Source organism: Malurus melanocephalus, unplaced genomic scaffold (assembly GCF_030028575.1).
Source record: "Malurus melanocephalus ecotype Western Australia unplaced genomic scaffold, MMel_1.1 scaffold_52, whole genome shotgun sequence".
NCBI classification, from domain to species: Eukaryota; Metazoa; Chordata; class Aves; order Passeriformes; family Maluridae; genus Malurus; species Malurus melanocephalus.
This window is the reverse complement of record NW_026623284.1, coordinates 2,648,242-2,788,646: the sequence shown is the minus strand read 5'-3', so window position 1 is coordinate 2,788,646 and position 140,405 is coordinate 2,648,242. Positions and strand designations below refer to the sequence as shown.

Below are 140,405 nucleotides of genomic sequence, written 5' to 3'. Positions count from 1 at the left end.
GGAAAGGAAAGGAAAGGAAAGGAAAGGAAAGGAAAGGAAAGGAAAGGAAAGGAAAGGAAAGGAAAGGAAAGGAAAGGAAAGGAAAGGAAAGGAAAAGGTTTCATGCACTCTTGTGCATGGTATTTCCTGATGCCAGGGGCATCTTTGTTTACAATTGGGACTGCTGCAGTGGGATCCAGCTAAGAATCTGAAGATATCACTATTGATGTCCCAGCTGCTCTGCCCTAACTGTGATCCTCCTCAGCAGTTTATTTTGCTGTGGAATCATCTTTAGGGATGTGAAGTCTTTTGCTTTGATACATTTACACTATTTCCTGCTCAAACTCAATGATTTTTGTTTCTTCCCTGACCTGTTACAAAACTGCTTCTTTCCTGGGTGACAGTTATTGAATCTGTTTTCTCTGTGTTCTCATCATGCTGCTCATTTTGCACTTTAGATTTCATGTTTCTGTTCTTTTCTTTCCAATTCTTTGGGAATTTGTCTGATTGCCAGAGGAATGTAAAGCTCCACTTGGTGGAGTGGGACAACTCAGCTTGGAGGGGTTTCTTGCTACTTGGTTGTATCATTTAGCATCCTTTATGGTCTCAAAGCTATCCCTGATCCTTCTTCATTCCCATTAACCTGTACAAYCAAGTGCTGTTTCCAGCTGGGGACTGATCCATTCCAAATCARAGGCAAGGAGAGAAGACTTAAAACAAATGCACTGAAAATGAATATTTCTGTATTGAGCACTATGCAATGCTGTTAAATAATTGTCTGTTCTTGCCTATTCAGCAGTATTTTGGATTGGGAACCTGKCTCCCAAGGGAATCAAGGCACACTTAAGGTGGTGGCTTTGTGCCAGTCGTTCCTCTGGGACTGCTGAACTCGTTGGCAACTTCAAAGTGACTTGAATCACAATTTCAAAGATACTGACTTAGCTGACACACCTCATGCAACAGGCCGCTGGCAGAGAGATGGGACCTGAGCTAGGGCTTTAGTGAGGAAAGACCTGAAAYTGGAACCTTCTGGATGGTAAAGAATGTGGCTGGTTCTTCCCTYTGCAGGACTGGGGAGGCAGAGGGGAGGAGAAAGGCAGATTGGGAATGTCTCAGCCTCAGGAAAAGCTTTGATCAGATCTGAGCCTCATTAGAYTGGAGATAATCCAGTAATGAGATGCAAAGCTGAGAGAGAAGCAGGGRATGGGGGCTCAAGCTGGGCCTGCTGCAGACCTGCTCGTGCCAGATTGTGTTACAGGAGGACTCACTGGGCTCCCACCTTCATCCTGCACTTCCAAGGGATCCTTTACACTGCTGTTGCAGCAGTGCCAGCTGAACCCTCTGAATGATCAGTACTGATTAACACTTTTTTTTTTTTTTTAATCTTAAGTAAAAGCAAAGGCTCTAGGGAGTTTCATCTTTTTCTTAATTCCTGTTTTCAAATCTCCTTTTRCTTTCAGTTCTTCTGTAATTGCAGAGTAGCAGAGGCTGCAGAGTTTTTTGTCRTTTCTCCAAAGACTTCACATTTAGATTTATGATCTATTTTTAAAACCAAGTCTGTTTGTAATAGATCTGTGTCCATCACTGTCCTGATTAGGAAGTTCACAGCAGCGACTGTGACAGGTCTTTGCCCTTCAGTTATCCCAGAGTGGGGTGCACATCTACTCTTCTAGGGATAAGGGGATCCCTTATTGCTCAACAACCTAAAAACTGCTTCAGGGGCTCCTCAAAATTTGACATGGTCCTCCTGAATGTGGTAAATGTAGATAATCATTGTCATCTGCAATTGTCCTGGCTGGCAAAGGCTGGGGGTGTGAATCAGCTCCTGCGTGTCTCCAGAGAATTGCTAAGGACCTCCAGGACCAWTAACCAGCACTGCCAAAGCCACCTCTAAATCTTGTCCCCAAGTGCCACATCTACAGATCTTTTAAATCCTTCCAGGGATGGTGACTCCACCACTGCCCTGGGCAGTCTGTTCCATTGCCTGACCAGCCTTTCAGTGAAGAATTGMTCCCTAATACCCAATCTAAACCTCCCCTGGTGCAACCTGAGGCCATTTCTTCTTGCCTTACGTCTTTTTACATGGGCAAAAAGACCAATGCCATGAAAACCTCTAATTGAGAATCCTCCCCAGCTATTTTGTGGCTTCAAATGCTCTGAAATGCAGAACAGTGAGAGCAGACAGCAGAGTTGAACCTGCTTTGTACTTCATGCCAGCTGTTAAAGTGTACTGTAATATAGTAGAACTAAGGGTAACAGGAGGAGTAAAACAAGTAAAAAAAGTATTTCTTTAAAAATCAAGAGTGATTTTCAGGAATTAACTGCCAGAGGAGGTTGTGGAGGCARCATCAAAAGGTGCAGAAAGAGCTGAGAGAAATTCTACATGCCAAAAAAAACAGACAGGGTGTTCCCCTCTAACATCCTTGGTCCATGAAATAGCTATTCCTAATGACGTTTTAATGAAGTCCAGCAGTGTAAACCCACTGGGGGGTTTAAGAGTCACAGGGGCCTCTTKCCCTGCTTGTTTGTTTTTGCAGAGGAGGACTGTAAGAAGTACTTGCAGAGGAAGCAGGAAGAGGCCAACCAGCCTCTCCAAGTGCCAGCAGTGGACAGCAGCGTGCCGAAGACGTTGGAACTGATGGGCATCACCATCAGGGATGATCCATATGGTAAGAGCCCATGCTCTGCTACCTGATTCCTCGTGTTGGAATTGCCTTCTCCATGGGAAGTGTGGAAAACCTGTTTGCTTTCAKTATTCCCACAGCTTTTCATAACCCAGCCCAGAATGCTTTGGCTGGTAGTCACTGGGCATCTTTATTTTTCCTGTTTTTTAGAGCAGAGAGGGAAAGAAACCCTGAGGAACATTGTACCCAGGAACAGGCTGGCACAGAGCCACTGGACACACATGAGAGGGGATTTCCCAGAAAAATGTCCCTTAGCCCAGCCAGGCCCAGAGCATCAGCTGCTGAAAGCTCAGGGAGTGGGCAGGGGGAAAGATGTCAGAGGTGATTTCCCTGCCCTGTCTTTGTCAAGTGGAACCACCTTGAATGAAAAGGAAGTAGGTTTGAAGTAGGGCTGGGGTGAASTGGGTGGAGAGAGGAAACAGGTTCTGTGTGTGCACTGCTGTGCGTGCAGCTCTGCGTGCGCAGCCACGTGTGAGCTGGCCAGTCTGACTTTGGGTGGCCACCTTTGCTGCATGTGTGGACATCCTTAACCCTCCCCAAATGTCCACAGACCAATATTCTGGTGCTTGTATGCAGCAGCTTTTCCTGATATGACCCCCCCAAGTTAGCGCCRTGCCCCTGCAGCAGTACCCTCAGTCTGACTGACCTGGCAGACATTCCSCTTCTGCTTCACTGGATGCTTCTTGGGCTGGATCTGCCTGCTGGGTTGATACTTTCCTCAGCAGCTTTTAGAGCCTGACCTATTTTTTCACTGTGGTAGGCTTTAACTTGCATAAAAAATTGAATATATCTGTAGTGACATTGATATGAAAAAAACCACAGTTGGAAACTATCCAGCAGTATTAAGGCACTTAATTATGAGAGACATTGCCCTTAAAATGCAGCACTTTAATATTTGGATAACTGCTAAATAAACAAGAGCTGCCAGCCATTAATATAATTAGAAAACAGGCCCATTAGGATATTGCTTCAAGTACCCAGGTTTGACATCTTAGCCATAGAAATGACAGATTCCAAATTTCAAGGCTCACCCCATAGCTCCATGGACAGCAGATGGCAGGACATTGCTGGATGAACAAATGTTTTGGTTGGGAAATTTGAATCTCTGTAACCTGAACTAGAGAAAAAGGACCCAGAGCCACAAGGATATTTTAGATGTGAAACTCTGTGAAATCCCAGAGCTTCGGGCTCTGAGTTGCATCCTCTGGGGTACTCTTCTCCCTCCAGCTATTCCCAGGCTCCATGTTATTGCCTGCACAGATTTTGCCTGTCTGCATCTCAGCTCCCTTTCTCTGACCCCTGCCAGCCAACGTGGGTGTATGTGAACAGCCTGGCCAGTGACAGCRGTCAGGGCACTGATGTGTGTCACCTCCTGCCAGCCCTGTTAAGGACAGGACTCCGGGCTGAAGGGCAGRCAGCTCATCTAATAAAATGCTAAATTACCTTTGCAAGTTTGGCCAGAGCTTTTCAGTTAGACTCCTGATTCTGTTTGAGTTGAAGTCTGTGGGAGCTCTTGAAAGTTCACTACGGGAATGAGCTTCATGTATAGTAAAAGATGACAGCTACATTTTTAATGGTTTCAGGGAGCGGAACAGAGATATTTGATGCCTTCATCTGCTACTGTCAGAAAGACCTTCAGTTTGTCCAGGAGATGATCAGGGAGCTGGAGCAAACACAGTTCAAACTGAAGCTCTGTGTATTTGATCGGGATGTCTTGCCAGGAACCTGTGTGTGGTCCATCAGCGGAGAACTTATAGAGAGGAGGTAAGTGACCCGTGGCTGTTGGGGCCAGCTGTGAGTGTAGTGGAACATTACATTCATTTTACAGTGATGTCTGCAGCGTGGTGCCAGTGAAACAGCAAAAATCCACAAGAATGCCTTCATGGGGTTTGTTTTACGCTCTTGGCTCAAGAAGGATGAATCGAGCATTTACRATATGTCGCTTCGTGTTCACAAGGGAGGTGCCATTGTGATGATGGTACTTATGTTCAATCATTTTTCTTGGCCTTTTGTGTCACATATAGACACAGGATGCCATAAAGGTTGCACAGACAGTCTGGACTTCGCTATTGCCCCTATTTTTGGTATATGAGTGTGTATCTGTAATCAGGTTTTTGTATGTAACATTGCTGTGTATCTGTCAGTTGTTCCTGCTCTGCAGTTAATTCCTGCTGGAACACAGCCAGGTCCTTCTCCACTGGAGCAATTCAGAGCAGTACAYGCTTGTATTTGTGGGAATGAGAACTATCTCCTTTGACATTTTATTTTTTTTCTCCCCTGCTTCATCTCCAGGTGTCGGAGGATGGTGGTTGTCGTTTCAGATGACTACCTGGAAAGCGATGAATGTGATTTCCAAACCAAATTTGCTCTTAGTCTTTCCCCGGGTAAGATCTCACAAATGTCCCATTTACAATTGCACGTTATTACAGTGACATCTAAAGCTCCAGCTGAGGTCAGTGGGCAGTGTACCACTGGAACTAACAGGGGCTTCATAATTTGGTTGTGCAAATAGGGGCTTGGGCTCAGTCCCTTGCCCTGCTCTTGACCTTCCTCACGTGGCTGYGAGCGAGAAGCTGCCTGTGCTGCAGTGCTCCAGCTGTCAGTGGGATAATGCTGCCTGCTCCAGAAATGTCAGAGCTGCATGCCAGCCTTGTGAAAGGCTTCCCGATCTATACAGGAAAATTTGCTGCTAAAGAGGCAAGTAGTATAATAAATCCTAGGATGTGAGTAAAGCTGGGAAAAAGGTGGCAGGTAACAAACGTGCAAATTTCAAGGCCAGGCTGGGAGGCACTCTGAGCAACCTGGTCTAGTGGAGGGTGTCCCTGCCCATAGCAGGGGGGTTGGAACAACATGATCTTTAAGGGCCCTTCCAACCCAACCCATTCTGTTTTATTATTCTTACAGAGATCCTTGAGTATTGTGGATAGGTAAACAAAATATGGAATGAATGTTCAACTTAAGCTGGGAAATTTTTTACGTATTTTGTCCTGAATTGAARAGCCACCAATTTACTTCTCCCAGGTCTGCTCTGATTGCTCTTCTTTAGCCACTAGTTGTTCTACAGTTGTCTGTGTTGCTGCGGAGTAAGTGCAGTCCAGCCTGATAGTATGAAGGGTATGTAGAATTGGGAAGAGTTTCTGGATGTAAAGTCTCTTTTCTAGATGAGGCATCTGACGTGATATTATAAATGGCAAGCCAGTGGTCAGAACCAGTGGTAGAGCCAGGAATTCACTTAATCTTCCTTGACACACTAATTTCATATGATATCAGTTAATCCATTGAACACCCTCAGTCCCCAGTCATCAAGATTTGTAGAAAAGTCCTTTTAGTTCTTCACYAGTTTCTGTGGGCATCACATGTTCCATTAGAACAGGAAAAGAAGTTCCATCTGTATGGAATGACCTGAGCTCTGCCAGTGAGAACATGGTGTAAGTACAGGCTTAGAGAAGTCACAGCATTACCTGTTTGTGTGTTACTAATGCACAGAAGGGTTTGGTGGCAGGCTCTGGGAGCTCCATGGATTACTCTAGTATCTGCTGCAGTTAAGAAATCTTGGTTATTTGCCTCATCCCGATCTTGGTGTCATCACTTGCGCTGGGCACAGTGCTTGCAGGTGTCCCTGTGGAGAACTACAAGARGAGAAATTCCTCTGTGGAAGAGCCGCTCCTTCAAGCAGCAGCAGTCACAACAAGGGTGTTCTCATCTCGTGGTGTCTCAAAAACAGCAATTCATGTTAGCAGGGGATTTGTTGGGSAACATCTGCAGCCTGAGTAAATCAGGATTCAGAGACTTGTTCTCTGGGGTGAGAGCTGGTTGCAACATGATGAGATGATGCACAGTCAGGAGCAAAGCTGGATCCTGTGATATGTGTGCTGTGGTGGGGAGGAAATGGATGTGGGATCTGCCTGTGGCTCTGTGTAACCATCTGCCTGTGTGACCTGTCTTTCAGGTGCTCGTCACAAACGGCTGATTCCAGTCAAGTACAAATCCATGAAGAATGAGTTTCCAAGTATCTTACGGTTCATTACGATTTGTGACTACACCAATCCTTGCACTAAAAAATGGTTCTGGACGAGACTGGCAAAATCCCTCATGCTGCCCTGATGCAAAGTCCTGAGAGCTGGGAACTCTTGTAAGCTGTCCTGGCAGTGCCTTCGGGCCAGGGGTGTCATTGACACAGGGTCTTCCACCACTTCAGAACCTGGATCCTTGCAATCCATGCTTGGAGCCTGCAACTGGGAACAAAGAACTTTTTCCAGCACTTCTTTGCAACTCAGAGGGGAAATAAAGCAACTGTGTTGGTGTTCTGGGTCAAGTCATTGAGCAGCAGCATCCAGCATTTGTGGAGTAAGCCCTTCCACTAAAAATACTGAAAATACATAGTTAAAGAGATTTCCTGTCTGATCCAGGAAGCATTAGCAAGTATCTGTTGTAAGCATTCACAAGGCCTCAGAGCCTCAAACTTCAGGCTTTGTCTATGTTTTAAAAGCTACAGTAACATGGAGGCTTGGTGGGAATTTTACCATGTTGGACAGGTCTGTCTATTCAGGTCACATTTGATTCAGTGACTTTATACTAGCATTGAATATTCCTTGATATTACTAAATTTTTACTTTCCCTTCAGGAGAAATTCAGTCTTATAAAATGTCTTTTCAGTGACAGTCCTTACTACACAAAGCAGGAGCTGCTGTTGCTCATTGACTTGACCAAGATCTGCACCTGAGTGGGTCCAGATCTAAATCCTTTCACCTTTAAAARCCTTCCAAAACACAGCAGCTTTTGGGATGCCTCAAAGGCACAGGGCTAAACACTGAATAAGGAGTACATTAAATTGACATTTGGGCTATTTAAAATATGAAGGCAAATGTTACATTAATAGGAAAGAGACTMATTTAATTAACTGCCACAATAATTACTGTATTTCTGTGGCTAAGGCTTGCAGCAATGTCGAGACTGCTCTGCTTGTTAGACTTGGCCTTGAATCCTGCCCRTGACTAGAGTGGATCTCATCAGTGCTCCAGGGTGGAGGTCAGGAGTTCTGCCCAAAGGAGTGTTTAAAGCGATCCATYGGTGTATTAAACAGATTTACAGTAAATATTTACTTTTTAAATTGGGGAAGAGAGGAATCTTGCTTATGTGTCCGCAGTTGCTTGAACTCTGCCCCTTTGTTCATTACTTCAGCCACTGACTCATGTTGATTTTACAGCWTAATGTTTTACTAGTTTACATTTTTAAGGTTGCATCTGGATATGATTTTTTTTCAATTTTAGCTTTGTTTTAAAGCATTACCAGGGCTGAGGCACAGACAGCAATGCGCTCCTGCCTCTCCCTCACACTCCTTGTCAGTGAATGATCCCTTACCAGGGATGCTGCCAAATCCTGTCCAGGTGCTGCTGCTGGTTCCTCCCAGCTGACAGCAGCAGCCCTTGACCTGAACATGGTGAAGCTCAATCACGCACATCACGTTGGCAGCAGGAGCCGTTTTTGGATAGACCCACGAGCTGGGTGTTTCTCATACAAAAATAAATGCTGCCATCGTGCCAAGGTGACATTTGCACCTTCCTGTCTTGCTAGAACAAGTGAGAAGTCTGTGGGCACGGGAGAAAGAAACTTAAGTTGATGAGGGGTTTCTGAATTGTTTGTCTTCATGTCCTATTGCCCTCGGGCCTCTCCTGCAGAAGTGGAGACAGCTGCTTGCCTCGGGCTTTCTGCATAATCATTAAATGTTAATTATAGAAGAGCTTCAGGAGCTTGATCCCCAGGCGCTCCAGGGCTCGGTGAATTCTCATTCTCTGGAGAGTCTATAAACATCAATTATGGGTCATTACTCGCAGGACCAAACCAGATCCGTCCTGCCTGGAGAGCTGGMAGGGCTCTGGTGGCTGGTTCGGGTGGAGCTGAGGCAGAGCCTGTGCTGTGAACGCTAGAGGGAGGCCATGGCCCACGCTCGCACCCTGTGCAGGAATACGGGTAGGATGGGGGGAGACGGCCTGGATGTGGCCACTGACCTCTGCCTGGCATGGAAAAAAGACAAGTGGGTTCTCCCCCTCTGCCCCGGGCTCCCCTTCTGAGGAGGCCATTCCAAAAACAGGGAGAATTTTGGCAGCTTGAACTTCGTGCAGTGTCTTCTGAGTCCTGATGGTTTGGGACAACCAGAACGTTGCAAATGAGGGGAAAATAACAGCAGGAAAAATGATGATGTTTGTAATAGATGATTTGGTGATCGTCCAACAGGAAAAGCGCTGGTTCTGGAAGGGAAAGCAGAAGAAGAACTCAATTTCTAATTTTTCTGACATTCAATAGAAACATGGCATATTCCACTCAGTGGTGAAAGATGTTGGGATCTTGTTACCCCCCTGCTTGTGGTGCCCTGGCCCTTCTCTCTGCTTGATTTGGATGCTGGAAAAGTCTTAACAGCTGTGGGGCTGTTACTTTATTACAARCTACAAATTATCTTAYAGGGYAAAAATAATTATTTTGGGGTGAAGTGAGGTTAGAGCCCTAAAACATAAAATATGCTTTAAACATATATCCTCTTCTGTGTAAAGCCCAGTTTATGCACTTCTGACACTTTCATATCTACCTTGTCACAATAATTTGAAGTGTGACATTGTGAATGATGCAAAATGTAGTTATTGTGAGCCATTTGCCCATTTCAGTGGCATTTGGAGTTCTCCTCCCCTCTTTCATGCTCAGTGGAAGGTCAAAATTTTTTAACACCTTTAAAAAAGGGATTTGTAAAATGGTGATGCTACAAGTTTTTTTTCTATTTTGTCTCTGTCCCTCACTGAAATTATCTTAGTTGAGTCTGTTAGAGCCAAATCATTTATTTTTGTATACAGACATATATATTTATATTCATTTTGTGAGCTGATATGAAGGGGAAAAGCATCCATGTGTATAGTATAGCCATTCTGAAAATAGACAATGTTTCTCTTTTTCTCCGCAAAAATCCAAACTTTTGCTACTTTTGAAAACATTTTAAAATAAAGAATAAAAACCCAGCAGGCTGGATCTGCTTTGTGGGCATCGAAGAATAAAACTATCTCAAAATGAAGTTTAAGTGAAGAATGATAGGATAGTTCTTTATTTTCTTTTAATGTTTTGGCTAAATAACTTCATCAGAGGAAGTGGTTGGCTGTATCTGGGAGAAAGAAAAATAGAGTTATGTCATGCTAGGAGGAAAGTTTGTCAAAGAATTGTACTTCTGACGTGGTTCCTCTCCAAGTCTTGTTTTTTGTTTTGTGATCTGTGTTGCCATCCTGGATTTCTTCAGCCCTGGTGCCCATCAGGCTGGAGGGGATGGAGCCAGGGCTCTGCTGGGATGCTGCTCCTGTTCCACACCCTTTCTGGAGGCCCCAGCAGGGATTATTACAGCACAGCGATCCAGGGGATTGTGCCAGCTTTATTTCCTTTGGCTCTGAGTCGGTCCAAGCCAGGGAAATAACTTACAAACCCAGCAGCTGTCAGGCCAAGGCCCTGCTGCAGGAAAAGATGAAGGATCACTGAATCACAGAAGTGTTGGTTGGAAGGAATTCCTGGAGGTCAAGGCCGAGCTGCTCTTCCTAAAGGGAAGGGCCATACCTTAAGCCACTTGCAGGGCCACTTTCCCTATAAAGCATATGAAGTTGTGTCTCTGCTATGGCTACTATGAACATATGGASAGCGGTATGGAAACGATCCCTGGGTATATTATTTGAGATTGCTGGCAAGAGCAGCCTGCCAGGACAGTCCCATTCCCTGAATGTGCTGGCATTCCATCACTCCCCTGTTCTGTGGTTTRGAGATGTTAATGATTTTTGCCCATATTTGAGCATGAGTGTAACTGATTCAGGGGTCCAGCTGCAATGGCTCTTTTCCAGCTGTCACTCCCCTTGTGCTGAAGAAATATTCCCAGTCCTCTGTTTCCCTTTGGTGCAGAAGTGTTGGTGCCACTTCCTCATTTACAGGAGGGATAGCATTTACGTGGTGAAACTTGGAAACTGCTGCAGAATGTTCTCAGCTTCAAAGAAGGAGGGTGAGAGGCCAGGTATTGACCTCGATGGATCAAATTCCCTCCTTCATTTTCACCAATGTGAAAAGAGTTGTGTTACCATGATGGAGGCACTGTTTGGTCCAGAGGGCACACTTACAGGAATAAAATTAGCATAGGGAAGAAAGTGTAATTATGCATAAAAAATAGCTGGGAAAATGTTGTTTGAGCATCCTGGAAACAGATTTTAATAAGGCAATAAAAACCAAGCCCCACAAGGTTCACACTGCTGGGAAACATACTCATAGGGCTTATTAAAGAGCACCTCTGTCAGACCATTTGGGGCTTTAAACATGTGCTGTGTACAAATATTCCGCTAAAGGTAATTTTCTCAAGGTGTTACAATCATTTTCATATCCCCACTAGGACTTTGAACCCAAACGAGCTTCTTGATCAGCACTATCAAGCCCAACCCTGGAAAAACTTATTTATTTTGCAACAAAATCTGCAGTCAGGGGACTGAATAGTGTTGTATTCACTCTGGGGCTGTGCTGCTCTGCAGAAGTTTAATTAACTGAAGCTATGTTTAAGTCTTAAGCTGTTGCAAAGCCTGATTTACAAACAATGCATTTTCTGTTCTGCAGCAGAACCCAGCTTAGGTGTGACTTTCCCTCCTCCTGCTCCCACTGATAAAGCTGCTCATGCCATGGCACAGGTTGGGGCTGTCCTTGCCAGCCAGCCTGATCCTTCTATCAACCATCAGCCTGGATGGTTTCCACAAAGACTGGGGATGCATCTCTGCAGTTCAGAGCATGAATGTTGTATCAACTGCACACGGAGTTTCTCCTGCCTGGCRGACAGCAGAGGGATTTTGATTTGGAATTCCCCAATTCCTAGTCTTGTGTAGGGTGGGTTTTTGTGGGGCTAGAGTGGAAGGAGGGAACGAACATATCTGTATTGTCCACATTTCTGCACCAAAGGGAAACACATCACTATGGCTCTCTGCAAAAGGTTGCTTGGAACGTTTTCCTCCTCTTGTTTCCATACACCTTCCCACCGCCTTGGAGAGCGGGACAAGTGCAGTGTGTCTGGCTGAGCCCAAGGACAGCACAGCTGTTCCATCATGTGCTTCCAAGCCTCCCCTTCCCAGCAAACACCAGGAGAACCCCCAGTGAGGGGGCAGGTGACAGACGGCTGGGAGCACAGATGCACTGGGAGGAACATGCCAGCGTTTCCCCAACAACCAAGCATCCAAACTCTCCCTGGACTGCATAGATTTTGCACAGCTCTGAGTCCTCTGTGCATTCCTGCAGGGAAAGAGCAAAGCAGCGAGCCCAGCAGGGTGCCAGCCTCCAGGGAAAGATGCAGTGGGTCCTGCTGCCTCCTAAAGGAAGTGGCTGCTCATTCAACTGTGCCAAGGGAGCAGGAAAACTTTGCAGAGGAGACAACTTTACAAAGCAGGACCAGGAAGAGGAGAACCCTTGTTCCAACCAGTGAGAACGTGGGGGGCTCAATGCTACCAATCTTCTCTGGTCTGTTAATGAAATCAAAGCCATGAGGTGATCAAATAGGTCTTTATCYACTGTTTAGGATTCTAGTCAGGAACTCACAGGGTGATAGATATGTTCAGGCAAATGTGGGGTTACAATGAAGTGAACTTTCACAAAGTTTTTGCAGCATTTTTCTGGCTCTGRTCTTCAGCTGTGTCCGCCTTCTGTCTGTGTCAGCAGAATGAGATGTATGAGCTGCAAGACCTGAGGTGTTTAACTGTTCATGTGCCAGTCTATGGGCTGTTGCCTCAGAAAAAAATACCACTCAGGAGTGGAAAAACTAGGAAAACAAATGTGGAGTTCTGTGTGCTCTTCCCTGTCCCATCGGAGACAGACCCTCCAGTCAGCTCTACAGCAACATTTTCAAAAGTATTCAGGAATCTGGGTGACTGATTGAAAACTACTGAATCATTGAAGATTTAGAGTTTGATTCTTGCCAGCATTTGGCAGAGACCTCCCCAGGGAAATATACAGGGAAACGAAATTTCAAGTGCTTTGAGTCAAGGAATAAATTGGACACTGGCCTTAAAATATCACTGTCTCAGTATCTCTAGAATCTTGCCCAGGTCTGTAAAGCCCATACTTTTTAATATCAATAAAGGGCTTTAGAGATCTTTAGAAAGGCAAAGAAGGAAAGCATCACATTTTTAACTTTAAAGCTATTCAGTCTTAAAATCAATATTCCCTGCTTTTCCTAACAAGTTAGTCTCTAGTTTCCTTGGTGCCTTCACCTCTCCTAGCACTGCACCTGGCATCTGCTCAGCTGCACTGTTTTTGAGCATCAAGAGTGTAAGATCTTCAGGTTCCCTCTCAGAATCTCGCCTCATCAGCATGTCTTGGCAGATGGGCTTGTCTTCAGCTCCAAGACATGCATATTGATCAATCATTTCCTTTTGTTACCTTGCATCCTGCCATCGATTTTAATTGTTCCCTACTGAAGGGGAAGCATTCAGTACACGTACAATTACCAACGATGACATTTTGCTTTCCACACCTTTTGCCAGACGGTGCCTGCGCTCAGCTCTCCAGAGCTGTGGATCTCTCTCCCTCTCAGCCAGCACCAATCTGCACAAATTATGCAGCAGTCAATTTGTGTCTATTAAATCAATTTCTGATTCTCTGTGACAGCTTTCCTGCCTCATGATTTCACACTTCAGCGGTTTGTTTCCGAGGTGCCATGTGATTTTTTTTTTCTTTTTCGAAGGGGTGGTGGTGATAATCCATTTCGTTTGCAGATACCTTACTCATGTCTGCTGTCCTTAAGGGACTTGTAAAACTTCAAATGACTCCTAGTGAGTCGCCTCTTGTGGCTCCTCTCTGGCTCCTCATCAGCTCACAGGGCTGTTCCTGGGTTGTTCCCTGGAGCTTCCTGCTGCTGAAGTGAAACAGCTTCTCCAAGACAAAGCTGTAGCTTGGTCCTCTACCTCCCACCCCTATGGTGCGACATACCAAAGCTGGAAACTGCTGTGATTCATTAATTCCTCTCCTTCTTCTTTCTAAAATGCCTTCTTAGATTGTTCCCATCTTTTGAAAACATTCCTGCACTCTCAAAGGGCTTTCATTACAAATATTTCCTGAAGGCTCTGTGTGGAAGGACCTTGGTCCCCTCCCACTGTCTCTCTGATTCTAGGTTTTCCTTTAGACACACTAAAAGGATCCTATTTTTAGCAGCTAGCAGTCAATGGCACAGGAATTCGTGAGTAGGGAGAAAAGGATGTGAACTATCCAAATATATTTTTTTTCAAATGARATCTCTTTACATTCCTATTGCCACAGTAATAAGCCATGAGTCATGTTACACTGAACTATTAGACCATTATTGTAAACTCATGTCACTAGAATCTGCTAATGTGAACCATAAACCTGGCCTGGCCTCTACTTTGCTGGGTTTGAGAAGATATCGGCCATTTATAAGGATAAGAACAGTATTCCCTCACAAATTTTATTCCCAGATGGCAAGTGAATGAAATCTTACTCAATCCTATCTKTCTATTCCTAGAGTTTCTCTTCTCATTGCATTTCAAGAGAATTCCTTTCACTTCACTGTAACTTTACAAAAGAAGTTTTATTTTATTTCGTCAAAGTTTGCCAGCTCTAAATTGGGTCCAAGAACTCTCCTCTGAGAGAGTATCCACGCTGAATCACCTGGGACCAGCAGTGTCACCTCCAAAAAGCTGCTTTCTGTGCTCAGTCCTGCCAGCCCTCCCTGACACTTGCTGTTGCAGCAGAGAAGTCCCAAATGCCTCTGGATACTTCAGTCACCTTCCAAGGGTCTGTCAGGGGCTAAGTCTGGACTGAGTTTTTTCAAGAAGAATTTTGTTGAGTAATAAAATGTCAACATGGTCTTAAATACACACACAAAGCTTTACATCATAGAACCAACAGTCCTTGGCCACCCTTCATCAGCTGCAGAAGAGTCAGGCCAGGTGTATCTCCTTGTCCATCAGGGTCTTGCCTGCTGGCAGGAGGCTTGTTTTGCACTTTTCAAGAACCAGGGGAAAAGCTCTGAAATACATTCTTATCCCTGTCCTGGTTAATTACGTCGAAAATGCTTTATAATGGAGATTTATCCTCCACAGAAGAGGCCAGAGGGAAAAACTTTCTGCCCTCCGAAGCTGTGACATTCCCAAGGTGAAAAGAGGTACAGACAAGTGAAGTGTCTTTCATTGGCTTCTGTAAAGACAAAGAGGTATGAAGAAAGCATTACTGTAAACCAGAGCAGAGCAAGGGCTGATTATAAAATCGTGGYTCAGGTATGTGTTAATAAAGATCTGTTACAAATATTTTTCAAGCCTGGCATTGATTTTATATTAAAGGAAGCAGCAAAGCTTTTATTTGTTATAGAGAGGGTTAATTTGCTTTCAACTTATATACTAAAAAATTATAAACTTMGAAGAAAAGAGTAAGAAGAAAAAAACTTGTCTTGGTCATAAACTCTTTGCTTGTTCCTGGAGCTTAAAATCTGGGGGTATTTTCAGTCTAGGAAGTAAGAGAACAGAGTTTCTGTTGAGAGGCAAGGTGTTGGGATGAGAAGTGTGTTTGCAGAACGAAAGCTGGTTTCAGTAAACACCCTGTGAGAACCAGAATTCACCTGTTAAAACCTGGCCTTCAGCTACTTGACTTCAAAGTGACCTCAGAGCTGAATTTAAAAAGGGGTGGAGATACAGGGATCACTTAGGAAAACCTGCTGGTGTGGTTTAGACTGGAATTTAACTTGTGGTTTGAAAACAACTGTTATTAAAAGCTTGCTCCAGTTGGAGGGCTTGAAATCACTTCTCCTTCCTCCACTGCAGGGTTCTCACCTCATTTCTCCAAACTCAAAGCAAAGCTGCCAGGAGAAACCCCTGGGGAACAATTGCAGTGCCTGCCTTTGTTTGTTGGAGAGGAAACTGCCTTGTACTTAGTTAAGTAATCAGCTGCAGTTTGATAGAGTAAGGCCTCTTCAATAAACCTGGAAGTGTTTCCATGAAGAGAGAACAGCGGGCAAATTCTGCAGTGGAACAAGGTCAGGCATTCTGCTCAATGACAGGGGCTTGCCCAGCTCCGAAGGCAATAAAAAAGGCATTGTTGGGCTTCCCTCAGCCCAGGCCTGTACCAGGCAGCTCCACAGGCACATTAACTGCCATTGTTTGCAGCAGCCCTGGCWGCCAGTGCATTTACACACAGAGGTTTATGATGCCTTAAAGAACCTAAAACCATAAACACGACAACAAATGTCACAGCCCCAAACACCACTGAACTGTGACAGCAGACATGTGTCTGCATGGATGTGCTAAAAGAGCAACTTTGACTTAAACTCTTAATAAGAAGAAATATATATCTGAGAGGCTACATGACTAGAATGATGAAATCTGCAGACCCTMGATACACAAAATGGAGTTTAAATTAGTTTTCTACAACACAAGTGTAAATGAAGTTAGTTTACATTCACAGTTGTGATGATGATCATAGAATCATAAAACACTTTGGTTTGGAGGGAACAGTTAAAGGCCATCCAGTCCAACTCCCCGGCAATGAGCCAGGATATCTTCCAGTAGAWCAGGTTGCTTAGAGCCCCATCTAAGCTGACCTTGAATATTTGCAGGAATGGGGTATTACCACCTCTCTGGGCAAGCTCTGCCAGTGCCTCACCACTCCCATTGTAAAAAAYTGCTTTGTGATACCTCGTCTAAACTGACAATCCTTTAATTTAAAGTTATCCCCCCTTGTCCTATTGCAACAGGCCCTGCTAAAAAGTTWGTTCCCTTTCTTGTTACAGGCTCCCTTCAAGTACTGAAAAGCCCCAAAAGGATCTCCCTTGAGCCTCTTCTTCTCCAGGCTGAATAACCCCAACTCTCCATAGCAGAGGTGCTCCAGCATCTTTGTGGGTCCCTATGGACTTGCTCCAACAGCTCCATGCCCTTCTAGTGCTGGGGCCCTGGAGCTGGATGCTGCTCTCCAGGTGGGGTCTCACCAGAATCACCTCTCTTGATCTGCTGATAAAATCCATCAACCATCAAGGACCCTTTCCAGGTACTAAAGGAAGCAATGTCTGTGTGCTGAACATCACAATCACCAATCTGTGCATTAAACATCAATTTTACGATATYACGTGGATGGAAAAAACAAGCAAAGAGCTGGATAGTGCCAGTAAGTTTCACTGAAACAATAAGTAATTGGCCCAGAAAGGCAGGAAACCATGTGCCTTACGAGAAGGGGAGCATTTTGTGTGAGAGCATGCGCTGTGTGCCTGGTGTGCCAAGGCTTTGGCAGTGGAACACCAGCCCCAGGATATCAGTGAAATGCAGGAGTCAGGAGAAAGCCTCCATTCTGCTGCAGAATCCATGGAGAAGGAGGGCCCTGCCTGCCCTGAATTATGGTGTTTTACTGGAAGTCAAAAAATTCAGGAAACGCAGCTCTGGAATTTTTTTTTTCTCAGGCTGCAGCCTTCCCACCTGAGGTTTTTCCACTTCTCAGTCTCCCCTAAAGCCTGGTCCAGAGCGGAGGTGGATACACCAGGAAGCTGCTTTTCCACTTCAGATTTCCACTAAAATTTCTTGTTATTACAACAGAGCACTTGATTCAGCAGCACCACTTCACAGCTCTTTTATAAATAGAGGCATTGCCTCTGCCCTGAGGAGCTCACAGCCTACACGAGACAGGCAAAATACAGCAAATCAAGAAAAAGAGGATGAGCAGAAGTGATGAAAGAGAAGGTGCTGCTTGGAGGTCTGAAGTTGGCTAAGGAATAAAAGCTTTGTGGAATCCAGCTTCATGTTTTCCCTCATCAGACTCATGTTGGAACAACCCACTGAATGARTGAGTGCAACAGCAACCCCTGACTTTTGAGAGTCTCAAAATGCTGAGTTCATTTAAAAAAAGAAYGCAAAAATTATGAGACCCGGTGTCTATGAGTGAATGAGAGATTTGGGTTTAAAAATATGGAAATGCAATTTTCATTGCAGTGCTGGAAAACGAAAATATAGCACTCATCTTCCTATGCTCACGTGGCCACTGGTGGTCTTGCCAGTGCACATTTTAAATTTTAATTTTGATCAAAGCCTGTGATTATTCTTAAAGAACAAAGCTCATTGTAAACCTAACCCTGCCCCTGTGGTCTAAAGCAGTAAGAGTTTTAGCATTGCCTTCAGGGAGAGGATTTTCAGCCCAGAATAAGAGAATCCAGAAGAAGGTTCTGAATTTAAAACCACTATGGCAAAATTTAGCATTTAAGTCTCTTTTTGTTGTTGGTGCCTGGCTCAGATCCATTTTTAACATGCTGTTAGCTATCAGAAATACGACACTGGCTACCTGGGTGCCTGCTCTGGGGTAAAACCTGTTTTTAATTGCTATATAAACTCCTTTTATAACATGGTTACAAGATCACAGAGATGGTTCCGAGCAGTAATTAAGGCATATTTAGCAAATATTAAAAATTGCTCAGCAGGGGAATGTTTAACACAGACAAGCAGGAAAACAAACAGCTTTTCAGTTGGAGGTTCTGCCTTATGACAGAGTTGTGGAGTGCCTGCACAGCAGTAAGAAGGGGCTGTGGTGCTTTTGTAGGACACAAAAAAAAAAAAGTAAAAGGAAGGAGTTGGTGTCCTGCATTAGAGCACAAGTGAAAACACTGTGGTCGGACCATGCCTTTGGCAGTGGCCCTCCACAAAGCCTGGTTTACCAGAGGCATCTCAGGAATTTGTCCTAATAAACTAAAAATACATGTAACTGATGTTCTTTGACCCGCAGACAGGCCTGACATGGAGCCATGAGAACAGTGACCAGCAAAGAAGGATGAAACCTGATACTGAGATCCAAGTCGGTTCTCCTGATGGCTTCTGTTCTGCYTTGTAATAGTGAGATGCTCTTTTATCTCGTTCCATGTTGTAGAAAAAAAAATCCTCAAACTACAAACAATTTAAATGTATATATATTAGAGAGAGAAATCAGCCTTCGCGGGTCCGTGGTGCAACTCACTTGTATTCCCACTTTTTAATGCCAATTTGTTTTCCCCAAAGACCCCCAGATGTATTTCTGCATGCATCCAGATAAAAAAGCTCCGGCTGCGGAGCCATAAACCATACGATGAGCGTGCAGGACACCAACGTGAGAGTGTTGGACATATCCACGAACGCTCGAACTGCAGCGTGGAGCAGAGAATTGCCCGTTCTCGGGGGCTGCGAGAATACCTGACGTCTTGATCCCCCACACCCAGACGCTATTTTAAAACACGGAATGTGCATCCCTGGAGCACATTTCCCCGGCCGCTCCCGCCGCAGCCTCTGGATCCCCTAACGGCAGGATCAGGCCCGGCCGCGCGGGCGCAGGGACCCGGGAAAAGCCAGCGCATGATTGACAGCCGCTCGACCAATAGGAGCAGAGGATCCGGCAGCCGACAGCCAATCGACGCCCTCACTGCATCTTAAACCGGCAGCCGCTCCCACCCTATGCCTGAGGGCGGGGACGATGTTCGCAGCCGCCATCTTGTGTGTGGCATCCCCGCCCTTTCCTTAAACACTCCTCCTTCTCCTTTCCCTTTGAAACCCTCCTTACCGGCCCGTCCCCCGAGGCCGGTGGTGATAACCGAGCAAACCGTGGAGTAGTCACCGTGTGGCGGCGGGCGGGGAGTGGCTACGCCACGCTCAAGATGGCGGCGGGCGGCGCCCCGCCGTGGCGGGCGGGCGGGGCGCGCGCGGGTGACGTGAGGCGCTCCGGGCATGGGCAGGTGCAGGAGGTGGCGGCGGCCGGAGTTGGGCCGGCGGTAGCGGCGGGAGAGGAGGAGGCGGAGGAGGAGGGGGCTCGGGCTCGACCGGGGTTCGGRGGCAGCCGGGACACCGCAGCGCCTCCTCTCCGCTCCCTCGCCCCTCGGGGACGCTCCCCCTCGCGGCGCGGAGGGCGGCGGGCGCGGCGCGGCCATGGCCGAGGAGCCCAGCGCGCTGCCCTGGTCCATTAACAAGGATGATTACGAGCTGCAAGAGGTCATCGGTGAGCAGTCATCGGGGTTTGGGGGGTGCAGGGTGCCCCTCGGTTGTGGGGATGTGAGTCCGCTGAGGGAAGGGGAGGTTCTGTCGCCCTCAGTTGAGGGGGTTCCTGTCACACACTCCGCAAAGCAGTGGGGACTGTGTGACTGGCCCCTCCCTCAGCCATGTGAGAGTGTGAGAGGGTCTGTTCCCGCACACTGCGCTGTGTGAGTGTCTGGGGGACCCCTCAGCTGAGTTGGGTCTGTCTCCCCACTCTGAGGGATGTGTGGCTCTGGGGTACCCCTGATCTGGAGGGGTCCCGTCGTACACACCCCGTCACGGACTGGGACTGTGTGACCTTCCCCACAGCCACGTATGTGGGAAGGATGTGAGASGATCTGTCTCCCCGCCTTGCAGGGGAATCTGGGGGGCGTGAGGGTCTTCGGGACCCCTCTGCTGAGGCTGCTGCTCCTCTTTATCTGTGTGTGGGACCCACGAAAAGGGATGTGGGTGTGCCTCATCCCGGGAGAGGATTGCGGTGGTCGCGGGGACACCCCCCTGGTGGGGGGCTCGTCCCTGGCCTCTCTGCCCGATCTTTTGGGCAGAATCTTGTGTCTCTTCGTGTCGGGATGGGTGGGACGGGGTCTGCTCTGAGTGCACTTTTCTTCCCACCGCGGTGTGGTCTGGGATGTGCTGGGCATGAGTTGGTTAGCGAGAATGAACTCCAGAGCTTGCGTGGGCTTTTTCCTTCTAGGGCACCCTCGTTCGTTTGGGGCGATCACATCTCTCAGCGGTTTCGGAGCCCCGCATAGCTTTGGTCCCTTCGCAGAGGGTTTGATAGAGCCGATGAAAGAGCCTTTTATCCTGAGATTTTGCTGCTGCCGTTCATTTTCATTCATTGTCCTCAGCTCGAGGCCCCAGCCCTTGCTCTCCCCACTAAATGATTTTTTTACTTTCTTCACTCTCTATTGGTTTTAAGCTGCCCAGTTACTGAAGGCCTCCCACTGTACTGATTTATTGGCTGTCTCGACCATTTTGTTGGGGTGTGTTTGAGGGATATATTGCTCTAGGGCGAGTGTGTGACACATCAGAGGTGGTGCCACAGGTGACTCTAAGGTCAGTGCCTGCTGTCTCACCCTCCGGAGGCACAGAATGAAGCAGGAGGTGGCAGGGCAGGCTCCTGGCCAAAGGGTTTTAGGAAGAGGGTTAATTCTTAGAGTAATCTTTGTGGAGTGCTTTTATTTGAAGTTTCTAAGTGAAGTAGCACTGTCATGCCCAGGCTTTCCATCTCTGCCTTGCGGGGAAGCTTGTTTTCTGTTAAGGGTGGGAGAGTTTGTGAAAATGCTGTTTTAAGAGATTAAATTCTTAGCATTGTTTAAGAGTAGGAAGGAACTAAAACTGTGGAGTGGGGGAAATCCTTCTGGAAATCCCTGTCAGTCTGGGATCAGGCTTTGTCCTCTCCCTTTGCTCAGAGGGAGCAGCAGTGCTTTAGGAAGGAGACCAACTCCCTGTAAAGACAGGGAAGATGTAATCTTACAGACCAACCCTTTAAATCTCTTTTGGAAAACGTGCCCTGGGGAGGAGGATGTTGAGCCTCTTGGAGGAGCAGGGGATACAGGTGTGGGGAGGAAAGGTGAAAGCATGCCACCCATTTCCTGGGGAAAGAGAACTGGATTTGTCTGTGTAGGAAATACTTCCTTTTCTTTTGAGACCCTGCAAAGGAGTGCTTTGTGATGGCACAAAGCAAGGATTTGGACCTGAGTAATCAAGGATAGGAGCAAATGCCTCTTTGTATCTGGGGAGCAGGGTGGGATGGGAACAAAAGGGAATGTAAATACACTTCTGCTCTTGGGAGAACTTACTGCTGGAGACACACATCCCACAGCCTCAGAGTGTTAGGAGGAGCACAGAGATGTGTTGTCTCATTGTTAACTGACAGAACCTAGGGATAAATCCGAAAAAAAAGTGTTTAAATTTCTTCTGTATCTTTTCCYTGTCCCTCTGCAGACTGAGTTTTTGGATGTCGCCTGCTCACTGAAAGGTTGTGTTGGCATTTTGGCATGTGATGGAGTGTACACTGAGATGTGTATATTGCAAACATATGGTTTCTCTTTTTAACTTTTCCGTCCCCYGCCCCCCCTTTACTCGTTTCAAACACTGGTGTGTCTGCCAGCGGCCTGGATGGAGATGTGACGCAAGTTTCCTAGCACGTATATGATTTGTGGGACAAAATGTCACTGTGTTAACTGAGCTGGACTGCCTTGCCTCCTGCTTCATGTCTCCTATAAACCTCAAGGGTTTTTTGGTTTGGTTTTTTTTTTCCTTTTTTTTTTTAGCTCTCTTTATAACTATAGAGCTGTAAAGGTCCTTCAGCATGGAATAAAGAGACGTTCTGGTGTGGAAAGAGATGAACCTTGCACCGTTGCTTTTAAGGRATTTAACTTGTTTCCTGATGAAAAAAAAAATTACTCTTAAAATTCAGAGTAAATTTTGAGATTACCAGCTCACCTGTTTTTTCACATGGAATAAAGGAAATTCATGTGTAGTCTAATTCCTTAATTTGTACTGTTTTTGCCTGAAAATAGCCATATGTGGCTTTTATTGGGATGTGGATGGTTCCGTACCACTTCAGTGCAGGAATAGAAGGAGAAAGTTTCCTACCTGCAAAGAGAACCTCTGCTGTAAAACTGCCCCCCTGATTCTGGCTAATACTATATATAAATAAAAAGGGATTACTCAGCACTGGTGATGACTCATGCCAATATGAAGGTGTGGATTAATATCTTTGATTATGCTTGGTTAGTGTTAATAACTGCTGAGTAGCCTCCTTAGGCTTAAGTATCTTCTAGTACACTGAATCAAGGAACTTGGATCAGATGGGAACCTGATTTCATTTTAAAAAGGGGTAAAATGGAGGTGGGGTAGAGGAAGCAATTTATAAAGCRTTTCATTGAAATGCACCCCTAGAGTAGAGAGAGTTCTGCAGGTGAATAGGGCCTTTGGAGACACTGCAATTTTTATCTAAAAAGCAGAATATAGTATGTGCTGTGGTGGCGGTTSTGAAGGTGGTTGGTCTTTTGAGTGTGGATTGCATATAAATTACTGCAGTCTTCTTTTTGAAGCCTGAAAAAAATTCGACCTCATGCTGCTTGTGCTGATCAGATACTCACACATGCTGGTTCCCCTGGATCTTACAATTCCTCTTGGAAATGCTGGTAACGGGAGTGAAGTTAGTTGGAACTGGGTCATTCTCATTTTGCTACTTCTTTGGAAAGACRAGAGCTGTGCTGACTGTGGCTGTTTGATTTAGGAGCATCCCCTTTGCTGCAAACAGCCTGTGCCAGAAACAGGAGATAAATTAGTGGTGGGAGTGCTCCCATGCTCTGTTCCTGTGCCCTCTCTCCCGTGACAGATTCCTTCACAACGATGAGGACAGCGCAGGCTGCATGAACAGATGTGGTGGGAGTTTCTTATCCCATCAGAAATCAAGCCTAAATTGGAAATTCAAGTCACCATTTAAGGAATGATTAGTTTTTTTAATGACTGCGGTTTGAGTAGCTTTAGAGTTGGGTCTTGCCTGTGAACATGCTGATCTGTTGGGGCTGAATATTTTGATTCCTGTCAGTGTTCATCCCAACCCCATGTGGGAGCAGTTTTCTTTTGTGGGTACAGAGTAACTTCTTAGAATTAAGATTTCTGCTTTGCCAAATTTGTCAAAATGTCTGTGGTCATCCACCTGGTGCTTGTGTAGTTTTCTCGTGCTGAGAAAGCACTGCCATTGAAAAAGATCAGCCTCGAGGTGCTTACCATGAGCAATCAGAGTCTTTGGATCTTAAAACCAGGCTGAAATGGGAGGCTCTTGTCCAATGATAACTTTAGGGGTTGGGGTTTTTTTTTGGAGCGTGGTGTTCATTGCTGGCTGTGGTGCCTGTGTGCTGGCTACAGCCAGTTTCACATGCCTGATTATTTAAAACCCATTCAAGAAAAATGTTACACTGTACAAAATATAACTGCCAGAGCTCCAAATGGAGTGTTTAGGATTCAGTCTTGGTGCCATATGTTTTGTTTTAGCATTTCCTCATGGATTCCCACTCCTCCCCCCCAGTTTAGCTGAGCAAAATTGATTCCTACACTGTATTCCCAGGATTCAGGCCGGTTAATTCATTTGAAGACTTGYTTTGTGTACTCATTTTTTTCATTAAAGTTGGTAGAAAAGGCTTAATTGTTTTACATTATTTTAATTGTTGCATAAAATTAACTGTGGGCAAATGTAGATAAGTTAAAAATGTGAGTGGCTGTTCATAGTACTTRGTCTGCTTGGGGCATTGAAGCGGGAGATGCTCAGTACCAGTTTCTCAGCTGCTTGGATGTAGACAAGTATATCTTGTGTGAACCTGAGTGCAACAAAATAGCCAGGCTACTCCAGCATCCAGACTACTTTTCCTTTGGATACTTGATGCATCTCATTTCTTTAAGACCTGCTAGAATTAGAATTGAATTCTAGCATTGCCCTGCTAGAATTAGAATTGAACTGAGTTGCTTTTCACCTCAGGGGAGGTGAAACCAAAAGGTGTTTGGTTGTGCGTGTGCCTTTGTTTAGTTCTTCTGTTGTCTGTGCCCTGATAGGAAGGAGGATAAAATGCACAAGACATCAGAGTGAGGACTTAAAAAGCCAAACACTGAAGAAAGAGGCTGGCTGGAAAGTATACACAATTGTTAGCCTTGCCTGCTGGTTTGAGGGGAGAGCAGAGACCGATCCCACTGCTTTCAGCTCTTCTGGGGTATTAAGGGAAAAAAACAAAATGCAGGGTGTTGCATGTGGAAGTAGTTTGCACTTTSCTAGGGTTGGTTTCTATGTAGGAGTTGCTTCCAGTATTGTTAGGTACCTGGACTGATAAATGTTTAACACTTCCATTTCTCAAGAATCCATTTAAATAGTTTCAGTTTAATGGAAATGTGTTGGCTGGTGCTGGGAAGTGTGGCTGTTCTTTGCTTCTGAGCACACCTGAGGGGTGCACATGCTTCCTGAGAAATACATGCCTGGGAGGCTTCTTCCTTCTGCAACGGATGAAATCTTGAAGAGAATCAACTCTTCCCCAGAAGTTTGTCTATTTAAACTTGGCAGCACCTCTTTTCTTTCTGAGTGTTAGCAACTTGCCCACTAAGCCAGTGTCTAGAGATGTAATCTTTTATTAAAAGTTGGAGCTCCTTAAAATGATGGCAATAATACTTATTGCTAATTGTATTAGTATGTTGTGACAAACTACTTCTTGGTCAAATTTTCTTGGAAGATTTCCCCAAAAATGGACAATATCCATCGTAAATCTCGGCAGCAGTAAATTTAGCTGTGGACATGCTAATGGAGTCCTTGTAAACTTGGTGWTATTAAACTTTCTTAATAGGGAGAGACAGACTTGAGGGCTTTGTGGGTGTAGAAGAATAGCTGTTGGAGCAGTGGAATTTGGCGTTGCAAAATCTTTGAAATATCAGGATGCTGGGGCTTTCCAGACGAGTTGAGCCTATTATCCTGTGCTCCCTTTGGAATCAAATAACTGAGATGCAGATATGAAGGACTTGGCTCTCAGAGTTGCTGCAGTTTCCTGTGATTACACCTAAGGGAGTTCAGCCTTGACATTTCTAAAAACCACGTGAAACTCTTGTYTCCCTGGCAGCAACACGGGAAAGTCTTGGAGATAGGGATAGGTCGCTGGCTGACAGACAGTCCAGGATCTTAATCAGAAGGTCATTGTTCTTGGTGTGTGAGAAAAGATGGGGTACCTCTAGTAGGCAAAATAATGGATATACTAATGAAGAGAGCCAGACTAAGAACCAAATCCAACTTGTCTGGCTTGAGTGAGACAAGATCACTTTAGCAAGAGGTGTAACTACAGCTGAATAACAGCAGGGATACAGGTGCCTGACTGGATCCATAGTACTGAGTCAGAATTTCTCCTGTCCCTAGTKTGCATGAACATAAATTAAGAGACTGACCTTAGTGTGGGATCCTGTCAATTCTAARTTTGAGCCATTAACTTGTCTGAGCACATTGCCTTGAAACACTGCTCATGAGTGGGGTTTTCATGTTAATCATCACAGCCTGCATGTTCCTTGGTTTTAATCATATTAGGTGGTCCTGTCACATTGTACAAGCAGGTAGGGATTTGTGGTGATACAATTGCAAAACTGAAAAAATCCACTGCTTCTCACAACTACTCAACAGCTACAGCAACAAGCAAAGTTTTTTTTCCAAGTCCTTTTTCTCACCACTCCTCCAGGTTCTTAAAGATTATTTCCCGTTGTGCGTCACCGTACACAGAATTTTTGCTTAACACAGATTTTCTTGTAATTAAGAGAAATTCCATCCTGGAAAAAATGTTTAGTTATGTATCAACCTTCATCAAACTAGAGTCTAACGTGCCTTGCCAGGATTTCTGAGACCTCTTTGGTTCTACACATTAGGAAGTCTTCAGGGAATGACTCTCTTCCACTCTTAAAGACTTCACAGATCACATCCGTGAATGAAGTRCAGAGTAAATTCAGAGCACTGATTCATTTTCTCACCAAATCACCATATTAGGCAAATCTTCCTTCCACCTCCCATCCCTTACAGTTTTATACAGCTTGTACTGCATGCTTGTGAAACGACACCTTTGAAGTCTGATAAATCAGTAAAATTAAAATGCATTTGTGAGGGAATGCAGAAAAGCTTTTCTGAATGAGGTTTTAATTTTTTGCTGGATTTCAATTTTCTGCTCCACCTGCTTTATCTTAAGAGTTTAGGGTGGGGGAGAGAAAAAATTCTTGTTTTCTTTCATTTCACTGTTTCATGCTAAACTGACTATAGCATTCTTCCCAATGGATATTTCCTTTGGGCAGGAAATGAGCCTATGTAAACTCATTCTGGAAAGAAAAGGTACAAGCAGCTGTTAAGTAATAGTGTGAATTGAAATACTTRAGTGATCATCTCCTACTGTAGTAAATTCTCCTTGGGTTTTGCAGAAGTTTTACTGTTTTATAGTCATGAATGGTAATTTAAGGACAAACTTTACTCTTAKTGCTGGCACCTTGCTATTAATAAAGCTGTGTGGGTGGATGCTGTTCCCATTTCATCCATCCACAGAGTTGAATTAAGTTAAAATTGCAGAGTGAAAATTTGACCTTGAGTACCCACCTCACTTTGGTGAGATCTGACTGAGCATGTGGCTTGTCCAATGGTATCCTCTGCTGGCTTGTTTTGTGGAAGAATTGAAGTTGGCTTTTGTCTTACAGCAGAATTAATTGACAAATTTTGCAGTTCATTAGAGAGGAGGCTGTTGTCAGGTAGGAAAATGTCWAAAAAACTATTTTTGAATGTGGAATTTTGTTGAGGTACTTGTGGTCAGGGTGTGAGATTATTGCATCTTGGGGAAGTTCAACACATGTTTTGTAAAACTGGTGGTTTACTAAACATTGGATGAAAACTCCATAGTTACTGTTGGACAGGTTGTGCATTTTTGGATTTGATTTGGTCCAAGTAAGGATCTTGCTCACTCTCAGTCTTCAGGGGATTTTAAGTCCATTTCCTTAGGCTCTGGGGTTCATTCCAGCTCTTCTGAAAAGAAACCTTTGAAAACAGTGCACAGGGTAGTGGAAAATGGTGATATTTGAAAAGTGAGAGAGCACATTAATGGCTTTGGGATGAGAGCACTTACAGAATATTTTTCTTAACAAAATTACCAGCTTGGCTCTGCTCTTAGCTGATACCTGTTGAGGTAGGTGGTGCAGGTGAAACTGCAGTTTGGAATTTCAGGCCATCTCCAACAGGCACAATATTACATTATCTTGATGGCTCGAAAACKTGTCAATTAAAGACAACGCTTCTTGTCATGGAGTAAACACCTTTACTTCAAAATCCACAGAGATGGATTTCATTATGTCAGTTTTCGGAACAAAACCAGAAAGCTTCTGTCACTTATTTTGCTGAGAGACAAGAGTTAGTGAGGACTCCCAGGGTTGTGGAGTTCAGTTCCCTATTCTAGCTGATGCCAAATTGTATAATCCCTATACAGAATTAATGAATGCTTGTGCTGGAAATGGCACATGGGGGAATTACCGACACGCGTTCTATTAAACACTTAAGCCTGCCTGTGACCCTGTCATTGCTGGATGAAACAGCTGTTTAATGGATTCCCCCCACAGTGGGAAGTAACAATGCCTTGTCTTTCAGAGCACGTGACTGAGGCTTGGTGCCTATCTTATACTGCTTGCTTTATGTTCAGGCTGTGTCTGCAAGGACGCTTCCTGTGAAGGCACAGGAAAGCTGAACCATGGGGTTTGTGCCATCTCCAAGCTTTAAATGTGTTGATACAAATGTTTCCAGTTTGTGATTCCTCAAGATCTGCCAATGGAAATGGAATCCTTTGGAAACTTGATGTGTTATATGTCTTTACTTCTTAGGCCACTTCTTTGTGAACTTCTCTGTCTCTCACCATGCAAAGTAATCATAAAATTGTAGTCATYGGAACATAAAGATTGAAAAAGACCTTTAAGATCATCAAGTCCAGTCATTAACCCAGCACCACTGTTTTTGCCACTAAACCCTGTCCCCAAGTGCCACATCCAGTGTTTCTTGAACACTTTAGGTATGGTGATTACTCCACTTTCCTGGGCAGCCTGTTCCAATGCCTGACCACCCTTTTCAGTGAAGATTTTCCTAATGTCCAATATAAACTTCCTCTGGTGCCACTTGAGGCCATTTCCTGTCATCCTGCCACTTGTTACCTGTGAGAAGAGACTGACTCCCACCTTGCAACAGCCTCCTTCCAGGGAGGGCAGTAAGGTCCCCCCTAGGAGCAGCAAGCTAGTTGGAAGGTGAAGCCATAAGTTCCATCCTTTCACTAARGTAAGAATAATCATTGAGGATGCCAGTTGCTGTTTAATAAATACCTTGGTATTGACTTCCATCAAACTGCTTTGCTGGAAAAATGCATCTTGAGCATGAACAGTTTTCCTGTTGAACAACTCACCAATGCAAATCTTATTTTAACAGCTGAGAGGCCTGATGCACTGAGGCCTCAGCTCAGTTATTTGTCCACATCCTAAGGCTCAAGATAGTTCTCATTACTCTTGGTTAAAGAATGTAATTTTTAATCAGTGGCTAATCTTGAGTGCTGAACAGACTAATAGATGCAGAAAATATTTACTTGATCAAGATATTTGCTGAAAAGAAAGGATAATAGCCTCTGAGAGAGGATATATCTGATACTTAAACGCTTATTTACCTAAAATAACCATGGTACTATCAAACATCTGTAGTGTAAGCAGACAGATTGTTCTGTTAAGTGGAACCCTGGCCAAATAAAATATCCTCTACAGTTGACAATTACGTTTGAGACAGAGTTCAGAGATAAAGATTGGTAGGGAAGAAAGGAGAACACTGACTTGGCTATTGTACCAGTGCTGTGTTTTGAGCCCTAGTAATACTTGATGACAGCCAGCATGATATTTACATTGTTGCATATACCATAAAGGCAACTGACAGTGATTAAAAGGGAAGGATGAACCTTCTCTACTAAAATTKCTGTGTTTGGAAATGAGACGTTTGAGCCTGCTTTCCGTCGTGTAGAATTAACACTGCATAGCTACAGTGCCCTTTAAATTAGCCAGAGATGTTGGCACGAAATCAAATAAATATAATTGGTTTCAAACTGAAAATCTAATTTAGGCATGCTAATAGCATCTTAAGTAAATGTGGCAGGTCACGCAGGACTTGTGTAACTGGCCCTTGGAGCTTACTGTAGTTACTGCCATGGGGAAAATGGTCTCAGAGGTGCTCCCCAAATTACCTGCATACTTTGGATAGCTGAAGGATGTTTTCTGAATGGCATGATGCGGATATCTGCTTGTCTGGACTGATTTGGGATATGTTTAGGGCTGTGGGATGTTAGGCATATAGCCAAGAGCAGTACCCTCTGTCACCCTCTCTTCCATACTTTGGTGTTTGCAGTGAAAATGTTGGAGGAATATCAGATGGGCTGATACTCCTTCCTGGTAATCCTTGTCTCTGCTGATGCCTTCTGTGGCCAGTGGCTTTTCCCCTGGTCTTTTTATTTTTCTTGCATCTCTTGCTCTGGTGTAGAGTCTGATGCTGGGGGGCTGCAGCTGTGTCATAGGGAGGCAGTGGAAAGTTTGCCTTGAGTGCCTGTGCTGTGGGCTGGTGACCATAGATGAAATCAAACAGCAAAATGACCCAGTGACAACTTTGTGACATATCTTGCTGACATGCTTTGCATGGCCAACCGTATTGTTCGCCCTCTGTTCCAGTCCTGGCCTGTTTTATATTGACAGGCTGACGGTTTTCTCTCCAAGCCTGTCACTTCTCTGCGTAGTCTGTGAGGATTTTCATCCKGAATGTTTGCTGAAGGTGGAAAACAGATGACATTTTTCTGTGTTCATGGCCTAAGAGATACTAAAATATTTTTGAGATTATATTTTTGAGAACAATGTGGTGTGGGGTGGGGTAAAAATTTCCATAAGACTCCCCTTCCTTTCTGCATAAACCTTGGCATTGAGTAGTTTAGATTACGAGTAGTTAACCTCACTCCAGTTAGAAACAAATGTCATTTATTTATTTATAGTGTTGAGTTCAGTGGAGCCATGGGAGGATGTACCCAGCCCACACATGGGTATGGCCCATCAGTTGCTGATGGCTCTGAGAATTGTACTGAACTTCTTACAAGTGATTGGATTTGGGTTTATATTCCTTCCTCTGAGTCTGAGATGTGAATTAAAGACTTGGGCAATAAGTCTGCAGCATCGAGTGTTTCTGTACTGGTGGACCACTGGAGGGGAAGCATGGTTAGCCAAGTGCTGAAAGTACTGTGTGATCTTTGCTGGCTTGCCATCCTTCTCCACTGTACATGGAGCACTGGGAATCCTGAGAAATACATTGTCTTACATGGGCAGAAACCTCTGAGCTCTGGACATGACGAGTGGTTTTCAGTGGTATTTTCAACTGCGAGAGCTCTCCTCAAGATGGTGAATAACTCACTGTCAGCAAGTTTACGTGCTGTTTGAATGTTTTGGCTCTATTTGTAATTGGACAGCAGACTTTCAAAAATATGCTTTTCCTTATTTTTTGAAATTCTTTGAGCATGCTGGAATATCACTTGTCTGTTGGACACTGCAGGYGCTGACATAAATTGAGCAAAGACTTTCAGGCTTTGGGGAACACATGTAACAGAAATCCCTTGTGTTGTGAGTAGTATTTAAAATCTTTGGCCTCACAACTTGCACTTAATCTCAAACTACTTGAGCTCTGGCTATATTGGAATGAATGATCAGAAAACATTGCAAAGTAATACACCTTCAATTTAAATTAAACAAACAGGAATTCACAAGTGAAAACTGTCCTTCAAATTCTTCAGTAAAAAGTCTAGATTGTCGTTATCAGATCTGCTGGTGTGAAACAGAAATCACTTGTATTAAAGTATTAATTCTCTGCCTGGACTTGTTACCTTCCATCCTTGCCCTTTCTCAGGGTGTTGTCCAGCACATGCCTTGTGTCTTACTGTACCTACAGCCACCTTTGGCTTGAACCCAGCTGAATGTTCCCAGCACTGAGCTGTGCTAAAGGTGAGCCTGAATGAAGGATGAACCTGTTACAAGCAGTGATGGGAGTTAGGCTGGACTGAAGGGCGGGGTGACATTTTGACATTGACCAAACAGAAATGCAAAGTTGTAAAATCGTTTATTTAAATGAGGATTGAGCTGCTCTTCCTAAAGCCTTTTCCTCAGAAACATGAGGGTAGCCATTGTTTTGTAAGTTTGAGAGTTCAGCTGTTATGCTGCCTGCCAAACTGTTGCATGCACATAGTGCAGGTGTCTTCATATGCAGAGTGTACTTATGCTGTGATGTGTAGTCAGAGCATTGCTGGTTTTCCTCCACACACCCCCCCTGCCCCCAAAATGGCTTTAAATTTGGCTCCGTCACAACTTTTCAGTTAAATCTGCTTTTGCTTTCTGCCTTTGCTTATGCTTCTGTGATTTATTTCTTCCCTGCCCYGTATTAGCAAGTGTTTCTTTCCCTCTTCTCTACACAGTGTCTTTCCATCTCTGCTGTAGATCAAATGCTGCATGACTGGAGTTGAGAGAATGTCAACCAAGTTAAACCTGGCCTCTTACCTCTACCTCTACCTGGGTTTTAAAAAGGTTCTTATACTGTGAATGTGCCATTCTTCAGCTTGTAAAGAAATAAACACAAAGCCCTGGYTTTTCTCTCAATAGAAATACTATTCGTAGTAAATTTGTATTGGTCATGAGTGGTGGAAAGGTGTATGGGAGTGAGCGTGGCTATGTTGGCACAGCTCTGGGARCTTCCTGGGGATAGGTGCATGTCTGCACTCCTGTGGTGCTGTGGGAGGGAGCTTTGYCCACTCCTGTGATTTTGTAGCTTTTTCGTGTCTTGGCCATAGATTGCCCTGCTGCTGCTTCAGTTTCCCACAAGTTTAGCTTGGGAACAGGCACAGAGCAAACCCAACTGAAKTTTCCCTTACTGGTTTTGCTGCTTCTCCCAGTGTCTCTAACAGCAGTAGARCTTGCTGTACTGCTGTAGACAGCTTGCTGTTTGGGTTCACTCTGAGCAGCGCTAGAAGCACCCAAGTGATCTTCCTGCTGATTTGGGGCTGTAGCTCCACTTCTAGAATTGCTAACACTCTTCCTGCAATGTCTCATGCTGAGTAGATGATACTTTCCTGCGATAGCTTTTTCCTCTCCATAGGTGTGCAGATTTTTTGCCCCCTCTGTGGCAGTACTGGGAGTGCTCTGAGTCCTATTATGAATTCCAATTGGTTTTATTAATACTATTTGTAGGTGTTATTGTAGATTGGATCTTCCATTTTGTAGTAAGAATGTGACATGTAGTGAGATGTCTTAAAAAACATATTCAAGGACCATTAACATTGCATTACTTCACTCTTCCTGAATCGTGRGGCTTGCAAGATGTGCCAGCAAGACTTTGACATCCAGCGGACTCTTGTTACCAAGTCCTGTTTGGGGAAAGGAGTATTCCCACCCCATGCTGAGTTGGCTGGAAATTTGAGAGTAGGCTTTTTTTTGCTAGCTAGTTTTTAGAAGAGGCTCCTTCTTTGCAAGGGGACTCTTCTCACAAGAAGCCTCAAATGAGGTACAGAAAATAAAGGCATCACTTTGCCTTCATAATAAGTGGACCAAACAAAGATCAGTCTGAATTTGCAATCTGGTATTTAATTTCTGGTTTAATTAGATCGGTATTTGCCCTGTGTTCTGTAAGAACGCATAAGAAGTTCTATTCCCAGTCTTGTTGCTTCTTGTTTTATTGCTGTATTGTCCTTGGAATGAGGAATCAGAGCAGGGCTCCCCCAGCTCTTTGGCATGAGGCTATCAAAGAGTTGAGGCATCCAGAGATGAAGTGAGCCTGCAGAGACATGAATACTGAGCCTGGGCTGTAAAGCATTAAAGGTCTCCTGGGCTTTGGGGTACCTGGAACCTGAAAGTCATTGCTTGGTCCAGAGCAGCCTTGCAGGGAAGTGTTTTGTGTGCATTGTTCATAAGAGGAAAACCCAGGGGCACAATTATAAACAGAGCCTGCGTCATGAGCGGCTTTCTGGCACCGCACTCCAGATAGTGGAGGATGGATTCCAGATCTCGCTTAAAAATAGAGGGGTTGTGTGTGTKCTGGGGAAGGGTGGAAGCACAGGGCAGGGTTGTGAGGAGGTGTTCAGCTGAGCCTGGCCTAGTGCTGCAAGGGACTTGRGAATGTGACTTATGGGGCAGATGTGGAGAGCTGGATTTCTCTAGCATTAGAAGAGTTTTTGCTGTCCTCAGCTATCTAGTGGGAAGTTCTGGAAGAACTGAAGCTGGATTCTGCAGAGGGGCATGGTGAAATGCCAAGGTTGTGAGCAGAAATGGAAATGTAATTAGTTAGCAAGGGGGGAAAAAAGCCGTATCATGTTGGTGGTCAAACACAGAAACAGCCAAAAAGGTTGTAGAAGTATATCTTATTGAAGCAAATCCAAACTAGACTGAATTTGATGCTGAGGAACCTGATCTAAGTTGGGATTTGATCCTGCTTTCAGGATCAAAGAGGTAGACTAGAGGTTCCTTCAAACCTAAATGGTTTGYAACATTCATTTGACCTGGCAGAGCATATTTCCTCTGCAGAGGGGATTTGATGCTGGGTAAGGACTGATGCTCCAAGACTATTATGGAATATGTCCACTGTTGATTGTAACAGCTTTGTGAGCAACTGAGTTACAGTGAAGAGAAACTTTCACATCTCCCAGGGTGCCTGAAGTAAATTTAAAGCTGGGGCAACACTGAGTTCTCCTTCCTTGTAGCTGCTTCAAATCGCTATTGCACGTGGTAGGAGATTCTATCCTAGAGCCCGGATTTGATGCTTGTCTTGTGACCGTTTGGCATGACTGTTCCCATTGCTTAAGCAKATCTCTCTTGCCAAGAGGATCTCTGGCTTCAGTTGCATTTGCCTGGGAAGAGGCATCAGTGCAATACATTGCAGTCTTACTGGGGRAGCTGCAATGTCCTTATGTGGCTGCAGAGGTTCTGTTAAATTGGAGACAAAGTGTGTAAGAACATGCTGTGTCCTCTGGTCAGTCCCTTGTCTTTCCACTCCTCCAATTAGCCTTGAAATAATTGGTTTCTGTTAACTTCAACAGAGGTCTCAGAGGGTTTGTCTTTATTTTCAAAAATGGAAGCCTCATGTAAGCTATGCAGCTGTAGAAGAGATGGTGCCCAGTGTGCCTTAAAGGCTGATTCTGGGCTTTCATGGGAAATTTGTCTCAAGTTAAGGAGAAGTTCAGGCTGGAGCTTTGGATACTGGGGGCACAGGGAGCATGGATCCAGGGGTCCAGAGGAGATAACCTGGAAAATCAGGCTTCAGTAACTGAGTGCTTGGGGACTTTTTAATTTAGGTTATTTTAATCCTTTCAGAGGTTGGTTTTATTTCAGAAAGAGCCATTTAATAGTAGAAACATGAAAGAAGCAAGGGTTAGAAAGGGTATGTTTTCCTCTTAAGGCGGTGTTTTCTAAAGTAGGTCATGACCCTTTTATGCAGGAATTTTGCAGCTGCTATCCTAAGGGTTGGAACTATGTCTGAGAGCCTACAGAGGCGAAAGCAGGGGGTATTAGGCAGATCCTAATACCCATTTGGGGTCTCTTTCCTCCCCCCCTTGAACAAAATGATCTCCTGCTTTTCAGGAATAAAGCAGCAATCATTTGGCTGTGCCCGGTTTTCATTGTTTTGTTAAGCTGTTATGTTGGAAGAGATTATCCAGGGAGCAAATTTTCTCCGAAAACTGATCTTGAGACATGCAGAGGGAAGAGCCTCAGCACTGACCTTGATCAGAGTGTCTTGAGGTGGGGAGTGAGTGGGAACCCAGCACAGGAACGTTAACCCTGTGCTGCCCAAGTTGCAATTGCAGTTGGCTCTATTTGCAGCAGGTCTGTGGCTGCTGATAGAGTTGGTTTTCCAAGTTTTGCTACCCTGGCACAAACTGCCCTTGGGGCTTTTCCTCACTGAAGGTTGTTCATAGCAGCCTGGGAAATTGCTCCTCTTCCCACTGTTCCCCATATATTTGCTGCCTTCTCTTAAACTCTACARAATTTCCTTGATGGGCTTTTTCTCTCTGTCAGTGTCATCATCTTTCCCTATGCTTGTTTTCATTCGCAATGTGTTTGGCATCCTCGCTGCAGCTTCTCTCCTTTCTTTCTCTTGCCACCCTGGCATTTAATGAACAAACTGTGTGACTGCAAAGGCTGAAGTGCCCGTGTTGCCATGTTTTCTGAACTCTCCAAAGAAGCATGGAAACCCGGCTTTGTTTGGTCCCACAAGCACGGCACACTGCTGCTGCCACCAAAGAGCAGCTTGCTTGTGGCACATCGTGCTGCAGCTTGGCTTAATCCTCGCTTGATACGCTTTTGAGATTTCATTGTTTCTCTATAATTAGTGCTACAGAGGAGCTGAAAGAAATGACGAATTAGTGAGAGAGGGGGGAGTGGGGAGAGCAGGTGGTGATCGAACTAAAGAGAGCTGCCAGAAAAGTAGGAGCAGCAGGGAATTAAATGGGAGGAGTCTCGAGTTCAGATGATTCCCTGCCATGTGCCCAGAAGGATTTAGTTTGGGATTTCATTACTGTTCAAATAATGCCACACACTCATAACAGATCGGGTCCCTSTAGGCTGGGGCATTGTCCAGCACTTAGTGAAAAGCAGTTTTTGCCCTGAAGTCCTAGTGAGCCTTGATCCCACAGACTTGAGGACTGGAAAGGAGTTGTAGCATGAGTGGTTCTGGTTTTAATTAGGCTATATCTATTGTTTCTGGTAGTAACATCCTGAAAGAATAAAACACAAAACTATTCTTTATGTGGTGACTTCTATAAAGCCCTGGACTTCATCTTGTGAAGGATTTGGTTCATGGTAGTGATTTGCATCTGGAAGAAGCACCTCTGCCAGTTGTACTTACACAAACTGGGTTTAACTGGCRCAGATATCGTGGGATGTCAGGCTGTGGGGGGAAGCAGGAGTATGCTGATACTGTTGAGTGTCTGAGATATCCAGAAAGAGTCTTTGAACATATATTCCTGKGCTGATCAGGACGGGAAGCTTTAAGATGAAAATACAGACTAAAAAGCTAACTGGGGAATGAAAAGGGTTGTGTGACAAGGGAGTCCTCTAAGGTGCGCAGTCATATATTCTTCCAGCATCTGGCTTGTGTTTTCAGTCTCTATTACTATGCGCCAAGACATCCAAAGAAAGAAATTATAATATTGATGCTTTGAATATATGAGCAGCAACATTTCTTCTGAGACCTAACTCTTTCTGAAGATATGAGACACCGTTTGTTTTTTGTTCTGACTTCCAAAAAGCTATTGCTGTAGGGAGACCAGCAGTGCTAGGAAGTGCAAACTTGCTTCTGCCATTTGTCACCACTTCTGTGTGCTCCCCTCTCTTTGTCTTTATGTGTTTTTACTTTCCCCCCCCAACAAAGAAGCTACAAAAACAAAACAGAGAAGCAGATACTGGGTGGAGACGTGTAGGTCAGGAATTCTGCCACCCAGGAGTCCCAGTGAGTGGGAATACATCTGTGCTGAGACTGAGACTGTTGCTTTTGTGCTGGATTCCTGCAACTGCTGGGCAGTGAGTACAGGCAGTGTATGTGGAGTCTTTCTTTGGGATGTTTGTCCTGTGCCTAATGTTGTGTATTTCAGCCTGCTCCTGGCAGTCTAAGCAAATTCTGCTGTCAAAACCTCCCCCTCTTCTCTTTCTGAGCACTTTCTGATAAATGTCTGCCTAGACCCCTCCATCATCTCTGTCATTTGCTCAAGGACCTGCTTACAGCACTCAAATTTTGTTTTCAAWCCCCCTTGTAAATTCTTGCTGTTTTTGCTGTCCTTTTCCTCATAGCTTTTTTTTTTTGCCTTGTGCTATGAATAGTCTCTGAAAAAAATATGAGTGCAAGTAATAAATGGCCTCAGTCTTGAACTTCTTAAAAACCCATTTGCTTTGTGAAATAATAATGCTTTAGCAACCTTAGCATTTTGTGCTCTACACACTTTGCCTTCTGCCATTAAAATATAAACTCCTGAGTACAGGGCATCCTGGCAAGCTGATGCTGTTGTCCCAGGTTCAGTGGCCATACCATATAAAGTGAAGTCAAAGTCCTGTAGCTCCACTATAGTAGATACTGGTTGAAGATTAGAGGAGTAGAGTCCCACAGTTGAGGGCTTTTAAATTTATTTCAGTATGACTTGAAATCAAGCAGTTTTCCTGTATCTTTCAGGGCTGGATTTCAGGCTCTTTTCCCCACCTGGAACCTTATTTGATATGATGCAACTTGTTGTGAGAAGGCTCTTGGTAGTAGTAGGAAGCTTCAGTGGCTTTTGTTTGACGATGAGATTGAGCGTTTTTGCCCCCCAGTTTATGTGAATGTACTAGAAAAAAAAATCACAAAGCATGCAAAAATGAAGTGCAGATTCTGGAAGTAGTTTTTATAGTGTTAAAAATAGGAGAATCTGCTAAAACAGGTGTGTTACTCAAAATGCAGARTAGTAGTTCTCATTTCTCTCAGCTCAAATGGGCTCAAGAGTTATGCCTGTGATAATAAACAAAATAGCTGTGGTTTATTTTTATTAACATTTTTTAGGTATTGGCAATAGGAAGCTTTTGAGCTATTTTTCACTTTTTCTACCCCCTTGTTGATTAATTTGTATTTACTYCTTTCCAGTGAAGTGTGTAAATGTGGGGAACCAAGATGAAGGTAGAAAGTAAAGCAACAAGGTGTCCTATTGATGAGAGGTGAATGTTGCAACAACTTCTGGAGGCCAAAAAAAATGGACTTAACATCAAGTATAAGTCTCACTGTTGAAAACTCCTTTTGATGTCAAAGGATATGATGTTGCTCTGCACATTAAGTTCAGAACTCCCTGCTTGTAGTAGATTGAACAATTGTACATTAAAATGTGGTTATTTTTTCCCCTGTTGGAATTTAAGTGTTCTCTGGCTGCAGTTTTCAATCCAGAAATTGAGGCAATGTGAGAGCTGGAGCTGAACCTGCTTGAATGAAGCCTACCTCATGTCTTTGCATAAAATCAGGGGAGATGAGAACAGCAATTAGTGCATAAAAATATTTGAAAAATCTCATTAGTGTCAGTAGCAAAGAGTGGCTTGTTTTGACACTTTAGGTGAACACATCAGGTTAAAAGTATGTGTGACCTTAGTGGCATATCTTTTAAAAGTACATGAGTAGAATCACTCTTTTATAAAGAAGCTGGAGTCTGGAGGGATTTTTTGGTCTGYGGAGCTATAATGATCCTTAGAAGTGATCATAAAGATCTGCTTGTTTTCYTTCAGTTTGCCCAGCACTTGGATGTGGCAGCTGAGCCAACCCATGGAGCTGCACACACCTGAGTGGGGAGTGCCTGTAGGGCTTTCACTGGGTTTTTACCTGGCTCTGCTGTCATTACTGTCTAGCCCACAGAATTTTGTTGTCTGACCTACCTCCCTTCCTTYCTGCTGAAGTTTGTAAGGTGTTGGTAACTTTCTCTTTTTCCCCCAACAGGGAGTGGAGCGACTGCAGTGGTCCAGGCAGCCTTCTGTGCTCCGAAGAAGGAGAAAGTGGCCATTAAACGGATCAATCTTGAGAAGTGTCAGACAAGCATGGATGAACTCCTGGTATGCAATCAGAATTGTCTGAGGAGTTGTATTTCAGTTATCTCTGAAATATCTCTTTAGCCAAGTGCCTTAAAACCTTTCTTGAGGTGAGGTGAAGGTGAGAGAACTTGACTGACTTCATTAGAGGCGGCTCAATTTTCCTGGTTGTGGGACATGGTACTTAAAATGTTAAAAAGATCAACTGTTGCAAAACTTGAGACTATTTATTTAGAGCTCAGCACTTCGTATAATCCCTTTGTTTTGAACTGAGTTAATGTGCAAGTGTGAAACTCAGCCATACCCACAAGAGCTCTGAAGTCTGAGGGGAATCCAGAGCTACATGCTTTCAGAACATTTAAAATTTAAGGGAATGGCTTTGCTTTTTTCCCTTTCCTTTCCTGMAGTTCTTTACATTTTTTCCCTTCACCTGTAAAGAGAAAAACTGAGTGAATTAGCTCTTGTTCCTAATCTCTTTCTGGTACTGGTGCCAGCTAAAGGGATCACTGACATGTTGCAGGCTGCCATATGGAAACCCACGTAATTCTGAGTTCAGGACAGGAGATAGAGTCCTTTGGAGTTGTAGCTCTGTAATTTTCTGCTGCTCTGTGCTCCTTTTCTCAAGGTTATCTCAATGAAAAACAGATTTTTGCAGTAGCCGTGGTAACTGAAATTTCCCTTTCTCATCTGGCTACTATGTTGATGGGCTTGGTTTCTTCCTTTCCATGTGTGTGAGCTGGTGCTGCACAGTGGTTGCTACATTCACCTCTCATATGGAAGGTCCTTGAATTTAAATCAGGTAGAAATAGGCATTCCTGTGCACATTGGGGTATCTCCACTAAAATGAGAAAGCTCTCTGGGGTAAAACTTTGCTCAGTAAATATTGGCATTATGGAGATGAGGCCTTGTACCATCTTCTAAAGCAGCTCTCTAGGATTTTAATAATCCTACTTGTATCTGTCCACTTGCATCTTGGCAGCTTCTATAGTGTTACCTCAGGCATTTGTTTTGGTGCTTGCAATTGGAAAGTAGAACAGAGACAGCATTTGGGAGTCCTGGCTACCTGTACATTTGTATAATCTTCAGCAAATCACCTGAASCATGGTTCCAGTTTCCATCTAATGTGTAATGCTATTTTTGTCATTATGGGTATCTGCAAATTTGCCCTTGTAAAGAGGAAAGGCTCTGCTCATTCTGTCMCATTTTAGTGCTCCTGTGGAGAGTTGCGTGTAGGACTCAAGAACTGTGTTCAAATCCTCTTATGGCTCATGCTAGTGTAGGAGTTCAAGATCTCTTCTCACAGTTGTTCTTTTTGTCCTTACACCAACCCTTGGTATCCTTTTCAAGCCTTTCATATGGCTTGCCCATACTACCCTGCCTTAGTGATATTCCTGACTGCATTGTCAGGATGTAGCAATCGAGATTGTGAGTCTTTGAGTAATTGCCAATTCTGGCTAAAAGGGGTTAGGTTCAGGAAGACACACTATGGAGGCTTCATGTGTCATTTTAGATAAATACTTCCAATTGCAGATTCTAAATCTCTGGCTGACCTGTTCCTCACAATGTATTTTCCTGTTATGGGTAGACCTGCAATGTATTGTTGTTCTCAGTTCTCCAGGGCTTTCAGTTTTGTAACTGGATGTGGTGTGGGCCCTTCTCTATGCTTGGGTATGTAACTGTAAATATTCTTGAACTTTAAAGTCACAGAGAGGTAGAGGGGCATGAAGATAGTTCTCAGCTGCAGGAGTTTCCTGGAGCAGGGGCTGCCGAGGTAGATGTGTTATGTGAAAAAGTGTTTTTTCCCTGTTCATTCTGAATTTGTCAGTTTATTGGATCACTCAATGTTGTTTCTCAGTGCAAGGGCCAAAAGAATGGAAGTTCCTGATTTCCCAGCTCTGTGTGCTCTTACCTTCRCTTATTTTTATCTTGTTTCCATACCTGCTTCTACCCTAAAGTAAATATTCTCAAGTTTTACATTCTTGTAGTCTCCCTTCATGGCAGTTTTCCCAATTAGTTTAATTAATTTTATTGTCTTTTTAGCAACTATGTCTTATTGCAGGATTGTGGTGCTCCCTTCCCACCAAAAGAAAAAAGATAACTGTAGATGATTGCAAGTTAAAGTTGTTTTAAGAAGCAAGTGTAAATATGATGAGTTCAAACTGGGGTATGTTATGCCCGCTCCTTTCTTTCTCCTCTCCCCCAGTGCAGTTAAAATCACAAACTGGGGCTTTCATGAGTTCCATTGTTCTATTGCTCTGAAGGCATTTGAGCACAGCAGCTTATGGTGAGCTTTGCTTTACTGCCTGGGGACTGGGCAGTGCTCTTGGGTTATAGAACTGCCCACTCATCGGGCAGTGTGATAGCAAAGGGAAGATCATGCTTAAATTATTTTATAATTATTTTTCTATAGTGCCTCAGACCTGTAGACTKCTCTGTGTGAAGCAAGCTTCCTTATTTCCAGAATCTTCCTAGCCAAGAGGGTAATACAGTGCTCCAGTGTCTTTGGAGAGGGTAGAGAGAGCAGCAAACAGTTCTTTCTGTTGCTGATCCTGATAAGGATGATTTAGTTCTTGTACACCTCTTTCAATGTCTGTACTGCTTAGTGGTTGGCACTTCTTGGGATGGAGGTAAGAGGAAGGTTAATTTGAAGTGGGAAATACAAAAGTAAGTGGCTCTATCACCAGCTGAATGGATGAGTGGCCTTGAGCTTCCTTTAAGCTTTGCAGATACCCGGAGGCCAGGAAATCTGGGACYACATCCTTGCTTTGGAGATGCCATGCTTAGAGTGAGTAAGTGCTATGACTTGAATCATTAAAGGTATTGATCTTGATCCTTTTATCTCAATATACATTTGACCTGTGTGGGTGGTCAGGAATRAACTGCACACTTTGCATATACTGTATGACATTCTGGGTTAATGCAGTGGATTKATTTATTGCTGCTACAAGGTATGGAAAATGCAGGAAGGCCCAGTTTTGTTGAATCATGAGCAAGCCAAGTCAAGGGCATTCAGCTCTTCAGCTGAAGTGCTAATTGCTGTAAAGAATGTGGACAGCAGGAGTAATGCTGTGCAGAGATATGCCTCTTTCTAATCCATCTACTGAATGAGGTGATRTTAGTCAAGAGTTTATTTCAGTGCTTGATTTTTATTTTTTCCCTGTACGTTTTTGAATTCTCCCATATATTTTCCCATACTGTCTGTAGGATTCAACTGACAAGGAATTTCAGTGTAGCTTATAATGGTTCTTACACAGGGGTGTGACTGGGAGTGGACTGTAAGGAGAGGTGGTCAAATATAGTGTTGTCTACAAATGATCATGGACTTTTTGTTTTATTTCTGAAGTGGAATTTATTCAATTCCAGTTTTTATTTGTCTTGCAACCCATGGTCGTTAACAACCACCTGGTTTGCAACCAGTCTGTTTGTTCATATGTTGTATTTCACAGCTGCATACCATTCAGTKCTGTGTTTTCCTCTTACTCTTTTCCACTGTGGGATGCTGGTTGCTTTACTGCTGTTGCCAGTCCTTGAAACAGTGGTGTAACATCTGTCTCTAAATAACCATGCCTCCAGCTTTTTTCCTTATACAAGTGTTTTCTTGTTTTAAAGAATTATTGATCCAAAAGGCCTTAAATCCCCTCTCTGTCCTACAAACTCTGCTTCATTTTCATGCAATTAAAGCTGAATTTTCTTTCATCCAGATGGAGACTTTTTCCTCCATGAGTAGCAGATGACGCGRGTTGTCAGCTTAGCAGTTACCAGAAATGTTGAACAGCAGAGGGGGAAACATAAGCTATGGGATATTTCACATTGGGCTTTCCCAGCTAGAGGGAACTGCTGCCTGTTTATTCCTTAAGATCATTCAACAGGGGACAGGCTCAGGAAAGAGCATGGGAGATGTGATGTTGCTGTTCCTAGAAAGATTCCAAATTCTTCCTAGTCCAGAGGCTGATAGGACTGGACCTGACAGGTCTGCACACAGCAGCTGTGAAGGTATTACWCTTTCACTGCTGTGGCCAGAGGGCAGTTAAGGAGGCTGAGAGAACAAGTTGAACGGCAGTTAAACAGAAATGTCCTTCAGRATTTCATGGAAATAACCCGGGGAACTTGCTGCCAATACCACGGAGATCAAACATTGCATGAGATTAAATAAATCAACCTATAGTTGAGAAGGTTAAATTAGATAGGATTTAAAAAAAGGATTATGAACTCCCCTGGTTTAGAGCATAAGCCAACTGTTAACTGCCCAGGCTTAGTCAGAAGTCTCCCCTCTGGGCAGATAATTGTGTAACTGCTTTTTATAGGGTTTTTACACCTTCTTTTGAAAACTTGGACAGGATATTGAACTGCCTTTGATCTGACAGAGCACTTCCTACAAGTGGATTAACCGGACTATAAGGTTGTTGGGAACAAAGCAGCAGATTGCTGTGGAAGTAATACAGATGTTTCATCCACGCCTGTCATYTGATGGGAGTTGCCATTATAATTCCATTTCTAGGCCTGAGGACCTTTACACTTGCTTCAGGAGAAAAAAGTCCCCAAGTGTCAGTGCCAGGGAGTCTGATGTGTAATGTGTGGTTTCTGCGTGGTCATTTGATCTGCTTTGTTATGTTTTTTGTGTGTTGGGATTGTGTCTTAAGAGTTAAACCTATGCTGGGTACCTGCTTTGTTTTATTGTTTATAAAAGCAACAAGAACATAAATCTTAGTTACTGGACTGATTGAAGTGTGGGTTTTTTTTGGAAAAGTTCAGTATGAATATCAGGATTAAAGGTARTGAAATCCTGAATGTAGAATGTCTTCCTTCCCTTGGAATGGATGAGCGYGAGATGGTGCATGTAAAGAACTTTGGAGAGTGCAGTTGTCCGTGGAGACTAATCACATTGAAAGCATTGTTGAGCTGTAAGCRCTGGGTATTTGATCTGAACAACTGTGAGGGTCAGTGATAGGTTAGTTGGTGATGTGGGTTAAGCTGGCTTGCTTGTATCTGTGAGAGGAGGCAGTCACTTGTCCATTTGCTTTTTAGCTGAAAACAATAAAAAATGGTCCCATAGGAATTGCTACTCCACAACAGTTYATAAACACCTGCTTCCTTCAGTACATTTTTACCAATGTTGAAGACTTTGAGAGCAGGAACAACCACTCAATGAGGCTGAAGAGTAGCCGTTAAAGTGGGCAACTGCTGAATGATTTGCCATGGGACTGTTTCACTGTATCACTGAAGATTAATTAATGGATTAAGTGTCTTTATCCTTTTCAGAATTGTTTCTTTCCCACTGTTGTTCTAGGGCTAAGCTGGGCCCTCTTTACTCATGCCAGTGTAGCTCCTGTAACCACTTGAGGCAAGGGGCTGAACTGGATAATCCAAGGAGTGGGACTTGCATCAGAATCTCTGATTCTGAGCTTTGTGCTTTTTCCCCACGTTCTTAAAAAAAGTCTCTTGAGTTGAAAAGAACCATGTTTGGTTTTGTATTGGTTTTTATTTTATGTTGCCACTTAAAATGGCAAATGAATTATGATTCTCAATTTTCTCAATTTTATGATTTTTAGCTGAACCATTAGAATTTCACTTKAAGTAAAATGTGAATGGTTATGGCTGCCTGTAGGACTGGAGCTCTAAATCCTGCTTTAAACAGATGAAGAGCAGCTTTAATGTGTTATCTCTCAGCTGAAATCTCATGGTATAAGATCTTTGCCAGCYGTAGTTGAAGCACTGGTGTTTTCAAGGGGTGATCACGTCTGACCTCCTTTGATTTCTGCCCCAGCCATRCTTTCCCTCCTCAATTCTCTTATGGTTGTGATTGCCTTCAAATGGGGTAGCCAAGCTGACAGCTTTCTGGACTCTTCTGAAGTTGCAGGTAGCCACATGAAAGCGCTCTGCTACTGTGCTGTGTCTCTTGACTTCATGTCAATGTGTAGGAAGTAAAACTAAAAGCACAATTTTTATCCTGGTATTTGAGAGCAAGTGTCTCTAAAGCAAGCCTCAGTGACAGATAAACACAGAGTAAAAGGTGATGTGAGAAGAAAATACCATTAAGAAAGCTGAGCTGGTAACTAAAATACTACTTTACCTGCTCCTTTTAATTCAAACTTCAGTTGTGTGTCAGTGGGCAAATAAACCCTCATCCAAAATAGCAGATATCCAGAAGTATGTCTGACTTACAGGAGATTAATAGGTTGCTTATGATTCTAGATTATACTTCACAGCAGTTTTATTACTGTTCTGCAAGCCTTGAAATGTTTCTTTTATTGTCTGTAGAAGTACTGAAAACATTTGTCAGAACCCTTAAYGGGAGCCATGGAGGCATTTAGAGCTAATCCCTGTCTATTTGCTTTTGGTTTTTGACAATACAGATATTTTTAATATCTCACCCAGGGTGAGCATGTAACCATTTCCAAACCATTGCCTGTGTCTAGACATGTTTTCGTYGGGAATTCATTCTCCATAGCTGAATAGAAAGCAGAGCAATTTATGGGAATTGGCAGGAAGGCTGTCTCTCATCACTGAAGCCATGGAGTGTGAGGGGTGTCGGGTGGGAGAGCTGCTTATCACCAACTGCATCTGTGGATGGCTTGCGGGTCTGTATGAAGTGACCCATGGCTGTTGGCAGAGAGGGAATAAAGCAACCTTTCCACTTTAAAACTTGTATAGAGCAGCGCAAATAAATTGTTACAGAGGGGTGGAAATCACCAATTTTTATTAGCTGCCTTCCAATATAGTTTTGATGCTGGGGAAAATGTGGGAAGTACAGTTGCAACTGAGATCTGGGGACAGCAGCCTTGTTAGGGAGGTGGGAAGAGGAAACCTTTGTCTGCTATGGCTTTGTTGTGTTTGAAGAGCAGCAAACTCTCCCAAAAGCTTTGGGAATAGCATTAAAGCTGAGCTTACTACACACAGAATGGCTGCTGCTGCATTTTATCTCTTCCTACTGTAAGTATGATTTTGAGCAGAGCTGCCCAGTGATCCTTGAGTGGGATTCCTGCTTTAGCTACAGCCCTTCAGCCCCTGCATTTGTACTGCTGGAGCAGACTGTGTATRTATGACAGAATTGGCTTTGTTTCAGTTATGCCAGGAAGCATTTTAACCACAAAGCCCACTGTGATTTGCAACTCTCACTTAAAACAACTGTATGAGTTGAGCTTTCAGGATGTCAGTACCTTCCTTGGGGGAGAAGAAGAACCAAGCTTTGATATAGCCAGTGAGATTAGGCTAGAAAACTGCTGAAAATGAAGTGGGGGTTTGTGGGTGGAAGGTAAAGTCTGACTGGCTGCTGCTCCTTCTGATTGGTAATAATGTAAAAACACTGAAAATCGTGGGCTGTGATGCAATTAATTATTCAGAGCTKTGCTTCACTATGTGAGAAATGGATTAATCTGGCTGTGTTAAACATCCACTGGCTGATAGAGGTGTTTAATTGCACAGATCAGGTTTGTGATTATTTATTTCCCCTCTTTATGCTTTGGTGCACACGACAGACTTGAGCTATTTTTTTTTAGCTGTGTTTCTCGGCCCAGGCAGCAGATTGTGGTAGTGAATGAGAGAGGAAGTTCTTTAAAAATAATAAAATGGTAACTGTCATGGAATGCCTGAAAAATTCTGTAGTACAGAGCTACTAAAATGGCAAAGATCTGATCCAAGCTACGGTCTTAAGTAAACTTGGTACAGACTTTGTCTCATTGCCTCCTGTACTCCAGTAGGATATGTGAATATATATTAAATATGCAATGTTTGTGTATAGTTCTCATATTACTCTTGATCTCCCAGGGAACTGCTTCAAAATATTTTGAGCAGTCTAGCTGAGAAAATATAAAAAGAGCTCCTCTAGATAATTTCTAAGAGTGGTGGATTTGGGGCAGGTCTGGCTGATGGGATGTATTACTGGTCCTGCTTGCTGCTTTCCACCTTGGTTTCCTCTGGTGCCACTTGTGCTCATGTAGTATATTTTAATTGTCAGAGAGAGAACTACAGAGAGCCACAGAAAACTCCAAAGTTGCTGATTTATTCCCTTTTTGAAAAATGGCTTGACACAAGTGAAAGTTTGCGAGGAAGGGAGCTGGATCTGTCAGAGTAAGCAGAATATATTGTTTTAGGCTATATTTATTTTCACAGAGTGTTTTTTAGTCAGAGTATGCTACATGGAGATGAATAGCCTATTCCCCACTCTTCAAATATCCTTTCCTGTTTAGAAGGATTCTTCTTTAATCTGCTTGTCAAGTTTCCTGGAAAGCTGGTGCCTCTCCTGGGGAGGCAGAAAGAAGAACCAATTGCTTTGGATTCCTCAAATGCACCTACTCCCTGAAAAGTGGTGTTGAGTGGATAAATCAACATGAGCCTGTTCCTTTGGAGCTGTGATTGCCAGCTCAGGCCTTGCCAAGGGGAAGCAGTGACTTTACACTGGACTCRGTCACAAGCAGAGCGTTGTACAGGAGCAGGAGGAGAATGTGCTGCATTTGTGGGGTGTTCTAGGCMCGAGTGAATTCTTCCCAGAGCTCTTTCTTGTTCTTCAATACCAGGGAAATCTTGTGCTTAGAGGGTGGGCAGGATCAGGGTGTGAAGGGTCCTTGCTCTCCTCCTTCCATGTGTTCAGTGAAGGAATGCGGTAGTTGAGGGCAGAAGTTCAAGGTAGAGGGGATGAGTGTCTGGAGTGGGTGCTGCTAAAGGGTACAACTTGACRGGTTGGGGGACTTGGCTAAAGCACAAAGGCTCAGCTGGATGCAGTGCAGGGTGCCAGGCTTGGCTTAGTGAATGGCTTTTGTCTATGAACAGCCAAGAAACTGCGAGTCTTTCTGTCCAAACTGGTGATTTGTGCTTGCATAATGAAATCAATGTTTTCTGTGATGTTATTCCCTCCACAATCTGGAAAATCTCAACCCTGAACAAAAACTAAGACTAAGCACAATCAAAACTCAAAACAATTTAATATCTGAACATACTTCATCTTGTCCTCCATTGGTAGTAGCTGATAACTTTCTAATCTCAAAGTGACCTTCCTCTTCTTCCAGTATGGCATAGGATACAGCTGTCCTTTGTGCCTTCCACCTGATTGAGCTAAGCCATCTGCTTTCCTACTGGGAAGAAAGATTAGGAATAAGAGGTCTTTTTTTCCCAGAGGCCAGTATTTCCTTTTCTCATCCAAATGACAGTCTTCAATGGATTAAGCATCTGTTTCATAGTGTCTTACTGAAAGGAGAAGTCAGCATGAACTTTGTAGGTCACAAACTGAAGTGAATTTTTGGGAATATTCTATTGTAGCTGCATGCAGATGTTTTGGTTGCCACCACTTTGATGGCATTACCAAGGGTTTTTTGGTTAACTTTTTCTTCCTCTAAACAGGAAGGAATGACTTCCTAAATAAGGAATAACAGGAATAACACCCTAAAATACTTTCGGGCTCTAATATGATGCAGCCTGTGTGTTTAGAGTATTTCTAGATTTTCTACATTTATCTTCTAGGTATCCTTTTCCTTTGCACCCTCTTTGTGTCTTGAGGAAGATAACTTCTGTGCCCAAGGGKTATTAATCATGGTGTCCAACTGCTAATGTTTTATTTTTCTCTACAGAAAGAAATTCAAGCCATGAGTCAGTGCCATCACCCCAACATTGTATCCTACTACACATCCTTTGTGGTGAAAGATGAGCTTTGGCTGGTGATGAAGTTACTTAGTGGAGGTGAGTGGTCCAATTTCTTTATCCTAAAAGGCAGCATAAAAACCTGTCTTCCCTCCTTCCTCTCTCCCTTGTTTACCTCTTAAGCTTCCCACCTGTGAATTAAGACATTTCCTAGAATTGTAGAGTTGTTTTGGTTGGAAAAGACCTCTAGGATCAGAAAGGCCAACCATTACCCCAGCACTGCCAAGTTCACCACTAAAACCCTGTCCCCAAGTGTTATATCTAAAAACCTTCTAAACACCTTCCAGGATGGTGACTCCACCACATCCCTGGGCAGCCTGCTCCAGTTCCTGGCCACCCTTTCCATGAAGAAAATGTTTCCTAATATCCAGTCCAAACTTCCTGTGGTGCAGCTTGGGACGGTTTCCTCTTGTCTTACTGCTTGTTCCCTGGGAGCAGAGCCCAATCTCCACCTGACTGCCCCCTCCTGTCAGGRAGCTGTGGAAAGTGAGGAGGTGCTTCCTAAGCCTCCTTTTGTCTGAGCCCCCTCAGCTGCTCCTTGCCAGCCTGGTGTTCCAGACCCATTCCCCAGCTCCAYTGCCCTTCCCTGGACYCACTCCAGCCCCTCAGTGTGTTTCTTGTAGTGAAGGGCCCAGAACTGCACACAGCACTTGAGGTGCCTGAGCAGTGCTGAATACAGGGGGACAGTCACTGCCCTGCTCCTGCTGCCACACTATTGCTGACACAGGCCAGGTGACATTGCCCTTCTTGCCCGTCTGACCACATGCTGGCTCATATTCAACCATTGTCAACAAGCACCCCCAGGTCCTTTCCCACCAGGCATCCTTCCAGCCATTATGTATGAAAAATAATTAATTTCAACCCATTCAGCTCAGATATAACTTCTTATGCTATGTCCATCAGTARTAACACCTAACTAGCTTTTTAAAATCACTGCCTGTTTTACACAGAGCCCGGAAAATGTTCCTTTTCTGGATTTATTCTCCCAGACACAGGAGAAACAGCTTTTTTCGAGAGAGTTTGAAAATTTTGTATCAGCAATGTTTTATTTGAAGTCATAGTATTTTCCAGGATCCCTGTTTAAGTTACAGTTGAGACAAGAAATGGAATCAAGTTCTGGATGATAACACAAAGGACTGTTSCTAAATCCTGGGCCTGTCTTTAGGAAGACTTCATTTTTGGTCACTGCAGTGAAAAGGAATTAAAAACTGAAAAAGAAAAAAATCCCTATTTTCCTGCTTTTATAAAAACCCCAACTTGACTTCTCTGTTCTTGGCTTAATTTTGAGGACTGTAAAATGCCAGAAGATGATKTAGAAAAATCTGGCTAAACGTGTTCACTTTTTGCCCAAAAGCTCAACAATGACCATAAAACATATGTCTTTGAAGGTGTTCTTAAGAGAAGTTTAGTAGTCCTCTTGGGGTAAATCAAATTCCATGACAACTTGAGTCTGTCTTAAAGGGTTTTTAATGTATTATGTRTTCATGTGTCATTAAGCAATACCCTCTGTTTTCTTAGAGGGACATGTAACAGATAATTAAAGATATGACGACTGTGCGTGGAAAAGAATCCCCTGCCAGCTTAGAGCAAGTAGTGTTGCTGTGTGTATAAAATGTGTATCTATGGGAAAGTTTCCACAACATGAGGAAATGGCATCTCAGGGGTGCTGGAGAGGCAGCAGTGATTGGCTTAGCCTTTTCCAGGAGAGTACACAACCTTTTTGAAGAAAATGCACAGCTGCCTCAGTCATTTCACAGCAGTTTTCTGTCAGAATCAAGTCACGATGAGGCTCATCCTTGAACCTCCAAATATTGTCTCTGTTTGTTCTCAATTTGTGTGGAGGTTGTTTTTTTTTTTTCTTTTTTTTTTTTTGTGTAAAGCTGGGAAAAAAGTCAGACCATCATTATCAAGGCACTGCAGATGTAAATATTACACTGGAAAATTACTGGGAAAATAATTATTGCTTCAAAACCAGCCTCTTGCTGGTGTGAATGATGACCTGCTTCTCATTTAATATTCCTTTTGAATGGGCTTTTATGTTCTTCAGGCTGATAATTGACCCTTGTGCAGCTCTGGAATTTAGTGGGGGACTTGCAGTAGAGCGGTTGCTAGGAAATCTCCCTGATTCTTACTCTGTTATATGTGTTGAAGAATAGGGCCATACCATAAGACAGACTAGTAACAGTATAATTCTTCCCTCTCCCCAACATTTTTATCAGTCGATGTTGAATTGTCTCTTTAAAAGGTATCATTTGAAGGCTAGAGCAATTGTGAAAGWACGTAGAAAGACTTGGAGAATGACCTGTCACTTTTGAAGCAGGAGGGTTCCTTGTGAGGTGCTTTTCAGCTGTTTTCACTTTCTACTTTTCTGCCTGTGCTTCAGAAATCTCATATTGGATCTCATAGGCTAAATCTACAGCACAATCTTAAAATGGGGGAAGAAACTTGTGATTGGAGTTTTCTGACTGAAGAGCTTTTTCCTTCACGTTTAATGAGACTATTTTCAGTTGGTCTTAGGCTGAGTGATTTATGTAACCAGAGACACTTTTAAAACTGCCTCTCATTCCTTTGAGCTTAGTTCTTATCAGTAATAAAGTGCCTCRTTTTGCAGTCATCTGTCATACAGTGGGAAAAATAATGATCTAGGTTTCTCAACAGGAAAAACCTTTGAGCTGGTTTTGAAAGCAGAAAACAAAAAACCCAAAGAAAAAACAAAACCAACAAAATAAAAAATAAACATGCAAACAAAAAACCTTCCACCAAAACAGACCCAAAACAGAGTACAGCCTAATGTTTTCATTTTGTTTAGCTGTTCAAAGAGATTTGTACATCCAAATAAGTGCAAATGAAATACATTTTGGTGTCTGTTCGGTATCCTTATCATGACTTTTGTACTTCTGAATTTATTCTGGATAAAAGTTCAGAATTTTATTGCCTCTCTTCTGTCAGTGTATGCTGGTGTGTGATTTCAGGCTGAAACTAGTTTTAATTTCAGCCTACGAACACTGACCTTATTAATTTGATAAACAGCCCACAAGACACAGCCCAATCTGTAATGCAAATCTTTTTTATTGTTGTAAGTGCAATTTAATTTATTTTCTGTCTTCAATCTTTTGATGAGCTCCTAACTTGGTCATACCAGCAAGTGTTTTAGAAATGTCTCTAWGGGAAAATACTCTAAATCCATAAAGTTTTATTGTCTAACAGTGCCTTGCTCCTCTGACAACCGGAGGGTGCACTCAGAGTTATCCTAATTACCTGATTGACGTTGTCACTGAAACGGAACTATTTGTCTCCACAAGWACTCTGTTGATGGGAGATTTCTATATTTGAAAGTTGTCAGCAGGCAGGAGGTAACATTGGGGAGCAGCACGGCTGCTGATGTGCATCAGAGCCCGGGAAGGCTGGTRGGAGCCACTGCTGAGAGCAGTCTCAACTGGCAGTGCTGACACCAAAGCAGGTGTGGAGTTGCTGATGGCAGAAAYGTGGCTGGGATGAGATGCAGCTGGTAGAGACAAGGGGTGCTGGTGTGTCCAGTTACTGTCACCCTCTTTCAGGTCTGGTGATGTGTGTCTGTGTCAAGTTTGTGAAGTGTCTGCTGTTTCTATTCTCTTCAGTAGAAACTGCAGATCCTTTTCTCKAATCATGGAAGTTTTGTAGTGCTCTAAGCTTAGCAATGTGAACTCGACACCTCGGCCTTTGGGTCCGGTGTTACTCCAAACTAAACTCCAATGGCTATTTCTAGACAACTGCTGACCTGCTCTTTGCCTCCCTGGCATTCTCCTCTCTTGAATTTTACTCATGCCTTTTTAAAGCCTGCTAAAGCYCAGTCCTGCTCTCAAGCTCCTGTGGCTTTTTAGTAGGAAGAGGAGCAGCTGTTCCTTTGTTCCTATGCTTTTACTGATTGTGAATGCTGGCTCTTCTAAATTCTCCCTGCTTTTAACAAGAGCTCTCATTTCACAGGTGACCTAGGGCTGTAGATAACTCTATGAAACAGTTGCTCCTATGAAACAGCCAGCTCTGGTGACTTGGTGCATCACACAACAACTCTTACTGTCCTAGCCTACAGCAAATGAAACCTTCAAAATATTTTTTAAATTGTGCAAATCCTTTAATTATTGAAACATTTCCAGATTAGGCTCTTGGATATTCTGCCCTCTCAAAGGCTCCTAATGAAATCTGCTAAGGAGATTGCTGTATTGAAATAGTTAAACCTTTTATTTTCTACAAATTTTAAAGATTATCTGATCAACTTCTTACCTCAGCCTTTGATCTGAAGTTCAGAAAGCCAGACCAAAAAGGAGGTAGGCCTTTGGTCTCCATTAGGGAATTAGGACATCTTGTTCTGYTTCTGCTGTGTTAATCTCTGATGTGGCCCCTCCTAATTCCAACAGAGTTATGATCAAAGCGTAAACCACAGGTTCTTAGAAATCCTCATGTTTATGTTGAATTATTTTTTTAGGAGAGAGATATCCTATTTTTAATTAATCTGGAGGGTTTTTCATTTTATTTGTAGAAACACAATTGCAGACAATTAAGGATGGAATAAGTCAGAAGCAGGAGATGGCAGGAGCATGGTTGCAGAGTGCGTAGATACATTGCCACTCCTAGCTGTAATAGCAGAAACATGAAAAATTAGTTTGTCTTCAGATTTTCTCCTATAAATGTCTTAATCACAGCTGCAATAGGCTGTTTTCCTCCCTTTGTTGTATTATCTTGTTTTCTGCCTTAATCTTCTCATATTTCTCATGCATCCATGCACATGCCCTGGAGGGAAGGAGGCAAGAAGTGGAAGATTCCTTAGCTTTCCCTCTGAGGTTTAACCAGGGTTAATGTATTTTCCTTTGTTTTGTAAAACTTGTTGTTTCCTTTACTTTGCTATTCTCTTGCTGTGTCTGTATTCCATAGTCCCAGAAGCACTGAATCCAGGCAGCTCTTCYTTCTTTTGCATTTTCTTCATATGTTTGCCAGAGATTGACAAGGTGCAGATTTAATTCTTGGCTCTGATGACAGCCAGGCTCACTGAAACTGCTGGCTAATGCTGAGGTGTCTTGAAAGAAGCAGCAGTGAATCTGCCAGTTTCCCCTTCTCAAAGGTTCAGCTTGTTCAGCATCAGTGTTTGTCAGGTTTGGGGCAGATTTTGGTTCTCACAAAGTTGTGTGGTGATCCCCACCACTGTTTTCCAGCGCATTTGTGGCAGACTTCTAAACGGGCAATCAATGCAGGTACTATTACCTGCATTTTTTTTTTCAGGTTGGAAATTAGAGTATTACATTTTCCTGTTCTGGTTCCCAGACAAAGTTAAAGAAAGAATTTTCTTTGCATTTAACTTATACTGTATCTTCTGTTACTTAAGGTATAATATAACATGCAAGATATGGTTGCCTTAGCAACCAGCTCTGCTGTACATTTTTTCTGCCTCTGGGGGCATGTAAAATTCCAGCTGGAATACTCCTGCAGTTATCTGTAATCTTGTACCAAACAAGCTTTCCTTTCTGCTCAGGTTTTCATACCCTTCTTTGCTTCAGCCCCAATGTGCTGAAGCACTAAGCAATGTCACTGATGACTGTAGATGTTTTCTTCCTCTTCTGAGGAGAAACGTCAGGAGCAGGCTTCCTAAATGCCATTCCACAGGCTCGCTGTTGTAGGTGAGGTCAAGGAATCGTGCTTTGGATTTGGAACAGGAAGCATCAGTGTTTGCCGTGGTTTGCTGTTAAAAGTGAATCAGTGGAACAATTAGGACTTCTTGCCCCGAGGGTGCAATTACACAGAAGTTTTCTGCAGCAGCAAAGCTGGTTTAAAGAGTTCCTGGCTGTTTGGTCTCCACCCTACCTGGAAAACTGGATTTCCAGTTACTGCAGTGATTCCATTTACAGTATGGCTTCGTAAGTGGGTGCAGGGGTACAACAGCGAGATGGTGAACCATGGAATTTTAATCTCATTTTGTTGCCATAGGTAACCCAGTGTCTTTGGAGTAGCACATAGTTGAGGATGTTGAAAGAGTCAGATTTACTGGATATGTATGTGGGGTGCAAGTCAGGACTGCTTTTGCTGGGGTCCAAGACTGTTCATTACCAGTGGTCTGCCTGATGTCAATATCCAAAATSCGAATATCCTTCTGTTACAAGTAGTTACAGGTTGGGCACTCTCAGCTGAGGGTAAGTCTGTGTACAGGTGACTTGTGCTGTCCTTAGGAGCTACTGCATAAGCAGCTTTTGGAGCAGACTTGTGAGTTTGAGGAGAAAACCACTTCCCTCTCCACTGCTGTACTGAGAGATTGCTCTTTACTAAGTAGTTACATGTCTATGACCACTGGTGTCAGAGTGCACCGAGACACTTGGATGATGAATGACAAGTCATGCTAAATGCTTTATCAGATTGCACAGTATCTCGTAAGCTTCCTGTTGATGTGCTGCACTGTGTGTATTTGATGGGCAGGAATTTGTTTTAGCTGCATTTTTTCCATATCAATCACTAAATGTTGTCTCCTTTCTTTTGTCTTCTGWTGGGCTTTGAGATCAGTTGCTCATCACCAGCTTTCTTTAAACATCCTTGTTAATGACAGCATTATTTATATTTATGGTTAGACTACAGTTCTGACCTTCTTCTCTGTGTCTTGTTTTGTCTTTTCTTGGTATGTGGCCCCTTCTGGTCTTGGAAGAGCTTTCCAGTCAGCCTCAGCCAAACTTAGTTTCTTTTTATYTTTTCTTTCTTTGATTTTGGTCTTACCTTCCTCTACTTTGAGTCTGTACTTGCTACTTGTGCATTTTTAATGAGAAAAATCATGAGGAAATTATTGTAATCAAGCCTAATGCCATGTACAATACACACCAGAGTGCTTCACAGCATTATCTAAAATAGAAGTTTTATTTTAGGGAGGAGTMTTTTTTTTTTTATTATTTTCTAGAAACATTCCAGTGCATTGGTTTTCTCCTTAAAAATCTTATAACTGTTCTTTAATAGAGACCAGGGTGCCTTATTTCCAGTGTGAACCTCATCCTCCAACCACTAGCTTCTGTCTTACACGACTGAGTAGTTTGCACATGGAGCACAAATCCATAGTGAAACTGCATTTAGGCAGAGATCCAGATGTGTTTGGTTGTGCTCTCTCTTCCCCAGTGACTCCTAAACTGGTTTGGAAGCTGGCTCAGAGGCTGGCAGTATCTGCAGTCATGCTGCTTTCCACAGTGTGGTCGCTTTGTAAAGCACATGCTCTGGTGTGGTTTAGACTCTGGTTCCAGTTCAGCTGAATTAGTTTCCAGTTAATTTCAGCAGTTATTGTACTGCTGGATTGGGAGCAGGCCACTGTGCAAAACATTGTTTTCCCCTTTAGATTCCAATCCCCTGATCTCTTGGTGGAGTATAATGGAGTTGGTGTGGGAATTTGTCTGCATCCTAAGGCTGTGGAGATCCTATCCTAGTGACCACACTTAACTGAGATCCCAGGGATACACTTTGCATTGAATTTAGCAGCCTAATGCTGAAATCCAATCCTGGCCTTCTAGCAGGAGGTGTTTCCCTTAAYAGCGAAATTCCCATGACTTCTGCTTTCAAAGTAGCTCCTACCTTGGCTGTGGGTTTCTGTTTGGGRATTTGGTTATTCTGTTGCTCCATGCCAGGCTTCCTGAGCTAGAATGCTGGAACACAGCACAAACAGTGCTTGGAAATGCAGTTGAGCTTTGTTTGTTGTATTCCATGGTGTTGTGCTAAATGAAGTTGCAGTTGAGTTGTGAGTCAGAACCAACTCCCAAACTTATGATTTGTGAGGTGGAAAAATCACAGCTTTGTGGTGTTGTGGTGCCAGTAGACAAACCCTGAGTAGACAAAGGGTGATGATCCTAGTAACACTTGCTCCAACAGAAAGGTGGYTTATGGTTTACTTTTCTGCTGTTTCCTGCGTTACGCATTTTGCTGATTTCTTTTTGCTATTCTTCTTTTTTTAGAGGGTTGGCAATTTCTCCCACTTCTATGAACAACTCAATGTGAAAATGGTTTTAAAATAAATGTACTTAAAAAGTGGCAGGCAGGACTGAGAGCAGATATAGCCTGGGTGTGAATCAGCCTTTTCACAACCAGGGCTGGCTCTGTGCATGCCCTCTTGTCTGTGTGCCCTCCACCCCCTTTTCAGGGTTAAGTACAACCTCTAACTTGGCTAAATAGAGGATATTTTGACCAAATGAATTTGAGCACCATATGATCTGCCTCCTCATGTTCCCTGAGCCCTTTGCAGGAGAAGGGAAATGTTTGTGAACAAAGTCTGCTAACGGAGTCGTGGGTGGAAAGAGGACAAAAAGAGTACGTGAAGAACCACATATTTTCACTGGACTTCTAAAACAAGTTACAGTTTGTTCTCCAGATTGAGGCACATTTGAGAGGAAAAACCTAAACAGTGGAAGTGGAGGGGCTTTTTGGTGGKTTTTTTTTTTAATGTCACAAAAATTCTAGTCCAGAGTAAGAAGCCTCAAAGTTTGTAAGTGTGTAGTCTTTAAATGTGAGAACACGATAGGCTGAAGACCAGGTGAGTCCTCATGGCACACAGCAGAAGATCCTTTTCTCAGAACACGAAGGTGAGATTTCACTGAAGGGGTGTATCTCCAACATCTGCAATCTTAGTTTTCTTCAGTAAAGATACTTTTGCTCTGATGCAGGAAGTCCAGGGTATGTCAAAATAACCTGAGTTTTGTCCAGGTGAAACCTGTGGCTAAGGCTCATGTCAAAACTCACCAAACATGAATGTGTTTCTCTGCTTGGGTGGAGTAAAGGAAGGCTGAACACTGAGTATTCTTGCATAAAATGTTGGGTGGTTGTTATGTAACTTCATTTGTCATTTCTTTGTGGGGTTTTTTTTTTTTGTGCAGTGGTTTTTTTCCCCCATTTATTTGGGGATTTTTTTCTATTTTTGTTAGTGTCTGTTGTGTTATGATTGTGTTCTCTGCAAATATCTTGAACGAAGCAGAGGTTTTTTGGTAAGAAGAAGCTCAAGGTGCCATTCAAGGCAACCAATTTATTCCTCAGTTTCTTTCCATTTGGTTTWCTGGGTGTTCAGGTGAGGCTGGTATCAGTGAGCCAGAGAAGATGGAAAGTGAGRAACAATGGCTCTGCTGGCTGCAGTAAGCTTTTAGATGAGCTCAGCATACACTGCTTTACACCAACTAAGGGACACTGAGCACCCATGCAATTGTTTCCTGTGCAGTTTGAGTTGTGCAAAATGAGCCTTTCCACATGGTGCTTGTATTCAAACCTTGGAACCTCTGCTTTCGGAGGAGAGTCTAAAATGAAAATACTTCTCTAAGTGAAAAACTGATCTGCAGGATTGTTTTGGCCTAGAAATTCAGTTGGGATAGTTAATAAAATAAATGTTAAAGACAAAAGGGTTTTTTGTCTAACTGAACTGAAGGGTGAGAAGAAAATCAAGCTAAAAACCTCCATTGTATTTACCTCTTGCTTCAAGAATTTACAAGGTGAAACTTAATTCCCCCATGGGCCAAATTCATGAGAGTTTCTGTTCTTCAGATCCAGAAATACTTTTCTCTTACTTTTTTGATTGTGAGTTAGGAAGAATGAACTTCTCTAAACTTTTCTAAAATGKAGCTCAGCTTTTCTAAGTTAGCTGAGTTAGTACCAGGATGTTCTTTGCCTGTAAACTTCCTTTTCAAAAACAAGCAAAGTTGGGATTTGTGCTGTGCAGTTGTGCCTGCTTTTCTCATTCTCCAAGAACTTCCCAGTACTGTTGACATTGCTTTGTGCCCATAGCTGTGAAACCCTGCTAGTCCCCATCCAGTCATTAAACCATAGAAACCCAAGTTTGATGGGCCTAAATGGCACAGATTTTGGAAAAGAGGCTTAGCCATCCCATACTGGAGCAATAAAAAATTCTGAGAAGAGTGTCTTCAGTCCAGATGCAAATACAAAGAGGGCTGTACCAGTGTCTGTGAAAAGCAGGGCCTTGCACAAGAGGCCTGCTGCGAGTCATTGGTTCCGTTTATTCCTGGATGCAGTTTGAAGAAGTGGTTTGCTCTGTAAAGCTTGGTTTGTCATGGAAGATGATGTAATTCACACCATGCTTGGGAGAGAGACTAAACATGCTTCTAGGGAAGGATCTAAGCTATTCCAGTTTTGTACACAGTGAAGAAGTGACTTACTGTCAGAATTCAGCCTCATTTGTTCTCTATTTAAAAAGTGATTTCCACTTTTATCCCTGTTAGGGTTRTACCAGCCCCTAACAGATTAGATTTTTCCTGCTATTCCTCCACACAGAGTTGGCAGGAGCTGAAAAAGAGTGCTTAGTTTTATCAAGCTCGTTGCCTTCAGCTTGTAAGTCCTGGCAGCCCCCCTGCCTTTTCCATTTCCCCCTTCAGCTTCTCCAGTACTCAGCACTAAATCAGCTGTAGCATCAGTATATACTTAAAAACCTTCCAAGAGTCCTGTGTATATACATTTTACTTTTTCAAAGTAAACTTGTTCAAATAAATTCTCGGTTACTTGTGATCACAGGGGTTTTACAGCCCACCTTGAGGATCTGCTCCTAGGGGTGCATTGTTGCCTCTGCTTTCCTGCAGCAAAGGCTTCAACTTCTGACTCTGATCCTGACCATSATCAGTGAATCCTTGAACTTGTGTATTAAATGATGATAAATTGCACTTGACTGTGAATYCGTTCTTCTAGTTTAAACAAAAGTGTTTAACTCTTTTCTCTAGGCTCTGTTTTGGATATTATCAAGCACATTGTGGCCAAAGGAGAACACAAGACYGGTGTCCTGGATGAAGCCTGTATAGCCACAATCCTTAAGGAAGTGCTAGAGGGGCTGGACTACCTGCATAAAAACGGGCAAATCCACAGGTATGTTATGTTTTTGTCACTTTTTCATAGAACGCTGTTGAAACAGAGTAGCTGAGCACACAGCCTCATCCCACAGCTCACAGTAAGGGCAYGAAGAGAGGAAAGTAGAGATGGGAACTTAATCAAAATGCAGAATTCAAATGTCTGTAGCCTATATACTATATCTGTGTTCTATGAACAGGCCAAATTTGAGTAAACTTTGAGGTGTTGAAAGCTCTAACATAGAGAATCTCTTTCTAAATATCAACATTCAGCTGCGAAGTATAGTTGGTGGAAAGCTGGAAAACTTTTAACTAATTTTGTTTCTTGCAGAGCTGCAAATCACCAAGAACACTGCATAAATTTAATAAAAAGTCCTTCAAGCTCTGATTTTTTTTTTTTTTTGAGGTTAACTGCAAGGTCAACATCATAAAATTTCAATTTGAGTAATTTCATAAAAAAAAAGAAATAAAAATAATGGAAAGACTTCTGTAGACAAAGCCCAGTTAACTAATGGCCTGTGATTTGACAGATTACTGAAATGCTGTCTTGTTTGGGATATTTTTTTAAATCACATTTTCCTCTTTCCTGGTGTCAAGGTGTGGGGTAAWTCAGTAGGAGAAGATGCTAAGTTGGTCTGTTCTGCATTAAAAAGACTGAGATTTGCAATCCAAAATATGTGCTGAAAATAGAATATACTGCTTGTGGGTAMTATACACAATCCCAGCCACAGACTGCTGCTGGAACAGCCTCTTCTTTCTTGAGAATTTTGTGAGCTTGGCTCTCTTCTGGTACAATGCCATTATAAGCATTGCTGCTGCTGTGTTGGAGTAAGTTTTGTCCTCCTATAGCTGCACAAGAAGAGGTAATTTTTTTGCCTAAATGTTATTTTAATTAAGTACAAGAMGTATTTATTTCATATTTTCAATCAAATTGACTGGCTTTTGTAGGCTATTTTGGATTAAAAGGAAAGAAACAGTTGGAAATAAGTCAGGTGGAATTCTTCTCCCTGAAAGAAGTCTCAAATTTCGGTTTCCAGTCTCAATTAWAATTCTGATTTAACAATTGTTGTCTTCATTGGAGACAGTTTTGATTTCATAGCTGGTTGCTTAACTTTGTTTTTTAGCGATAAGGCAGCTCTGGGAATTTAGAGTAAAGTAATAAACTTACTCACTTGCCAATTACATGGTAACTTTTCACTTTGCCATAAGTAATTGACAGAACTGTGTTCATCTGTGACCTGCAGCTGGTTTACTTGGCTGATTTAGTTCATCTTCTGCTCTAGTGAAATTGGAATAATTACATTAAAGCAGTAGAAACCTGTTAAAACTCAGTTTCTTGGAAGATACTGCATAATGTTTTATGTATTGAACTGAGGTGGTTCTCCTGGCTGGCTGGAGTAGAAAAGCAAAACTAGTAAATGTGATAAAGATCAGGGAAAATATATGTGTGGTGGGTTTTTGTTTTTTTTTTTTACTGCACTCCGCAAAAATACCATGATCACAAAATTCAAACTGCTTGGTCTGAAGAAAATGTGATTCATATTGAATMATTTGGAAGTGAACTGGATCAAACCTGCTGTGGCCATTCTCATTGTGCTTATGGAAGCATTTTGCCTGTGCTTCAGCAAAGAAATCAAAGCTGTGTCATTGCTCCAGCTTAAGGTTGTGGTTGTACATCAGCTACTTTTGCATGTGTTGTGTTTTGGGGCTGCTCCAACAATTGTGTGATATTTTATCATAGGAAAGGGTTTGGATTATCCCACTGTGTTGGGCACAGCGGTCTGGAAGTTTGGAGAAGTGGGCTACAGAAGGAAAGTTGTGCGGTTTCCTACCTGTGAGCAAAGCTGTTTTGGCTGTTGGCAGAAGGCAGGCTGACATGCCTTTGATTGGTGAAACTCCTTAATGGAGTTCCTTGTGCTGTGTTCCTTTTTATTCAGATATGTGTGTGCTGCTGAGGAAAACACAGTTTAAAGTTGTAGTGCCGCTGGGACCTCTCCTTATCCACAGGAATACCTGTATGGTTTTCCCATTTTGCTTAATGCTAGGGTCATAATATTGGTCATGCCTGATGGRAAAGGCAGGTGGAAATCTTGCAGCTGTGCCTGAGGGGCTCTGAGAGGAAGTGTTTAAAATAACTGAACWTTGGTCCCCTGGGTCAGCCTAAAGTATCTGGCTCTAAAGGAAAGCACACCAGGTGATGGCTGAACTGAATATTGYGTCTGTAGTGTGGGGCAGCTGTGCTTAGGGTGAACTTCAGGCCAGAGCAAGATCAGCTGTGAAGGGTCAAAATCAAAGGGCTTTAGTTAAGACCTGGAAGAGCCAGCCCAAAGCAAGCAGCCATCCAGCAGAACAAATGTTGAGCTGGTTATGCTAAATATCCCAACTCTCCTCATGTTACACCTTGGAGAAAACAACTTGATAAAATTATAGACACAGTATGAGTGAATAACTGTAATTAGCACATCTGAAGTTGGACAGCCAGGCCAGTGGCACAGCCCAAAGGATGAATATTTGGTCCCAAATGTAATTTTGTGGGCACCGTAGACCCAAAGTGGGGCTGTAAATCATGGGTGAGATCAGAGAACATATTTCTGTCAGGGGAGCTGCTCGATACTTCTAAATTATGCATCATCTTTAATGGATAAATGAAGTTAACACGTGAAAAACCGGCTTAATGAAATTTTGCTGCTGCTGAATCTTGCTCTGCCTATGCCTGTCTTGAACTTAATGCCACTTCCAGTTAAGGTTTGGGGAACTGGCTTGGYGTAGAAGTGTAAATCCCTGCTTTGGATAGGAGGGGAGTTTGACAGTATTCTCTAGAGGAGATTAGAAAGCCAAATATCTAATGAAGGCTTAAATTATAATTTTTTTTTTTTGTTTACTTTCCTAATTAACAGCCAGAGCGAGTCTGAGACTTGAATAGACACCATTGTTCAGGAGCAAATGCTGAAGTCTCCCACATTGCCCAAAGTGGTTTTTTTTTTTTTTTTTTTTGCTTTCAGTTTGCAAGGGCTGTTGGGAAGTGTCCGAGGCCTTATGGCAAAGACAAAAGAGAAGACAAAATCAGTTTTATTTTCATGAAACACTATACCACAGTAATGGTTGATTACAAACGGTCTCCATCTTYCTCCAAAATCACCAGTGCCTCTGTTATCTGGGAGTTGGCAGCTCCCTGCCTTCAGTGCCCTATGCCTGTCCCTGGCCGCCTTTCCCGTGCCAGCTGCTACTGTCCCTGTTATGGTTTCCTGTGTAGCACGGTGATCCCAGTGAGGATTTGAAATCCCAGTGATCCGGCTCATGTTAAGTGAGTTAAGTACCTGGGCACCAGCCAGTGTGCTGAGGACAGAGGGCCAGACTCGGAAGCCTTCGGATGAAGCTGTCCTGCAGGAATGTGCTCAGGCACATTTCTTTATGGAAGTCAAACAAGACTGACGTGCTGTGAGGGGTCGCTGCTGGGCTAATCTGGGCTGGGTGACACTCAGGGTATGTTGTACCTCTTCCCCATTTGGACTCTGATTCCTCTGTGTATTTGGAGCTTAACAGGAGTTTGATGAATGACTTAGAAGTAAAACTAAAGCAAAACCAACCCAAGAGGTTTTATTGCTTAAAAAGATTTATTGGAGGGAAGTTCAAGGCTTTCTTTTCAGGTGGTGCTGCGTATGGCAGGCTGACAAATGAATCATGCTGATTAACTGTTACAAGGTCTCTCTGTCTTTCTCCCTATTTTTATCTCTGAGCTTATCTTCTGTTCATGATTAGCTGTTGTGTAACTGAATATTTTAGTTAGTCCAGGTGAAATAATACGCTGCTCAAAAATAACTAGATTCTCTTATTGCAGCGCAATAAATGTGAGACTCACCTGTTTTTTTGTAAAAACAAAAAAGTCTGGGAAGTGGTTTAGAGTTGCATGCAGTTGAACTATTCACGTGGCAGCAATCCAGCTATTTGTTTGCGTCTCTACTTCTTACATGGTGAGAGGAGCAGCAGCACGTTTGATATGCTGAGGTAGATCAGCCTATGCTGCCATACACAATGTTTGGGGGGTTTTGGTGTCTTTTCAAGACCAGCATGTGGGCAGCGGGTGCTGGGACAGCTGTTTGAATATGGCTTTGAAGAGACCCTGGAAACAATATTCTTGCTGTGCTTTTCTGCACAAAATAAATTCACTCTTTTTTTTTTTGGACTTTGAGGATGGTTTTCACAGAGAATCAAAGTTTAATTCTTTGCCTCATTACCCATACTAAGAGTAAATAACTTCTGAAAAATGGGTATCTGTGTGTGAGTACATACACATCACCAGTACTTCCATGTGGGATTTTGCAGGAGCTCGCCTCCAGTACCAAGTTCTGGATTTAAGATGAAGGAGCTGATGGATATATTTTGGCAGAACTTGGCTGTCCTACAGCAGTCCAGCTTAATTTTCATGTATCTGATTAATGCATTGATAACCATGCTGGCAGGTATTGTGGTTAAACTGGGTTCCAGTATGCCTCTGAAATGCTGTRTTTTATGTTTCTGTAGGAATACTGTGGGAGAACTTCAAGCCCTCCTCTCCACAGTGCTGTAATCTTTCTTTGTGGAGTGTGTTTGGAAGTGAAGTTTGGTAGGGAGGATTGAGGAATGGATGACAGGATGTGGAGCCTTCCCACCTCTAATTGCCAGTTGGATTTTAAGTCAGGACACCAGTAATTTGAAAGTTGGCTGTTGCTTAGCTGTGGGAAGTGGAGTTTTTTATTGAGAGAGGTGTACTTTGGTCTCTTCTGTCTTATGGTACTGGTTGGGTAGAAATAACCTTTAGAAGTGGTAGTTAATATAAATTTTAGAACTTTGGTAAACAGTTTAGAAGCCAGAAGAATAGAAATGTTATTCTGCTGTGTCTCAGTGGGAAAGAGGACAAGATGCTGCTCTAGATTGTATTGAGTGATTTGTTCCCCCAAATAAATACCTTTCTGTGCAGCATCAAGGACCCAAGCACCACCAAGCCCCCACTATCTGTCCAGTCAGACTGGGGTGTATCGTGGTGGTTTGGCAAACTAGCATGTTTTCCTGGTGGCTGTTTCTTCCACTGCATCATCCAGAAATTCATTGTTAAAAAAAAAAAAAAAATAGAAAAAGTAAATTCCCTGTGGYTGCAGAGAGAAAATATGAACCAGATGTTTCTGGCTGTCTGCAGATTTGGGATTTACAATAACTCTTGTGCAGACAGTTTTCCTCAAAGTGGATAAAGACAGTCTTCGCTCTGAAATCTAAAAACATGGGATTTCAACCTCTGATGGTAAATATCGTTGCTGCTGAAATCACAGGGGTGCTGGGTGCCCTGCAACAGCTCCAGGTAATCCCAGTGCCCCAACTCTTGGCAACTCCCTGCAGTACAGGAGTCTGGGTGGGCTCCCAGGTTGATGCCTGAASGTGTGGCTTTTGCAATCAGGTGTTTGCCCCCCCAATCATTTCCCTGGACCCAGGACCTACCTCTGAACTTTGTCACTGKGTGTCCTACAGTTACTGAAAGTAACATTGGTTTAGTCCAAAGGAAAACCAACCGTTTGGTAGAACTACTCTGGCCACTTATAAAAGCGTGGGGAGTTGTTAGGTTTTTGTCTCTGCTTTGCTACATGGAGATGAGAAGCAGAAAAAATGCAATGAAGAATGGGAAAATAGAGGTTGGATGATTTTCCAAAAGTTCAATAGCAGTGACAGGTTTTGGTCAGTGATCCATAATTGAGTTGTACACTCAAATWATGTAGTTTCTAGCAATTCTCAGATTGTCAGGAGTGTTTGAATTTGATGTGTTTCCAGGGAGAGTAATTATTCATTGTCTGTAGCATTAAATGTATCGAGTGAAAATGTAACCAACTCCTAGCTTTTACTTTGAAGAAACAAAGTGCCATTCACACATGTGTACAACATTGTTTGTGACATCTTTCTCATGTCAATGCCTTTATCTGGTGTAGATTGCTGAGACTAGGTCACCCTTGCAGCATCTCTCCAGCAGCAGAGAAATTGTTTAAATCATCTTGTTCATCTGTTCTGCTGTGATGATACATTAAGTGAATAACTCACTTCAAAAAGATGGCTTTGGGTATTATTTCCTGTTTCAGTGCAACAGAATTTCTGGCCTTCAYAGATCCTAAAAGCTGCATATGGATAGAGTTAATCAGTTATTCTGACCATTGCAGTCTTTTCATTCACGTTTTATCGTTAAAGCAGGGGAAAAGGGCTGCTTGCTAAAAGTGTGTGGTAACATATTAAACACACTTGAAAATTTTGCAAGGCTGTATCAAAAATTATTTTTACTAAATCAAATTATATCCTGCCATGCAGAGTTCTAATAAAACTTAGATATTAAAAAATAAAGTGAATACTTCCAAAAACAAAAGGGAGACAAAGTCCACACATGTTTAGGACAACAGACAGAGAACTGCCACAGAGGAGTCTCTCTCTTTGTGGTAGCCTGGAACGCATCACCAAGTRAGACTGGGAGTGCATCACCAAGTGAGGACTTGTTTGCATTGTACAGATACCTGATTTTATAASTGATTTCTCCATTTTATGGGAATAATTGGATGGAATAAAGGAATCTTTATTTTTCCTGTGCTAGTCATGCTTGAAACTGTCATCTTACAGATGTTGGAGAAGGAAGTCTTGCTGACAGGTCTCTTGTGAGCCCTGGCTTTCTTGACTTTCTCCTGCTGTGCCACAGTGCAGACATGGCTGAGCAGGAGCTTTTTGTGGCTTTGTAGAAAGGGACAGCTCTTGGCTGCATGGGGAATGCCTTGCTGCTTGTGTGTATAGTGATGTAGTTACTGCTTTTCCAGAACAGSGGTGATTATTGCCTTTTATTGCCTTTTGGAAATGGAGACCTTTTTGAGCTGCCCTTTGACAATTTTTTTTGTGGCCTAGTTTGATCCAAGTTGGTTCTGTATTTACCAGAATGATCTTTCATCTTTCCATCATGGCAGGGAGACGTGTGAATCACTGACATTCCTGTTTCTTCTACTARGTGATACATCTTGTACACAAACTCTGATGAGGTACATGTGGTAATTTTTTTKAAATTCTGATTTCTGAGTGCACTAGGAGCATGTTACAATATGCAGGAGATACAGCAGCATGGTGGTGTGTTACTGGTATTGACACGGGAAGCAAACCCACCTCCTTCCACATGAAAGAATTTGACATGAAATACTGAAATAAGACCACGTTATAATGACTATTTCCCTCTATTACCAATGACTAAGCCAGGGTGTCTCAAAATATCTGGGCCTCCAGGGGTAGGAAGAGACCTTATGACTCCACAGCTCTCTGTGTGTGTTGCTTTTCATGCAGCAGCTGTTAAAGGGTCTTTGTGCCTTGTCCCTACTGCAGTCCTTAAGAAGTAAGATCAGGAAATGGAAATTAAGTTATGGAAGAAATCGTGGTACATTTTTAGCTGCTGCTCAATATATGAAAGCTTCATTTTAAAGCCTGCTGGGCAGAGTCCTTTCCTTATACAAGAGAAAAAAACTGAAGTTCTGACAGACTAGGGAAACTTTGAAAGTGGTATGTGTTTAAAGTTAAATATGTAACTTCTCTCTTGCATTAACTGCTGAAGGTTGTGAGGAGCCCGGGCTGTTTGGCGAATCCTCCTTGCCATGAGCTGATGTTACAGCAGTGATGTGCTTTGAGGTGAATGTGTGAAACAATAGCCTCTTGCAGGAGGAAGAAGTGAGGCTGTGAGGGTTGCTATGATTAGTTTGTCTCCATGTTGARAAGCAGGGTTTGGTCCAGTGTTCGTAGCACTGTTTTGCGGGTGAAGGAGCTGATGAGTCTGAAAACTGATTTTTAAGGGTTTGGATTTAGCTGGAACAACTTTCCCCACCTTGATGTGCAGATGAGGTTACTTGAGCATTGCTGCTGGGCTGGGGGCTTGGTCATGGATGGGAGGTAGAGTCCAAGGCAGTCAGGATCTGTCCTTGAATTGCACCTCCCTTTAATCCTCTGTTAGGCTTGAATCGTGTGGAAAGAGAAGGAATTAATGAGAGCACTAAACCATCAGAGACAAAGTTGGCACGGGAACGAGAAGTGTGAGCTGGACATAATTTGCTGAGATAAAGGAAAATTGCAGGCGCTGCGATAACAGTGCTTGTGTGACAGACAGGGACACAGTGAGGGATGTGACACACTGCTGCCTGTCTCACTTCATAATAGAGGCTTGCACCGAGTTAGCCCAAGGTCTGCAACTCTTTCTGTACTGCCTCAGCATCTTCTCAGCCCCTGGAGGTATTCAGACAACCAATATGACAGTGAATTTCAGGCAGTTCTCCTGCAGCTTTCTTTAGTGAGTCGTCCCTTGTCTGAACTGACACAGCAACTTAACCTAAAAGAAATCAAATTTGAGTCATTTGGTTTCTTGGGCCCCAAACACTCTACTTAAAGCAGCAGTCCACTTCTGCAGCACTGGAGGGCAAAAAATCGAGAAGGATTGTACTTAGTAAGTGCTTCATGGAACCTCTGAAGGATGTTTTATGTTTCTACAGTAATGGGAGATGAATTTCTCATGCAGTCCTTACTTGGGTTTCTGTTTGCCTATACCAGGCGACAGGATGGCGTTATCTCTCCCAAGAGGTCTCTTCACTGCACTCAGAGTGATCTGCCTGGATCTTATGGGTAGGGCACAGAGAAAACAAGTACTCGATGTACTCTTAAAACTCTCTGTGATGGAAGCTGACAGTCCTTTCCAGTGGACTTTGTCTACACATGACTCTGTCTGCAAAGTTACAGTCTGTCTGTTAGTCACTTTTGCCTTTCAAAGCCTTGCTTCAGACTGCTTAAATAAAATCCAAAAAAACTATTTTAATTTCTGGTGACATTGGATTATTCATCTAACTTTCTCCATCCATTAAAATGATAATTCAAAAGCCTTTAATTATTCCTACCTAGGTAGCCCCTGTGAAGYTGTAGCTTCAAAAATGTTTCTACCATTAGAGCCTTGGAGTTAATTATTAGTTGCCTTGTGCTGCTGGCTCAGCTCCTCTGTCGAGGCCCTGGTCTCTTACCACAGCCCAGCAGCTGACAGAGCAGCTTGGAGAAGAGGGAAGAAGCAGTCACTGTGCTTCCCTGATCCTGGGCAATAAAGCATGTCATTGGGCTGGTCCCCTGCTGGAATTTGTGGCAGCCTGGCTGCTGTCACTGGGCCCAGCTGCCAGYGGCCACGAAGACCTGCTGGGAGGGCTGTGGATGAGCAGGGATGAAGCAAGCTGTGGACTTGGCCCTCTCTTCCTCTTGCTTATGCCTGGCTCAGCAGGGAGTATGGAAACTGCTCTGCCAGCTCTCTGCCATTGGAAAACCTTCAAGCTCTGGGATGTGTTTCCGAGTCCAGCTTTGCAGTTAAGTACAGCACTGTAACAGGCAGTAATTACACCTCACCCAAGACTTTGGGACTTTAGGTTCAATGCTGTGGCATGAAAATGTTAGTGCACACAGCTTTTCTGAGCAGGAACAGGGACATGCTAATGTATAGCACTTCCAATGCAATTGCCTTGAATGCCTTCTCCTATATTGTACTGAACGTGCTGACATTTGAAGGTGTAAAAATACTGATCTGCCTCCACGCTCCAAGCCTAGTTTACATTTTGCAGCTCTAAATGGTAAAGCTCTTGCCTGTCACCAGCTTTTTATAGCTTGGCTTATTAGGCAAAGGGAAGAGGTGACACAGGTAACAGCTTAGGGAGAGGAATGTTTGATGGTAGAGAGACAATAATACTCATTTGGTGTAAAATGTCACAGATTGCCTCATATTTAACTGTATGTAGAGATACTGTCCTGGAAGTATTTTGCAAATTACTCAGAACACTCAACTCCAGCAATTGGTTGCATTCAGCATAAATATTTTGAGTTATTCATTACCATTAACAGAAAATAGTAATTGTTGCGTCTTGCACCTTCTCTTTTTTTAAATGAAACTTGGCAAGACCAACCACTCCTTCCTTGTGCCAAATTATGCACTATAGAGTTCAGCCCATGAAAATTTATTGTTGCAGTTGATGTAAATTGCATCTAATGGGCAAATGACTCATGGCTGTGCTTACAGCCAGCTTTGTGTTCTAAAGGCACATGCCAGCAGGTTGGAAGCAGAGGCAGAGTAAACAAGGTTATCTGTTTCCCCTCTCCTGTGACAGTTTGCTTCTTTGTGCTGGGCTACAGCGTTCCTGGGGTGACACTCTTTGCTGAGGTTCCTTCTGCTGTGGTTGCAATGGCTGTACAAACTACTGTGGGAGTGGTGCCAAGGATTGAGGGCTACAGATGAGGGCAGATCTGATCATTTAGCAGGATTTTAGTAGTGGGAACAAGCCACCAGGATACACTTCATGTAGTTTCCCTGTGCCCCACTGAAAAATTAATTGTGGGGAATGTGGGAACACAGTGCTTAAAACTGGGGAGCATCGTCTCTTTGCCTTCCTGTTCTCCCAAGTCTGCTGTAGCTGGAGCTCGGCTGTTGTTTTGTTGATGGGATGAGATTTGGTTATACAGCACCTCATGCCTATGGCCCAGCCCCAACCTGGAGGGATTAATGTGATGTAACTCATGCATTAGTGTCTGGTCAAATTGGGAAGCTAAACCAGTTTGGAGTGCAGATGAAGAAAGGTTTCTGTCCTGCTGTGAAATCTTTCAAGGCTGATGTGGAGAATGYAGCTTTGCACTGGAGCAAGTCCAAACCACTCTTCCCACTCTGGTTGTGAAGTACAAGGTAAATGAAAACAGAATTGTTATTTTGTGGAAGGGCTTTTGGAGGCTTTAGAAGAGAGGAAGATGACAACTGTGGAGCAAGACTGTCCAGAACTACTGTAGCATTTGTTAAGCTATTGACAAGAAAGTTTACTCCAGCCTTCTGTAACTTCATTTAGAATGTGATGTAATTATTCCTTATGCTAAAGCCTAAAGCTGCTTCCTGTTTCCACCATAGTAATTGTGCCAGAGGCACACCATTTATTCACAGTGTATCAGCCCAGSATATGGTCATTACCACAATAATGGGAAGTGCCTTCAAATTATTACACTTGGCAATAACTGTATCCTGAAGTAACAAACTTCTCACCATTCASCTCAGTTTATAAGCATCTCCTGATGAAAATAAACAGGAAAGCACTGATCTCCTTTCCCCTGCCCCATTGCTTTAAATGTAATTATTTAATCTTGAATATGATTTTCGAGGAGGACCTACTTCAAAGATGCTGCCACTGCACCAATATATGCTAAAAGAAAGGGATTTGTGCTTACCCGGTGTTATGGCTGCTCCATCTTCACCTCATGCTGTTGCAGTGGCAACAGGGGTGGGAAATGGAAAAGTTGGAAATTGCTTCTCTAGTACGGTGGCTCCTAAATGGAGTTGGTGTCCCCAAACATCTTACTCTCCCATCAGTTTTGCTGCTCTTGAGTGGAGTTTGCTGGGCTGGGCTGAGAAATGTACTCTCCAGGGGTGGTCACTGGGAGGAAATGCCACCTGAAGTGGTGATTTAATTCTGCAGTTTGACTTGGATATTTGGTAGTGGCTTTTTTGGCCTCCTGGATTTCGTATTGTGGCCATGACTTGTTTTGATTTCTTGAACCAGCTTTAAGCATCATATTTACCGACTTTTGTTTCCAATGAGAAAATATGTAAATTTTAATTAATTCAAGCTGAAGTTAAAAAAAAAAAAGCCTCTTGATTTGAGGCAGTTAAAGGCCGGGAGTACTTTGGATCATTTTTTCTCTGGGATTCAGTCTGGRGGCTTGGTTCACTACTTCTTGCATTCCAAACTTGTCCAGCTTTGTTGTGGTGGGATGGTTTGGTGATACGGAATGCCTGCTGGTTTCTGGCTGCTATTGCTACAGCAGTGAAACCTGCTGTTGTTCTGGATTGTGAAGTGCATGATAGTTGGGACTTCATCCTTAGTTTTTCTTAAAATCTTCCTYGACATTTCCTTCATGGCTGAGTGTGGTCTGCTCCGTGAGCTTGGTGAGCCACASAGGCAGTTCTGCCAGAGGGGAAGTTTGGAAAGGCTGCACAATACTGCATAGCCCAGCATACTGGGGAAATGCTCCAGCATCCTGGGCTGCCTTGGAGTACAGATGGAAGAGGAAATTACTCTTACTCCAGTAAGAAAATTAACAGCTCCAACAGGCAACCACGTGCATGCTATTTCTTTCCCCATAACCTGGAACTGGCAGGGCCTTGTGCATCCTGGCTGTTGCAAGAGAATCTACTGTGGGTAAACATTTCCAGCACGATCAGTGAGTTTCCTGAATCCCCTGTGTTCCTTCTGAATTAGTGCTGGTTTTTGGGGGATTCCTGAAAGTGGCTGTGCTGGTGCCAAGCACATTTCACACTGTGTGAGCCAGCTCCTTACCTAGGACACAGCAGACTTTGGCGCTGTGCTCTCGTGGCTCCATGTGCTCCTAGGGCTGGATCCCAAAGGCATCTTCTACCTAAATATTGGCAGGGAGCTTTTCCATTCCTTCATGTCGTGGACCATGAACACTTTGTGGGAGTGCAGGGCTCAGTCAGTTTTATGTCTCTCATAGCAAATTAGATCAACAGTGCCAATTATATTGGATTTGGTCAATAGGTGCTAAGGGGGCTAGTATTGCCACCTGCTTAATTCTTCATTTAATCCCTCTAGGTCCTTCCTGTATTTAAGAGCCTCCCTCCGCTGATGCTGCCTTGTCTGAAATGGCTGCAGCTGTTAATTGCAGGAAGAAAACAAAATTATGCTGCTTGGAGGGAAAGTCAGTTTGCAGAGGCTATCATGTTGTATAACTTCAGAATTCTCATATAGATCTATCTGCATTACTAAAGCAAATTAGATTTTTTCCTGTACTTGTTCTCATGCTTGTGTTTCAAACTAGGATTAGGCTCCAGGATGTGCAGTGCTAGCAAGAGGTGTACATTTGGCACATTTTAAAATACCTGTTTGAAGGCTAAAGGTGCTGTCAGCTGCAGTTTGCTGTTCATCTTTAGTGAGACTGTCTTATGGACAGATTTTGTTCTGCTGTGTACTGGGGAAAAGCCTTGTCGYGCCACTGTCCTAGACTGGATATTGGGAAGAGTCTGACAAATGCTAGTGCTGGAGAGGATGTGTTTAAAATTATCCTGGCCTGGAACTGGCAGTGGCCCAGCCTCCTCTTCAGAATAGCAAAGCCAGGAAAGAGGAGATTTCCAGGGCCTGACTGGGGCTCTTTGGCCAGGCCATCACACCAGTTCTGTTCTCATGATGCACTAGGGAGGAGAGGAAAAAATAGCTTTGGACTTTCTTTTGTATGTGAAAGGATTTGGAATATTTGCTGAAGGCAGTGGAGGGAAAATCTGCTTGTTTTGGGGTTGTTTTCCTCTTTTTGCTCCCGGTCCATGTGGGTTCCTGGTCAGTGCAAGCTTAGTAGCCGTGCTGATGAACAGGGGTGTCTGCTATGAGGTGCTTATCTTGGCTTGATAAGCAGCCTCTTGGCTTGGGGAGCAGCCTGTGAAAATAAACTTGAAATCTTCAAAGTGCTTGGAGTGAAAGTAGCATTCCCCTCAAGGATGGAGAAGTGTTGCTGTTAACCTGAAAACCAGAGATTGGGGCTAGAAAAAGGATAGTACAAAACATTCATAGCACATGCTGGATGTTCTTGGGTGTCTTTCATTAAAAAAAAAAAAGAAAAAAAAAAAGAAAAAGATGACAGGGAGACTTTTCATCACTGACCAGGCTAATGTGGTTCTGCTCATMAAGCCAGGAGCAAACAACATTTTTCTTCTCTCTGGATTTTCACCAGTGTTGGRGGCTAAATTGATTTCCTGAGGAAGCATGGGAATTTCTCCAGGACTGGAGAGCAGTGACATGGGGGGGGCTGGGGGAGAACAGGGTGCATTCAGTGGAAGTGAGACAAGATCAGCTCACTGTCTCTTGAAATCTCTCCCCCTGACGGGGTACATGAGTATCAGACCAGTGCTCAGTTCACTTTTGACCACTTTAACTCTAAGAACCTGGGACAGACCACTTTCCTTGCATTTTTAATGGTACCTTCTGCAAAGTTTTGGGTTTTTTTTCTGTGTGTAGTACCTAAAATCTAAATCATACAGATAYGACTTAGTGCCTTTCTATGAAGTTGCAACTGCTGTTAAGTCCCTACTATTTCTGCATGATTTGAGGCAAGAAGTAACAATGTAAGAAAYAAAGTATAAGAAGTAATAACCTTTTAATGTATTTTTGTGGGTTGCAGGAAAAATTTAATGACTTCCACTTATTGTTGCTTTATCTTTCTGCAGGGATGTGAAAGCAGGAAATATTCTTCTTGGAGAAGATGGCTCAGTGCAAATTGCAGGTAACTTTCCTGGTAGTATAACCAGGCATCCAAAGAAACAGTTTAATGATCAAGGAGAAACTTGCATAAAAATGTGTGCTTCAAAAGGCCCCACACTTCTTAAAACAAACAAAAAACCCCAACAATAAACCAACCACAAACCAAAATGAAAAACCAACCCAGAGATTATTATGCCTTGTTATCTTAAAATGCTATCACTTGGAATAATGACAATCAACAGAAATAAATCATTTGACTGTGAAGTCCTCAGAATCAATAGATCAGATAAAGTTCTTGGCATAAGCTAGTCAGATTTTATATCAGCAAGTTTATGGGCTTGGCAATGGAGTGCACAGACCTCACCGATTTATCATTGACGTGTGTGGTGGTTTGCGAGAGGACTCTGGTGAAGGGTGGACAGATCTATCAGAAGGAAATGGGCATATCTGATGGTAAAAGTCATTTAAGGAAAGATCAGCTGGTCAAACTGCTCCTGTGGRTGGTCCCTGCTCCGCTTCAGTTGAGCTGGATGGCAGAGAGTGTGTTAAGTGCCTACCCTGGCCCAGTCCAGACTGGGGTGAGCTGGAAGTCTTGGAAGCAGTCATGCAAGGAAAAACTGTTAAGACAATTGCTTTAGCTAACACAGATGTGCCTGGAGATGTCTGCTACAGTCACTGCTGTCATGAGCTGCAGCAACAGAAGTGTGTTGGAAGCAGTCCTGGGTGGGGATGGACCATTGGGAAAAGGCTATTGAGTGATGTGTTCTTCCCCCTGACCCTCTTCTGATATTTTATTTTCATACATGTTTCTACAGACTTCACTCTTCTTCCCAGAAATTAAGAATTATGTCCCATCCCTGTAAGCATTCAAGGTTGCAGGGGGCACTGAGCAACCTGTTCYAGTTGAAGGTGTCCCTGCCARTAACAGGGGGTTGGATAAGATGACCATTAAAGTCTCTTCCAACCCAAACTATTCTGTGGTTTTGATTATTATTATTGCAGACTATTAAGTAAGCCAAGRTTTTTGGAGAGTACATTTAGAACCTGTGGTATTTGTTTTTCCTTCTCTTCCCAACATGCTGTGTTCCTATTCTGAGTACAATCCTTCTCTGCTTCTCCTTTCCCGCAGGACCGTTCTTGCCATGGATCTTGTAGTGCCTTTTGAGTCCTTGTGCCACCTTTAGCTGGAGGGCAGAGCTCGTGTCCTGTCCTGCTATTTTGGCAAACATCCYTGTACATGTTTAATGTTTTCAATCCCATGTTTAGATGGGAAAATCCATATCTGTGAGTGACAAGCCCTCTTCTTCAGTGCCCTGTCCTGTTGATAGAGGCACAGCAGTGGGTCAARCCAGTGTGCCGGGAGTTTAGGGACAAGGCAGTGACTGTTTTGTCAGGGAGCAGTGCCTGTAGCATTGTTTATTCCTTTGGAATGTCTGTGTCTGACGTTGCATCTTAGAATGAAAGGTGTAGATTTTCCACCAGGAAGCAGAATAAGTTGCAATGCATTTTTTATAGATAGCTCTCCTCTCTGCAGAGGACAATAAGCCCTTTTACAGGACATAACACCTACTTCTGGTTAAAACCTGAAGTTGCTTTGTTTTCCTTTTTAAGTCTCCTGGTGCCCTTAATGCCTGCTGTWACATTTCTAAAGAGGTGTAAATAATTCAGTTGTGTGGCCGCTGATGCAAGGTAGAGAGTGGCTTTTCAAATGCTCAAAGAAGCAAACTTTTTACAGTGAAATGCTACAGTTTTCTCCATATTGTGGCCAAGTTGTAACTCTTCGGGTTTGTAATTGCATGGAGCTTTTGATTCTCTTCTAGGAGAGGCTGCGGAAAGCTGTAACTCCGAGTGTGTCTGCCAGAGAGAGCTTACTTGTGTTTCTCTTCCACATGGGTGTCAGGGCTTGGCTTTTTTGTATTAAGGCTCACTGGCCTTAAATACCTGTTCGTGTATTTTTTCTGCTGAGCAATTTTTAGTTGCTAAGTAGATTTAAGGTTGATTGGACTTAGCTCTCTGCATTTCAGAGTATTCATTTTGTCYCTGATTGTACATGTGCTCCTAGACTGAACTACTCATGGTTTATATGTTCAAAATTTAAATGATGAAATCCATCTCTCTGCATATCCTGCGAAATCAGCACTGGGAGTTGTGCAAAGTTCCCTCTTTACAAATTCTTTCTTTGAACATGCAAAAGGACTAACCCCGCCACCTTTCATCAGCCACAGCAGGGCCACTAAACCAAGGTCAGAGGGTTCATTGCAGTGGCAGGAAGCTCTTTCGTTTCTGTGGAGGCASCTGATGACTTGAAAGAAATGAAAATAAATGAATAAATAAGAAAGAAGAGCCTGACCTGGTCATAACATTAGATTTTGTTTCTGTGGGAATTTCTGACACTTAAACTTCCTTGCCTCCTGACCCAGGATGAAGTAGCAAAATTTCTCGGGAATTTTTTGAGGAGGAAAAAATGCTGGAAGCAAACCAATTGCAATAAAACAAGATTTGCTTCAGTGAGATCAAAGCACTTGCCTTTGACAATAATATTAATGCATATTATGAATAATTCTGTTCATTGTTGAGTGCTTCAATTATGAGTTGGATGACATCACTTTGTTCCCATGAAACAAACGAAACAAATGCTCTTAGGTTTCATTGGAAAGTTACACCACAAGATGAAAAACAAAAGATTGATCAGCTGTGGAATGTAGCCTGAGGGTTGGAGGGAATAGGACACCTCCCTGCAAGGAGCTGGTTTGGTGTGCATGAAAAATTTAAGTCATGTAGCAGGGAAGAAAGGCTTCCATTCTTTTATAATGACTCCTTCCCTTCTGCCATTCCTCTATTCAAGCTGCCTGTGAACAGTTGTTAAGGTCTYAGTCAATCTTTGGCCTTTGTGACCTTGTGTTCCTCCATGTTTCCTACTGCTTGACACAATTCCTGTTTCTTGTCCCAAATGAAATGTAATTCTTAAATGTAAATGAGGAATGTACATCTCAATCTGAAAATCYTATGAGGGGGGAAAAAAGCAAAGGTGCATTTGAGATTGAGTGGTGGAAATCTCACTGCAGGACTGTACCTCCACAACRTGTCAGTGAATTGAATTACTTGAAACTTTCACTGTATGGAATTTATGGCAGTAATTTTTCTACAGTATTGCACAGTTGTAACCAGTGAAAATTGAAGCCTCTTTTGTGAATTCAGGCTGTGCAATTCTGTTAAGGCTGAACAGGAAAAGCAATTTGGTGAAGTTGTATCAAGAGTTTTCTCAGGTTCTGTTTGTAACCCTGAATTGGTGGTTGTGCATATAGGAAAAGCCACTGTGGGAGCACTGTGAATTGAGGTGGGTGCAGGTAAAGAGATGGAGGAGAAATGTGTGACCTGGAGGGCATCTGCTGGAAGTGGGAATTCTAAAAATTCCTCTAATGGCCTGCACAAATTCTCCGCTTGAAACTCCTCCCCAAGTCTTATTTTTACTCTTGACTCTATTTTTAACTCTGTAGCTCTTTTTGCTTTCAAAAAGTGCATCTACTGAACCAAGAAGAAAATTGCCTTTAACAGATCCAACTGACCAGCGAGACCTAAACTGAGGCAGTTTGCTTCTATCTTGGCATTTCTTTTTTTTTCCCCCCAAGGGCACTGGCTTGGACTTGTGGCTTGGCACCAAGTTTTCAGGGCCTGTTACAATTCAAAGTGTCGCTTTCTCAGTTTGMAGTGTTTTCCTGCACACTGGATTAATCTGTCTTGTGGAGAGAGCGGGACTCTTTCCCACATACCATTGTTCTGGGCTGTGCTGACAGTGGTTGCAATGTAAATGGAGATAGCCACGTTCTTTTGTGTTCCAGCCTCTCCATGGCAATTACTTCATTTCTTTTAATCAGAGCATAAAACCTCTTTGCCCTGGCATTTATCAGATCCCTGGAGTCTAAAAAGTGCACAGATTAAAACCACTCTGTCAACATAAAACTGCATCAGCACCAATATTGCTGCATAAACCAGGAGATGGCTTCTCACAGTAAGCAAGGCTTTGCATTAGTCAGTTTATTTAATTATGCAGGACCTATAACTTACTGTGAAATGAAGTGAACATCTTGATAGACTGGGAAGGGATGGAAGAGGTTGAGGAAAAACTCCCAGGGTGCATGATACTTGTTCACTATAAGCCACGCTCCACGATGGCACGATGTGAGCATCCTACTGAGACTGAATGCAGACTAAATGTTTTTTCCCTCTGATTTTATCCACTGTGATATTAAATAATGCTGTCACCCACCCCTCCGAGGCTGAATGTGACAGGTGTCTACTGAAGGCTGAAAGGCACGCATCCCTCCACGTGTAGATTTTTTGATTGTGGAGACAATAACATCATTATCTTCGGGATTTGAAACCAGAGAATTCTTAATGCGCAGTCCCCAGAGGTGCCCGCAGTGTCAGCCGTGGCCTGGGCAGGCCGTGTTGCCAAGCAGTTGAAGTAGATTGAGATTTCACTAAGTCGTTCAGGACTTGCTAATTGATCCTGGGCAAATTGCCTAACCCCTCTCTCTTTATCTATTTATAAAACGGGGATAGTTAAGGCCAGGCAAAACTTGTGTAACTGAATTTGTGTAACTTTCCACAAATCCATGCCAGCTTGTCACCGGTTCACTGTGTTCCTGACTGCTCTTAATTCATTGTACTAAAATAGCGCTCTACATAAACATCRAGCTATGATGCAGGCAGTGTCATTCCCCACTTTCCCTTAGGAAACTCTAACTTTGGGAGATTAAATTGCCTGAACAAGGGGGAAGGCACAAATCTAACTCGAGAGGGGAGTGTGGATTGTAGGGTTCACTCAAGGAGCCTGTGTTGTATCATGAACACCTTGGAGCCTCTTCTCCCTTTCAAAAAAAAAGCCAAAAGTATTTTTCTCTGTGATTGGTGGAGAATTTTAGGCCCTCTCCTACAGCCTCATATTGGGAAATAACTTTCTTTTTGTGTCACTTGTACAGTGTATGTTTCTTGATGAGCTATGGCACTGTTTGATTGTTGAAACCAMTTGTGAACGTCTCTGAGGGTAGTGGGTGGTATCACCCAGCCTGGCCTTTGTCATCCTTAAGTTACTTTGTGAAGTAGAAGGACAAGTGTGCATTTACAGACCCATTACCACTGTGCATCCATCTAGACTTTAAAAGGAAAGAAGCCTTTGATTCTTGTTCTCCACTAATCTTCCTTTTATCTGGTGTCCTACCAGCTGCTGTGTTCTCAGCACAGAATGGCTATTTATCACTGTCTTCCTCTTCTTGCTGCCAGGTTTATTCATCTTAGTGCTCTAAAAGCTGTAAGATTTGCAGGAAAGCACTAAGTGCAACTGCTGATATTTTCTGATGGAGAACAACTGAACAAGAAGGAAGGTGACTGGTGAAAAAAAACACTTAGTGTTGTATTGTGAAATACTTTTTGTTTAAAGACAACTCTGAGTGGTTTTGAAGTCAAGATTGAATTATTCTGTTTTTCTGCCCCTGTTTGAAGGTGAAAACTGCTTTAGGGTCTCATCCAAGCCYACCAAACTCTGTTGGAGCCCTTCTGATGTCAGCAGGCTTTGGTCCTGGCTCTCAGTGTGCATTCTTCATTTMTTTCCCTGCTGTGTACCTTGTAGGTAGCTAAGTGCACTAGCAGGTACTTGGGCTTTTAAGGGATTAATGTTAGTGTTACACTATGAGATGGCCAAGGAGAGATGATTTTAAACAACTGACTTGTACATTTGGATAAAACAATTTGTAATATGGTAGAAATGTATCTTCCTGAAAGACACACCTGCAGTGGAACCTGTTGTCATGTGGTCCTGCCATWGCATTTTTGTGTTGGTGAATTGTGTGTACAGTCTTTCCTTTCAGCTTCTGCATTTCCGGAGTAGCCGGAATAGTTTTTAAGTTCGACAGTTTGGATACCTTAACAACAGTAATTGTTGCCTCATACCATAATTTTTCAAACACTACTCTGCAACTTCATTGCCACTGTAGAGTGTCCTGTAGGGTATGTGKTTTGCAAAACATGATTCTGCTGAAGATGACAAAATTTGCCATATTTTGTGCAGAGYATGCATCAGCAAAATTGACATTCCTATCTTGGATTGGTTTTGCTATGATATGAGAGTCTAGACATCCACATCTTTATGGTTTTTTTCCACAATATTTGCTTTATGTGACTGAAGCAGCTCCAACAGATGAATCTTTTCTACATTGTTTCAGAAAAATAATAAAAATAAAGATCCTACCACTTGCACCCAGAACATCCTGGAGACTGTTATTTGCTATCAGATTGCTGCAAGTCTGCAATTTTTGGGCTCCTTTAGGATATCTGACAGTCGGTGGATCCCCAGCAGTGTCCAAACGTTTCCAATTTCTGACTGTCTGGTGATTCAGTCCTTTCCAGTTATCACCATAGTGAGCCAATATAAACTGCGAGCTGCCAAGGAAGAATACAAATGTGTAAACACTTTAGAGCTATCCTGAATTTCATGGATTTCCCCATTTTCTAGAGTTAAATCCATTTGCAATAACCTAGTTCTGTTTTAACCTTTCTGGGGGCAAAGAGATTGAGGCACAGATGGTACCAACTGCTCMGAATTAGAAAATTAGGAATTGAACCTGAACTTGCATTTGAGGTTGTGWTTTATTGCTTTACAGATATTTCCTGAGAGCAGGCGCATTCTTATCTGAATAGCTGAGGCTTGGATAAAGTTAGTAAGATGACATTTGAGAAGATGGTCTCAAAGTCATTCCTTACAGCAGAATAGCACAGGCTGTTTGAGCCTGTTTTAGCCCACTGGAAATGAGGGAAATTAATTGGGAAAACATTAAATAAATCAACCATGTAATGAAATAAACTTTAATTCCATTTAAGTTTTCCTCAGATGGCAGATGTAGGGGCCTGATTTCCATCTGGAATTTATAAAACTGTGTTTGATGTGAGATGTGGTGAACACTGTAAAGGACTTGTGTTTTTACTGCTGGAATGCTTTTGCTTTGAATGGCATTTCCTTTCCCCTAAAAATGACTGCATGGAAACTTGAGGTAAGATGATATGTGCAAGTTCAAATACAGCACATCACAATAAAATGCTGATGGCACTCAGACAAGTTTCTATTAGTATTATCTTATTTAAAAGAACTACTAATTGCTCATGTGTTTAGAACAATAGATCTTGCAAGACTTCCTGTAGYGAGCAGTAAAAGGCAACTTTACTCTGAGTCTTTTAGGAAGCTCCTTCAGTTTCTGAGAAAAGCAAGGGTGGTGCATATTCATATGGAAGATCTCAAAGCAATAATCACTGYTTTGATAAGTGGGTTTCCAGAAAAATACAGGTTGCAGTGCTGATGGGGAGTGATCCATCTAGACATTCTAAAACTTCGAGGTTAGCAGGAAGCCAAGATGCCTTTGGAAACAGGAAGAGAATAGGACAGCACATCTGGGAGAGCTGAATCCTAATGCTGGTTTTGTTAGTGCTGGTTTTAGCACTGTGATTTCTGTGCAGCTTTCTTTAATTTTCAGTTACCCATGTCTAGTACTTCAGTGAGCACTAAGTTCTTGTCCTGGAAGTCTTTAACTAAAGTGAGCTGAAAGCTTTCAGCATCTTTTGAATGATAACTTAAGTGGTGTTTCTCAAATATTGAAGTACTAATGAGAAGTGATTCATTGCACTGCTGGTGTRATGCAGAGGGAAACTTGGGACAGTATGAATGCCATGACTTGCAGATTTTAAGGAGGGAGCTTTTGTTGCATTTGATTCTTTACTACAATATCCTTAAGCCATGCAGTTACTCTGGTTYCTCTATCCAGAGAGGCAAAGGCTTTTGCATTTTGCATTGTTCAGCAGAGTTTCAAGAATTTTCAAGCAAGTTGTGATCAATAATATTCTGGTTTTATGTTAAATGGCCCTGGAATTTCTGAGATTTGCCCTCCAAGCCTGTCATCAATCTCAAAAATGGCATTCAAGATTGTGATGGTTTGTACTGTGTTTAAAAAAAAAACAGTGTGTGGATAAAGTTGAGTTATATGTTGAGTTATAGGCCCATTGCAGGTCTGCAATTCAGAAATATGCAAGTAGTGTAGTTTGGACCAGATTAGGAAGAAATACAGTTCTGGGTTAACAGTTTCCCTGTTGCTTGATTTTTTTTTTCCTCCAAATAAAATGCCATCCTCTCTTGAGTGACTTGGTTGCCAGATCTTTTGTAATGCTCTTCTCTGAACAAACATACTTTATCCCATTGCTATGCCTATATGCTGCTGCTGGTGATAGATTCTATTTTCCATTTTTAATTTCATAAAGCATCAAGGTTAGCTTTGTTTGACGGCATATTTTCACATAAAAGATTTATTCTAAGAAATACAATTACCAGCAAATGTAAAGGGCATCTTTGAGCATCCTTCAGTTTGTAAAAGGTGTTTCAGGTGAGGGTGATGCTGTGCAGGATGTGAATACCTGTCTGTGAGGCTTCCCTGGGATGCTTGGGCTGGTTTGTGGAACATGCAGTATCATCAGGAGCTGGTCCAAGGCTCTGTTAGAGCACTGAGCATTTGGGCCATGTAAGATTATCAAAATAAAACAATTCTGGTAATAAAACATCCATAATAAAGGGCTGATACCTCATTTGCAGTTAGGATAGTTAAATGTTACCAAGGGACTTTTTCTGCACCCAGCTTGTTTGTTGTGGATGTTACAGGATGCTGCTTGAGGGCCAGCACAGTTGTGTGTGTATGCAAATGTGAATAAAGCTCTGTCTGGCAGGGGCAGGTTTGTACAGCAGCAAGGCTGCTGGGGGAGTGTGGGCAGGCTCTAATGTGACCAGTGGGCTGTAATGGAAAGTGGAATTTTCCTCTCTGCCAGCCAGGACTGAAAGCTCTGCTGTCCCCAGGAATTGAATGGTGAACTGCTGAATGGCAGTTCATGTACCAGCACTCTTAGCTAACTTGATCATTTCTCCTTTATTAGGAAACCCCTCATGCGTGTCTGCATGGTCTGGTACTTAATAGGTGGCTGGGAATATGAGGGGGAAGAAGGGACAGCCCTTCAGTTTGCTCAGGATGTGTTCTTAATAAATTCTGCTTTTCTTTTCTTTTCAGACTTTGGAGTTAGCGCGTTTCTGGCCACCGGTGGTGACATTACCAGGAATAAAGTCAGGAAAACTTTTGTGGGCACACCTTGCTGGATGGCACCAGAAGTTATGGAACAGGTGACTTGTTTTTCCCAGTGTCCTCTGACATGACCTGCACCTGGAATTCCCTGTTATCAKCAATGACCATATTTATTTCAAACTAAGATGACAATTTGGCATCCTGAAGGGTTTTCTTAAAACCACAGGTTTTTGTTTGACTTGCCTATTACAGCCAGACTCGTACACTGSAATATTAAGTATTCAGTAGATTTTTGCCCCATTGCTTCTCTTCACACTCCTGCCTAAGGTGAGGATGAGACAGCTCAGCTGTTGCATAAAGAGGATTAACCTGCCCCTCCCTTTTGCATAAAAGTGGGGTGGAATATAAATAGTTTCACGCATGGTAAATGTGCACATACAGCTCAGTAACGTGCTCTTCTGCATCTGCAAACATAAGAATTTGGGGTAATTAATTGTGGCACATSAGAGTGAGGAGTTAGTTCAGTAAAATAACATGCATTTGACTTTGTTCAGGTTTTTAACTTTTCTTGGCCTTTAAGTATCCAGGCTCTAAATGCTGAGGAATGCTTGCATTTCCCCCTTCTTCCTCTGCTCTTCTGGCTCACTAAAAGATGTCATACTTCACCCCTTGGGTGGAGAAATGTCACTTTTTGTCTTGCACTTCTTCTAGACTAGCTTATGGAAGTTTTGTCTGTGAGACTTCTGATGAAGGACCCCTGGAAACTTTAATGTAAAATTGCTGCCCATTTCTAAACAAGATCCACACAGAAAATTACACCACASTCTTACCAAGGCATTTACAGTAGCTGTCAATGGCATTGATGTTCAGTGCCATAAGCATTCCAAAAATTATCCCTCATTCCCTTCAAATCAGTTTGACACAGGGCTGGGTTTCTGACAGGTGTGCTAAGCAGAAATATAACGGGCTATAAATGGGTTTTCATTTTTCTTTCTAATTTTTTTTAACAAAAATTTTTAAGGAAAAGATTGTTTTGTTMTAGTAAATCCACCTTGATACATTCCTCTTTGCTATTGTTCACAATAATAAAATATTTTATGCTTGGAAGGAACTTCAATAAGACCCCCATGTATATCTGTATCTAAAATTAAATGCAGMTAAACACGAGTGCATTAAAGTGCATTTTAATGCATATTTTTCGAATATCTAAAACTTCCTGAGGAATGGAGATAATTTTGGAGTAGCTTAAATACATTATTGATGAAAGGCTTGTTCAGTGTTTGGCCTTTTCAGTGGCTCCCCATGGTGGCACTGAGGGGCCGGTGCATTCCAGCACTGCTGCAGCCTCCTCAGAATGCAGGTCTAATCGGGCAGAATAAAGCCACACTTCCCAAGTCAGGATTGTCTTTGCAAACTTGATTCTGAGCTGCTTTACTGTCATATTCTTCTGGATTTTTTTAATACTAATTTTAAATAAATAGTGTATTTGATGTTCCAAAGCCAGATCAGAGCTGTCTCTCACTTTTCTGTCCTGTGTCATACCCAGGGCACAGCAGCCTGGCCAGGACTTAATGGTGCTGCTCCAGGCTCTTTGCAGCTGCAGGACAAAAGGGAAAAAAATCTCAAGGAGAGAGCTAAATAGGGGAAATAAAGATTTCAGTGACAAAGTGGGGGGTGGTTCCCCACAAGTGTGTTTCCAAAGGAGGTAAATTTTCTAGGGAGTGCAATACCTCATCCAAGGCTGTGCACATCTAAATCTAACCAGTTGCAAATATCAAGTTAAAGCAGTATTTGGGGTGCTGATGGTGCACTGATGTGAAATGTTTCAATGTCAATTAGATCATCTTGCTGCCTTCCAGCAGGTGTCACTCTGAGCCCCTGGATCCAACTGGGAAGAGGGACAGAGGGCTTGCTCTAGGTTGGCCTTCCACATGTAGATATTATCGACCCAATTCCAAATGGTTTGCCTCAGCACCATTAAATTCCTTTAGAATGTTAATATTTGATTGCTCAACATTGCATTTTTAAATGTATAGTCACTTGATAGATTTATGGCAAAAAACTGGATGAGAAAAATAAATGTTGATATAAACTTACTGCAGGGTGGTGACTAATATATTGGACAGATGTCAAGATGAGCTACTGTAGACAGTTTTGAGCTTTATAGCTTTCATTTACAAGCAGGACTATGTGCAATAATTGCCACACACACACACACTAACACTAATAACCTTGTCAGGAAATAGGAAATTGTACAGTGTATTGGTGTGCTGCAAATAGAACTGAAAGATGGAGCTAAGAAATGCCCAAAAGTTCTCAAAACCTAAAAACAGTGTGAGAGAACAAGAAACCACTTTTACAATGTATTTCTTGTTCTGTACGCTTTTAAGTTATACTAGATATCTGTGCTTGTTTATTTAACTGACTTGAAATCTGTTCAAAATCATGGAATCCATAAACTGAGGCAGAACATTTCAGACTTTTAGAGCTCATGAAGATTATGCTTACAAGGTTGAAGAGGTTAGTGCAAGATATAAATTCCTGTCTCTATAATAAGTTTCAGTTCAACTAYAGTATTACATGATAAATAGTGCAGGAAGAGCCAAGATTCAAGATCATCTTAAAGGTAGCTTGGGGAATGCTTTTTGGCTTCATCACAAGGAGTATCTAAAGCTTGTTAGGTTAGCTGAGCACAACACCCCTGTTAGCTCTGCTCTGATTCAATTTTCAGTTTTGCATAGTGTAGTGAGAAGAAATACAAACCATCCTAAGCAATCAAAAGGCTTTGATTTTCAGAGCTGCTCTTGAAGTTAGTACATAATGTCTCTCCCCTGCAGCGGAGAAAGCAAGTGCCAAAATATTACCTAATGATAATGAGGAAGTAACCGCTTTGGCATATGAAATATTTTTTCCTGTGCAGGAGGGGAAGTAAATGCTATAAATTTTCCTGAACAAGCCTGTGTTTAATGTCAAGTGCAGAAGCTACTGTTAATTAGTGGAGGGAAACATTAGTCTGAGACAGGAATGAGGGGCTTTTACTGGGCTGGTGTATTGTGGATGGAGCATGTTTGCAGTCAGACTGATTAAGTGGTTGACTAAAAGTGTAGTGAGGCAGGTGTCCCAAGGGGTAGCAGTCCATCTATTAACTATGAGAGTTTTATTACACTGTGTAATGATTCCCTGTGTCTGTGTGTAGAAGTCAGAACACTTTAGCCCAGTGCCCCTTTATGTTCTGCACTGGAGCTTTTGGCAGAGSAGTCCTGCTTTTACAGTGCATAATCATGATTTTCATCAGACTGTGACTTCTAAAACACCTCCTTGAAGGTGTAAGGAACAGGGGGGAGAGGAGGGAGAAAGTGTTTTTTCCATCTCTGTAGTGTTGGTCTTTCCAAATTCAAGGGGAAAGGGTGTGGGAAAGGCATGGTACTGTAGGACAGCAAGAGGCATGTGATAATATCCTCTAATATTTTTCAGGTCAGAGGATATGATTTCAAGGCAGACATCTGGAGCTTTGGGATCACTGCTATTGAACTGGCCACAGGAGCAGCTCCTTACCATAAATACCCACCGATGAAGGTGAGCAGGTCTCYAGATCCTTGTGCAAGATAAGGGATCAKTGTGTTCTGTGGGTGTTTCCAAGAATTTGGCTCGCATGTTGCACAGTAGAGTTTGTTCCTCTTAACTTAGCACGTTGCATAGAAGAGTTTGTCCTTTCAACCTGCATTTGYGGATCATGATGTTCTTGGATGTATCTTGAATCACCTTTTAAAAATACACCACTTCATCAGCATTATCTGAAACAGCAGTTTTTATTTAGATCTTGAGTCTCACCGTTCTTAAGGAAAGTGCTGTGTGTTTTGAACCTCTGAAGTCAGCAGATGTTTTTAGGGTTATAAATAATGGTCCAAAATGCCTAATGGGCATCCAGTGACACTGGGATGGTGAGCCATTCTTTCTCCTGCACTGATAATCCTTTTGATACCTCTCAGAGATTCTCTTGCTAACTCTTGTGTTACTAGTCCTGTCAATCACTGCTCCAGTTCAAAGTACCACATCAGTATGAAACTGTGTGGTATTGGCAACAATAGTATTTTATTAATGTTGAATTCAAAGAAATGTTCTGACACTTAAGAATTCTTTTTCAAATACCTTGAATCTTAGATCACCTTATAGTTTGGCTAATTGTCCCTGTTTCCTAATTGAACCAGGAGCTACTTCTAACATGCTGCTCTTTCAGGGAGAGGTTACATCTTAAAGTTAAGAGTTCACACCCATCAGTTGAGGTCTGAAACATCCTGCCCTTTTACTGAGCTTTGAGATCCTTTTCCTTTCTCATTTGTGATAATTAATGAGGCCTTGCCTCAATCACAAAACTTTAAGCCTCTTTGGCCCACCCTCTTGAAGGCCACTTTGGTTCTCCTCCTAGGATGTGTGGTCTCTCGAATCAAACATGAGCGGGTGGAGAGCCTGATGGTTAGAGCAGGGATATGAGGCCTGTGAGTATCAAGTTCCTCAGTTTTGGGTACTGGGAGAGCGATGTTTTGCACAGGCAGATAGTGATAGTAAAAGGGGGAATGGCTGTAAAGTAAAAGAGAAGAGATTTAGGTGAGATGTGAGTAAGAAATTCTTTACTGTGAGGGTGGTTGAGGCACTGGAACATGCTACCCAGAGAAGTTGTGGATGCCCCATCCCTGGAGGTGTTCAAGACCAGGTTGYATGGGAATTGGAGCAACCCGGACTAGTGGAAAGTATGCCTGTCTGTGGCAGAGGGATTTCAATTAAATGAGCTTTAAAGTCCCTTCCAATCCAAACCATTCAATGATATTGGGGGCAAGCATTCCTTTTCTGAGTTTTCACTGCTGGAGTGTTGTGCGAATTGGGTCTCACCTCTTCAGGACTTGGGTGCACCCCTTCCCATGCCACAGTCACAGTAGCATGTGGGAATCCAGCAACTCCTACGTCAGAACAGGCACATCCATGTATCCCTTTAAATACTAGGACTTTGCAMGGGTTCAACTCTTGTAGAAAAGAATTAATTTTAAGACTTGCAGAGRGACTGTTGAAAGTAGTTCAGAAATGTCATTAAATTTCCTCTAATATCAGTGGCTGTGGCAAAGCARAAAGCAGTTCAGGGGACTGTGTTGCTGATTTAGGTGCTGCTGGTTTCATTGATATTTCCTTCTGGGCTATGATTATTGGTAGCATTTTGCAGCAGCTTCTGCAAGTTACACTTCTGTTTATTGTGATTTGAATGCACAGGATGAAGCTTTGAATACCAACAGCACCTATTTAGTATCTACAGCACCTGCTTAGTGCTGTCATATGCTAGATAGAATTAAGTCCCCAATTCTGTAAGGTTTGGGTTCCAGTCATGCAGCCTGCAAGAAGACTTCTCTATGTTATTTATTGAATGTAATTGTATTGCACTGCAGATTAATTTTGTTATGCAGCAAAATTACTCACGCATTAAAATGTAACCCTTCAAGGGGTGGGGAAGGAAGCAGGGAGTTCTGTCATGGGCTGTATAATTTCAGCTAGATTGATGGGCTTTTGCTGCCCTAAGCAATATAGCTGTTGAAAGCTATTTAAATGTGCTATGTGCTGTTTCCTTTTCTAAAAATAGATGTTCATCTGTATGTAGGTGACAAGTGGAAATGGAAATGAGTAATTTTCTTCCTTTCCTTCAGAATATTTAAGTGATGTGAGGGAAATAATCAGTTTGGCTTGATGGGTGCTTATGTGAGGAATGTCTTCACCTGCTGTCACATTGGTACATGGAAGTGAACTCTGGTATTTTTTTATGTTGCCTTTCTGTCTTTAATTTGATTTCCAGCTAAGAAATACCTTAGGGAGGTGTATTGAATCAAAAGCCTTGCACAACTGCTTATCTCAAATGAGGAAAGTTTGTGGAAGTTCTGCTCTGCTTGCAYTTTTAATCCCACAAAACAGACCTGAAAGCACATTCCAACCTTGTATTCGGCCCACAAACTGCTCTGTGGGCCAGGAAAGGGATGGAAAGCAGGAACTTAAATTGTGGGTGTTTGTTGTCAACACGTCCTTGTTGACTCAGATGTTTGATGAAAGTGCTTGTCTAAAATACATTTTCCCCAAGATCTATCTCTAACAAATGCCAARGAAAATCTCATTGCCAATAGACATAATTATTTCAGGTTTTAATGCTGACGTTACAAAACGATCCTCCATCTTTGGAAACTGGTGTGCAAGATAAGGAGATGCTGAAGAAATATGGGAAATCATTTAGGAAGATGATTTCATCGTGCCTACAAAAAGACCCKGAAAAGAGGTAAGAACAGGTAGCTCCAAATTTATTAAAACAAACAAGCAAAGAAAAAAAAGGCCAAACTCACAAATCTCATTGTATTCCCTATTTTTTGAAGTTGGTATACTCTTTGCCYTTCCAACTTTCCAGTCACGAGGAACACAGCAAACTTGCTGTGTGGCAACAAATTCTCTTGGCTGTCCTTATTTTTATGAATAAATGTCTGGCACTGTGCCTGGCCAGGGCACACATCTTCTATTTGGGTTAATGAGGGTGCATCCCAGTCCACTGCCTGGGTAGGGCCACCTCCAGCAGGTGACTTCAGTTCATGTTTTGTTCCCAGTCAAAACTGCTCTGTGTTTATAAATCAGAAATTACAGGTTGGGCAATACRTGTTTACTTGTAAAGGTACATAAATAAACTTTTTAAAATTTGCCAGAGCAGAGAAGGCTTTCAGTGTAGCTGTGACTTGTTTAATTAAGTCTAATATTTRATTTGGAGGGGAAATCAGGAAAAACAGTGGCAGATTTTACCAACATGTTTTCATCAATACTGGCTGCTTAAGTGACCTGATGACACTTTCAGCCTTCTTTGGACAGTATCTTGACTATTCAGTGATGTGGGAAATATTACTAGGGGGTGGTGTGTGTGCTGTGCRATTTTTTGATGCCTCTTAGGTTGTTTTTTTTTTCCTCCTCAGTAAGCACATTTAATTCTGGAAAGGAAGAAGTGCTTTCATAAAATAATAATACTAATGAAGACAATTTTCAGTTCCCTTTTGTGTCAGATCCAGGAACACAGGCTTCTCACGCACCATGCAATGAGTCTCTCTCTCCTAACAAGCATTGCACTTGAATGCGTAATGAATCCAGTGGAGTGCTTGATAAAAGTTGATAGCTGGCTTTTTTTTCCAGCATGACATTTTTTCACCTTTCTAAAGCATATCCTATCCTTGCAGATTGGGATGTGTGCTGCTCAGATTGCACATAATCACTGAATTGTGGCACACCCCTTCTCTCTCCTCAAGCACTACTGAGAGCCGCTGGCATCATCCTGACTGGGAGCAGGAGGCTGGCATATTGCATGGGAAGAGAATTGAGTGCAATTGCTTTTTGATTATTTTAGGGGCTCCCTTGCTGTAAGGTGGATGCCTTTTGTTGGAGTAGTCCATGGTGAAATAAACCCTGTGATGAATGGCCTTTGCAAATGGCTAATTAAACTCTGTTACTATTTAAGCACAGTTTGCAGTGTGGCAAATGCTGTAAGCTGCTAGTTTCTCATTTAGGCTTGAGTCTTTAGGGAACTCCTTCTAAACTGACGAAAGGATTTCCAGTATTTATTCTGAAATCTGACTTGAAGGGGAAAATAGTTCATACTTGTTCATTTCTATTAGACCAAGATTGATCATCCCACCTGTGTTTACTAGAACTAATTACACACATTTAATCAAATGTCTCTGAAATAAGTATTACATGCACAGGGGGAGTACTGTGCTCCAGTGATGACTCTGTGATTTCAATTTTGAGCAAATTGCTTCTGTGGTCCTGTTGCTATCTAAGAGTCCTAAGTTCMGCATCAAAATGGGAACAAATTCTCCCCACCGATCCCAAGTTATTCATTGCTTTTGAACAGAATAGACCTTGCTCAGAATACATTGAGTAATTTACAATGTTGCTGATGTAAAATTTATGTGGAATACATTGATTTTAGGGGAATTATGCAGGAGAAGCTGATGCCCTCATGAGATGCCAACAAGCTGCAGCAGCCTGGAAGACTCTTGGGTTGAAAGGGAGCATTTATAATTGTCTTTTCTACATCTGTTTTTATTGACAGACCAACAGCAGCAGAACTCCTAAGACACAAATTTTTCACGAAAGCAAAGGTAAGAAAACACTTCCTAAACTGGTTTGTGCAGAAGCTGTAGAAAGGACTTTTCAGAAGCATGATAGGTGTGAGTGACAGCTTTACTGGCGGGAGTGTGGGCTCTTTCACTCAGAGCCAGCAGAACTGAGTGAGTTGAATGGGTCATTGTAAAAGAACAGAATTAAATCCTCCTTYTGTACCTCCTATGTATGCTATTGTTAACAGAAGTAATGTAGAAATTCTTGAGCATTTAAATGTCTTTCAGTGCCTTTTGGGTTTGTTCTTCCTTTGTAATGGTGCCATTCTGGCTGCCTGTCCAACCATAAAGGTCTCTGTGGCATCAAGTGTAATTTATATTTTAGTAAACTCTATAATCACTCTGTGTGCAAGGGGCTGAATGAAGCCCACTGTGCAAAGGTTACCTAAAGATATTTCATCCTGTGTTCCCTTATGGAAAGTGAAGATCCTGTGATACAAAACAGTAGGAAGCTCCCATTTCTAGCCTTGGAGTGAACTGCCAGCAAGCATTATGTAATTACTGCCTGGAGATTAGTGCATATGCAGCGTGCGAGGTCTTACTGCGGGAGACAGACAGCAATAATGCAAGGGTGGATTTGTATTTCCACGGGCATGAGGCAATGTTTTCTGTTTGTTTATTTTTTCTGTGGCATGCCTGTGGTTAAAATGCATGGGATTTATGTCAGAATACGGATTAAACTGCCATAAAGAGACTGCATCCTTGGGATAGCACAGCAGCTTCACCAATTAATCAGACTAGTTTTCAATTTCCAGATTAAGATGCTTAAATKGAATTGGCCACAGCAAATATCTGTACGGGAGCTGGATGCCCTGTTAGAGCTGACAGGGATCTAATAGGTGCAGCCAGGGGGARCTGCACTTCCTCTTTGAGAGGAGAAACAGAGGGGCAAGTGCTGGTCCCTTCTCTTTGGTGACCTCTGGCAGGGCCTGAGGGAATGGTCTGAAGCTGTGTTAGGGGATGCTTAGTTTGGATGTCAGGGAAAGGTTCTTCCCCCAGTGGGTGGTTGGGCAGTGAACAGGCTCCCCAGGGAATGGTCATGGCTTCATGGCTGCCAGASCTCCGGGAGCATTTGGACAATGCTCTTGGATGGGATTGTAGGGGTGTCCTGTACACGGTCAGGAGCTGGACTGGATGGCYCTTATGGGTCCCTTCCAGCTTAGGGTGTTGTGTGATTTGATAATTCTGTGAACCAAGGATGTCTGGAGGGTGATCCACTTGATGGAATGCAGCAGTTTGCTTTAGGGCAAGTTTAATTGATGTCTGGGCTCTTGACAGTATTAACTGGGGTTTCACTGTCCATTCTGGGATTTTAGGCAGCTGATTAGTCTGCATCTGTATGCTGGGTGCACACTTGGTGTCCAAAGTGACAACAAGATGGTTTACACATTGCTGACCTTTCTCCCTTTGGTTATTCGAGTTGTGGTTCACACTTCATTGTGTGTTAAATCTCCTTGGTGCTTTCGTTAAGCTGCTGGAGAGTAATGTATTAGCATGGGTGGTGATAGAAAATTAACATTATTGTAAATGAGGCAATGCTTAACCCAGCATCTGAAGTGAAAACATGTGCCAGTTCACACTCTGGGTTAAATTACTGTCACACATCAGCTGCTGCCAAACTGACAGCTGTAACTTGAGGGCTGAAGAGTGCAACTTCTATACATCTATATTGAGTCATAGATTTAAATGCCATCTAGGTTATGTAAAAGTATGGTTTGATAAYGCTGGGAGCCACTTATCAGAAATGACAGAGTGTGTTTTGAGACTCTCCATCCTGCCTGCAAGCAATCATCCTGGGCGATTTCTGGGAGCTCTGCGTGGGCAGGGACAACAGGGCTTTCCAACTGCACTCTGTGGTATGGAATATCCATCCAAATCCCAGTGCCAATGCCAGGGTGGCTGCTTGGACTACCCTGCTTCCCCTGCTGCCAGAAGTTTGGCCCCACAGTCCATCAGTCAGAAAATTATATTCTCAGGAGCCCACATTGGGCAGTCTGGAGTAGCTTGCTGAAAAAGAAATTTAGTACAATAAAGCATCACAGCAGTTTCCCAATATTCAGTCTGTTGTGATCACTTCATTTGCTTCCTCTCTAAACATAAATGCTGTACATTTTTCTAGCCACTTTAAATCTTGCTGCCCCAATTTCTTTTTACTCCAGCACAGAGGGATTCCTGCATCCCCACCTGTCTGACATCTGAGGTTTGCCTCTGACAGTTGGACAGGCATAAATTTAGGAGTAAGATAAAGCAAAAGGGTTGGATCCAGATGGTGTAGTATCTGCAAGTGGAAGAATGCCAAATGCCTCAGCAGGGTATCTGATACTGCAGTATAATAAGTATATTTCTGAGTAAATTGGAATAATATCCAACTCCTCAGTTGTTAATTCCATGTCACTTTGCATAGGGAGAGTGCCACTGCTAACTGAAAAGGTATTTAGGAAGCATCATATACTGCARCCTAAAGCAGGGGAGTGGTTAATATCTTTGGAGGAATAGGGATGAAACATGTAAACCACTTTCTGCTAGAAACAGCTTAACAGTTWCTTTATTAGAGACACCGAAGGCATCAAAGGGCATTTTCAGCAATGCAAATGTTTGGTGTTTTTTCCTTTGCAGAATAAAGAGTTTTTACAAGAGAAGATGTTGCAGAGAGCACCAACAATCACTGAAAGATCCAAAAAGGTACTGAAAATCTCCTGGGCTCTTGCTATTACAGCTGCACTATTTTTTTATATTTATATTCACATTTTTCCTGACAACTACTGCAGTACAGCTTTTTCTAGATTCATTTCAATAAAATAATCAGGCTCCCTAGCAGATGATGGAACCTGAAGATGTTCTAGTGCTATTTCTCCTAAAAACATCAACTGTAGAAACTGTTTGSTTGAGATGTAACTTCTGTGTCCTTGTGCTGAGCAGGTCCGGAGAGTCCCAGGCTCCAGTGGGCGTCTTCATAAAACCGAAGATGGTGGCTGGGAATGGAGTGATGATGAGCTTGATGAAGAAAGTGAGGAAGGCAGAGCAGCAATTTCACAGCTCAGGGTGGGTCCCCAAACTCCACTGATTCTGTTTTGCTTTCCAGTTGTGGTACATCTAGCTATATTTGGGGAGCATGTGGCTTTAAACATGATAAACAGCAAGTTGTAATCCCTTTCCTCAAGTTAGGAGCTGAAGCAAAGAAAGCAGACTGAAGGTTGAAGAAATTGTATTGATCTCTTCTGTCATTGTGGTGGGGCACAGCTGCTCTCATTCAGGGATGTTCAGMATAATTGAAAATGTTAATTCAGACAGCCTGCTCCCAACTCAGCATACTAATTCACTGCAGCTAGGATGTTCCCTTTAAGGGTGCTGACTGCTTGAGATACCTTCTTTTKGAAGTGTCAGGAGAGGTTTTATCCTACTGCCCTCTCCAGGATAGAGCTGAAATCAATAGGGCCTGTGCTTATGGCTGATTCCTGAACATGCAGGGCCTGGTTCTGCAACCTCACTTACACTGAAATTGATTAATACAGGTAGAAAACCTCACAGCATCCCTGAAGTCTCAGGAGTGATTGGTGTAGTGCTTGAAAATCGAGAAAATAACACTTTCCCCTCTCCCAAAATATACATAAATCCCCCAGGAGTTCAGAAGAGTAATACATAATGATAAACTGTAAAGTAATTGTTCATTACAATGAATTTTCAGGTTGTCTTCCCTCAGCAGTCACCAGTGTGGGTTTTGACTATAATGGTTTGCCTGGTCCCTTTTCACTACAGCAGGTGGCTGGAAGTGGACTCTGTTTTAATCATCCTGTAATTGAATTAGTGAGACAGTGAAGGATTTTTAGAGAAAGATTTTCAATATAATATGGAAAAAACCCCAGTATTGGTTTGAAGCATTTGTCCCGTTACAACTTTTCTTATTTCTCTTTCATTAGTCTGACTTCTGCTGCTGTTCTGAATAGACAMTTAAATGCAAGATCTTGCATCTTGTTAGCATCTTTTGAAATACTTGGCTTTTTAAAATCCACTTGATACAGTAATTCCATACTTTGTGACAGCAACTCTTGTGACCTCTTAAAGAGCTTATTATGTCCAGCTTTGTATTATACACGATCGAGGAAGATCTCTTGGTACCAGGTGGCTGCAACTGAAATTCTTTGATTCTTTATAAGCTGAATTCTTCTGAATTCCTTTTGTAGGCTGGAATATGATCAAATTTCAGGAGGCAGTAGTGTAAGAGACCCTAATTCTGTTTCGGAGATTATTTGGAACTTGTTGTATCTTGTCTCAAAGCCTGAGGTACCATGACTTAACCCTGTTTACTGTGTTTTGAACAGTACTTACTTGTTTCATTCCTCTTAGGCAGGAAGAAAAGCAGATTGATGCACATGTTTACAAGCTCCTTTTCAAGATATTTTTTTCCTGATGCTTTGATATATTTTCCTTGTACTGCTGCCTGTCCTGATTGCTCTCATTTGTACTGTGCTGGGCCTTTATTTGTAGGTGTCCATTCAACAAACCTTTAGGATGAATGTTGGAGTAGTAGGTCTTAGTTCAATTACCCCATTGTAGATGTATATTTCCATTTTGGAGGCACCCCATGTGTATGTAACATAGAACTTTGGGCCACCTGTATGTTTCAGGGTGTCATCAAGGGCATTGTGGCACCTCAGACCTCACTACATGTCTGCCTGGGTACTTGAATTTAATTCATTTTCAAGGAATTTAATTCCTTTTCAATCAGTCCTAAGACTTATATCTAAACTGCTGTTTTTTGCCGTGAATATGGTGATGTTATTGAGGACTAGTGTATATCCTGTGGTTTTGGCCTTATTTCAAACACTGSGTATAAATTCCACTTGTCTGTAAATCCCTCTGCAATTTTAACTAAGCCRTAGGATAGAATAACTTGTGTTAACTAAGTGTCACCTTTTTTTCCTGCCCATTGCARTGATGTTGGAGTATTTTTAAAGGTCCTTTCCAACCCAAAATATTTTTGTTCTGTGATTCCATCTGTACCTGCATTTTACTGCTGTCAGCCAAAAAGTAAAAGAAGGCTTTGCAGATTGACTTCACTAGCCAAAATACYGAAGTATTAACCTAGCATAAAGTCATCTACATAAATAAAAAGTGTTTGTATTTTTAACTTGTACCCACTTTACAGAAAAAAATAGGGAGAAATTAACATGTGCAAACATGTATTTTACTAGCCTCTTCCTAGGACTGCACCTGAAAGCAGGCAAATATTTGTTATAACCAGAGCCAAAAATATCTCTTCAATTCATTGAATATGRCGACTTCCTGGGTCAGTTTTACCTTTTGAATATGAAGACTTTCTGAACTTATTTCCTCTCTGCATTTAAAATCTTGAATTCAAATTGAAGCACTTGTGCTCTGTGGGCTTTTAAATCATGCACCTAAATTGTGCACYCAGTAAATCTGTGCAGTGGTGAGTTGTGTGGTCACATTTCACTGCTTACTCACATCWTCTTTGATTACACAAGCAAAAATTAGTTAGAACTAATCCCCAAATCATCCTATTTGTGCCTTAGGTAAATACTTTTTAATGTTTGTCCTGTTTTCTCTCTGTCCGTGTTTTCCATAAAATCATAGAACTGTTAAGATTGGAAAAGACCCAGGATTGTTGAGTCCATCTGTTAACACAAAACCACTGTGTTCACCACTAAACCCTGTTCCTAAGTGCCACCTCTTCATGTTTTCTGAACATCCCCACAGATGATGACTCTGCCACTYCCTTGGACAGCCTATCCCAGTGTCTGACCACCTATTYACAGGAGAAATTTTTCTWAATATYCAATCTTCATCTCCCTTTATGCAAGTTGAGACCATTTCCTCTTTTCGCTTGTTCCCTGGGAGCAGAGCCTGACCCCCACCCYCTCYTGTCAGGGAGTTGTAGAGAYTGAYAAGGCCTCCCCTGAGCCTCCTTTTGTCCAGTCTGAGCCCCCTCAGCTGCTCCTTGCCAGCCTGGTGTTCCAGACCCATTCCCCAGCTCCATTGCCCTTCCCTGGACYCACTCCAGCCCCTCAGTGYRTTTCTTGTAGTGARKGGCCCAGAGCTGCACRCAGCACTTGAGRTGCCTGAGCAGTGCTGAATACAGGGGGACAGTCACTGCCCTGCTCCTGCTGACCTCACTRTTGCTGATACAGACCAGGTTCCATTGACCTTCCTGGCCACCTGGGCATTCACTGGCTCATATTCAACTGTCTCTCACCACTTCTGTTTGTCATTTATSTGGATTAGTTTTCAACTGAGGGGCAGGGCCAGTGTTTCCATACTTGTCTGTACAGTGCTTAGCACACTGATCTTTCAGACAAGTTCCATTTACGTAATTGCTTTAGGCATCCAGGTACTCTTGGATGTGAGCTTTGTTCCTGGAAGAACACTGCAGCAGCTGCAGCCCGCAGATGTGCAGCAGGACTGTTTCTCTGGGAGCAGCGCCATGTTTTCATCCGGCCTGGTAACTGTCAAGTGAAGGCTGAGCGCACTGAGCTGAATTTTAGGCTTTACCTTTCCAGCTGTGTGACTTGAAGCTTTCTGTTCTGAGAGTAAGACTTCTTAACCTTTTCCCATGAGAAGCCTCTGAGTCTGTGTTACAAACTGCTCTGATCTGCACTTGTTAAGGTAGTGGCCTTTATTAGTGCAGAAACTGACTCAGAGTAGGGGCATGATGAGACTTCATATTCTTTTTGTCCAGCTTGTACTGTCCAAATAACAACCTGTTAGACCATTATGTGGAGARGGAGCAGGTATCTTTCTATTCCCAGCATGGACCAAACCATCCCACCTAACTCCACATAGTGACACAGTTGCAAGTCAAAGTTGCGGGCTGTCTGAGTTGCAGGGCTTTCCAGGAGTYCTTGGCAATTCCTCCCTGCTCATGTGAAAACAGCTAGTGCAGTGTTACCTTTGTCTTGCTGATAAGCAAACATTGGTCACATTGCTTTGCCTGCACTTTCCCCTTTGTTCCACTGGTCTTTTTGTTTCGTTGCTGAGTGTACACCTACCTATCAGTTCTCTGCTTTCTCTCACAAAGARCAGAGCAGAATGCAGGGTCCAAGGGCAGAGAGAGCAGACCAGGGACTGCATTCAGTAAAGCAGCATAAGCAAGGCTGATTGYCCCCTCCCATCCTACAAAGGTTCTGTAGGTTTAAACAAGTTGGTTTGGAAACTAGCCCCCTAAGTAAATGAAGGGAATTTGTTTTCTAACAGAATTGTGTCAGGCAGATCTGTGTGCGTCTTATTCTGCCAGATTTGAATAGCTTAAAATGGATTTTCCCATCTTGGTGCAAAAATAATTTGATCCAATCTGAGTGATCTTCAAGAGTCCTGGATTTTGCTTATGGGTAACGATGATAGYGGCTTCGGGTATTGCATGCCACAGTGGAAGTATTGACTGCAAGTTCTGAAGTTTCTGGGTGTTACAATATGACAACAAATTATGTTGTGTTCCTTTTATCATGCATCTTAATGCACGTATGTAACTTGAAACAATTTATGTAGGTTTCTCATGTTTCAGTATGGTTCTGACAAGTCCTACTCAGTAAGCTTCACTTTGGTCTAGGCAATGACATCTTTTTCTGTATTTTTCAGTCTCCCAGAGTGAAAGAACCTGTACAGAATTCCGAGGTAAGTTATAATTGCAAATGGCTTCCTGAAAAGATGACTCCTAGTTATTGCTGTTGTTTCAAGGAATATGCTTTATTAGCCTTTGAAMGCAATGCTGTGTGAAGTAGAGGCTAGTGTCTAGCTGAGCTCTATTTGAAGAGCTCCCTGTATAAGGAATCCTTGGCTGTGTAATGCCAAGAGCTCTTCTGGAGGTAAGTTTGTTGTATGTTTTGTCAATTTGCTGTGGCGAAAGTCTGTTTGTTGTAAGGTAATGAATTGGTCACAAGAATAATCTAAGCAAAACAACTGTCTTCCTTTTTCCTCCTTAAAAAAAAACAACAAACCAAGCAATACAAACTCAACAGAATACATCTTTAGCATGTCTGGTTTGCATTGTCTAATTCTCTGGTTTGGAACCTGTGCTCAGAACTGTGAAAGAAATCTGTAGTAGTATTTGATAGCAAACAAAACTTCTGTTGCAATTTATCATCCTTTTCCAGTTCTGAACTGTTTCTTACATTAGGAATATTAATATATCTTATCTTTCAATGATAGGGACTGCTTATCTTCTAGAGMCTGTGCCATGTCTGTCTTTTCCCTACCTGTGTTGAAAGATAAACAGAGCTGTCTCCTAGAAATTAGTCTTGGGTTGGGCTGTCCTGTTCTTCATTCGTTTCCAAGAAGCGTTTATAAAAGGAGATTTTGAGAAAGACTACAGTTCTGACACTGTAATTTGACATAAATTCTAAATTCAAATAAAAAGCTGAAAACCAGAATCCTTTTGGGATTAATTTTACCATTGGAGGTCTCCTGTCCACGTTTCCAACATTCCTAGAAGCTATCAGAGTAAGCTGGAGGGCACACTGAAGTGTCATCAAGCTGACAGCTCTTTGGCTCTCATGCCAAAATAGGGTTTTCTCTATTGAATAGCAAGAGCTAAAAAAGAGATTAAACTTTCATTTAGCTCTTTATTGCCACCCTCAAATTAATTTCATATGAGGTTTTTTGGGGTGGCTTTTTTTGGTTGGTTGGTTTTGTTTTTTTGCAAGAGACTGAAGTCCWATCCTAAATCTTGTCTAGTGTGATTTGAAGAACTCTGAATTCGCATCCCATTGATATCCAAATTACTCTCAACATTTGCTTTGTGAAAGGCTCAGTTGTCKATAGTTATTTCACTGCTTTGCAAGGTTTTGTTCTCTGAAAGGAACTACAAGGTAAAACAGGTTGCTCTGCTCTGAGTGCATGGTTACTTGGAAATAGAAGTAGGGCTCCGATTCCAGGAAAGAGGGAAACTGAAGGATTGGGTGATCTCATCCCAGCTCGAAAAATCTGTGTGCATGCAGCCTTGCCACACACAGTTTTTGTCTAAGGTCCACAGTCATGGTGGTATCTTGGTTTACTGATGAGTAAAATTTGCAGATGTCAGGACTGAAGGGGTCCTTGAACATAAAGACACATTAAATCCCTGAATGCCAACATGGGATCGGTGTTTATGTCGTGGAAGCCTGGGAATACCCTTGGTACTGAACTTCTGTAAGGGATTTATGTGGCAGACAAGCACTTCTGGGAAAGCTGGTGCTTGAATCAGAACTCTTGAGTTGCTTTTCTCACTAAAACTCCTTTTTCCTTGCAGCTGTTTCCATCAGCTGASCCACCAGGTCCTTCACTCAATGCTCCAGCACAGGCACCTACCGAACTACCTCAGGCTGCAGGACAAGCACCTGCACAACCTCCAACTGCTGTACCTCCACCCAGCCAGGCTCCTCCAGCAGCCCCAGCAGCATCAGCTCCAGCAGCAGCAGCCCCAGCAGCAGCCCAGGTAAGAGCAGAGACTCTTCCTGCCAGCTTTCAGGTTTGCACTTAGCAGTTCTGTTCCAGATGTGCTAGAACCATCTGGAACCATGGAAGCTTGAGATATTCTTGGCTATGTTAAAATAGCTTTCATATGTAAATCAAACCCCTTCAAATCTCTTAGAAAAGGTTTGTGTTTGATCCCTGAATTTTATGCAGCAGTTGAAACACCAGCAGCAGTGAAGGCTGGAGCAGTATTGGTGTGAGTGACACTTTGGATATGCACTATCAGAGTATCTGCCACTAGTGCCCAAGAGTTTATTTGTTGGTAACTTGTCCTAAGCTGAACTTTATGAACTTGAGTCAGTGTCAATATGCTCTTTTTTATAGCTCTACATTGTCAATAYGTTCTTCATCACAGCTCTCTGTCTCAGTGTGTTATTCATAGCTCTCCTGGTTCTTGTTGCTTGCTGGTTACTGTTTTGCAGAGCTTTGGGCTTCTCTGTGAACTCTTGTTTGTTTTTACTGACCTGGTGGTTTTCAGCTTCAACAGAAACCAGATTGTGATCAAAAGGCCTGAGTTGCATTGCTAGGCCAAGAGAACCTTGGAGTAAAATGGTAGTCTTAAACAAAGGGTTATTTTTTTCCCTCCTGTGAAGTAACAAGTGATCTAGACAGAAAACACTTGGTTACGACTTCTGTGCTTAAATTATCAGCCTGGTTTGTGTCTGCCTTGTTCCTGCAGGTATAAAGTCCTTGCCTCAGCACAGGCAGTGAAGGTGACTTGTGCAGTGGAAAAGAGACCGACCCCTCTCTGTTTTATTTGGGTTTTTTTAGTGGAGATTGAGTAACACTTAGCTCTTCACTGGAAATATCACAAGTAATGTAACAAGTGCAACTCCTGAATCTTCCCTTCTGGAAATCTGCTGCTGACCAATATAAAATGCTTTGATTACACATTCCAAATCTTAGTCAGAAGTAATTCAGAATTGAAAAGAAGCAGCTATGAACTTGCTGCTACATGCTGAGAGTGTATGCTAGTGTGCCAATTAAATTTTTTCCTGATACARTTGTATCAGGTTTTTAAATCAGATGTTTGGGGCAGGGATTAAAACACAGGAGGTCTTGAATACCCTAAAACCTTAAGTTTTATTGCAAAGCAAGCAATCCTTTTACATTTAGCACTTCTGAAGTCTCCTGCCGTTTTGGCATTTCTTAGAGTTGTGCAGCTTTTACTCTTTCCAAGGCAGTTGCAGAGACCCTCCTATTTAAGTGTGTTTTCCTGGTTCATTGGTCTGTCATGTTTCTCACTGTAGTGCCATTATTCCAACCATGAGTTAAACTTTTACTTGTATCTATAGTTGAGAAAGGTTATCTTTAGTTTTAAAACCAGAGCAAGGAATTGTTAACCTGCTTTAAAATGATATAATTCTATTGCAGGCCCCACCTGCAGCCCCTGCTGCAGCTCCGGTACAGGAAGATGTGAGAGTCCCCATCAACCTTGTATTAAGGTTAAGGTAAGGATACAAAACCGTCCTGTTCTATTAAAATGAGCCTTTGTAGAGAGGGGCACTGGCAGACTTCTGTACCTTTTAATTAATAGGGTGATGGTTAAATGTTATTTGCCAGCATGGATTTCAGTCTCTCTTACGAAACTGGGACCAAAAAAAGCAGTTTGTCACATTCACTTCAGTTTGGCAAAACCTGTGTGTTGAAGGAGGTTTTGATATTTGTTTAAACATTGCTAAACTCTAGTGGAGTGGGAAGGAGAAATTAGTTGGGTTCCCTGAAAGGATTCAGGGATCCACGGCTTCTGGCCTTGTGCAGGACCATCTTACTCTGCATGYACAACTTCAGACTTCATCCAGTTATGAGAGTAAAGAGCTTTTACCCAATTCAGGGACTGAATTCTGGTCTGTGTCACTGGAAATAGGCWGAAAAAAAAGATCCTCCTATACTCATTACACAAACAGTGTTTCTCATTAAGAGAACCTGCCTCTCATCTCTGGGGGCATCCTGGTTATTGGAAGGCATTGGATGGAGCATCTCCTCTGAGTTCCATAATGTGTACGCATCTGCAGCCAGTGAGCTCCTTCCTCCTCTGAAGCACATGCTCCAAGGATATCTCTCCTGAGGGATATGAGTTGCTGATGCAGTGAAATGACATGGCCTTGTACCAGAGAGGTGGCACTCACCTATTCTGGACGTGCCCAGGCTCTGGTTGGGAGGCAGACTCTGCTGCTTCCACATGCACACCCAAATGATGAGTTTCTGCCTTTGAGGTGGTAGAATGCAATGAATTGATTTGCTAGACTGGTTATTAAATGACAGCACTTTCTTTTGGGCACCTATCATGAAATGGTCTCTTTTATTTAAAATTCTCTTCTTTCCACAGGAATTCAAATAAAGAGCTCCATGACATTCGGTTTGAATTCACCCCAGGGAAAGGTGAGCTAGTGGGAAATTYGAATGTGTGAAGGGGAAGTGTGTTTGGTGTTGTGCAGTTGTGTGTCTGCCCATAGTGCCTTCCTAGAGGGCTTGTTGTTATTGGGCTTGAAGCACTGCTTTAAAACTCATGGATATGGCCACAGTGCAGCCCTTCAGCAAATTCCAGTGAGTTAAGCACCTGGTGTGCACCCTGATGTCTGTCTTTTGTAAAGAACACTTTTCCTGTTTTGTTTGTACAAGCTCCTTCAGGTTTCTGTGTGATGCCTTTACCAGCTGGAAAATTTCTGCTCTGTGGTGATGGCTCTTGCGTTTCTCCCCAACAGATACTGCAGATGGTGTATCTCAGGAGCTCATTTCAGCAGGTCTTGTTGATGGCAGAGATCTGGTAATAGGTAATTACAAATTATTTTTTTGTTCTCTAACCATGTCAGTACTTTTTTGCATATTTAAAATGACCTGATTAGTGGGTGATAGGAGAATCTCTTGTGGCCTTGATTCTCTACCCCAGTGGCTCTGCACAACTGCTGTCAATTCTGGTGACAGTTCTGTGCCATCATGTAGGCAACCTCCAGTTCACAAGAAGATGATTTAGTTGGTGACGTTGTGAAGCAAATGTTCCTTGTAATGCAGAATGAAGTCTAATTGATGCATTAGCCTAATCATTCTCATCTGACATAGATGCATTACCAAACTGCTGCACAAGCCTGTCCTGCTCACAGGTCCTGTGCAAGAGAGCTCTGGGAACAGAATCAGCCAGGCTTGGGTTTAATTAGGGCTGAGAAAGGAAGTGTGAGGTGCACATGCCCTGGGGCAGCAGCACGAGTCATATGGGGGGAACAGCTGCCTCAAACAGCAATTTGCTAAAAAAACGTGTCCTTCTATACAACAGGTGAGATTTTTAAACTGTCAGCACTGCCTGTGTATTTCAACTACAGCAAGCAAAGCTGTTTCTTGTGCACAGGAAAGGCTGCTAGTGCAAAATTAACTGGATTTCCACATGTCATTGGGCAGTTTATTACTATTAATCCCTTCACATCCTGGGAAAAAAAATTGTCTCTGAAAAAGTAGTGTAGTAACAATAACAGCATTTCTACAGTTCTGGGAGCTTTAGATTTAAGTAGGTTGAGTCTAATTGAGACCTAAACCTTGTCTTACCATTGCAAAAATTTGAAGTTTATGAAGTAATAGAAAGAGGACTAATGAGTTTGAGCTGTTTTTCTSCAGCCCGTCCTAATATTTGCCTATTTTCTTTGTGTCTGTGTGATTTCAGTTGCAGCTAATTTGCAGAAAATTGTGGAAGAGCCCCAGGCAAACAGATCCATCACTTTCAGACTGGTATTTATTCCTGTTCCCTAATTGATCAAGTTGTCCCTTGCAAGGAGAAGGCATTGCATGTAGATGTCTACTGCAGACATCTGATGTATGCACTCTAAATCCTCCCTTYTTTCCCAAAGCTTCTTACTGGTTGTATAATTGTAGACAGTGCAGACTCCCTGTTTTTGTTCTCTGAGCAGCACCTGGCTTAAATAACCGTGAGATTATATGCTAATAAATATGTAAAAATGTTGAAAAGGGTATTTTTGGGKCTTGGGATGTGAACTTGCAGAAATATTTCAGGGCAGGTAGATGGGAATTGCCACAGACTCCTTTTGTGGAGGAATAGAATGAGGGAGGGTTCAGATACGTTGTCCCTGAGGAGGAAATGGGGAAATAAAGAAGAAAAAAGGAAAATAAAGGAGTGGTGAGCCAAAGAGAGCCAAAACTGAGAGCAGAGCAGAGGTGGTGAAATTCTGGGGGAGTTACAGTGACAAAGCAGAGKTGTAACCAGGTTATCAGGAGTGAAGCAGTAAGTGCTGTTATTTTTCACTCTTCCTATAAGGAGTTTTCACTTGTTTTGCCCCAGTTATTGCACATACGATGTCTAGTTGGAGCAGATGTTGGCTTACTTCAGTCCCAACCCTCTATAAAAAAAAAAAAAAAAAAAAGTAAAAATATAAAAGCACTCAATTTTAACTTTAGATAGTGTGAGCTGCTGAATACAATGCAAAGCTTCCTGCCCACCCCCTGTCTGATACACCTTATTGTGATTTGTACTGGAAGGCAGAACATGTGTGTTGCTATTTGGATCTCTGTTCCTTGTTTCAGGCATCTGGTGTCGACGGCTCAGAAATTCCGGATGATGGCAAACTTATAGGATTTGCACAGCTCAGCATCAGCTAAACATTGGTCCCAGGAGGTGTTTCCCAACAGAGAACCCACATGTGCATATTTGTAATGCTTCTGTTAGCCTAAAAAAAACCACTACTGCCAAAGAATTGAACTACAGCCCCCTTCCTAGAAGCTTTAACATTTTCCTTAATAGGATCACAAACCTTCCTGAAATTACCGATGATGTTTACACCTTTTGTAAACAACTCTCATGTTTTTGTATCTGTCATCTCAAACATGCAGACCCAACACGTCATTGCCTGCATGTTCATTTTATTATTGCCTTACTTTAAAGAAAAATACTACTGAGTACGAAGCAGGGGGTTCCRCTGCTCTGATGATCTTGCCTAAGTGTTTGCTTACATGTGGTTTCATTTTTTTTCACTTGCTATTTTTGCACAAGTTTTAATACTGAACGGATCTTTTTTTTTGTTTTTTCTTTTTTTTTGGTTCTTTACCTGCTTCTCCTTCTATCTGAAACACCAATGTACATGTTGTTTGGGTCACCTGGCGTGCTGAGAAATCTGCTTCTCTTTGGCTGTGTGTTTTAAAACTTCTGGTTTGAATGCTTGCACCTGAGAAAGCAAGCCAAGTCTTAACCCACAGGAGGGAGAGCCGCCTTCCCTTGTGTTTGTGTTTTTGAGAAGTTCCTTGACTCTGAGGTGTTAGAAGTCAGCTTCCCTTTGTRAACTGCCTTAATTTTTTTTTTTAATCATTTTGGTTCTCTCCACATGAGTGCCAGGCATGGCATGAGGGCTGAACCTTTTAATTTACATTAAGCAGTCCTTTCTGCTGCTTTCATTATGCATCTTAGATGTAGTCTGTTCTTGAATCAGACCAGTGAGGCATTGCTGCCTGGAAACTGGTCTTTCAGATGATGAACACAATATCCACGGKCACAGGGAGAGGAGATBTGTGTCACTCTGCCTTTGCAACAGATGCACTTGCAACTGTCCCTGAAACCCAGTTTGCTCATGCCTGGCTGGCCTCCCAGTGTGTTCCCCAGTCCTTTGCAAGCTGGTACCCRTGGAACCATCCCTGTCRTGTTTTACAGCAATAAAGAATCRCCAGTAGAGTGGTTGTACTGGGCAGAAGTGGGCGCTGGGCTTGTCCCTCCTGCACTAAATCCCTTGGGTCRTGGGGCTGYRCGTCRGCCCGAGCCTCGACGTTTGATCAGGATGTCACTGCACCCCTGTCACACACGTATTTAGCTTTTCTTTCCATGTGGTGTTGAAGTTGAGTTTCTACATGAATAATATAAATTATGCTCTGAGTTTGATAAAAGAGACACTTGTAATGCAATATGTGAATAATAAATGGTGTTGACTCTTTTTTTTCCTACTGTTTCACAGTTGGCCTTTGTAACTGCTCTTGGCTCTGGAGTGTTTTCTACACAGAAATTGTAAGTCTGTAATTTAACACRCAGATGGAAACGTGCTTTGTTTCCATCAGACACAAACAATGCAGAAACAGAGCGGAATGACTAGGTTCAATTAGGACTTTTGTTCTGGTTTATTTTTTATTTTAATTTCCAAGTCTTCAGATGAACAATCTGTATTTATATCTGGATCTCTATGAGCAGCTGTGGAAGCTTCCTGAATTGYGCATGTTCTTTTTATACCGCCCCTGTTGCTTGTAGCCTCTGGGTGGGTATTGGGTATGTCCCCATGGGCTTTTTGCAGCCCCATGGCTGGTGAGTGTGAGGGGGAGGGAGAGGAAGATGAGAATTTGGGAGCGAGATCATCCCCGGGTGCTGAGCTGATGCTCTCAACAGCCCAGGAAGCAAGTGCCCGATAGCAGGGAGCTGGCGGTGGCTGGGTTTGGCCAAGTGTTTGTGGCAGCGTTCCCTGTTGCCTGACACAAAGCACTCCCTACAGCGTCCCCTAGTGAGCTTCTTGGCTTGGGAAGAGCAGGCTGCACCCTGATTTCCCTGTCACCCTGTGCTCAGTGTGGATGTGTTGGGAACCTTTAGGATACAGAGACAAGGTAGTTGTGGTACAGTATTATTTTCCCTCTGCCTGCATGCCCTGGGGACCTCCTCGTTCATTTGTGTACTGGTGCTGAGGAAGGTTAGGACTCAAACTGCTCAAATGGAACAATGCAGCATCTATTTATTGTTATTCCCCATTTTCCCAAAAGCCAGGACTTAGAGAGCTTGAGCTCACGCTAACCCAAGGTTCCGTAGTTCTTTAATGGAGAAAATAAGTGAGGAAGAAGCTGATGGGTTTTGCTCTATAGATCTCCAGATCTTTTGGGTCGGGATCCAAAATATTTACTTGGGCTATTACAGTGCTAGACAACTGTCTTTTCTGATGTTGTTCCAGTAAGTGCCAATGCTGTTCATAATTGTTTTCCGGTGTCATTAAGAATTTGGTTTTTGTGCAAATTTCTGATCTGAACCTGGAAGCAGGTGGTAATTTTAAGTTTGTTCCTACTTTTAAGGACAATGCTCTGTTAATGAAAACGGATCCTCTTCACAACTTTGGTGTATTGTAGATTATAATGAAAGATGTAAAATAGTCAGGCTTTTTTTCCTTTTTTTGGACTTTGTATTTTACTGCATGTGTCTAATTTTTAATCAATAAAGAACAAATTGTCCATTGCCAGGTGTCTGATGTGTGGTTTGCATGTCACAGGGTTGGATGGCATGTCTTGGGTAAGGGGTTTGTCTGAGTGGTGTCTGCAATGCCTGGGACATTACTGTTTGGGGTGRTGTGCGACTTGACAGCCCCCAGAAGGGGGAAGGGGAGATCAAATCCAGGCTGGACAGCATTCTGAGTGATGTGGTCTACTGGGAAGAGTCCGTGCCCATGGCAGGGAGCTGGAACTGGATGAGCTTTAAGGTGCCTTCCAACCCAACCCATTCCATGTGTCCAGCTCTGCAGTTGTGTGCAGACACAGAGCCAGGATGGCACTCAGGATGGTGCCATGAGAGCTTGTCTGCAGCTGGGCTGTGTGCCCCARCCTCTGCATGTCCTGTGCAGCTGGGAATGAGCTTCTCCTGTCCAGAAACACCTCAGGATGATATGGGCTGGTGTGAAAGGGGGRGGATTTATACCCTGATAAGTTGAGAGCATGAACTGCACTCCCGCTCTCCTCTATAATAATTATTCTTTGTGGGTGCCCTGGTCAATGCCAACAGGGCAGCCATGTCTGTTTTCCTTCTTGTTTTAAGTGCCCTTCTCATGGATCTATGGGCAGGAGAAGTATCCAAGGTGCTTTTGGGCACTTCATGGACATCTCAAAGGGRCCTCAGGCAAATGCTTTTCCTACATCAGGGATGGTCTGAACAGTKCTCTTAGACTTGTGCTCTTGCTGATCATTTTAGGCAATAGAGCTGAGATTTGTCACACTTGCCTCAAGCACCATTGTCCTGTGTCAAATTTCTCCCATCCCTGTACCACTTCMCCAAGTCTTCCCCACAATTAGCCCCCAGTAGCCTGCAGAGTAGCCCAGAAYTGGTGGGAAGGGGAGACATGCCATGCCCAACTTGTGTTGCACAGGGAAGCTGCAAAAGATGAAGGAAAGGGCAGCTCCCATCACCTGGAATCACAGTGAACTGGCTGCCCTTCCTTGTCTCTGGCTCTGCCCATCTATTAGCATAATTCCCTTTATTCCTCTGGGCTGTTCCCAGCTCTGCATCATGCTGGGCTTCTTTTGGCCCCTCTGAACCTTGCTTTCCTGAGTGGTTCAGCAGTCATTGTAGTCACTGTGGGGAAATCCATTCCCTGCCAGTGCCATCTGGCCGTGGCAGAGGGGGTGGCCCAGGTTCCCTAAAACAGGGGTCCTGCTCCAGCCAGCGCTGGATGTTTGTGTGTGGCACAGGGATGATTAATATATTACATGGTGTGCTTGTGGGGACTGCCTATGACTGCAGAGCTTATCTGAGGTTTAAACATTAATTCCAGCCCTCTGGGAAGCCTGTCCGAGCACTGTCTTGTCCCAGATGCAGCCRCCAATGTCAGGTGTTGGGGAAATTTTGAAAGCAGTTGGTGATTTTGGGCGATTTCAGAAACGCCTGATACTGCTTTCTGTGATCCCCTGCCTCAGCGTGGCTTTTCACCAGTTCAGCCAACTTTTCATGGTCTCAGATGTGCCTCACCACTGTGACACCAGCTGGATCCGYGCCRTCGGCCCCAACCTGACAGAGGAAGAGCAGCTGAACCTCACCCTGCCCCGGGGCGCTGACGGGCAGTTCGAGCAGTGCTCCATGTACTCGCCCGTGGACTGGGACCTGGATTCCATCGTGGCCTACGGCCTYAATGACACGCAGAAGTGCAGCAGTGGCTGGGTGTACCACACAGAGCAGCCGCCGTCCCTGCTGACCGAGGTGTGTAATCGCYGTTTGATGAGACCGGGGTGTGGAAGGGACGGGACACCCAAATGGCCACAGTGTCCCCAGAGCTGGTCCCTGACYGCAGTGCAGATGGGGTGGGCTGAGATTTACGCAGGTGCATGTTGGGGACCTTGGCTTCACCACGCATCCCCCAAGTGCAGTCCTGGAGAGGGTGCAGGCTGTGATAGAGGTGTCAGTGGGGCCACACACAGAGCCAGTAGGGATTTGAATCTTTCCTGGAGGGACCTCCTGGCCCTGGGTTCTCCCATTCCCTCTCCATACAGGGGGTAACCTTACAGATTAAAATCATGGAATGGTTTGKCTTGGAAGGGTCCTTCAAAAGTYATCCAGTCCAGTCCCCAACATCATCRTTAGCTGAGAAACATGGTAAGTTAAGATGAAAGAGTAGGTTTAGATTAAATATTGGGAAGAAATTCTGCCCTGTGAGGCTGGGTGGGCCCGGCACAGGTTGCCCAGAGAAGCTGTGGCTGCCCCACCSCTGGAAGTGTTCAAGGGCAGGTTGGATGAGGCTCTGAGCCACCTGGGATAGTGGAAGGTGCTCCTCCCCATGGCAGGGCGGTTGGAATTAGATGACCTTTAAGGTCCCTTCCCACCCAAACCATTCTATGGTTCTGTGATCCTTCCTATGTCACTCTTTCCATTGTTGCCCTCTGCATGCTTGCATTTGCAGGACATCTCTTAAACAGAAACTGCTTGTCCCAGGAATCAGCACTGCTCTCATCCTTTCTCCTGTGGGAGGTCAGGTGGTCTGGGATAAAGCAAGCTGCTGCTTCTGTCCCCAGGCCCATCTATAGCAAAATTTGCTGACCAGGAGGCWCCCCTGGGTTGGCTGGGCTGGATAGGGGGGACTCCTGCAGGTCCCAGTGCACGGGAGAGGGACCCCACTGACTACCCCAAGGGTTTGTCCCACCTCTGGCTTGTGTGCCCTGTGCATACTKTGGAGATTCACATCCTTGGAAGAGGGGATCCCAAAGCATCTGTTTCTCCTTTCTCCAGTTTGACCTGGTGTGTGACAAGAAGGAGCTGAATGACATTGGCCAGGCCATCTACATGGCAGGGCTGCTCTTGGGAGCCACAATCTTTGGGCCTCTGAGTGACAGGTGAGGAGCCACAACCCCCTGCCCAGGGTCTGTGCAAAGCCAGCACAGCAGGTGTGAGCCTGTCTGGGCACTGCACCCTGTGCATTTTGTCACCACTTCTCACTAACAGGGACCCTGACCAAAGTCCTYGGGTCCCATGAGGACATGGCCACTCAGGGAGGGGAAGGGAGAGAGAGACAATGTGTGTATACAGTGCTTCACTTGTCACCCACAGCCTAGGCTGAGCCTTATCAGGGTGATAAAAATCACTGTATAACCTGCTGGGCTCCTTGCCATCTCCATGGGGTCTCTCCAGACACGGACTGCCTTCCCTGTTTCTCCCCAGGATCGGCCGCCGCCCAGTCATTCTGATCTCCGTCCTCCTCCAGGGCTTGTTCGGTCTGGGAATTGCCTTTGTGCCCCATTTCTATGTGTATATGGCCTTCAGGTGTGTCGTGGGGGCCTCTGTGTCGGGGATCACCATGACAATACTGGCCTTAGGTGAGTAGGATGCTCTTGCTGTGGAGCCTCTCAAYGCACAATAGGAAAAATCTGTAGAGATAAAAATAATTGCGTTTGACCAGAAAAGCAGCATCATRAGGACATGTGCTCTGCAATGTTCTTTGGCACTTTGGCAATCTCCTCAAGCCTGAGAGATAAGGGGAGCATCTCTCCCCTGCCAGTGCTCAGAGGAGGCCAAGGGGACAATGTCCCAGTTCAGGAGGTCAGTCTAGTCCTCACCTCCAGAACAGTTCTTCTCCAGGGAAATATCCTGTTTGCCTCAYGGAAAATAATTTGGATAACTGAGCCTTCTTTCTTGCTTTCAGCTACAGAATGGATTGGTGTCTCCTCCCGGCCAAAGGCAGTGCTCACTTCTCACTGCTGCTTTGCCATTGGACAGATGATTTTGGCAGGCTTGAGTTATGGCATCCGCAACTGGAGGCTGCTGGAAATTGCAGGATCTGCTCCGATATTTGCCTTTTTCTTGTTCATCGGGTAAGTGGGATGTGGACAGAGCTCCTGCAGACACAACAGTGATGTGGGGGTGTGAGGGAGGAGGCAGCAGCAGCTCAGGGCCAGGCTGGCTCTGTCCCATTGGAGTGCAGGTGCTGGAGGAGCTGCTGTGGAGCTCAGCACATCTCCCTGGGGCACTGGGCTGCTGAGAGCAGCAGCTGCTTTGCTTCAAATCTCCAAATGTGGCCTTTGGAGCTCAGTTTAGGCCAATTGGATCCATCCATCCCATGGGCCRTTCGAGAGCTGGACTCTGAGCCTTGTGGGTCCCTTTTAACGCAGGATGTTCTGTGGTTGTGTGACGTGACTCTGTGGTGGCCACGGCTCGCTGGAYRYGGTCCCAGGGAAAGGGGCTGTGGGGCACTGAGCAGGGCCCAGCAGCATGTCCTGCCCTCCCCTCCTGGCAGGGTGCTCCCAGAGTCAGCTCGCTGGCTGGTGACCAAAGGCCGAGTGGAGGAAGCCAAGAAGGTCCTGCAGAAGGCGGCAGACACCAACAAGCGCAGCCTCCCACCAGGGCTCCTGGAGCAGGTACGGGGGGGTTCTTGTCCTCAGACACTGCCCTGGGCCTTGCAGCAGCTCCTGGAGCTCGGCTCATCCCAGGAACATCTCTCCATTCCACTGGGGGTGGTTTGGGGATGGACTGTGGGGGACTGCAGCTGAGTTCCACAGGGACAAGGTCAGAGAAGAGGCCCAGCTTCTGCTGAGGCTCAGCGTGGAGCTTTCTGGAGTTCACCTGGGGATATGGAAAGGACTGAAATGCTGCTCTGGCTGTTCTCCTGTGAGGATTGCAGGAGTGTGGGTGGATGAGCATAGGGTCTSTGGGTTTCCATGGAAGGGGAGTTCCCTCCTTGCCCATTCCAAAATTCCTACACTGGGGAAATGTTCATCCTGAGGAACTTCTCAGTTCCCACCCACCTGTGCTGGGCACCCAGAGCACAGAGGCAGCAGCCCAGCCCCACTGGTCTGCCCTCCCTCACAGAATCTGTTCCACTGAGGCTTTCCATGGTTTGCAAGTGGAAAAGGAGCTGGACATGGGTTTCCTTTTCCTGCTTTCACTCTGGCTTTCTGTGTTTTGAAGCTGAAGCCTGAGAAACAGACCAAGTCTGGAAGTTTCTTGGATCTCTTTCGGAAGAAGCACTTGCAGAAGGTGACATTAATCATGTCATGTGCCTGGTAAGACATTCCCTGGTTCCCTCTTTTCAGGCTTCTAGGTGGAGAAAAGAAGGGATTTATGGTTATAAACAAATTCACCTTGTGAATTTTGGGTGCTATTGATGGATGTTTCTGTTTCTGTCTGTTTAGATGCTATGTGGTTTGTGGGAAAGGTTATAGCATTTCTAACTTTGGCAGTCCTGTGGTATTCCTCTGGTTTTGCATCCCCTTGGAAATGCTATGGCTTGGTCCAAATGTTGTCACTGGTGACCAAAGCTGCATTTCCTCATGGCTCACAGCTGCTCAGTGCCACCCTGCCTGGCTTTCAGGTTTGTGAACAGCTTTGTCTACTACGGGCTGAGTCTGAACGTGACAAATTTTGGCCTGGACATCTACCTGACTCAACTGGCCTTTGGAGCAGTGGAAATCCCAGCCCGCCTCGGCTGTATCTTCATTCTACAGAGATTTGGGAGGAGGAAAACCCAGGCCGTTCTTCTGGTGCTGAGTGGCCTGGTGTGTCTGATCATCACCGGCATCCCTGAAGGTGAACAACCTCATCCCACAGGGAGAGGACACTCTGGGACAGGGAGGCACAGAGCCCCAACCCGTCCCTGGCTGATCCTGTCCTCCCAGCCAGGGCTGGCTCGCGCCCCTCTAGGCCTGGCCCTGGCCTCAGGGGCCTGCTGACCCCCCAGGCCTAACCCAAAAAACCAAACCTTCTCTTGCCAATCATGATACAATCATGATAGCAGAGGGCAGAGCTGAGCCCAGTGGCCCCCCTGCCCTCAGGGCTGTCCTCTGGGGAAATCAGTACCTGGGGAGGTGATGTGATGGATGCAGGGTGAGCTGAAGGCGGTCACCAGACCAGAGTGTCCCAGTCCGTGCTCAGGCACTGTTGGAGGTGATGGCTCCCTGCAGGTGACACAGCTGTCCCTGCACATCCCCCCAGTCACCATCTGTGAGTGGTGCTGAGCCCTCCCCATCCCATAGCGACCATCTCTCCTCCTCCCCTCAGACCAGCCTGTGGCAACCACCGTCCTGGCCACCATTGGCAAGTTCACTGCCTCAGCCTCCTTCTCCACCTCCTTTGTCTACTCTGCCGAACTCTTCCCCACGGTTGTCAGGTGAGCTCTCCCCACACACCGGGCCGTCCCTCTGCCCTGGCTGGCAGTGGTRACAGGGCAGGAGCCCAGCTGTCCCCAYGGCCACTCTCAGTCCCACGGTGGCYTGGGGATGCTGTTCCCTGCCCACACGTCCCTGCCCCTCGCTCCCACAGGCAGACAGGTGTGGGGCTGTGCTCCATGGCGGCGCGGGTGGCCGGGATCCTGGCCCCGCTGGTCCGTCTCCTGGGGCAGTACCACCGGGCCATCCCCATGGCCATCTTCGGGAGCGGCCCCGTGCTGGGGGGGCTGCTGTGTGTCCTGCTGCCCGAGACCCTCGGCACTGACCTGGCGGATGACAYGGGGGACGGCCACCCCCCGGCTGAGGTGGGTCCCTGGCGCTGCCTCTCGGGTGGGGATGTGGGGAGCCAGTGCTGGGGCAGCCCTTTGGCATTGCAKGTGCTGGGGGATTCTGTAGGAGTTACAAAGGTGGGAGGGCATGGAGTGGGGATGTCCCACTGTGGAGGGAGGGGAGGAAACCACATAACCCTGCCCATGGTGGTCATCCCTTCATTCCTGTYCGTGGGATAGAACAGCCAGTGCTCCACTTTCTTCCCTCTGCACTCCYCAGGGAAGGGCTGGTGCTTTGTAGCCACATCCTCTGGCTTTCAGCCTCTCATAGCTCCCAGCCCTCATTCCCCATGGGAACTGGAATCACACCCCAATACTTTTGTTGTGTTGCTGGGAGAAGKGTGTCCACAGAAACAGCAAAAAATGGGATCCAGGTTGCTGAGRGCTGCTTGTCTCAGAGACAGCTGCCATCAGCTCATCACACCCTTTTCCCTTTCATCAGGTCTGCGAAAATGCCACCAACAGCTCTCAGAATGGGCAGGTGAAAGGAAAAGATGGTGGCCAAGACAATGAGAGCACAAAGACCACATACTTCTAGCGGGGTCTGCAGGTGACTGTGGATAAAGGCAGCCCAGTGAGTGTGGGCACTGAGGACAGGGTCTCCACCACAGGACACCACCATTGCTCAGGCCATCACTACAATTCTTGGGTTTCCTTGTCTGTTTTGCCTTCCTGTATCTCCCTCTGTAGCTTGTCCTCAGGCACTGCAGGCTGTCACTGGTGTCCAACAGTGCTCTCGCTGGAGAAAATCAGGTGCTTTTTATTTAAGGGAAAAAAGAAAGAAATCAAGAATCAGAATGGAGGTATTTTCTCTTCATTTTTCCTGTCATTTCTCCGGGAAGGTGAGACTGAACTTTGTCCAGTGAGACACCCACCAGAGCATTSAGTAAACTTGCAACAGGGAACTGGGCTCACTAACAGGAGAGCTGGAGCAGATGCAGCACTKAAAATAATCTCACACTTGCAAGGAGTGATTTATCATGACTGTCTAGCAAGATCATCGTGTTCTCTCATAAAAACACTCCTTTWAWTTTTTTTTTTTTTWAWTTKRRRWWMTYWRSYKRRRAAAAAAAAATGTGATGGAAGAAACAGCATGGAGGGAGCAAGGATGTCTAACAGGCAGCAGATTTTTTTCCTCAGTGCTGGTGGCTTTGAATTGATGCCTGTCATGATGCTTTGGGCATGGAAAATGGTGCTGTTGGGCTGCAGAGTGGGACTAAATTGATTTGTCCATTCCAGGAAACTGAGATGTGCTGTGGCAGTTGCTCTTAGAAGAAAGTGCAAATCTTTCTGGGAAGTATCAGGTCTTTTCTACTCTSTTCTAGTCTATTCCATTTTGCTGCATTCATTTTGTCTTTAGAAGATTTAGGACGAGTTTTGTCTTATACTGTGAAGAAAAAAATAAAGTGTGTTTTTCCTGTGCTTCCCTTCCTCTTATCTCCTGTCCCTCAGTCCAACTTTCTTTTCTGGATGGGTACAGATGAAGCCTAAGAGTTGCACGTGTTGGTTCTCCACCTTTAATTGTACATCTCAAAGGTTCATTTTCTGGTGGTGTCAAGAAGCTTTTAAACCTGAATATTTCTTCTCTCCATTGTCATGCCTACACATTTTCCATGGACCAAAGTACCTCATGGATACTCAGTTTGATGAAGACAGAGTTTTGGATAAAATCAATRCCATGTGACAATGTCCTGCAAGGAGGGACTGGCTATGGTGCCACCTTCTCTCTGGCACAACTTTTCAGAGGATTTGCTGTAGTGCTCCTCTTTAGTACCCTGAGAATGAAGGAGCTCAGTGCTTTGTTCTTTCCTTAGAAAGGCTGGGGAGTACCTCCTTCAAGCTGTTTTCAAAAACAAGGCRCTGGGGGTAAAGGCTGAGGGCAGAGCTTGGGGCCAAATGTATGGTTATTGAGGGAACCACAGCTCCTTTAGGGAATTGTGCTCTGAGACTTTCTGGTTAAGCTCATTTCATAGATAAAGGCATCCAAGCACAGCTGATGTACTTCTGCTTCTATATCATTCGTGCCTCCAGTGGGCTGAAGATCCATTTTGTAGAATCTTGGAATGGTTTGGATGGGAAGGGACCTTAAAGATCATCCTGTTCCAAAGCCCCTGYCATGTGCAGGGGCYACTTCCACTATCCCAGGGTGGTCCAAACCCTGTCCAGCCTGGCCTTGGRCATTTCCAGGAATGGGGYGTCCAYAGCTCTGGGCAACCTGTGCCAGGGCCTCCCCACCSTCATAGGGAAGAATTTCTTCCTAACATCTAATCTACATCTTCCCTGTCAGTTTGAAGCTGTTCCCCYKKGTCCTGTCCCTCCATCCCTTCTCCCGAGTCCCTCTGCAGCTCTTTTGAAGCCCCTTTARGCACTGGAAGGGRCTCTGAGGTCTCTCAGGYGCCTTCTCCAGGCTGAACAAYCCCAGCTCTSTCWGCCTTTCCTCATAGGAAAGGTGTTCCATCCCTCTAATCATYCTTGTGGCTCCTCCGGACTTACTCCAACAGGTCTGTGTTATATTTTATCTGTTTCTTTCTGGATCACTGGACCTTGTGAGTTTGAATACCCCTGGATCACACACTTGAAGAGCACCTGAACAACTTGACTCATGTTTTACCCAGCTCAGCAGAAATGGGAGAATGTCCAATGTTTTTACTGTGCCTTAATGTCACTCCAGCCAGCCCACACATGGCCTTGCACTGTAATGAGTAGGGTTGACAGCACAAAGTGGAGCCAGGAGTGCTGGAATAGCRTGTGGGAATGCAAACATAAACCTGTGGGAATGCAAACACACTTTTGCATGCACACAGTGTGGTGCTCTGGGCTCTCACGATTATGAGGCCATGGGCAAAAGGTAAAAAGTGACCTGAGGAATAACTAAGGGAAAGAGGATGAAGGGAGGGAGCCAAAAGGCTGAAGAGGTGGTGAGAACAAAATGGGGTAGAGAGGTTTAGCTGAGAAGAGCAGGTGCAGGGTCAAAACAGCTCCTATTGTCAGAGGAGCCCCACAGAGACCACTGAGACAATCAGCATAGTGCCAGCGTCAGTGACACCAACAAACTCTGCTGAAATTCGGGCTGTGGGGCARAGGTGTCAGGATCCTGGACCTTCCCCTTTCCCTAGAGGACATCACCCTCTCCTTTTCCCTGGCCCCATGCTGGRAAGCCCCAGGACCATGAGCAGAGCAAAGCTTGCAGAAAGGGATCCAGCAGGGAATGGCTGAGGAGGTGAGGAGATGAGCATTAAAKCTGCAAGTAGCCACAGAATCATTGGTTTGTTAAAGTTGGAAAAGATCTTTAAAGCCACTGAGCCTAGCTATCAACCCAGAACTGCCACATCAACTAAAAAATCACATCTGCAAACGACACAGCTATATGACTTTTAGATAACCCCAGGGATGGTGACTCCAYCASTGCCCTGGGCAGCCTGTTCCAATGATGGACAACCCTTTTGGAGRAGAAATTTTCCCTATTATTCAATTTAAATCTCCCATGGTGCAACTTGGGGCCATTTMCACTTGTCCTGTCATTTGTTATTTGGGAGAAGAGACCAACCCCCACCGGGCTACAGCCTCCTGTCAGGGAGTTGTAGAGAGTGAGAAGGTCCCCCCTGAGCCTCCTTTTCCTCAGGTTGAGCCTCCCCCTGCCCAGGTCCCTCAGCTGCTCCTGGTGTTCCRTRMSTTTCCCCAGCTCCATTCCCTTCAGCGTCAAAACCCAGATTTTGCAAACTCCCCACCCCATTTCCAGCCATGGCCAGGTTCCATGTGACTCTAGGGTGATTTTGTTCACCAAAGCAAAAGTACAAAATTGGTATTACCTACAAAAATGTCTAGCCTAGACTTGGGACACCCAGCCCTTAAAACACCATTTACTAGMGCACAAAGAGGTTAGAAACCAAAGGATGCAGCAAATCTGAGTGACCAGTGTTCTTCTTACAGAGTAGTGATGTGCTTGAGGAGAKGGATTCATCAAAGGGCACCGAAATACATCCTCTGCTGCTTGCAAATAAATTTGCACAGGAGAGCAGCCCACCCTTCTCTTCCCTTTGCATGACACTAGATGACACCAAAATGTCCTGACTGAGCTGGCAGCAGCCAGCCAAAGGTCACTGTTAAGGGTTCACTGTGATTGGGGAAAGCTCCCCAAATGCCCACATAGTTTGGTATCTAACTGCAGCCATCCCCTGCAATTCAGAAAACTTCTACAGCTGGTAGTAGAGAAAAATACAGATTGTTCATCTGAAGACTTTGAAAAAGTAAAAAGTCCTTTTTGAACTCAGCCACTCTGCTTTAACACTCTGTTTCTGCATTGTTTGTGTCTGATGGAAACAAAGCACGTTTCCATCTGYGTGTTAAATTACAGACTTACAATTTCTGTGTAGAAAACACTCCAGAGCCAAGAGCAGTTACAAAGGCCAACTGTGAAACAGTAGGAAAAAAAAGAGTCAACACCATTTATTATTCACATATTGCATTACAAGTGTCTCTTTTATCAAACTCAGAGCATAATTTATATTATTCATGTAGAAACTCAACTTCAACACCACATGGAAAGAAAAGCTAAATACGTGTGTGACAGGGGTGCAGTGACATCCTGATCAAACGTCGAGGCTCGGGCYGACGCACAGCCCCACGACCCAAGGGATTTAGTGCAGGAGGGACAAGCCCAGCGCCCGCTTCTGCCCAGTACAACCACTCTACTGGCGATTCTTTATTGCTGTAAAACACGACAGGGATGGTTCCACGGGTACCAGCTTGCAAAGGACTGGGGAACACACTGGGAGGCCAGCCAGGCATGAGCAAACTGGGTTTCAGGGACAGTTGCAAGTGCATCTGTTGCAAAGGCAGAGTGACACARATCTCCTCTCCCTGTGMCCGTGGATATTGTGTTCATCATCTGAAAGACCAGTTTCYAGGCAGCAATGCCTCACTGGTCTGATTCAAGAACGATGGAATCAGACTAGACCTTTAGTAGATGCCTGTCCAATCATCGCTTGCTCTCTGAGCATCTGCAGATGTCYTTATCTAAGTCTACTTCATCCTCTCTGGTGTCTCAGGGAAACTCTCCAGTCTTCTGCTCCTGAAGATAAGAAGGAAGGAGGAAGACATGAGTCTGTTTTCATCTACAATTCTGACGATKTTTCCTTTGCCTTAAATTTACAGTTTTGGATGGTTTTTCTCCCTAAATTCGGAGCTCCCAGTACCCACCTCAGCTGGAGGTTGGTTGTTCCCTGTGTCATCTGCCAGCTCAACACCGCGGGTCTCATGCAACAGGATGCAGAACAAGGCCACCACCACCGGGATGCTCCCGAAGATGGCCATGGGGATGGCTCGGTGATACTGGTCCAGGGGGATGATCAGTGGGGCCAGGATGCCGGCCACCCTYGCCATGGTCGAGCACAGCCCCACGCCCGTCTGCCTGTGGGGGACAGGGGCAGTGGGAGGTGTGGGCAGGGAGCAGCACGCCCTGATTGAGAGTGGCTATGGGGACAACTGGGCTCTTGCCCCATCAGCACCTCCATCCAGGGCAGAGGGAAGGCCTGATGTGTGGGGAGAGCTCACCTGACGACCGTGGGGAASAGCTCGGCGGCGTAGACGTAGGAGGTGGAGAAAGAGGCCGTGGCTGTGAACTTGCCGATGATGGCCAGGACTGTGATTGCCACRGGCTGGTCTGAGGGGAGGAGGAGAGACCACCACTGTAATCTCCAGGAGATGTTCATTTGGGACAAGAACTCTCTGCAGCAGGGTTTCTTGGGACAGCCCTTTCTAGTGGACTTGCTAAGTAAACTACAAGCTAACCCACTGGACATCAGTTCCAGCATGCCTTTAGCTGGAAATACCCTCTGGCAAAGARAACCCAGAGTTCTCCTCAGGCCTTGGGCGTTTTCTAGATCTGCAACTGTAGTGAGCTGCTGAGCCACCACAGGGATTTGGGGAGTGCTTAGTTGGAAATGTCACATCCCTGACCTTGAAAGCATCAGGAAACTCCACTGTTTCCTTCAGCCTCACTCACAGTACTGGCACAGCAAGAGGGTGTGGTATGGACAGGGGCACAAACTGGGGGGAGTGGGCATTTTCTTTTTCTGTTCATCTAAAAAAGGGAGACATGGTGGCTTTTAAAACACCTCTCCTGCTACACCTGTCTGCTGGGAGCTGGAGGTGTCTGGTGGGTGGCGATGTATAATGGATTCTGCCTGCCAAGGGCCAGGAGCTGTGGARGAACCAGGCAGAGCCCTGAGGGAGAAGGAATCCAAGCTGTGRGGAAGCCACCACTTTGGGGATGTGKCACTGGAGGCAGCTGAGCCCCTGGGAGTGAGTGTGGGTCTGCCAGGAGGGGAGGATGGGTCTGAGCAAGGGTGGGGATGAGAAGGTTGGGGAAAATTCACCTTCAGGGATGCCAGTGAGGATGAGGCACAGCACGCCAGACAGCAACAGGAGAATGCCCTGCACTTTCCTCCTCCCAAACCACTCCAGCAGGAAAATGCAGGAAATTCGAGCTGGAAACTCCACTGCCCCAAAAGCCAGCTGAGTCAGGTAAATGTCCAGACCAAAATCTGTCACGCTGAGGCTCAGCCCATAGTAGACAATACTGTCTGCAAACCTGAAATTCAAGTAAAGCAGAATAGAACATGTCACCAGATGGTTTTATGGGGGTTTGTTGTCAAAAATTAGAAAGGTTAAAACACAAAACTTATTTAAACTCCCAACAATCTCTATTTTGCCTCTAGTCACAACCYGTGATAGTTCTGTGGGACGTATTTGCAGGAGATAAAGCAGAATGGATCCCCATATGGTCAGAAACTTCCAGACTGAACCCARAACTTATTGATAGGCACAAAACTGCTCCAAGGCCCAGGGATTTCCAAAGCTGGAATTCAAGCCCTTCTAACAAAACCCAGAGTATCATCTTCCCATGCCCAGACAAGGTAAATCTGGACCAGYATGGGCRGGTAAAATGATAGGAGATAAACACMTTACTTWTAAATGACCACCAAAATCRCATTAATTTACAGTTTCTTGTCAACCATCAGCTTCTTTTCTTTCACCTAGAAATTTTGAAAGAGGGGACTGGGGAATGTCTTACCAGACACATGACATGATTATCGTCACCTTCCGCAGGTGCTKCTTCCGAAAGAGATCCAATAAACTTCCAGACTTGACCTCTTGCTCAGGCTTCAACTTCAAAACACAGAAAGACAAAGAATCAAAGCAGGAAAAGGAAACCCATGCCCAGCTGCTTTTCCACTTGCATTCCATGGAAAGCCTCGATGAAACAGACTCTGGGAGGGAGGGCAGACCAGTCCCCCACAGTCCATCCCCAAACCACCCCCAGTGGAATGGAGAGATGTTCCTGGGATGAGCTGAGCTCCAGGAGATGCTGCAAGGCCCAGGGCAGTGTCTGAGGACAAGAACCCCCCCAGTACCTGCTCCAGGAGCCCTGGTGGGAGGCTGCGCTTGTTGGTGGCTGCYGCCTTCTGCAGGACCTTCTTGGCTTCCTCCACTCKRCCTTTGGTCACCAGCCAGCGAGCTGACTCTGGGAGCACCCTGCCAGGAGGGGAGGGCAGGACATGCTGCTGGGCCCTGCTCAGTGCCCCACAGCCCCTTTCCCTGGGACCACATCCAGCGAGCCGTGGCCACCACAGAGTCACATCACACAACCACAGAACATCCTGTGTTAAAAGGGACCCACAAGGCTCAGAGTCCAGCTCTTGAATGGCCCATGGGATGGATGGGTCCAATTGGCCTAAACTGAGCTCCAAAGGCCACATTTGGAGATTTGAAGCAAAGCAGCTGCTGCTCTCAGCAGCCCAGTGCCCCAGGGAGATGTGCTGAGCTCCACAGCAGCTCCTCCAGCACCTGCACTCTAGTGGGACAGAGCCAGCCTGGCCCTGAGCTGCTGCTGCTGCCTCCTCCCTCACACCCCCTCATCACTGTTGTGTCTGCAGGAGCTCTGTCCTGCTCCTGCTTACCAGATATAGAAGAAAAGGGCAAACAGTGGAGCAGATCCTGCAATTTCCAGCAGCCTCCAGTTGCGAATCCCATAACTCAAACCAGACACCAACATCTGTCCAATGGCGAAAGCGGTGTGAGTAATCAGCAGCGCCTTTGACCGGTAGGAGACTCCAACCCATTCTGTAGCTGAGAGGAAAAACAAAGGTTCACGGTCACCTTTTCCAAAACATGCTGGACTCTCTTTGGTTGTTGAATTTTGTGAGGCTGCTGCTTCTGGGCAAGGGCCTTCTACTCACCCAGGGCCACGACTGTMACCATAATTCCTGCCACCGCAGCTCCCACGACACACCTGAAGGCCATGTACACATAGAAATGGGGCACAAAGGCAATTCSCAGGCCAAACAAGCCCTGGAGGAGGACGGAGATGAGAAAGACTGGCCGCCTGCCTATCCTGTGAAAGAAGAGGGAAGACACAGTCAGTATCAGGAGAGACCCCATGGGGATAGGGAAGAGTCCAGGTGGGATTCAAAGTAATTTGAGAACCAGAGGAGGTTTGATATCTATGTGAACAAAGCTCCTCTATACACTCCAGGAAACAAAGTGCAGAAAAATCAGTCTCCACTGTTGACCCATCATGGTGCTGACAAAGCCTGAGACACCGACAGGAGCTAAACTTGTGATTCCTGATGACCAACCTCCCCTCCCCACCTCTTCCCCCCAAGCTATATCTGCCTCTCTTTTCAACCCTCAGACATTTACAGACCCCTCAGGTAGCCCCAGATGCCCTTTCTCAGGCAAGGGGATTGAGTCCTGAGAGGAGAACAGTTCATGCTCAGTCATGGACAGCCTGCAYGCTCAACTGGGCTGTCCCTGGGTGCTGGGCAGAGGCTCTGGGAAGGGAGTGTGTTCTCTCACCTGTCACTCAGCATCCCAAAGAGCATGGATCCAATGAGAAGTCCAGCCATGGAGACAGACTGGGAGACGTCATTCAGGATCGCCCTGTCACATACCAGGTCAAACTAGAGGAAGGAAAAAACAGATGTTGTTGTTTTTGACAGACCACAGATGCTTTCTGGGAGTGGGCAGCCTTTCTGGTCCATGGTGGATCCAGGATCTGGGTGCCTCAGCTCTTGCTGCAGCCYCTGAGAGCAGAGAACCCCTCACAAGAGCTTGAGCCCTTGATGGTGAGCACAAATGAATGGCGGGACAGCATGCCTCTGCATCCCAGTGCACATCTCCTGAGTGCTGAGATCTGCAGGGCTCCCCTCCAGCCCAAAMACCCCTGAGGGAGCCTGCTGGTTAGCAAGTTGTGTTTAAAGTGGGACCTTGGGGTGAGAGGCTGTTGTTATTGGCTGGATTTGTTATTGGCTGGAGTTGTTATTGAATGGATTTCCTGGCTGGAAAAGGCAGCACAGGGTGGAAGGAAGAAGAGAGCAGTAACCAAAGAACCTCCTCTGGTAAAGGAAGACCAGCATAGGAATGGAAGGGATGCAGCAGCTGCTGAAATCTCCAGAGAAGCTTTCTCTGAAATGGCCTTGGTGCTTCAGGGACACCAAGSAGCCTTTCCAAACGCCAGAGGCTGGGCTTTCTCCTCTGTTCCAGCTCCAAGGATAGTACCTGTGAGAAAGTGCTGGAGCTGGGAGATAGGAAAGGAGGGAGGAGAAATGAGGGAAGGTGAGAAAGAAACAAAGGTCCACAGAGGGAGAAWCACAGAATCATTTGGTTTGGAAAATACCTCCAATATCATCAAGTCCAACTTTTAACTTACCACCACCTTTTCAACTAGAAGGTGGGAGATAAGGCAGAGTAGAGAAATTGAAGATGATGATAAACAAGGCCTTTGCTCAACTGCATGGCCCAGGGAATGTCTTGCTGCAGCCCTGAAGGTCTCTGGAGATATCAGTGACAGAAATATCAATTAAAAGCACTTGGAAGGTAAAGTATTTCACAGAGAAAACGATGTGAGTAGAATCAGGCTGAAGTAACTGAGGTAGGGACGCCTAAAAGGTCCCTCCAGGCAGATACATCATAAAGTCAAGGATCTGGATACTGGTAAAGGGACAGATGGTGGGCAGAACACATGCTGGACTCACCCCCACTATCACTGCCTGTGCCCTCTCCAGGCATCTGCACCAAGACCTTCCTGCAACAACCTTGCAAGGATTACAGCTGCCATCTGTGTGATGGAGGCAAAATCCTCCAGTGAATTTCAGCTACCCCAGCTGGCACTGGCTGACCAAACCACAGGTCAGGATATTCCCATTCCCTCCCYTCCACACCCYGGTCTCATCAAACRGYGATTACACACCTCGGTCAGCAGGGACGGCGGCTGCTCTGTGTGGTACACCCAGCCACTGCTGCACTTCTGCGTGTCATTGAGGCCGTAGGCCAYGATGGAATCCAGGTCCCAGTCCACGGGYGAGTACATGGAGCACTGCTCGAACTGCCCGTCAGCGCCCCGGGGCAGGGTGAGGTTCAGCTGCTCTTCCTCYGTCAGGTTGGGGCCGACRGYGCGGATCCAGCTGGTGTCACAGTGGTGAGGCACTTCCACAACCATGAACAGYTGGGCCACCATTTGAAAAGGATTGAAAAGTAGTGGGAGGGAGAGGAGCAGCATCAGCAGYTTCTGATACAGCCCACACTCCCCCACAGCACTTAAAAGATCTCCAAACTCAGCCATGGCGAGCACCTCTATGGCCAGGCCACACTGGTGCCTATGGCTTAAATAGGCAAATATTAATGTTTAAACTGTGTGAGCACTAAACCCCTAATCCAGTGTGATAAAATSAGCACCTGCACTAGCACACCAGTCCATTATGATGATACACTGCACTCCTCCAGGCTGTACTTTGTCACCAGCCATTCCCTCCCCGCTCTTGGGAACAGAACAAAGGTGCCAGAGCATTGCCACTATTGGAGATAGGATAGTGACAGCTTGTCCTTTTCCAGCCTGGAGTGCCTCACAAGGCCTCCTGAAGGCAAGGGTGCTGCAGCATGAGGTTTTTGTCTGAGGCATGAAGCTGGGRTTCTACAAATCAGGGTTAACTTTACTGAGTGTGGTGAAGCAAAAGGAGKAAACTTGCTGCTCCCATTAATGGATTAATGGCTATAAAACCCATCATGGAGACAACAGGGAAGAAAAGCAGAACACTTCTCCTCTGGACCAGGAAATAAGGCTGGTAGTCCAGTAGATTGGATCTTGACAGCTGTGTCCCAAGCTATGCATTTTCATTTGTAAAAACCCCACTTAGTCATAAAACTAGATCTAAGCAATGGTGTCTTGGAGAGAATCCTAAAATAGATCTGGCTTGGAGAGTACCCTCAAGGAAAAACAGCATGATACACACACAGACAGACAGAGTACACAGGATCTGAGAAATGGCACCAACTTGGCTTTGCCTGAGGTTCTGRTGTCACTTGAAAAGCAGATTGATCTGATTTCTGCTGCAGATCTGAGCTGCTGCCTGGGTAGACTTCCTGAGCAGCTGTGTCTTTATGCTTGGTAAACAGGATTGCTCTCAATGTGTGACAYTTCATGTGTGATTTGGCAAAGGTCTCCTGGCTGCTTTCACCAGAGCTGAAGACATMATTTCATGTGTCCCCTCAAATTCTTTGTCCTTCTTTGTCCACTCTCAATGCCCATAGTACATCTGAGCCTTCAGCAAGGTCACTGAGGGATCACACAAACCTGAACTGCTGTTTCATGAGTGAGAATGGTACTATTGTGMTTATGGAAATGGGAAAAAGGGTAGAATATTGGATTTTGAAGCATCACCCCCTAATTTGGAATGGGAAAGTGAGATCATTACTCATTAGTGCTATTGGGAGTAAAGGGAGAGWGGAGTAAATGTTATTAAGAGTTGTGTAAATCCAGCACTGTGCATGTGTCATCTGCACATGCCACTCAGTCAAACACATCACTTGGCTATGCATCCACATCCTTGGATGAAAGGACTTGTTATTATTCMGAGACATTCCTTGAGCAGGAGGCTGAGCTACACAACCACCAGAGGTTCCTTTCACCCTAAATCCATCTCTGGCCTTTTTGTGGGATGACTTGGCCAAGGAGCTCTGCTCTGGCAAAGACATTTTGACCCTGTCCTGCCTTCTCCATCAACGGGCAACAAGCTCAAGTCTTCAGGCTCATCCTGTTGTGTGTTGCCCATGGTCTTCCCTCCCATTCCAGTGAGACTGACTTCAGCACCTGACGAGTCACAGAAATTTCAAGGATATCCCTCTTTTCCCTGATTTATGCTTCCCTGCACAGAGCACTGACACTGCTTTGCAGCAGATGCAATTATTAAGCAGCTTTATTCCTCCAGCAGATCTGACAGAGTCAGTGTTATTTTGGCACTGGTGAGGCAGGGAGGTTGTTGGGGTAATTTATTTTATTTTATTTTATTTTATTTTATTTTATTTTATTTTATTTTATTATCTCATTTAAGTTCATATCACTGAATTTCATTTTTAAAATGTTATTTAATTTATTTCATTTAATTTCATTTTATTTCATTTTGTTCTGTTTTAAAAAATAAGCATTTTAACACCTTTATTTTTTTTTTTTACAGGCAGCTGATTAAAACATGTGAAAGTGATATGCTCTATAACCCTTTTCATAGTGCACGTGTTCATGCACCCCTCTGGGGCTGCTTGTGAGCTTGTTTATCATTAGTATAATTGTTAACTCCTATAACATTTATGTTATGTAATATTTATGCAAAGGGCAGGCAGAGAGGAGCAGAGTGCAATTGCACAGGGACAGCAGACGTAGCAATGTCCCCACACCCCAAGATTTCAATACACCAGGGTTCATTTCCCTCCTCTGTCCTTCTGACCTTGGCAAGGTAATTTCATTTTACTTTGCTCATCATTGTGCAGCTGATTTCAAAAATCACTTTTGGTCCCATATCAGCAAATTTGTGCTTTAGAGGAGGGGTATGTGTCTTTTTTAACCTATTTTTTTCCACCTATATGAAGAACTCCTTCTCTGAAAGGTCATAATTTAGCATCTCCAAGTCTTCAGAAGACAGACTGTCAAAATCTTCTTCAGCTCCTGATGTTTTTTGGCTTCTGTGCATTTTTTCAGAACCCTCCTGGCCTGTTTTGGTTGAATCAACATCAAAATGCTCAAAGACACCCTGGTTAGAAGTTTCAGAAGCACTGCTGGTGAGCATGTGTGGAAAATTGGGAAAATAGTCTTCCTGTGTGAGAAGATGCTTTTTTGTGGARCCTTCAGCACTGTGACCCACTCCAAACATTTCTTCTGCTGCCTTTGGAGCCTGGCACTGTGGATCCAGCTGCAGCAGCAGTTCACAGCTCTGAATCCCTTCCAGCTCTCTAATATTAAACTCATCCTGCCCATCRAGAAGCGAGAGGCTGGAGGTATCCCACAGCTCTAGTGAGGCATTTGTTTCTGCTGAGGTTTCCTGGAATAAATCTGGAGGGTTTGGATCAAAGAAAGGTGGAGTTTCTGCCTTTGAGTTTTGCAAATCTGAATATGGAGTTTTTCTTGCTGTGCTGGGAAAATCCTGTCCTCCAGGGAAGAACAAGTTATTGTCCCCCAGAAAATCCATGTTGCTGAACTGAAGCTCAGCTTCCCTGGGTAACTTTTCTGAATTTCCTGGTGAAAAAGGGATCCCATCCTGTGCCACTRTGTCCTGGACATCCAAACTCAGCAGGTTCTGGGTTTCTGGCAGAGCACCATGATGATTCCCTTCCCTGGTGAGATTTTTGTTGYTGTCAGCTGCAGGCACAAGCTCTGGAGGAGGCCTTAGAGGATTTGTTCCACCTTCTGTGATTCCTGCAGCTTCTTTCTGGTTTTCCTGTGCTGGCAGGAGTGGGGGCCAACAACTGTCCTGTTGCTGCCAAACCTGACTATTTAAAGACAGATGGGCATGAAAGTCAAGTTCAGTTCTGTCACTTTTATGTGACATGGCTGTGCCAGGAGCTGACAACAGGACATCAGTCTCCTTGYCTTCAGCAGAGCCTGAGAATCCTCCAGAGCTCCCCTGGATATGTTTAGGGAGCACCTCCATCTTTCCAGGCTGTGGCAGCTGATCATTCTTGGAGGYCTTTTGCTTGGCTAGGCTGGAGGAGCTGAGAAGGCCCTGGGCTTTTTCTGGCTGGCCATTAATATTTGCTTGTTCTGAGGATCCTGCAGGTTTTTCTCGTGGACTTTGCTTCTTSTCTGAGGAGTGACCAAACAGAGTTGAAAGGGCTGACTGGGGCTTTGTGGCTTTCCTCTGGGTTGTTGCTTCTTTCTTGGGAGCTCTGCCTTTGTCTTCAGAGCCAAAAAGGGTAATGAAGGGGTTTTTCCCAAGCCTGAAACCTTTGCCTGATGCCTCTTTACAGGTTTGACTGCTTCTGGCCTCCTTGCTCTGGGCACCAGTCTGTGACACAGGCACAGTGCTTTTCTCTGGGAGTTTCAGATCCACTTTTTCTTCACCTACTGGTTGGCCTCCAGATTTGTCCAAGGGTATATTTGGTTTGGAATATTCCAGTGCCTTGGCTGGTTGCTCAGAAATATGCAAGGTGTTTTCACTAAGAGCTTCCCTGGAATCCTTTGACTTGGAGTTGTTGACTTCATCATGTGAGGGACAAGTGGCACAAATTCCTTTCAGGGGTGTGTCTGYTGGTACTGGAGAACCCTTGTCAGGTGATTTAGTATCAGGTCTCCAAATACTTTCATGAGTGTTACTTTTCAGTGGGCCATCTGTGTCCTGAGGCTCTGTTTCTTGTAAAGAGGATACGTTGTGATCATCTGGACAACCACGTGAAGAGATTCTGCTCTTTTCAGCTTCATTTTCCTGAGGTGTAGGCTCAGGACCMGGCTCTCCCAGAGACCCTGACACACTTACTGGTTTCTCTTCTTTTGTCTTCTCAATTTCTGCCCCTTTGCTCTCAGTTCCAGGCAAATCACTCATGGATGGCTGCAAACCTTCCCCCAGAGTTACTGGCATCTGTTTCCCAGRGAACTCACTGGTGTTTGATTTCTCATTCAGCATTTCAGGGATCTCAGGTGACGCACTCAGTCCTCCTGGCTCCAGGGAATCAGACGATGCAGAAGAGGTCCTCAACAGACCAGAGTAGGAATAGTCATCTTCAGCTTCATTGTTAGGGGGATCAACACCCTCAGCTACACATTTTAGCTCTGTGGTGTTTCTGGATTTAGGGTCTCCTGGCACGTGATTGGTCTGTGTGCTGTTCATTCCCTCTCCAAGGTGRTGCTTGGCCCCTGCAGTGTCTGGGGTGGTTACAATCAGTTCAGACCTGTCATCTGTCATTGTGCCTCCTTGGCTGGGTGTGCTCAGAGACCCACAGACCTYGTTCTGTGTCACTGGGAGCTCTGTRGTGGGGAGGATRCAGYCCCCTKTGCCCCCCAGGTACACCCACGAGGTGGGTTTAGTGCTTTGGCGTGTGGGGTGGGGGGCAAGCGAGCCATGAGGCAGGGCTTTCACAGGCTCCAGGACTGGAGGGAAGGAGGCACAGGCAGCTCCTCTCTTCAGCTGGGCCTGGCCCTGCTGGATTGCAGCCACTCGCTGGGACACCTTCCCCCATGGCTGCCCTTCAGGCACSTCCCCATCCCTGGTGTCCTCACGGCCTCTCTGCTCGCTGTTCTTRGGCCAGGAGCACACTTGCTCTGTTTCCTTGGTGCAGGTAATTCCAGGTAAGAATCTTCCCTTCTCCACTGCTGCCTCCTGACCCCTGAGCCCCATCCTGCCTGCCCTGCTGCCTGCAGCCTGGTACATTTGCAGGCTCAGTGCAGGCTTTTTCCAGGAACACACTCCATTTCCAGCTTCCCCATCTRCAGCCAAGGCTGGTTCTGAGGGTGGCCAGACTGTTCTGAGCTTGTTCCCCAAGAGGACAGCCCTGCTGTTTCTGCACTCAGCCAGCTCACATTGCACATCGAAGGTTGTGGGTTTCTCTCTCATTTCAGCCTTTTTGGCCCTGTTACACCAATCCCAGGGCTGTGGTCTGTGCTGGACATGGTGGTGCTCCAGCCTTCCCATCTCACTTCTGCTTCCAGCCCCAGCCATCAGCTTGTAGTGAACTTGGCAGTAAAACACCCCGTGGAGGGCAGCATAGYTTTGCAAGCTGGAAAACACACATTGGCACAGTTGTCAGTGGYTGTGTGGGAGGGGAGCTGTGGCGCTGACTGACAGGCTTTCAGCAAAATCACTTTTCAGTGGGGAAGGGAGGAGGGGATTGAAGAATGAAAYCTTTCAAAAGTAGTGTTGGCTTTCTCAGAATATGTTTGATTTTTCTTTCAAACACCAAAGCAAGTGAAAAATTCAACATTTCCTTGCAATGCCTCCCGGGGCTGTAGCCCAGGTTATCCCACAATCCCTTCCTCATGTACAGGCCAGGCTTCACACCAGCACTTTATCCCTGCCCCTGTATGCACAGCATGGACCTTATGGGTAAAAGTGCCCAGGGTTCCCATGACACAACAACTGCAGGATGGGAGGAAGTGTCTGCAGAGCTGAGGGGATGCAGGATTTCAAACAGCCTCACAGGAGGTGGCTGTCCCAGGGAGTGACAGGCTGAAAACAAGTCAGCATTGTGCCTTTGTGACAGGGAAGACAACTACACTGTGGGCTGTATGGCCAGGAGAAGTGACAGCTCCTCCGCATTTGTCTTTTACAGGGCTCCATGTGGAATACTTTGTCCAGTTTTGGGCTYCTCACAGCAAGAAAGCCATTGATGTACTGGAAGGAATCCAGCAAAAAGCCACCAAAGTGTGAGGGACAGGTGTCATCTGAGGAGAGGCTGACAGGTTGACAGGTCCTACCAGGAGAAGGTTAAGGGAGAGAAACTCAGTGTTCTGTGTTTATTTTTTGGGAAGTTTTAGAGAAGACAGGGCTGCAGTGCTCTTTGAGCTGGGMAGGGACAGGACCAGAGGCAATGGGAACAAGAAGTAACACCGGGAATTGTGATGAGATACAAGAAAAATAATTTTCACTGGTGGTAAATGTTCAAAGAGGGGCCCCAACTGAAAGACTGTGCAATCCCCACCCTTGATGCCATTCACACCTCTCCTGGACCTGTTCCTGAGCTCCTGCCCTCCCTGGGCCTGAAGAAGGCTGGGTGGGGACTTTCAGAGTACTTCCAACCTACCTGACTCGATGTGATTCTTGGGGACGTGGTTTAGTAGTGGACAKTGCTGAGTTAATGGCTGGACTAGATGATCTTAAAGGCYTTTTCCAACCTTAATGATTCTATGAACATAGAAGGTRCCCAAATGACTCCTCCAACTGCATCCCCTGTCAATCTTCCCAAACTGCAAATATTTGCTGTAGTTTCAGCTCACCCCTGCACCACCATCCATGCAGATTCCTGATCCACAGGKGTCTGCAGTCTTGAGGTGGGCAGACTTCAGCCTCCAGTGATGGAGAGGMAGATGGAATCAGGGAAACTGCCTGCCCTTTTTCTCATTTCCTGAATCCTGCTCTGTTGGAATTACCCTTGGGCAATTGTGGTGGAAACTACTTGGACATCCCTTAAACATAAATRCACCTGAGTCCTCCCACTCACCTCAGCTTCCTCCCGCAGACCTGGCAGCAGAAACACGAGCGGTGCACACAGACATTGTCAGTGACCACACGCTCCATGGGGTAGACAGGCTTCAGGCAGATGGCACACATTYCTTTCAACATGGGCTGAAGAAGGAGAAACTGAGGTTAAATAATTGAATCATGACCACCTGGAAGTGCATCTGCAAGGCAATTTACTGAATCTCCTACTCTCATTACATTTTCTTGTTTTCATGCAGTTCTGTTGTGCGAGTTCAGATTCCTGTCTGATTCAATTTACCTGTCATCTTGGATGGGTCAATTTTCAGAAAGACAGATCACCCTTCAATCTCTGATAAAAATATATGTAGTTGAGAGTAAAYGATTCAATCAGTTATATAATTTAAAAACATTGAGTGAGGTGAGAAATGTTGCTCTGACTCAAAAACTCGGTTCATCTCCTGGAATCACTGAAATCTTATGGCTGCTCACACAGACACACAGTCCAAACCCTGGAAAGGCAGCTCGTATCAGCATAAAGCTTCCACAGSTCCACGAATCTGGTGCTTTACTCTGCTATGTTTACTCTCTGGACTGTGCTGTGTGCCATGACCTGATTCCTCAAACACCTCTGTATGTGAAAAGCCCAGAGGATCTCTCTGGAAAGCATTGCCAGCACCAGCCAGATTAGTGCAGAGAGAGAGGGGATAAAGAATCTTGGATACCAGCCCAGCTGCAGAAATAGCTCCAGGTGCTTTGCATGGTCAAGTGACTCAAGGATGCAGGTGGCAGCGAGGATGTCTCTGTTCACTCCTCACTGTGGTGCAGAGCAGAGGCTCAGCTTAGCTGTGAGTTAATCTGAAAATTCAGTTCTTTCCAAAGCCCCAGAAGGAGCACAACTGAGCCCAGCCTAACTCTGACAGGCCCGTGCTCTGAGTACTGACCCTCATATCAGGGCAGCTCTGCCTCTTTGTAAGGGGGTTATTTGGCACAGTTTTGCTGGAGATCTCTGATCCCTCTGGTTTTGTTCTCACCCTGTTTTGCAGTATTGACAATTCACAGAAAAGGCAAGTTTACTTTCTTCTCCCACGTGGATTGGGCTGATGGCCAGATTTTAGCTTTGGTCACATTAAACAAGTTGGCATCCAGAGAAGCTGTGGATGCCCTGTCCYTGGAAATGTTCAAAGCCAGACTGGGTGGGCCACAAGCAACCTGATTGAGTGGAAAGTGTTCCTGCCCATGGCAGGGCTTTGAAATTAGATGATCTTTAAGATCTCTTCCAAACCAAACCATTCTCTGACTCTGTGTTTCTATGGAATATGAAAGGTGTTTCTGTATCTTAAGAAATGAGTTGTCATGGACAAGAACAAGACAGGGAACAAGAACCTTGTCTTTTACTTGCAACACACACCTGGGGGACTTAAAAACAATTTTTAAGTTTTTAATTTTTTAACTTTTAACTTCTTTTTGGCTGAACATACCATTAAGATCAGACCTTCTTTGTTTTCCTGTGATAACACTTTCAAGCATATCAGTTTAACATCTTCAGTCTTCTTCCTTCCTTTTAGAGGAAAGCATACAAACAAAATCCCTGTATTTTCTTCAGTCTGAATGATCCCAGCATCCCTCTGCTCTTCCAATCCTCTGCAGAGGGCAGAGCTTAGGAAGTGTAAGTGAATCAAGATGTAATGGGTGTACAAATTCCCACTATACTCAGTGGAGGTCCAGTTAAGAGAATCTGGAGGGTGATGCATCTACCCTAAAATAGGCCCATGTAGCTGTACAAAATCAATCCATTTGCMAGGTGAATTTCACCAGTGTGACTGMAGAATTTCCTCTGATACTAACGAGCTCTCACCCAGCACAAGGGTCTGTGTCTTGGCAGAGGAGAGAATTACTCAACATGTCTGTGTTGTAGAAGAAAAAGTTGCTTTTAATATAATCATGACCAGAGAAGGAAGCAGAGCTGTTTAGCAAACAAACAGGATCTCTCTCCTCCAAACTGGGGATGGATGTCTGTACTCCTGCAGTGTGTCTCCAGAGTGGGATAACCTTTTATGGGGGATACTGGTCTCTTTCACAGGGGGATTTATTTTCGAAGCTCGTTGTCTGATGCATGGCAAACACTCTTGCTCTTCAGAAGTGTATTTGTCAGCCCSGGGAATAAGCCTCCCTAATGGCCTGGAAGATAGAGAGGTGATTAGAAGCAATTGAATGGCATTGTGGGCAAGGAAATTATCTTAAGGCTTCTGTGAAAAGTAGTTATAGGGTATTCCTGGAAGGCTCTTCCAGCACCCTGCTGATTGCTGCAGTGCTGAAAGTTGCAGCTGGATTGTGGCTTATCAGTTGTTGCCTTTTTTTCCCTTGTGTGAATTAAAATCTTTATATAGTAGGAGAAGTCATCCTGAAAACGCCTGTGTTGTTGATAAGCAGAGAAGCTGGGGAAGGGTCTGGAGCACCAGGAGCAGCTGAGGGAGCTGGGKRAGCTCAGCCTGGAGRAAWGGGGGCTCAGGGGACAACTCCTCACTCTCCATGACCCCCTGAAAGGAGGGGGCAGCCAGGTGGGACTCGGGCTCTGCTCCCAAGTAGCAAGAGATAGGACCASAGGAAATGGCCTCAGGTTGTGYCAGGGGAGGTTTAGATTGGGYRTTAGGAAATATTTCCTCAMAGAAAGGCTTGTMAGGCCTTGGAACAGGCTGCCCAGGGCAGTGCTGGAGTCAAYATCCCTGGAGGGATTTAAAAGATGTGTGGATATGGCCCTTGGGGAGAGAGTTTAGTGGTGAACTCAGCAGTGCTGGGTTAAYGGTTGGACTCAATCTCARAGAGCTTTTCCAACCATAATGATTCTGTGATTCCATGGTGAGCACGAATCTGTCAGATTTAAGGCTGAGTGTCCGTGGGGAGGCCAGTGACTGACAGAGCTGGGAAGGACAGTACTTCTTGTGGGCATTCCAAATGTGACCTATTTCCTGTCCACTGCTATGAGAGAGCCAGATCTGCAGCTGAACTTGTGCTCAGATCCTCAAGGAGGTCCATTTCTGACAATACCGACTGTCCTCTGTCCCCAGGTCCAGGTAATCCTCCCAACTTGTTTATTTTTGAAAATATCTACTGTGTGAGAACGCAGAGACCCACAAGGGCAAAGAACAGTGAACAATGTCATGTCTTGTACCCAAAAATCACAGAAAAGCTGTGACAACTCATTTGGGATCTGAAAGTTTGTATTGCTCTGCTGGTTTATTATTGCAAAGTCTGAAGCTGGGAGAATATGAGCTGATCCTTCAGCTTGTGTTTGAGTTTCAAATCTTTGCATTTGTTTTTTCTCTCCAGCTCTTTCAGTGTCTCAAGGAGCCCTGCATGGTGCTGAAATAATGCAGCATCTGTCTCCCCTTCATATTTCAGTTCTTAGCTGATGGAAATACTGTGAAAGAAACATGTTCTAAATGATCTTAGCCTCATAAATGGCTCTTTGAGACATTTAGAAATCCTGTAAAACCAGAAACACAAACAATAAGATTGGTATTTTTAAGCAGTGGCAGTGCAGGATATTTGGATTTATTTGAGTTTATGTGGAATAATTTTAATTGCCCAAGCAACCTGTTTGCAGCTTACTAAAATTKCTCCACAGTTCAAGAGAAATGAAACAAGCATGTGTGATGGAAGCTGAGATGGAAACAAACAAGCATAAGAAAGGAGTGTTGGAAAAATTTTGAATAGCCTCTCCAGATAACTAACTCTGCTATTTCTGCAGCTGGTCCTGCTAAAGGAATTGGGGAGGTCTAAGTGTTTTTTCTCCTGAAAATAGATATGCTCAGTTTGTTATGATGTGTTCTTCCMGCTCAGCCTTCAGTGTGGAACTGAAAATTATGTTCCTGTTCTTCTTTTGTCATGTTTTTCAAATTTATGGTGTTCTAGATGTAAATCAGTGAATTCTGGGTATGTACTTACTTTCTGGGGAGGAAGCAAAACTCCTYTGTGGTCTAGAACACTTCGAACCAGGTCTTTGTGATGCAAGATGACAACTTCTATTTAGAAACCTAACTATGGGCTCAGTGATGTGGAGTGGTAGACTGAACAGTCCCTTCCTCCCCAGGGTCCTGCTCTAAATTCATGCGTGTGGGCTCTTTTTCCTCAGAGGAAAAATGAGAACATTTATCACAACAACATTTTTTTGGAATGAAATTACTGTCCCATTCTCAGATAAATGGATGGACTGAGAGATGAGGTGCCTGCCTGTAGATCAACCAGAAGAGCTACAGTCAGACCCAGGGGTTGGCAGTCTCAGTGTGAGTGAAGCTGTAGGACACAGCACCACACCCTCACCTTGAGTCCTGTGTRCAGTTTGGGTCACCACAATACAAGAAGGACATTAAACTAGTGGAGAGTGTCCAAGGGAGGGCAACAAAGATGGTGACAGGCCTTGAGGAGAAGCCATCTGAGGGGTGGCTGAGATCACAGGTCTGTTCAGCCTGGAGGAGTCTGAGGGSAGACCTCATTGCAGGTACAGCTTCCTCAGGAAGGGCAGAGGAGAGGCAGGCACTGAYCTCTGCTCTGTGTGACAGTGACAGGACTGAGGGAATRGACTGAAGTTGTGTCAGGTAATGCTTAGGTTGGATATCAAGAAAAGGTTCTTCCCCCAGAGGGACTGAACAGGCACTGAACAGACACTGACCAGCTCCCATGGCAGTGGTCACAGCACTCAGCCTGAGCTCAAGAAGTGTTTGGACAATGCTCTCGGGTACAGGGTGGGATTTTCAGGGATTTCCTGTGCAGGGCCCAGAGCTGGACTCCATGGTCCTTGAGAGTCCCTTCCAACGCAGCACATTCTGTTATTCTGTGAGGAACCATCTGGTCCCTCYGTAGGCTCCTCACATTCCCCCACACCTGGAGCAAACTCCTGCCCACCCCTGAGCTGTGTGAGGTGAGCWGAGGTGCAGCAGTGGGCAAGGGCTGGGCCATCAGCTGCTCCTCCTGAGGCTCATGGGGGCAGACTCCTCAGCTGCCTTCTCCCATGGGGGACACGGCACACCAAGTGTCCAGACGTTTCTGGTGTGCACATCCCACCCAGGCTCCACACACCCACACAGAGTCCTGGACTGGGGGRTCTGTATCATCCTGGGCTCATTTTTCAGATAAGAATGTGAACACTGTTTGATGCAGGGCTGATGATCCACCCACACTGTAAAGCAGATGTAGACCAAATCCCTCCAATTACTCAGAGTGCTCTCAATGTGTGATTCAACTGGTCCATTGAGAGATGATTTCCAGGTACTTTGAAAGGAAACAAGCACTGAACAAAAGAAACTCAACCAGACCAAAGTATTTTTAGAGGTAATGTTTACCATCAGAACGCAGCAATAGAAGTTAAAATAAAAAAAAAAAAAGCCACAAAATATCTAAAATCTTGAGTTGAGAATGTACAAAACAAAGTCAATAATAATAAGAAAAATTGCTTTACAAAGTCTCAAAATGAATTTAAACAGTAAACATGTAGGAAAGCATGAAAAATCTAAAACCAGAGGTTTGTGTATATTGAATAATAAATTACATTTTAGAAATAAAGAAAAGAAAGCAGTAACCATTCTGACTCAAGAATCTTTCATAGCATCTTTGGGGTAATGGCATCAATAGTAGCCATAGGTCTTGGCTTTACAATTTCCAGTASCATCAAACACTTTCCAGGAACTGAAAAACAAACTGATAAATAACTCCCCCAAGTTCAAGAGTGACAACAATTCAAGTTTTTTTTTTTTCCTTTTCTTTTCTTAATGGCCAAGAGAAAACCTATYCAACCCACCCATCAATATGAGCTTGTGTACATATATCTGTGTGTATAGGGTGCCCTTCTTAGTGAAAGAAGGTACCATAAAGGTGTTTGTTTGCCAGTGACCAGATTGATTGGTTCTTTAATTGATCCTGCCTATCCTTCCTTCTGCAATAGTTCAGAGAAGCCCGATCCAACACCTCCAACCCCCCCACTGAGTGTTCTAGGGGGAAGATACCCTAAAGGTGCCCATGGATGGATTTTTCCCTTGTGCTTTTAACAGTGCCAGGGCTCTGGGTTGTGGTGCAGCACCRAGACTGTCAGATTGGCCAGGTGAGGGCTGTTCTCCAGTGTCCAAGGCAGACTGCACTTGTCCTGTCTGTATGCAAACACCGAGACGATGACCCTGAGAATTCCTTAGGGTGTAGGTGAATCCCTGGGTRTGATGTGGATAAAACAGGAGAAATGTTTATCATGGCCTTTCTCTTTTGTCTTATACAGACCTCTCTCACTCTCCAGAATCTTCTATTTCTTTGGCTTGGAGTTGCCAAAGGTGACGAAGACCACTCCTGGCTCCTGAAAAGTCCCATTGGTGTGAAAGTCTTCACCTGGGCTCTTCAAGTACCTCCGAAACATGGGTGAGGAAGATACCTCATACTGGGGATGAGAAACCACATCGCACGTGGAAGAGGTTTGTGTCTCGGATTGCTTGGTGACCGTGGTGGAAGAAGTGATGATTTTGTTTCCAAACTGGTCCATTTCCTCATACTGCTCCATGACAGTCCGGGTGGCTCCATAGAGCTTGGACCCATCAGGCCCTGTCTGCAGCTCCAAGATACTTTTCTGCCTCCGCGGGTTTTGTGGGCTGGGGACATTCAGGGAGCGGTATTCTGAAAAGCTGCCTTTCATCCCACAGTGGCAGCTGTCCTTGGAGGTGTCCAGAGAGCCCTTCTCCTTGTTGCTGGTTGGATGGCTGGCATTGCCAAGCGTGTGCTGTTTGATGGAGCTCAGCCCAGCTTTTGTTTGCACGTGGTCTGGCCTCTTCTCTAAGGGTTTTGTGTCACGCCCAGCTGACCCTGCTGAGGGCTGGTTAAAGGAGCTAAAGCTGTTCTGAGCAAAAGCATCCCTCTTTCCTGGAGAGTCAAGACAGTCTGCTGAAGGAACCTCCTGGGGGGAATGTGCTGCTGTCCTGGGTGACTCTGCTGGTTTCCTGGCAGCAGACTCAATGGAGATGTAGGACGGTGAGGAGGGAGAGCTGACACGAGACTGGATGAGGCGGGGGATTTCTAGCTCTGCCTTGGCTGCCTCGGTCTTTTCTGCCACCTTTGCACCTTCCACAGATGCTGCTTCCCCTGTTTCCAGTGTGACTTCCTCCTGCCTGGCTTTGCTGGAGACAATGCTGATTTTACGGATATTGCTGCTGCTTGCAGAGCTTTGGGTGCTCCCCAGAGACTCCTTGAAGAGCCCTGAGAGCCCAGCAATGTCTGACTCAGACTTGAGACTAGAAACCGAATAAATGGCTTTCTTGATGGCCTCCTCGATGTCCTGGATGCGGGCAAGCGTCTGCTCCTTCAGGTGGAGAATCTCAGCACTTGCTCGCTCCAGGTCCTCAAAAACCAGATCCACTGAGGAGACGCTGTCAGTGTCCTCCTTAGCCCCAGCCTTGTCCTGGTGCTTGGCCTTCTGGCGCACAACCCACTCAGGGACCTTCTCAAAGAAGCTCTTCAGAGCTTTCACATCCACTTTGCTTGTCTCCTCCTCAAACTCCCTCACTYGGGTCAGGATCTCTTGCAGCTGCTCCTGTCTCCTGAGGTTCTCAAAGATCTCCATAGCCTCCTTGACATTGCCTTTCATGATCTCCTCTTTGTGCACCGACAACCTCTTCCGACGCTCGTCTTCCGTTTCTTTCTTTTTTTTTTCTCTCATAACAACYGCTGGCTTCTCCTGGGCAGATGTCTCTGCCTCCCTACCAGGACAGTTCAATTGCCTGCTATTCCCCTGGAGCTGGTGCTCCTCTAAGGAGTTCATTGACTGCTGATGGAAGGACATTGAATGAGACACTTGCCTCCTCTCATGCACCTGCTGCACAACTCTCTGACTATCCCACGACCCGTAAGAATTAGATGCACTTTCCCTTTCCACCTTGGATGAGGCATTTTGTGCAGTGTCAGCTCCCTTTGGAGGGGTGGTATGGCCCACGGGGAAGGTCCTTGGCTCAGATTTTTCCGGCACATTCTGTGTCTGTGCTCTGCCAGGACAGGTTGGAGGTGGCGGTGAAGAGCACCCGTTCTCTTGGCACAGCTCTGTCTGCCTCTGAGCCACCTCGCCTGGGCATCTCCTTGGAGCAGCTGCTTTATCACTCATCATTTCCTGCTTGACTTCAAAACCAACTGCTCCATTTTTTACTGGCTTTGAGGTCTTAGCACTGTCTGATTCCACCATTCCTTGTCCTCCTTTGCTGGCCTTGTACCTTTCTTCTGCTATTTGAAGAGGGGTTTTGGCAGCATATTTTGGTAGCTTTCTCTCAGGTTTTATACCCTGAACTGTGACAGACTTCTTCACAGATGTCTCCAAACTGCAGCATTTTGACTGAAMCTCCTCATAGCCTGATTGTTCWTGAACTTCCATGCAGTTTAATCCCAGCTCTGTGGGGAAAGGTTTTGGCTTGATGAAATCCCTCAGACCTGAAGGTTTTGGAGGCAGAGGTGGAGGGATGGGTTTGGTTGATCTGCTTGTGCTGTTATTTGCAGAGGCAGAATGTGCCTCGTGTAAGAGGTGCTCTGGTTTTGGAGGGGGAACAGGTTTTTTCCTGGGTGGGGCAGTAGTTTCTGATTTTGGAGTAGTCCTGGGCTTCTCTGCAAGACTCTGATCACTGGGTTTGAAGGACAGAGGAGGAAGGGCAGGAAGAGGGGTCTGGAGTAGTGCGGAACATCCTGGGGTTTCATCTTTGCTGGTTGGTAATGGAAGGGCACCTTCTCTTGCTGCTTTGGTTGAGGGTGGGCAATGTTCTGCTTTCATCACAGCAACTGAGGGAGGAGGAGGAAAGTCATTATCAGTCTGCRACCCTGAAGCCACTACAGCAGTCTGGTTACTAGCGAGTTGAGTCTCATTTTTCTTTTTACACACAGAATAGGACTGCCCTGCATTTCTGTATATCATAGCAGCTTTAAAATCCCCTCTGGAGAC

The 140,405-nt window shown here is 44.4% G+C and overlaps 5 protein-coding genes across 5 annotated transcripts in view; 3 read left to right on the top strand and 2 right to left on the bottom strand.

Moving 5' to 3' along the window:
* MYD88 (MYD88 innate immune signal transduction adaptor) overlaps window positions 1-7,785 on the top strand; it is a 10,382-nt gene extending 2,597 nt beyond the window's left edge. Inside the window, exons 2-5 of the mRNA XM_057365422.1 lie at window positions 2,517-2,648; window positions 4,247-4,427; window positions 4,956-5,047; window positions 6,613-7,785. Coding sequence (XP_057221405.1) covers window positions 2,517-2,648; window positions 4,247-4,427; window positions 4,956-5,047; window positions 6,613-6,767 — 560 coding nt within the window. The 3' untranslated portion in view covers window positions 6,768-7,785. The remainder of the gene's footprint in view (window positions 1-2,516; window positions 2,649-4,246; window positions 4,428-4,955; window positions 5,048-6,612) is intronic.
* Window positions 7,786-19,463: 11,678 nt separating this feature from the next.
* Window positions 19,464-106,035, top strand: OXSR1 (oxidative stress responsive kinase 1). Its single transcript, XM_057365421.1, has 18 exons — window positions 19,464-19,649; window positions 38,715-38,827; window positions 48,364-48,472; window positions 59,131-59,272; window positions 73,514-73,569; window positions 82,643-82,752; window positions 86,129-86,230; window positions 88,825-88,958; window positions 90,768-90,816; window positions 93,451-93,516; window positions 93,754-93,876; window positions 98,428-98,463; window positions 100,076-100,261; window positions 101,674-101,750; window positions 102,629-102,681; window positions 103,005-103,073; window positions 103,952-104,016; window positions 104,827-106,035. Exons 1-18 carry the CDS (start codon window positions 19,580-19,582, stop codon window positions 104,899-104,901), a joined length of 1,635 nt encoding a protein of 544 aa, XP_057221404.1. The 5' UTR covers window positions 19,464-19,579; the 3' UTR covers window positions 104,902-106,035.
* A 2,622-nt stretch (window positions 106,036-108,657) lies between these two features.
* LOC130573166 (solute carrier family 22 member 13-like) lies at window positions 108,658-115,037 on the top strand. The gene is made up of 10 exons (XM_057365419.1): window positions 108,658-109,219; window positions 110,243-110,346; window positions 110,672-110,826; window positions 111,153-111,321; window positions 111,744-111,864; window positions 112,415-112,509; window positions 112,818-113,032; window positions 113,504-113,612; window positions 113,765-113,975; window positions 114,442-115,037. Exons 1-10 carry the CDS (start codon window positions 108,836-108,838, stop codon window positions 114,535-114,537), a joined length of 1,659 nt encoding a protein of 552 aa, XP_057221402.1. The 5' UTR covers window positions 108,658-108,835; the 3' UTR covers window positions 114,538-115,037.
* A 4,006-nt stretch (window positions 115,038-119,043) lies between these two features.
* Window positions 119,044-124,638, bottom strand: LOC130573142 (solute carrier family 22 member 13-like). Its single transcript, XM_057365374.1, has 10 exons — window positions 124,252-124,638; window positions 122,859-122,962; window positions 122,240-122,394; window positions 121,961-122,129; window positions 121,415-121,535; window positions 121,075-121,169; window positions 120,377-120,591; window positions 119,553-119,661; window positions 119,199-119,409; window positions 119,044-119,070 (listed from the first exon to the last, which is right to left on the bottom strand). The coding sequence occupies exons 1-10, from the start codon at window positions 124,621-124,623 to the stop codon at window positions 119,044-119,046; spliced, it is 1,578 nt and encodes a 525-aa protein (XP_057221357.1). The 5' UTR covers window positions 124,624-124,638.
* A 12,211-nt stretch (window positions 124,639-136,849) lies between these two features.
* XIRP1 (xin actin binding repeat containing 1) overlaps window positions 136,850-140,405 on the bottom strand; it is an 8,767-nt gene continuing 5,211 nt past the window's right edge. The window contains exon 1 of the mRNA XM_057365418.1: window positions 136,850-140,405. This exon is cut by the window's right edge and continues 5,211 nt beyond it. Within this exon, the coding sequence (XP_057221401.1) occupies window positions 137,745-140,405 (2,661 nt within the window). The 3' untranslated portion in view covers window positions 136,850-137,744.